Consider the following 122,726-nt stretch of genomic DNA (forward strand, 5'->3'; position numbering starts at 1 on the left):
AGCAAGGTAGCCCCACTGCTGTGGGCTCACAGGCTCTGATCTCTCTTCGCTTGACTGAGGAGGGACTAGGTTAGAGTTGAGCTATGACAGGCCGGCTTCCAGTGTGGAAGGTACATTCTCATTTCTGGGCTATGTTCTTAATATAATTAAATTATACTATTAGAGACAAGGAACCCAAGGCAAGCATGTAACTCCCCAGTCTCTTTTTTATCACCTATGGAATCAGTACCAGGGTGACAGTAAGGATTATGAATAAAATGCTTTGCAGGCTCACTTGGGACATATAAGAATGTGAATGGTTACGGCACAAAGAACGGTGTTTGGGAGAAAGAACATTCCCATAGCATGTTTTTTATGCTATAGTTTATGTGTCTATTCCTCCAACTGAAGCAGATGGCTTTCTAAACTACGCCTGCCTTTGGGGAATATTTTTCCTGCTGCTTTAAAATGGCACAATAAAACGTCCTATGATCAAAAATAAAGTCTTAGCAGGTGACATAACTGTTCCCATACATAAGTGGGGCACTGTGGGTTCTGTGCCCATGGATTCAGTCAACCACCTATTGGGAAAAAATGTACATAAAAAGTCCAGTGTCTTTTTTTCTTATTAGGATCTCTAAATAATACAGTGTCACAGCTATTTATGTAGCATTGACATTGGTCGGGTGTGATAAAGCATCATCTGGATGTGGCTTAACCATAGGGCTGGGGTGGAAATCAGGGTATAGCACTTGCCTGGTGTGCTGGGCTCAAACCAGTTGGGTGTGCATGGGTTCTGGGAAACCCTGTGGCTTTCTATTCAGGATTCCCGAGCATGTGTGGGCTTTGGTATTGGCAATGGGTCCTGAGAGTGTCCCCTGCGTATAACCAAGGGGCAACCGTACACAGACAGTGTACAGACTGTACACACTTAGTTAACACCTTTACAGATGTCGGCTATAAATGGAGGAAAAGCTAAACCCTGTGAAGTCCATTGGTGTGGAGCGCCCACAGTGTGCATGAGCTCATTGTTGTCCCATCCGTTGATTCACTCAGTAGAAGTTGAGGACTGATTCGTTATCACAGACTCTAGAGTTGGGTGCCTCAGTGAAAAGGCCCAGAGAACTGTCACCCTGCAGCTCTTCTTACTCAAAGGAGAGGTCCTTCCCGTTGAGAATTGATACCGTTTCTCCTCCCGTCATCCCCCTCAGAAGACAGCTGCCCAGACCTCTGTAGGTGGAGTCTGTGAAGGAATCAGCAGACTGAGCGGACGCACATGGAAGCTGGGAGGGGAGATTCAAAGATTGATGTGGAGGGCGATGTGCTCTCTGTACAAGCATGAGGACCTGAGTGTGATTCCCAGCACCCGCAGGAAAAAGAGCCAGGTGTGGTGCCAAACTTGTAACCCCAACACTGGACCCAGAAACTCTCTGGTCTGCCAGTCTGGTTATTTGTTAAGTTTCAGGTCAGTAAGAGACCCTGTCCAAAAAAAAAAAAAAAAAAAAAAAAAAAATACAAGGTAGATGGTGCCTGAAGAATGATACCCAAGGCTGACCTCTGGTCTCTACCCGTATGTACACACACACTATAGCTCTCAAAGTCTTAAGAATAGGTAGCAGTGACCCCCTTCATTTTCCATGTCCTTCCCATGGGCAACTGACCTTTGAGAAGCAAGCAGATGCCCAGGTGAAACAGTGCCTACCTAACTTGCAACGCCTGTTTGCTGCCTTCTGATCATTCTGGCTGCCTGTTAGCATCCTGTTAGCATGCTGCTTCTTATCCCATCCCGTCCTCCTGAAGATTCTGTTCTTGTCCCGTGGTTTGGACTCTGTGTTCTATGGGTTCCCTTCTCATCCTCACTCTGGACAGCTCCCCCGCCCCAAGATGAGCAAGCCCTGTAGGACCTTGTCGAGAAGTCCCAAGCTAATCCATAAGTGGGTCTTTTTCTTTACTTTCTCGATAAAATTCCAGATTTCTAGTAACTTCACAGTATTTTTGAAACTCTGCTGCTTAGAGGCAGCTTCAGATGGCATTTTAAATATGTACATATGAATATCAGTAATGTCTTCCAGTGCACAACGTGAGTGGATTCTAAGCCTTCCCACATCAGCTGGAGTGACCATATAATGTATTACCCCCACTAGAATACGTTAGCAAGTCAAAGGGAGACAGCTGGGCATTTGCAAGGACATAGGCAAGACCCTGGCTGTCCCAGGCCCACCGTGATGAGCGTGGCTCTGATATTAGCTGATTGTCTCAGTGGTCAGCCTGCAGCATGCCAAGAGCTGCTCTGGAGCATACAGGCAAATGAATGTCCTCAAGATGAAATTGTCCTGTTGAGACACTGTAAACTGAAATTCACGCACAGTGTCCTGTGGTGCCTGCCTTATTGTATGTGGGACATTTAGATGTTTACAGCCCCGGGGTTTCTCAATGCAATGGACATTTAAAAAAAAAAAAAAAAGAGTAGAACACCGACTCCAAGCCTGGAGAGATGGCTCAGCAGTTAAAAGTACACATTGCTCTTGCAGAGGACCCGAGTTCCTTCCCCGGCACCCACATCCACCTGTAACTCCAGCTTCAGGGTACCCAACACCCTCTTTTTCCTTGTGTGAGCATCTGTACTCATGTGTACAAGCCCACATGCAGACAGACACACATACACATCCTTGAAAATAAAAATAAATATTAAAAAGAGACAGCCAGCTGCAAATTACTTTTAATTTTCCACTTGACTTCAGATACTTCAGAAGTTCATTTGATGGATGCAAATCGTTAAGAAATTCTTCGAATAAATAGACAGCGAACAACATTATCCTTAGAATATGACAGGTCAGCATTTTTATAATAGGGCTGTGAGGTTAGATGGTTGTAGAAAGGACTCAGGGCCTTGGTTGGTGCCGCACATACTCCTGACCCTGAGAGTTGTAGGAATGCAGAAGTCACCTTCAAGAGATGAGCTGTGGGGGCAATAAAGACCCAGGACACTTGAACTTGGGACAGGAGCCATTAAGGACCAGGAAGGCTGGCCTGCATATTGCTCTCTGGGTTTCTTTTTTCTCTACTAAGGATGAAAATCCTAAAGTGAAAGGACAGAAGAAATAGCCCTCATAAGAGCCTGTGCGAGGAGAGAGCCGTGGGGAGTCACTCAGTTACCACAAGCAGTTTCTGGGTTTTGACAAACCATCTGTAATTTTGCCAGACGGAATTACAGAAAACTGGCAGGGGAGAAAAGGTCATCATTTTCCAAAAAAGGAGGAAAAGTGGGATTCTGGAAAATACAAACGATACATTTCATATTAATATCGGTTCTGAGAAAAGCTTTCAACAAGTCTTTGAAGAGCTAGTGTGGAAATGCTTGGCAGGAAAGGCTGTTGCTAAGAGCCAAACCCACCCATTCATGGTCTTACCAGACTAGACAAGGCCAGAGAGACCTTTCTTGACATCCCATGAATGGTATGGAGGCGACGAGGCTGGCTGAGGAGACAGTTGGGGTGACTTCATCTGTCCTTGGACAAACCTATCAGAGTATTGATAAGTAGATCAGCAGAGGCGCCAGGGAGGCCTCTCCAGCACTCTGCCCAGCACTCTCCCCTCCCCCCACCTGCTCTGCTAATGTGCTTATGGGTGACAAGGATGAAGGAGATGCTGGAGATTTCTCTCTCCGTGTTCGCTGCTGTCACAGAGCTGGTGGGTTAGATGCCAGATTTGAGAGTTGAGGAGATTTTGGTTGGCTAAAATGATGGATGGAAACCAATAAAATGACATTTAGCAGGAATAAAGATAAATCCTGTCTGTAGATAAAAACAAAACCAATTAGCTCAGCACAAGATGAAGAAAAATCTGACGTCAGTTCATTTGAAAGACTGATAGGATTATGATTGACCATGGTTTACTCTGACGCAACATCCATACCCTGGCTACTCAAATAATAATAATAATAATAATAATAATAATAATAATAATAATAATCAACATGACTGTCATTCACAGCAATAAGATCATAGTATTCTGGGTACTATGGGCAGGGCCACCCTGTTAAGGTCCTGTGAGGTTATCATGTGCTGGGGATGGGCCTCTATGCAGATAAGGAGTCTAGAAACCATGGACCATGCTATGTGTCTAGGTATGCAAATGGAGAGCATTATCCTGGAGAGATGCAGCCTCTCTTCTGGCATTTGAAAGTCTAATGTGTGTGATGGGAAACTGTGTTTCATCAGTTTTTACAGATGGTCTGCTTTCTTCAGCATTGTGTCCTGGTGAAGCCTTAGAAGGATACACTCCAGGAGAGATGGACATGTGCTTGGTTCCCACAAGCCGAGGGCCATGGGTCATCAGGGATACATAGTGATGGTAGGGGATAGGCTTGAATGTGCATTCGGATCCCCACCAAGGCCTTCCTGATGGGGCGGGAGATGGGAACTCAGGACAGGGAGAGCTTGCTGGTAAGCTCCAAAGTACTCAAGTGGACGGCATGACTGAAAGCTGCGAACGGGAGTTTGCAGCTAGCATGGTCTGGCAGGGTGTGTTAGAGGCCAACACTGGCCTTTGAGGCAGGAACATAAAGTCTATGCCAAGATGTCTGCATGTCATGATAGGCAACAGAATGAGATGGCACGGGTTAACTCTCGTTGGTTCAGTTAATCCAGAAGTAATGGAGCCGACAGGGAAGATCCTTATACGGGGTATTATTGTGATATTTCTGAACAGATAGACGCTTCAGGCATGATGCAGGCAGACTGAATAAACTAGACTAAAAGGGTCGATGAAGGATGTTTTGGCAAGGGCATCTAGGATAAAATGTAAAGTAATATACTTAATCACTGGGACTCTGTCTTTGAGAGGGACTGAGTGTCCATGTGTCAGGGATGCTGTAGAACAAACAGTTACATTGTCAGGCAGGGCAGGAAGTCATAACTTAATGCTCCTCATTGATGAACGAATCTCTCTGCTTCTCACTTTAGAACATTTATCATGTGTGGGTATAATATATGTATCCCCTATACATCATATACCATTTTTGAGACAGGATCTCACTAAGTGGCCCAAACTGGCTTCAAACACGTGCTTGTCCTGTCTCAGCCCTCCTAAGTGTTGGGATTGTAGCTGTGCCCCACCATTCCTGCTTTATAGTTTAGATTTTCATATCAGGAGTGGAAGCTGGAGTCTGCAGACTAACCAGTCTGTGGTTCTGAGATTCTCTGATGACTGTATTTGCTTGATAGGACTCCCATAATGAAATGCCACACACCAGGTAATTTTAACAACTCTATTGTCTTGTGATTCTAGAGATTAGAAGGCCAAGGTCAAGGTGTGGGCAGGGCTCTTCCTCTGAGGACTGTGGGAGAAGCTCCCCTTGGATGGTAGATGCTGTGTTCTGTCATTATGTCCAAATATCTCAGCCTTCCTTCCCCCCTCCCTCCCTCCCTCTCCTCCTTCCTCCCCTTCCTCCCTCCCTCCCTCTCCTCCTTCCTCCTTCCCTCCCTCCCTCCTTCCCTTCCTCCCTCCCTCCCTTCCTTTATTTATTTAGAGGAGGGATGGTTTATGTCCCCCCCCCCCCCCCGTGTTTGCACACATATACATGCATGGGTGTGAATGGGCTTATGTGACTGTATGGAGGCCAGAGGAGGGAATTGGCTATTGCTGGCCCTTGTTCCCTTGAGGCAGGAGCTCACAGGTTTTTTTTTTCCAACTAGACTGGCAGCCACCTTGGCCCGGCAATCCCCTTGTCTCTGCCTCCCTCATTGCTGGGCTTTCAGGCATGCATGGGGCCATGCCTGGCTTGTTACTCGTTGCTGGAATCTGAACTTCAATCCTTCTGCTTGCACTCTGAACTGCCATCCTTTGTCTCTAGGCCTCTAGAACATTTTCATCATTCCAAACTGAAACTGTAACCCCAGTAAGCAGCAGCTTCCTAACTCTCACCTCCCAGTGCCCATCAATCATTTTACCTCCACCCACTCTAGGGAGGTCATATAAGTAGAATGCTACAGTATTTATCCTTTGGGGCTGGCTTAGTCACGCAGCATAATCTATGCGGTAGCAGGTGTCAGAATTCTTCTCCTTTTAAAGTTGAAATCATATTCCATCCCATGGATACCCCACATTTTGCTTATCCCGTCCATCACCAATGCATACTTGGGTTATCCCCACCTTCTGGCTGTTGCACCTAATGCTGGCATGCATGTGGACGTGCAAACATCTCACCGCATCCCTGCTTTTAATTCTTTTAAATATATTCTCAGAAGTGAAATCTCTCTCTCTCTCTCTCTCTCTCTCTCTCTCTCTCTCTCCTCTCTCTCTCTCTCTCTCTCTCTCTCTGCTGATTATGACCAGGTAACTTGGTGTGGTGGCCATAGGTGCTTTGGACAGCACTATGTTCTCTGTTTCATTCATTCCCAGCCCTAAGTGTGGTGCCGGGCACTGGGCAGATGGTTTTGGAGAATGTTGAATGAAACAATAGGTATGCAAAGCCTCACATTTCTGGGTGATTTTTTTCTTATTGTTTCTCTACGAATAAAGGCTACAAAACACCCGTTTTTCCTTTCTCTCTCTTTCTTTTTTTTCACACATTGCGCAAATGCTGTTATTAATCCCACTGAGCACTGTGGTTACATTGTCCTAGAGAGTCTACCTCATTAATTATGATGACAACATTTTCTGGGCTCAGGTCACAAATTATCTCAAAGTGACGTGGAATAATAGTCTGTTAAAATGTTTGGGCACAAAAAAATCACACATTATCAATTAAGTCTTTAGAGATTTTTCTTGCACACTTTAGATCTTTTAAAAATGCTGTCTAGATTATACTTAATTGACTTAAAATGCATACCCTTCTAATTATTCTAAATTTTGCTTTTTTTTTTTTTTAAACCCAGATTTTAAGATTGTGGGAAAACCATGGCTGTTTAATCCTCAAGGTTAAGAGTGTAATGATGCTCTTCACCGCCTCAAAAACAAGTGGCCTGAGTTCTGAATGAGCTCTTATTTGTAATTTCACTCCAGAGGAAATAATATCCTGTAAGAAAATCTGCACTGTTTTGCAGCTGAACTGGGAGTGTTTCTCCTTTCCCACTTCAGGGTTTTGTTTTTTGTCCATCCTTAGACACTGGTTGTGTCAACCAAATAGCCGCAAAGCACCCCAAACCAGGAACATAAGCATGGCTAAGAGGAATCATCTTTAATAATTAGCCTGTGGTTATCATTTTCTTTCCATTCTTAAAACACCGCACCTCCATGGTGTGTTTTCTTTCTGGGTGTGAGAGTGTATGATGTGTGCACTTTTGTGTGTGTTCAGGCATGCACTTGCTGTGTGTGAGAGTGTATGGTGTGTGCACTTTGTGTGTGTTCAGGCATGCACTTGCTGTGTGTGAGTGTATGGTGTGTACACTTTTGTGTGTGTTCAGGCATGCACTTGCTGTGCTGTGGTGTAGAGCTAGGACAACCTCGGGCGTTAGTCCCTGTTTCCACCCTGTTTGAGACAGTTTTTTTGTTGTTGTTGGCCACTGCACATGCCAGGCTGTGCCCGTGAATGCCCACATATCCCCTGGGTCTGTCTCACATCTTACTGTAGGAACGCTGGGATTACCAGTGGGAGCTCCCACGGCTAGTTTTATCTGCCCTCTGGGCATTCCAGCTCAGGTCCTCACCTTGTGTGACAAGTGCTTTATCCACTGAGCCGTCTTCCCAGCCCCATGTCTCAGCTTTTTATACCAGCTATCCAATATGTCCTCAAGTATTACTGCAGAGCAGAGGGGAGAAAGCCTAAATCCTGAGAGGGGAGCATAGGAAATGGGGAGGAGAGCTCAGAGCGAGTATACACTGGTATTACATCTCACCCTTCTGAAACGCCTTCCCTGTAGTACCTGCCTCTTACAGATGCAGAGGACTCACCTGGGTTGGGCAGGGCGATGAAGACTCTTGACTGGACGACCTATCTGCCAACATCTGTAGTCTCATTTCTCTTCCTGCCAAAGTTTGGGACGTGCATGTCCACAGGCTACCTGTGGTGTCCAGGAATCCACCTTCCACCCTACATTGCCTCTCCACAATGCTGCACGTCACCTGGAGCCCTCCGCCACCACGCACATGGGTTTTCCTCCCGCCTGGTACTCCTAAATATGCTCTACAGAGAACCGAGGACAGTGCCCACCTCCTGCAAGCTCTGTGCTGGCAGCTTCCTGAGGCCACTTCCTCCTCTCAGCTGCCTGTTTCCTGGCTGCTCTTTCAGCATTCCCTTCTCTCTGCCTGGCCACAGCTCTGCCCCCAATACCTCTCCCGATTTTCTACTTTCTTCTTTAGAAGGTTCATGGGCGATCTCTTTGCCAGCGTCCTCCAGTTCTGTCCCTGCAGCTGCCACAGAGTCCCGATGGAGTTTGGCTGTCCTCATGTGACCTTCTTCATCCTTCCGGCCCTGTGTGTCCTACAGTACTTTCCCTAAAGTCCATCCTCCATCCTTCCTCCCTCTGACCTCGGGGTCCTCATTTCCGGAGCACTGAAAACACACTGGGCTGTTTTACAACAGATCCTGACTCTGGCTGTCCAGGTCACACTCAACCTCAGCCCTCCAACCCACCGATCCACATATCTGCCCGGAGACTTCCTTTTGTCCCTCCATCTCCAGAGTCTGGCTTATTCTTCCCCTCCAGGCTTCTGGTCTGGACCCTTTCTTTTAGCTCAGTTTCATTCCTCACACCTGCAGTGTGAGCCCCCCCCCCCCCCCCCCCCCCCCCGTTCACGTCAGGCCAACCCCCCTGGGCTGACAGCAGGCCCTGCTCTTCTTTTTTGCACTATTGCTCACACCACTGTCCTTCCCCCACCTGGAACAGTTCAATCAGCAGCATCTGGAGCCCTTCTGTCTCCACCCACCACATAGTTTCCACTAAATAACTTTATTTTCTAAGTCTCCTTAGCTAGGACAGGAAACAGGCATGGCCACCTCTCTTCTGCCTTCATCTTTGGGTACCAGAATGATAGATCTCATCCCTAGGCTTGTCATCTAATGAAGTGTGTATGTGGGGGCACTTCCAGAAAGATAGACTTCAGAGCCCCAGGGAGGTCTGGAAAGTTGCCCGATAACTTTGTATTCCTTTATTATTAGGTGACTATTGTATTCACGGAGTGGAAGCTAAATACCTAAAACTTCAAAATTTTGCCTCTAGGGGACATAGCCCACCCTCTGGTCAAGTCTTCCTTTCTCTGCTTCTTCCTGGCTTGTCACTTGTCAGCATCTTTATTTCTGGCCGTGGGTAATCAAGTTCAGATCACTAACCTATGTATAGGCTGGGTATGTTACTGACTCTTGGATCAAATTTTCTTTTGATGACATTCTGGTCTCTTCCTAACGGTGAGCCCAGATCTCTGGATCTGTCACAAGTTAGTCTGTAAAGTGACAGCATCACACGGGCTGTGGTCACTGGAGAAGGAGGACCGGGTGGCCTCTTTCTGCATCTTTGGTCTCCTGGGGCACAAGGATTCTCATGGAGTTACAAGCCATGAGAACATGCAGACAGGGACGCCCCTTGCAGGACATGGCCCAGAGGGAGGCGCTCTGCAGTGGCAAGCACCACCATGGTTGTCCATGTTTGGTGCGGCAGCTGCCAGGGGCGCAGGGACAGCGCGTGGGGAACAGAGGGTGGGCAAGAGGGTCCCCGGGGTCCCGGGACGGGCTGCAAGCGTCCCTCGCTTTCTCGCCTTCTTGTCTTTTGTCCCTGCGCCTCCTTGGAACCTTCAGGCTGAGGGTCCTAGGGGCAAGGACCAGGGAGGGGACCAGGGCGGGGACCCAGGCGGGACCCAGGCGCGCCCAGCTCTGCGCCCCGCCCGCCACGTCTCCTCCCGGCCACGCCACCGAGGCCGCCCCCTCGCGGGCAGCGCGGGCGCCGGGTGCTCGTTCTCGGCGGCGGCGGGCCCGGGTTGCCATGGTGACCGGCGGCAGCCACAGCAGGGCCGGCCCCAGCGCCAGCGCCGCGGCGGCTCGGCAGGGCGCAGTGTGTGGGTGAGCGCGGCCGGAGCGGGCGCGGCCCGGCCTCAGCATGGAGGACGGCTTCTCCAGCTATAGCAGCCTGTACGACACGTCCTCGCTGCTGCAGTTCTGCAACGGTGAGCGCGGGTGGGCGGACGAGGGCACCGGGACCGAGAGGCGAGGGCCAGGCCGGGCCGCGGGCGAGGCCGCGCCAAGTAGCCCCGGTTCCCGCCGGCGCATTGTGCTGGGGCTGCGGGGCCGCGCCTCTCCCCGGCTGCGGGCTCCCGGGCTCCTCGGTGCCCGCCCCCGGGCTCCCGGTGCGGGCGGATCCGTGGCTCCCGGAGCCCCAGCGGATGCAGCGGCGGAAAGCGCGCGCGGGAGCCCGGGAGCCGGGAGGCCCGGGCGACCTCGGCATTCGGGGAACGTGTTGCTCTTTCGCTTCCAAACTCACATCTGTTTGGACAGTGCTGGATGCAGAACTCAGCAAACAAATCACTGCTGGAACAAAACCCTTTTAGGATGCACGCAGGGCTGACTGCAGATGGACCTCCAGAATCCTTTTGGGGCCACTTGGATGGAATCATCACGGTTAAATGTGATCTAAAGCCGGGGTGGACCTGGCTTAACAGTGTTAGACCTTATTTATTTTGTTTATGGGATCATAGATTTTTTTTTTTTTTGCTTGTGTGTGTGAGTATGTGTGTGGCAGTTTTTACAGAAAAGAAACATACATCACTACCAATATGGCATCTTAAAAATACATAGAATCATACATGCTGTAAAGATTTTGTAGTCTCTCTTGCGGGCTTGGGAAAGATTTTCACGACGTTCTGCATATTTTATCAGAACATGATGTGCGATAATTCATGCACAAAAGTTTACCACACATCTTTTTATTTGCATGTTGGGAGCTATTGCTTTATCAAAAGTTTGTTAAAGGGGGAAATCAGGATTCTAAAGAATTTGCTCAAGCGTGATCAGGATAAATTTTGAATTCTAGACTTGAACAACTGTAGAAATTTTACATTGCAGTTGTAATTGTCATCTAGGGAGGCATTTCTTGTTAGTAACACCTGTTTGCAAACCAGAGCTGTCTCTGAATGGTGAAGAGGAGCGAATGTGTTGGTTCATTCAATATGCTGATTTTCTTTGTCTGGTGGAATTTGCCCTTTTTGAAAAATGACTGTATAGACTAAGTTTTTTTTTTCAGCTTATAATTTTCACGTGGAGCAGATAGACTGCATTTGGTATTCGGCTGGCCACTGGGGTACTTTATAGTATAGACTCATGGGAATGTTTTTGCTCCCGGGTAGGTCGAATAGCTTCTTCAATTAGCACTTTGAATAGTTTCCTTAATTGGCTGATAATCAATCATGTCTGAACAGCTACTTTTGCTGTCCAAGGTAGGTGCAACCTTTAGCATGGTTCTAGTAGAGTTCTTATGTTAGCTGTGAAAAGCTTGAGGCTGAAAAGAAGAATCGACACCCAGGCACAGAGCCTTTACAGGCCCCACATGTGGGCATATGATTGATGGCTTGACTCTGATGATGAAAATAGGGACCGGGATTTTATTGGGGCAGTTCTTTGGGGGTGGGGCGCCCAGGTCCTTGAGTAGTTCTGTCATGAAGTTGGTTCATTTGTGAGTGTTTTGGTGGCTTGCTTTCTATGAACTGCCAGCTTAGAGACGTTGGTGTGATATTTGACTGGTTAATGAAGATGTTGGAAGGTGAAAACCAGCTCTTGCATGCTGGAGAGGTGACAACCTGAAGAAAAATAGCTTTAAAATTAAACAATAATGGCACTTTCAAACAGCAGAGACAACTGTTGAATTTGCCTCCCTTGAAGAGTTAGTTCTGTGGTAATTAATTTCTCTCTCTCTCTCTCTCTCTCTCTCTCTCTCTCTCTCTCTCTCTTTCCTTCTTTCTTTTTTGTTACCTTAGTGACAAAAGTTTAAAACCAAAGAGACTTTGGAGGACAGAAATGGCTATTATCCAGGGTTGTCTTAGGCAACAGATGTATGTGTTGATGTGAAATTATTCAGTAAGTTTCCATTAACTGAAAATATAAATGAATGCCATTCAGTTAATTACTACGATGATTCAGTTGAAGCAGCGGGTCACTGAGAAGCCATCTCAAGAAGAACTAAATGAAACATTTGAGTATTTCATTAGCAGCACTGGGAGGAGAGTCCTCTGGCCTTTTAAAGCAGAGATTTACATTTCAATGGCCAGACCCCAGCAGGCTCATATGTGAACTCACACATGTTCATATGTCCAGCTCGCCTCGTGCTTTTTGAAATGACAGGGACTCAGATGTCCTGTAGCTGTACTGTGTCAGCCTCCGAAGAGGCAACACACACTTACCGCCTGGATGGTCACGTGACAAGATACAGGCGGAAGATGACGCATCAAGGAGAGAAACGCCCCTCAGCGGTGAGATGTGTAATCTTCCCTCTCAACTTTACTCTTGTTCCTCCTGACTTTCTAAGGGCTGCTGTGTAGGAAGTTCCGAAGCCTCCAGGCTCCTGAAAATGCTGTCCACACACATCGTTTAGGAACTCACTCTCACTTAAGTTGAAATTTTGTACATTTTTTTTCCTTCTAAATATTTGGAGTTTGTAAAGTGAGCTAGACATCACAAATTGTGTGTGTGTGTGTGTGTGTGTGTGTGTGTGTGTGTGTGTGTGTGTGCACATATGGGTGCAGGTGCGTGAAGGGCAGAGGCTGGTATCTGGTGTCTCTATCATCTTCTACCTCACTTTGGAGACAAGGTCTTTCTTACTGAATCTTGGGCTTGCTGTTTTGGCTACACTGGATGGCTAGCAACCCCCCCCCTTCCCCCGGGGGCTCTGGGGTTACAGATGTGTGTCTGTCATTGTTCCTGACTTTATGGTAGGCATGGGGGATTCGAACTCAGGTCCTCATGTTTGCGTGGGATACCCACTGAGCCATCTCCCTAGTCCCACGACTTCTTTTTAATGCTGTTAGGAAAACAGTATTTTGAAAAGTGGACCGTAGTTATCTTTTTAAAAAATTTTTATTCTGTTTTATTTATTTTTAATTTTCATCGCATTTATTTAAGTTTTGTGTGTGTGTGTGTGTGTGTGTGTGTGTGTGTGTGTGTGTGTGCAGGCCAGAGTACAACTTGAGGAAGTAGGTTCTCTCCTTCCACTGTGTGGGCTCCAGGGATGAAACTCCGGTCATCTGTGTTGGGGACAAGCACTTTTACCCACTCAGCCCTCTACCAACCCTTATTTTATTTTCATTAGTTCATTTTTGTGGTGCTGGGAAACAGCTATTGTCATCACACCAAAAGTACCCAGAGTAACCCGTTGCCCTGGCCCCTGGCCGCCATTAATTTACTTTCTGTCTCTATGGATTCTGGATATTAAAAAATACATGTTTAAAAAGATGAGTTTCAGTTATGCATATTTGTGTTTCCGTGTGAGGCTATGCGCCATGACTACACGTGCCTAGGGAAGCAGAGGTGTCAGATCCCTTGCTGCTGGATTTTTGCAGAAGTTTCTGAGCTGTCTGATATGAATGCTGGGCTTCAGACCCAGGCCCTCTGCAGGTACATGCTCTTAACTGCTAAGCCATCTCTCCAGCTTCCCAAAGATACTTTTAATTGTCATAGATTACTTATACACAATGATAGGCTTCATTAAGACTAATTTTTTTTTTCTGTTGTGGATACCAGCATGCATACTTCTGTGTGGACATATGTCCTTATTTTGGGGGGGCAGATAAAAAAGAATGGAATTTCTGGGTCCTGTGGTGACAATGGGTCTAACAGTTTATGAGCCTATTTGAATTTCTTGAAATCTAAATCTAACGCGCTTTTTCTTACGATTGCTGATAAAACAGTGAGATCCAAGAGAGAATGAAGTGGGAAGGAAGTAGGATGTCCCTGCTTTGTACCTGTAGGTCCTTAGGTATTCCTGTCTGAGCTCAGCGTGAGTCAGCGCCACCCTTGCCTGGCAGGTCTCTCATTTCCTTGCTTGTTTTCTTAGGCCTTTGAGCTGATTCTCCACAGTCAAGTCGACCAGGAACCCAGAGGTGAATCAGACAGATGTGGCTGCTCTGGCTGCAATAGGGAGCCCTCTTCCCCTGCCTCTTCCCCTGCTGTGCTGGAGCAGGGCACTGGCTGCTGCTCATTGCTCCACCTGGAACCCTTTCCCACTTTGGACAGGTCAGACCATCAAGTCCTGTTTGTAGCCAAAATTTGGCCCCCAGTTTGCTCCCTGGGTCCAAAACAATCAAATTTAATCCCTTGTTTAAAGCAATCAAATGTAGTGGGTCGTCCTGTGTTTGAAGCCCACCAGAGCTCTTCCAGACTCTTCTTTTGGCTAAACATTAACATATAAAATTTGCAGGGCATTGGTGGTGCATGCCTTTAGTCCCAGCACTCAGGAGGCAGAGGCAGGTGGATCTCTGTGAGTTCGAGGCCAGCCTGGTCTACAGAGTGAGATCCAGGATAGCATAGAGAGATCGTTTCTGCAAACAAACAAACAAACAAACAAACACCAAAACAAGCAAAAGACAGACAGATAGACAGACAGACAGACAGACAATTTTCCTGATTTGTGTCACCTGCTTCTTTTTGTCTGTGTTCCTTGTTTAACTTGTTACAGGTGAATGTGAATCTCTAGACACGACACTTCTGGTTTTGTTGTTGTTGTTGTTGTGTGTGTGTGTGCATGTGTGTGTTTGGGGAACAGCTTCTCCTGGTGTAGCCCAGTCTGAATAGAACTCTGAACTTCCTGTCCCCACATCCCGAGTGGTGGGATAACAGGGGCCAGCCCGGGTCATCATGGTCATCCCTGACATGTTTATTTTTTAATTACATTTTTATTATTTGTGTGGGGTGGTTGGGGGATGCCATAGTGCCCATATAGAAGTCAGAGGCCACCTTTTGGGGGTCAGTTCTCTCCTTCTACCATGTGGGTCCTGGGAATGGAAACAGGGTCATCAGACTTGGCAGCAGGTGCTGAACCATCTTGCCAGACCCCTGGTGAGGTTTTTTTTTTTTTTTTTTGGTTTTTCGAGACAGGGTTTCTCTGTGTAGCTTTGCGCCTTTCCTGGAACTCACTTGGTAGCCCAGGCTGGCCTCGAACTCACAGAGATCCGCCTGGCTCTGCCTCCCGAGTGCTGGGATTAAAGGCGTGCGCCACCACCGCCCGGCCCTGGTGAGGTTTTTAAGTGGAGCCAGACATCACCCTAACAGTCCCATCCGAGATGATATTGACCCCTCTTGTCGTATTAAATAACTGCCTCTCATTTTACCCAAGTCTTGTATTTCACATGATTATGGCAAAGTTCTTGCCTTGATTTCCTTCCTGTTAATAGCTTTTTTTGAGGAATTTCCTTCTCTAGGCAGTGCTCTCTCCAATTACAGCCCAGTATAACCTGTGCTGTGTGCAATGCATCATCACGCACAGCGGTTCAGTCTGGAGGCACCGTGCAGGTTTAAAGGGTTTGGCCTTGGCTCACAGCCCTTCTCTTTCCTTCTTGCCTTTGAAGGAGGCGTTGAAAAAGACCTTGCCAGATTCCCTCTGGAACCTGTGAGGACAGAGTGTGTCTCCTACCTTCCCAAGGAGGCCAGTACCTTCTTTTCTTTCCTGACCCTGGCCGGTCAAGCTTACTTAACCTGCCTGCTCAAATTTCAGTATCGCTGGAAGATGATTTTTCCAGTACTCGGAATCATTTTCTCTCACTTTGAAATGGAAATGTTTGTTCGTTTTATATAAGTTCTCACCATGTAGCTCTTGCTGTTCTGAAGCTCACTGTGTCGACCAGGCTGGCCTTGAACTCAGAGATCTGCTTGTCTCTGCCTCCTGAGTGCTGGGATTTAAGGAGTGCGCCACTGCATCCAGATAGAAATTTAATTTCCATGTATTTCTACTTTAAGAATTAACAGTGAGCCAGGTAGTGATGGTGCACACACCTTTTAATCCCAGCACTCAGGAGGCAGAGGCAGGCGGATCTCTGTGAGTTCGAGTCTGGTCTACCTAGCGAGTTCCAAGATAGCCATGGCTACACAGAGAAACTCAGTCTCAAAAAAGGCTCCCCCCTGAAAAAAAATTAACAGCGATTTAATAATAATATTTAAAAACTTAAAATTACATTTCTCCTTACATGTGCGTACGTGTACATGAGTGCATGCGTGTGTGCGCATGAACATTAGTGTTTTGCACTTCTGCTGTGGCATGTGAATAGGGATCCAAGGACAGCTTGCAGGAGCTGAATCTCTCCTTCCACTGTGTGGGTTCAGGGAATTGAACTCAGGTCATCAGGCTTAGTGATAAGTACCTTTACCATCTGAGCCAACGTGGCAGCCCCTTGATAATAATCTTAGTCACGTCTGATGTTTGTGATACTGGTGACTGTCTTGTGGTCAAATTTTCAAAATGACTAATACTTAAAAGTTTCTCCTGGATCTAGGAACTCCTGAGGGAACTAGCTGGACACCAAGAGGCGTCTCCAAGCCTCTGTGGCGCCTCATACTCTCCTGCTGTGACAGAGCTCTGACATAGATTGCCATGGCATATCAAAAGGAGAAGCCTCTATGGGAAAGAGCAAAGTGAGTGCCTAGGGGCACTCCTAATTGTTGCAAGGCCCTCCACCCAGCAAGGACTCTATTTCATAAGGAAACCACAAGCGTTTATGACATTATAAACAAGCCCAAGTGTTTGGGTGGGAAAAAAAAATCCCTCGAATTGTGTTTTAAAAGCGATCATTAATTGGTTATTATTTGTACCTGAGATAATGTGAGTCCCTTTCACACATTCTTTTAAATTTAAAAGAAATAGTTGGGTAGGATGTGGATGAGAAGAGAGAAATAATGTCTTTGTTTCTGCTGTTACAGTCTGTTCATGCTCTGAAGCTCATTGCCTAGAAACTTGCGTTGCTGACAACATGGGAAACGATACACACAAGTGTGCCTTGCGCACTCTGAAGAAAGGCATTCTCTCCAAGGACTCAGATTTGTTTGTTTGTTTGGTTTTTGTTTTGCTTTATTTATTTTTATTTTTATTTTATTTTATTTTATTTATTTATTTATTTATTTATTTATTTATTTTTGGTTTTTTTTTTCGAGACAGGGTTTCTCTGTGTAGCTTTGCGCCTTTCCTGGAACTCACTTGGTAGACCAGGCTGGCCTCGAACTCACAGAGATCCGCCTGGCTCTGCCTCCCGGGTGCTGGGATTAAAGGCGTGCGCCACCACCGCCCGGCTTATTTTATTTTTTTAAGACAGGGTTTCTCTGTGTAGCTCTGGCTATCCTGGAACTCACTCTGTAGACCAGGCTGGCCTCAAGCTCACAGAGATCTGCCTGCCCTTGCCTCTGGAATGCTGGGATTAAAGGTGTGCACCACCACCGCTGCTGGGGTGAGAACATTTTCTTTCTTCCTTTCTTCCTTTCTTCCTTTCTTCCTTTCTTTCTTTCTTTCTTTCTTTCTTTCTTTCTTTCTTTCTTTCTTTCTTTCTTTCTTTCTTTCTTTCTTTCTTTCTTTCCTTCCTTCCTTCCTTCCTTCCTTCCTTCCTTCTTTCTTTCTTTTTCTTTTTCTTATTAAGAAATTTCTGTTCATTTTACATACCAACCACAGATGTCCCTCTCCTCCCTGCTCCTGTTCCCTCAGACTTCCCCCACAACCCCCCCCCTTCCCACCTCCTCCAAGGCAAGGCCTCCCATGGGGAGTCAGCAGAGCCTGGTACATTCAGTTGAGGCAGGTTCAAGTCCCTCCCCCTGCACCAAGGTTGTGTAAGGTGTCCCACCTTAGGTATGGGCTCCAAAAAGCCAGCTCATGCACCAGGGATGGATCTTGATCCCACTGCCAGGGGACCCCTTAAGCAGGTCAAGCTAAACAACTGTCTTGCCTATGCAGAGGGCCTAGTTCAATCCCATGGAGGCTCCAGAGCTACTGGTCCACAGTTCATGAGTTCCCCCTAGCTTGGTTTGGTTGTCTCTGTACGTTTCCCCATCATGATCTTGATGCCTCTTGCTCATAGAATCTCTCTTCTCTCTCTTCTACTGAACTAGTCTACTCCAGTAATCAGATTGGTGAATACTCTGTCATCATAGAGCCTCCATCCAGTACCTGATGGAAGCAGATGCAGAGATCCACAGCCAAGCACCAACCCAGTCGAGAACATTTTCTTTAATGAACAGTTAGTCATCCTTTTTAAAGCCTTGGCTCAGCTGGGAGAAGGGAGGCAGGTTCTAATATTGGAGAAATGGTCTAAATGCTTTCAGAAAGATTGCTAATAAAAAAAGAGTAAGTCTGTTATACACGCTCCATGCTATATAATTACTGGTGATAGGAACCCTCCCACAGCCCCTGACAACTCACAAACACATTTACTGTCCTGCTGGGAGCAGGACTCTTCATGCAGACTGGGGAGAGTCTCCGGTTTGGTCAGGACAGAGTTGTATTTCCTCTAAAGAGATGATTCTTCGGGAGAGATTTGTTTTTGTTTGTTTGCTTTGTCTTGTTTTACTTTGTTTTCAAGACAGGGTTTCTCTGTGTAGTTTTGGTGCCTGTTCTGGATCTCGCTCTGTAGACCAGGCTGACGTGGAACTCACAGAGATCCGCTTGCCTCTGCCTCCTGAGTGCTGGGACTGAAGGTGTGCACCACCACCCAGCCTTTGTTTGTTTTTCTTTAAAAGCATACTATTTATTACTCATTTAAGAATCAGATTGAAGGCTGGTGAGGTGGCAGACTACCGGTAATCCCAGCATGACGTAGGCGGGGCAACCAGGAGCTTAATGCTGTATGTACTTAGTGAGCTCAAGGCCAGCCTAAACTGTGAGCTCTTATCTCAACTACCCCCATCCCCCACACCTGCAGAAAAGAAAACCAGGTAGACACACTTCCAGTTTTGTTTATTCAGAACTGTACCTTTCTCTAAAAACACTGTTGGTGTGGAAAACCACGTGCTTGTGGCGTACTCCTGGGTGTCTGCTCATCTTTCTTTATCCTGCTAGCTTTTTGGAAAACATTTAAACTACTGGCAGGAGCAGTCTGGGCTGTGATGTATGTGATGGCCGGAGGCTGGGAGCACCAAGACCAGAGAGTCTGGGGTCTTCTCAAAGGAAGTTTCCTACAAGGGCTTTGGGGTCAGAGGGAGAGAGAACCAGGTGAAGGCCGCAGGCCCCTGAGGGTAGTGATTGTGTTGGAGTGTGGTCCAGGGCTGATTGGAGTGTGGTCCAGGGTTGAGGGTGTGCTCTGCTCCTTGCACCCTTTGTAGGAGGTACCCCCTCTTGGGTGCAGTCAAGGGGCCCCACCTTCGGCCCTTCAGGAGCCTTGGCAGCATAAAGCTGTTCAGGGCAGGTGTGCAGGAGAAGGTTCAAAGGCTACTTGGCAAACTAAGCTGATTTCCAGTGCGCTCAGAGCAGTGTGATTTCCAGTGCACACCTACAGTGGGCTCAGAGCAGTGTGATTTCCAGTGCACACCTACAGTGGGCTCAGAGCAGTGTGATTTCCAGTGCACACCTACAGTGGGCTCAGAGCAGTGTGATTTCCAGTGCACACCTACAATGGGCTCAGAGCAGTGTGATTTCCACACCTACAGTGGGCTCAGGGCAGTGTGATTTCCAGTGCACACCTACAGTGGGCTCAGAGCAGTGTGATTTCCAGTGCACACCTACAGTGGGCTCAGAGCAGTGTGATTTCCAGTGCACACCTACAGTGGGCTCAGAGCAATGTGCATGTTAAATACAGAGCTGGGGAGATGGCTCAGAGGGTAAAGTCCTGGCCATGCAAACATGAGGACCTGAATTTGGATCCCCAGCACTCATGTGAAAAGCCAGGGATAACAGTGTGCATCTGTAATCCCAGCACAGGGCATCAGACAGAGGGGCCTTGCTACCACCAATCTAGTCAGTTAGTGAGCTCCAGGCTCAGTGAGAGGTCCTGTCTCAAAAAGAAGGTGGGGAGCAACTGAGGAAGACATCTGATCTCTGCCCCTCTCCACACACTCACAGACATGGACAGGTCCACACATAACACACACATGCACAGACACGGACGTGTACACACATAACACACACACACACACACACACACACACACACACACATGCACAGACATGGACAGGTCCACACATAACACACACATGCACAGACACAGACTTGTACATACATAACACACACACACACCCCATAATGTTAAATGCGTGGTCCCCCTAGACACAGAAGGCTTTGTTCCCATCCTCACGTGTCAGTTGGCTCTGTGGATCCTCCTAGACCGTCTGCCCTCCATCCCTTCTGCCTTAGCTCAGCCTCGCCTGTTTCCCAGGGTAAGGCTTGGTTTGAAGGGCCGGCCCTAACCACTCTCAAGCCTCAGGCCCCGCAGTCCATTTTCCTTTGTGTATTCCACAAGAATGTAGGACCCCACTGTGCCCATTGTCACACTGTTCCCAGGCTCCAGTGACCCGCTGGGCCCTCCTGCCCTGGCCCTTAGGAAGCCCTACTGTGCTCATCAGGAGTGAAATGTCAACACAGTTTTCAGTTATTTAGTGACCAACCGCCTGTGCTGAGAAGCCTGAGGAACCGTGGGAGGGTACTGCAGGTGTCAGGGTGTCACGAGGCTTCCGTCTTTCCATCCCACTCACTTTGGGCCGGTGGGGTGAAGGCAGGAAGGCATCCAGACCCAGGAAAGCTGCAGGTAGCTCAGGGCGGAGAGTGGAGTGAGGGCCTCCATGCTGGGTCTTCCCGGGAGCTGGAAGAAGACCGGAGAATGTTGAGTCAGGGGAATGACTTGAACAAACTTTCAATTGTTCTTTTTCTTTTCTTTTTTCTTTCTTTTCTCTTCTTTTTTTCTTTTCTTTCTTTCTTTTTTTTTTTTAAATAGAGATTTCTCTATTTTGTTCATACTGGCCTTGACCTTCAGCCCCCATGTGATCCTCCTGCCTCAGCCTGGGCTTGTAGATGGCAGTCACCTCTCCTGGCTGGATTTTCAGTTCTGAAAGGTCACCGTCAGGAGCAGTGGAGAGGGTAGGCTGGAAAAGCAAGCAAAAGTGGATGGGGGAGCCTGAGGCTGGACTCCAAGGGGAGGTTGTGGTAATTGATGCAGGACGGGTGGAGTTCAAGAGAGTGGGTGACATCATCTGCACTTAGGCTCAGAGAGAGGGAGACAGGACAGCACCTGGGCTAGGGCTCCTCTAAGGCAGAGACAGGAGGCAGGTGGATGAGCAGCTCATGGGTTAGTGTTAGTCTGTGAGGGATGTGGATGTGCAACTGAGGTGCTGAGCAGACCAGGCCAAAGTGTCTGGAGTCCCAGGGTGCCAGGATGGGGACCAACGTTTGCCAGCTACCAGCGTAGAGAGTAATTAAATCCGCTGCCTGGATGAGCTCACTTAAAGAGACATTGGAACACTCTTTCTGAGTGACAGAGTCCATCAAAGTAGCTTGCAGCTACTTCTCTTTCTCTTTGGCACCCAAGGTCCTCCAGGGTGCACACTTAGGACTCCTGGACCCTTAGCGCTCATCCATCTGCTAGTGGGTAAAGTGCCTGCTTGACTTAGGGTCTTCCCAGTCTGGTTCCCAGGGTTTTGTCAGCAGTGACTGGCACAGGGTGGGCTTCCTGGAGAATGTTCACTGGGTCTATTTAGGAGCGTCTTGTCTCTGAGGGCCTCCCTGAAGACATGGAAGCATGTCCTTAGCAATCCTCCCTCCCTGGAGAGCCAGTAGACAGGGGCATTCCGGCATCGTGACCTAGCATGAGGAGATGGACTGGTCTGACAGAGTCAGAGCTCTCCAGCACTCTCCTGGAGAACAGCACTCGCTGGACACTGTCACTTAGATCAGTAAGTAGAAGCATTTGCCGAAAGAGTATGGTGGTTAACAGTGTTAGCGCATTATTTTCCAACAAAGTGACTGATGTAATGAAGTGGCTCCTGGCAAAGCCAGACTTTTTAGCCTTAAAAAGGATTTGACTTAAACACCTCCCCCAAAGAAATTACGTAACAAGAATTTTACATCCTTAAGAAAATGATGCTTCAGTTAGGACATGATTCAGTGGAGTTGGGACTCTTTCACGCTATAGCATTTACAAGACGTTTTAGTCCCGGTTGTGGGCATCATCATAGGAAAGCCTCAGCAACAGCACTTAGTGAGTCTCTTGTGAAGCACACCACACCCATGCCTACAACGTGGCAGCCCCTCCCCAGGGAGTGTAGAGCTCTAATAGAGACGCAACCACGGAGGTTGGCAGGGTTTCACAGGGTCAGTGCTGCGGAGAGGGACAGAGTGGGTGCTCGCTCACGGCTCCCAGGAGTTAAAATCTGCTTGCTGTACTGTTTCTTTCCTGTCTTGAGTGTGTTCTGTCCAGTTGACGTAATTTGGTGGTATAAAAATGTGTTCAGGGGCTGGAGAGACAGCTCAGCAGTTAGGAACTCTGGCTGCTCTTCCAGAGGACCCGGGTTAATTCCCAGCACCCACATGGCAGCTCATAACTGTCTGTAACTCCAGGTCCAGGTGATCTGATACCTTCACACCAATACACATAAAAATTAAGTTAAATAAATTATTTTTAAAAATGTGTTCAGATCCGCATTTGGGGCTAAATTATATCTAACCCCCTAGAGTGACTGTTTCCCAAGCAGAGGTTGAACATTTTGAAGGTAGGGACCATGTTCTCTTATCTTTGCCTCTCTACCAGAGTGTGTGCACTGGTGTGTGTGTGCGTGCAAGAGAGAGAGAGAGAGAGAGAGAGAGAGAGAGAGAGAGAGAGAGAGAGAGAGAGAGAGAGGGGAGAGAGAGAGTGTAGATTTAGCAGGGCAGGAGGGAGCAGCCCCACTGTTCTGGAGTACGCCTCTAAGCATCAGGTGTTGATTTGTGCACTCTGTGTACATTTTCTTGGTTGATACTCACAGTTTTGCTCTAGAGTGTCTGTCCTAACTGTGTCTGTTTTGATTGACGAGGAAATAGGTGCAATATTTTAAGGAACTTGCTCAAGGTGAAGTTCAGAGCTGGGGTTTGAGCCCAAGCACTGTGGCTCCAGTGTCTGGGTCACACTGAACACTGCTTGTGTCTGATGAAGATGGCCAGGAGACGGGCTGACTGGAGACAGGAAGGGGCTTGAGCTGTGGGGTAGGTGACCCAGACAGCTCTCTTGCCCGTCACCTGGTGCGCTGTGGCAGGCCTTGGTGTTATTATTGCTGCAGCCTGGATGTGGATATTGTTGGGCACACCTGTTCCCAAGGCTTCATGTGCTGAAATTTAATCTCCATTATGAGGCATTCAGAGGGTGGGAAGGTAATCTAGTGGTGGTGTTTAGAGGTGGGGCCTTTGAGAGGTAATTAGAAGTAGCTGAGGTTGTCAGCGTGGATTGAATCCTAAGATGAGGAATGCCAGGAGGGAGGGACACACTTAGACACAGGCACAGACACAGGCATACACACACTTACATACAAGCATACATACCCATATACACTTACATACATGCGTATACACACTCCATACACACATACACTTACATATATCCACACACACACTTACATACATGTATACACATACACTTACATGCATACACACATACACACATACACTTACATGCATACATACATATCCCCACCCCCACACTTACATACATGCACACACACACACACACACACACACACCCTGTCTCATCACATCATACCCTAGGCTGCCTTGGGACTCTGCCAACAAGAGGCCATCGCTGTGTGGAGCCCCTCAATCTTGCACCTCCAGATTGTGAACCACAATGACCTCCTTTCTTTATAACCAACCAATGTGTGGTTGTGTGTCTTGGTGACAGAAAACTCGTGAGGACAACTGATACCACATACTTGTTGTTTATTTTTAAATTACACTTCATTTACACTTTTAAAACTAGGAGTGCTACTTATTTCTGAATTCTGGGATGTCTTACCAATTGAACCGTAGGACGGCGCCCAAGCTCAGCATCTCTGTGTCTGTTTTTCCTTCTGCCTCGCTGGCCAGTGGCAGTCTTTCCTCCAGGAAACCCTTGGGCCCGGCCGCTGGTACTTCTGGGAATTTTTGACTGTGCACGGCTGTCTGACGTTCTTCCTTACTGCAGCCCTGTCCCAGCCCCTCTTCACACGGCTCTCTCCTCATGCCTCAGAACCACTGCACACCGTGTGAAGTCCCCCTGAGACAGATGTGCCTCAGCACAGCTACCTTGGTGCCCACTCTAACCCCTAGCCAGACTGGGAACTGCCGAGGACAGCTGTCGGCTCAGCACCGGTGTGGCCGGGATCTGCCTGTTGAGCCAGAGTCAATCTTTACAGGGAGGGACTATTAACTGGGAGCTTTAGTGTGCTCAGAAAGCTCTAGAACTTGGGCTTGGCGTGTAGCTCTGTGTCAGAGCATGCGCTTGCCATGTGTGAGGGCCTGGCCTCCATACCTGTACTAAAGAAACAAGAAGGGACAAATCATGGCTCCCAGTGCTCGCCTGGGATGTATGATGCCCTTGGCTCAGTTCCTAGTGCTGACAAAGAAGGAGAAAACCAAGTTGGGACGTCTGGCGTTAGTCACTGCTGCCGCCTCTATAGCTGTGTGTTGAAGCTTCCGTCTCCCTGTTGCCACGTTTTCCAGATTCCAGATTTTCTTCTCACCTTGTTCTATTTACCTTCCAACTCTTCTCAGCCAGAGAAAAATTGTAACTGTGGCAAAACCCACGTGCCATAGAATGATCCATCTTAACCGTGTTTGAGTACACGGCTCAGCGACACCAGGTCATCCAGGCCTGGTGTCCGTCCACAGACCTCTGCTTATCATTCCAAGCTGAAACTCTGTCCCCACTGAATAAGGCCCCTCTGTCCCCCACCCCCCACCTCCCCAGGATGGCCATTCTACTTGGTCTCTGGGACTTTGAACACTTGGGATCCTCTGGTGAGTGCAATCATGTACCATTGTCTTTCTGTAAATGGTTTATTTCCTCTAGGGACCCTTCAAAAAACACTGTTCTCCTGAAGCAATGGGATTCCAAACCGAGTGAATGTCTAACTAAAGATTCAAAGTCTGGTGTGGAGTGGGGCAAACACCCATGCGTTCTGGCTGTCACATGCCACAATGACGTGTGCCAGCTCACACGAACTGTTAGTGCCTCTGCTCGGCCCACGAAAGGCTGCTGTTTCACCCTGGATTCTCAGTAGTAAATAAGCTTCATCTCCCAACTAGGGCCAGACTGAAGCCACACTCGAGGATGGCATAGGACACTGAGGTGCTAGCTCTGAGACCTGCCTGTCTTATCCAGCCATCTAGCAGTAGTAAAGGTTATTTGGCTAACGAAGAGAGACAGGCATCTGAGCTGTGCTGGGAGTTGGGTGGGGTGGGGGACAGACAGGGATTTTAGCAGTTTAGAGAGCTGATGAGGGATGCATGTTTGCTAAAGAAATCCCGTAACATCTGCTTTCTGATCCAGTAGCATGCATTCTCTCTGTGCTAGCTCAGACACTAAGAAAGGAAACAGCAGATGTAGGACCCGGGACTAGGGAGGATCTGGGCTGCAATCTTGGAATATCTCTGAGTCTTTCTCTTTCTTTCTTTCTTTCTTTCTTTCTTTCTTTCTTTCTTTCTTTCTGTCTGTCTGTCTGTCTGTCTGTCTTTCTTCCTTCCTTCCTTCCTTCCTTCCTTCCTTCCTTCCTTCCTTCCTTCCTCTCTCTCTCTCTCTCTCTCTCTCTCTCTCTCTCTCTCTCTCTCTCTCTCTCTTTCTTTCTTCCTCTTTTTTTTAAGATTGCTTTTGCACGTTTGGCACAATTTTCTGACATGAACGCCTGATTGGGGCTTCCAATTTCCAGGGCCATTTAAAGAGATAAACAGGCATAAGCTGCACGTGCCCCAAATGAATAATCCTTGGGAATTAGCACAAAAGATGACGTGTGTTCTGTCTAGAACCTTCTCTGTGACTGACCACAGATGACTTTTGCAGAGGCTGGGAGCATGGGCTTTGGAGATAGGTGGGGCTGGGTTCCATCCAGGCTTTGTCCTACACGGCTGAGATGAGCCAGAGCCTGGAGAATTGCTTATCTTTCCTGACCTCACATTCCTTGGCTAGCACAAGGCCGGGTGGCTCCAGGGTTCGAATGAGGAGATTCTGTAGAGTCCAGGTATGAAGAATGGAACCTCAAGCTGGGCCACTTAAGGGCCTCTTGGTAAAGACACTGTTACACAGGCCGAGGGAGGTGTGTGAGCAGCCTATTAGAACAGTACCCACACCTGGTGCAGACCCAGTCCAGACCTGCTTTAGATAGAGCTGTGGGGACAGAGGCCATGGCAAGCTGACCCATGTGACCTCACCTGGGGAAGCTGAGAAGTTAGCTTCCTGGCTTCATGTTCCCCCTCTTTCCACCTGCTGGCCTTGGGTAAGGGGAGGCCTACCAATGCAGCCCACTCAGTCTCCCTGTGCTGAGGACAGGGATGGGGTATGACAAGGACTGTGGGCACACTCAAGGGACTGAGCTTCGTTTTCTAGGATGGGAATGCTAACACTTAATGAGTGTGGCCTTTATCCTGTGCTGACTATTGCAACTAGGTGTCTCCTGAATGCTGTCAACTGGGTTAACTTCTCCGTGTTCCCAGTACCCATAGTAGGTATCCCATGAGTGTTGGATTTGGGAGCCTTACCATATCTCCCTGAGTTGTGTGTGCCGAGAATGCCATGGCTCTGTGGTCATGCCTTAACCCTGTGGCTCTCCTGTTTCTATACTGAAATGTATGCCTATTCCTTAGAAATCAGTTTCAGCCTCGATCCTGGGTGAAACTTTCTCTTGTCTCACAGGTTTATGGTCGTTCTCTGTTTCCCAGCTGGTGTTCACATACCCCTGAACAGTGCTGGCTCTTCTCTGTCTTGTGGTTAGCGGGGTGTGCCTGTGGTTTGCGATGAATCTCCTTAAGAGCAATGCTCCATGCTGCCCCTTTATGTGACTCTCCCCATTGCTCTGCATGATGCCTTGCCTGTAGTATGGCCCCACCGGGCACTTGCTGAGTGAAAAAAAGTATTAAACTTACTCAAAAGGCTGTGCTATCACTATATTGTGAGAGGCAGAGTGGAATCCTGGATCCCGAACAGACTGTCTTCATCATGGGAGGCCCTAGCACACATTTTCACAGTGACCGAGTTCACTGCACAGTGGAATTGATGTGTACAGCCCACATTCACAGATCATACATGTGTGAACACATACCTGGCAAGAAATAGCATATATTATTTTGTTTATCTGTTTTTTGCTCAACATGACCTCTAAGTGCAGGCTAAGCTGTGTGTTCAGCAAACAGATAGTAATCTGTTCCATTTTGGGAGGGATTTAGTGAGAGATGATACAGTGTCCACAGAACTCTATGCTCTGCCCAGGGGAGGCCTTGAGGAAATGTTGGAATAATGATGACACGCTTATTTTCAGCTAGTTTGTTGAGCCACAATCCCACGTAACTGCAATACAAAGCAGTCTGCACTGTAGTACACATGCACACACACACACACACACACACACACACGCACGCACGCACGCACGCACGCACGCACGCACGCACGCACGCACGCACGCACTGTTGGTTTCAAGATGGGTTCTCTTGTTGTCCACATTAGCCTTGAATTCCTGAATTCAAATACTCCTCCCCCTCAACCTCCCAGGTTGCTGAAGTGAGGAGCACATCAAATCAGTTCCTCACTTTTTGTAACCAAACCCTGAGGTTAGGGAGTCCTATTTTATTACGTTTCTCTTACAGATGCCCATGCTGACGTTTCCAAACAGTTAAGTCAATGACTGATCACAAGTCCGGGTCTCCCAGTGAAAACCCAGGGCTTTTAGAACTGTCCCAAGCTAACGTGGTCTCTGTGTTTATACGTGCAGCGCTCCGTTCATCTACATTTATGTATCGGGGGAAAAAAAACCAAAAAAACATGAGCCTGTAATCTCAGCACAGGAGATCAGGAATGTGAGGCCAGTGTGAGGCGGAGGATCAGGAGTGTGAGGTCAGTGTGAGGCGGGAGATCAGGAGTGTGAGGCCAGTGTGAGGCAGGAGGATCAGGAGTGTGAGGCCAGTGTGAGGCGGGAAGATCAGGAGTGTGAGGCCAGTGTGAGTACACAGCAAGGCACTGTCGGAGAGAGGGAGGGAGGGCAGGAGAAGAAGAAAATATGCTCTAGAAAATTGCGTCTTTTATTCTGACAATTTGGAGGGACTTCCCCCTTTTAGACCCTGGAATTTATATATATATATATATATATATATATAATAGTGCCTTGTTTTAAGGTCTCCAATACTCAAAACTCTGGATAAAACAAGTTATTTATAGACTCCCCCTGTGTTTTCCTTTTTCTTGGCGCCAGGGCTCTGGGTATGCTGGGTCAGCTCTCTGCCACTGAGCTGCATCCCCATTGCTTTTGTAGTTTTTATTAAGTCAGAGCCTCACTGAGACACCGGGGTTTGGCCTTGAACTTGTGATCTTATTGCCTCTGCCTCCCAAATTCCATGCCAACTTTTTAAAGCAATGTGGTCCTTATGGGATGCTAACGTCGGATGCTTGTCAAACTTGACTTTATCGTCAGACAGTATCCAAGGTGGGGTGTGTGGCTTGCATTTTTTGTCTTTGAGTCCTCTCAGTCAGACCTCTGGGGGAGGTGCTTCAAGGAGGTGAGGCCTTCGCTGACGAGATAAGAGCGGCCCACTCAGAAGACAGGTCCGGCACTTGGATGGAGCTCTGCTCAGCATGCTGGCACCTCATTGGAACCACCTGCTTGTTGGGCCCTTCCGCAGTCCGAGGTTCACCTCAGACATCTTGAGTGCCAGCCCGCAGCTCCAGAGTCAGGCTGACCATCGCTCAGTTGCAATTTCAGACTCAGAAATCGAAACGTGTGGTTTTCAATGGTTTCTAGTGATTTCTCTTAGTTTAATGGTTCTGCTGGTCCATAATGGTGTGGGTTTGGTTTGGTTTTGCTCTGTCTGTGGTGCTGGAGATGAAATCCAGAGTCCCGTGCATGCAAACAAGTGTGTCACCACCTAGCGACACCCAGGCCCTTGTGCACAGCTGGTTTTGAGTGTGGCTGTGGGTACTACCCTAGACTCTTCTCGCGTATTGGCTCCATGTCCCATACTTTCATTTGAACATCTGGATCAGAATTCAGAGCATATTAGGGCCCAGTGGTTTAGGGAAGAGTATGCAGTGTAGGGACCAGTATGTTCTGGTGATCAAGCCTCCTCCACTTGCCTCACCTGTGGACACTGGCTCAACACTTGGGTGACATTTTTTACTCAAACTTGACATTTAGGTGACTCATGTCCTGAGGAACCATGAGGGCATCTACCAATCACTGGTCACACAGTGTCCTCTAGAACTCAGCTTTTTAAACTGTGGGTTGCAGCCCCACGGGGCGCTGTGTAACCAAATGTGGGATTCATGGAAAAGTTGGCAGCAGTGAAGGTGCCTGCATGGACGACCACCGAGAATTAATTAAAAATCAAATTCATCCAAGGTGTTTCTGGCCACACTCACCAGTGTGTATCACACAGCTTCACCGAAAGCCTTGGCGAGGAGCACACAGTGGGAGAGCTCTGCAGTGTGCATGTCCTCACGCCACTCAGCACCAACCAACACTGCCTGAGACACCTCAGCTCCCATCAGAATCTGGCTTTACGATGCATGCATACGAAGATTTCCACTCTTAGAGAGCTGCCCTGGTTTACTTACGGAAAAACAAAAACTTGCATGGCCCTTGTACATATGCGTTTGTGCCACATTGTGCTTGAATGATTTTTAAGTGTTGTTTGAGCTGCTGACTTGAATTTCATTACAAAGAATCATTCAATGACTTTGGCTTAGGGCTAGGCCAGAATGTCAAACAACCTCTGAAATGGCCTTAAACATACTTCTGCTCTTCTGTATGATGTATTTATGTGAAGTGGCTCCTTCAGCATTGACAATTATAAAATCAAAATATCGGTCAACTCTGAAAGATGTTGAAAGATGGTTTATGTCCAGAAGTATCAAACTTCCAAGCTAAGATTTAATTACAGAATTATTTATTTGTTTAATTCTGTAATTATTATCTTTACAGAAAAATAAATAAGAGTATCCATCTCATTAGAATGCAAATTTGCTTTAAATAAATGGTAAAGTTATGTGTATACCAAAGAATTATTTTAAAATAAATTTCTTCCCCAGCAATCAGGAGGCAGAGGCAGGAGGACCCCTGTCAGCTTGAGGTCAGCCAAGTCTTTGTAGCAAGTTCCAGGCCAGCCAAGGCTACATAGTGAGACCTGGTCTCAAAAAAAAAAAAAAAAAAAAAAAGCCATTTTCTTTTTGATTTACTATCGGTAAATGTCTGCTTTCTTTCCTGTTCTATCGTTCTATCTACCTGCAGTCATATAAAGGGGACCAGGGATCTGGAGTGGGTGGAGTCTAAGAAACTCTGCCCTAGAGCAGTCAGGTGTCGAGAAAATCAAGCCTGCTAGTCTCATCCTGAGAAAGCTGAGTTCAGGAAGGTCCCACTGACTTTGCTAAACTCATCGGCCCTTCCTTCCTTCTTGCTTTGTTCAGCGGGAATTTGTGTGTCCATTGTAAACAAAGCCTAGTGTGTGGCCTGAGGAGTCTGATTCTTCCCATCTGCTTGGCAGCCCCACTCCAGAGCTTCGTGGGAGTGGCTCTGCTCCCCCTCACCAAATTCCTGCCGAGGGGCGGGTGTCAGTGTTTTCCATACATGAGGAACCGAGGGCTTGGATTTCCCTGTCCACAGGCATCTCTCTGCTGCAGCCTTCAAAAGGCCCCAGGAAATAAATGCTGATCACCGCACATCGCTTTTCAAAGCTCAGCCCCGAAGTGATGGCTCTTTGTGGCATGCACGCTCAGGCAGACTGCCTAACTAGCTGTATCAGTCACCACCTATAGTATCTGCCTCAGTTTCCTGTGCTGTACATTGGGGTTCCTATTTCTTATAAGTCTTGAGGGAAATAATCTCTATGACTATTCTGTGAACTATAAACCTCGGTCTGGTGGCCATAATCCACACAAGGATTAATGCACAGTTAATACTAGCTTGTTTTAAAATAGTAATGCTTCTACGTTCTTGACTCCCAGAATGATGAGTGTATGAGTGTATGAGTGTATGGGTAATGGAGGGTGTTAATTAGATTTAATCACTCAACATTGTGCATGTATATCAAAACATCACATCACCCTGTACATTATTTGAAAATTTAATTGACAATTATTATTTATTTAAAAATACTTCATTGGATTGCTTGGCAACTTGTTTCCTACTCTCTCTCCATATATATATGGATATATATAAAATATATATATATATATATTTTTTTTTTTTTTTTTCTTGAGACAAGGTCTCACTATGTAGGTCCTGGCTGGCCTGGAACTTACTATGTAGACCTGACTGGCCTCAAACTCACAGAGATCCACCTGCCTCCTGAGTGCTGGGATTAAAGACACATGCCGTCACACTCAGTTTTTCTTTCTCTATCCCTGTATCCAGATATGTCTGTCCAAGGGCCTCTGAATTCTGCCCCTTCTCTCTCACAGGCTCATCAGCAATGAGACTGAACTTACACAAAGATGTCTGCCATGTCCCTCAATGGTACAGTCTTAGGGGACTCTACCATCACTGATGTGGTCTTGGACCCAGGGGTTCTCTTGGGCCACGTGACTGCTTATTTCTGTCCTTCCTGATAAGGCACCCCCAGGAATGCAACCTCTGTTGCGTTCACTCACCCTAGAGAACTGTGCCTTGCCTCACTTTGGGAAGGAACCAGAACTGTTCATTGCCGTTGGTACTGCTGAGGGATGGATTGCATGCGTTCTTGGCAGTTTAGGCCTGCTGGTTCTGTTGGGTGCCTGGACAGCTGGGGCATCCTCTGGCTGCATCAGTCACCACCTACAGTATGTGGGTGCCTGACGGAGGACATTCCTGTGGCTGTGCCTTTGTGATACCCCAATAGGTGGATATGGGCTGAGGAAGGCCAGCCAGGGAGTGTTTCCAGACCTAAATCTGAAAGTGCAGCTGGTGGTTCTTGGAATCCTGTCTTGACGGTGATTCCTTCCTGATGCATTGTGACTAGGATTGTTCTGGCTTACAGACCATCTGGCCTTTGGACAAGCCACACAGCATTGAGGGGTCCGTCCTTTCTCCCCTAGCCATAAACCTCTCCGTGACCCCTTGGGGCTGCACAATGCATTTCCCAGTGCTCCTTTGTCCCACTCTTCTCCACACACAATCGTCTCTACGGTTCGCTTCCTAGGGTCCCTCCTTGCAAAGAGACTCACAGTGCCAAGATTTAGGGGAGGCATTTGGAGGACAGCCCTCGCTGAAGGATGACCCCAAAGCAGCAAGGGTTAAGGGAATAATACAAACCTTTGGACAGAAGCTCAGAATAATTTGAGTTCCTAGTGCCCAGCTTAGTTACCTACTCTTTGGTTATATAAAGCCTATGCTTTATAAAACAAATCGTTCTTACATGGTTTTGCAGATAAAACGTTTCTGAGTGCAGTGTTTCTCTTATCTGGAGCACTGTTAATGAGGGGAGGTAGACCAAGGAGTTACAAACCCTACCCTTCCCCACACCCCCGCCAGCCAAAAACAAACGAACAAAAAACTCCAATACCCCATAGGCTCCAGAGTCTCCTTGGGGCTGAACACATTGGGTGTTACCCTTCGAAAGGAACACTCGCTTGGCCCAGCCTCTTCCTAGCCACCTTTTCCAGAAGATCAATCCTGTTATCTGAACAAAAGGATTATGGGTAGGGCTGAACCAGTTTTGTGTGCTTTGCAATACCAGCCCTGTGGATTTTGTGTTTCTCAATGAGGGCACAACAAAGGCCAGCCCCATTCAGGAGGAAGACTGGCTTTTTGGTTTAATGGATAAAAACAAATGTCTCTCAGCTTTCAAATCACAGTCTTCAAGGCAAAATTTCAGATGACCTGGCCTGTGCATCTCCACAGCAAATACATGAAAATTATAGTTGCAGAAAAAGTTGAAAAAACAAAACAAAACAAACCTGATAAAGGCAAATATCTTTGCCTACTAAAAACTGTGGAGACATGCCATTAAAGACTTACGTGATTCCTTCAGCTACAATGGAATTCAGACCTGAATTGAGACAAATTAAAGTTTATAAGTTTATTTAGGTCTGAAGAGTTGGCTAGTGGTTAAGAGCACTAGTTGCTGTTCCAGAGGACCCGGGTTCAATTCCCAGCACCCACATGGAGGCTCACAACTGTCTGCAACTCCAGTCCCAGGAGATCTGGTGCCCTCTTCTGATCTCCAAAGTAACCAGGCATGCACGTGGTACACATATATACATGCAGACCAAATACTCATACACATAAAAATAAAAGCAAATGTATTTGTATATTTACTTATTTAGAGATGGTCTCCTTGTGTGGCTCAGACTAGCCTCAAAATCATGGTCCTTCCTCTGCCTCTCAAATGCTAGGAAAATAGACATCTACCACCAGAACATGCACCACCATGTCAAGATTCCATTTCACTGACCATAAGGTTATTGGTACCTGAGTCAGTTGCCAGGGTACACCTTGTCTGTCTGGGAGACCCTTCTCAGAAGCCTGAGGCCATCTTCTCCTGTACATGTCAGATGCCTGTGTGGGATCTGGTGGGTGACAGAGAACATGCATTTACCTTCAGCTGTTCTGTGGTTTTGTAACTTCTGAGAGTTGATGCTGGTTCTTTTCCTTAAACAGGGAAAAATGAAAGGGGTATGGGGTGTGATGGCATATGTCTATAATCCCAGCACTTGGGAGGATGAGACTGTCTGATCCTGAGTTCAGAATCAGCCCAGGCTAAACAGTGAGAAACAGAGAAAATCCAAAACTCAATGAAACAAGAGAAGAGAGTGTCCGACAGAGTTCATCATAGAAAACAACCAGCAATCTGAAAGGAGGCTCAGTAGTTCCAATTTCATTATAAGTCACCTTTAAATTGATAGATTATAAAACTATACATCAAGACTGGATTGCACTCAAGAATGAGCCAAAGCCATGCATTTGCAGATCCTGCAGAGGCTGGCGTCCTACGGTGCCTGAGGCTATTGAGCCCCAATACCTCAAGGCAGTGTGTGTCCTGTCCCAAATACACCAGGTGATGCACAGATCCTGTCCCTAACTACGGACTGCACCCCTAGAGCAGAAAGGCCAGCATGCACGTGTGTGACAGGGTGGGGGTGGGGTTGTCACTGTCCTGGCAAAGATGAATGCCCAGTGAGTGAGAGCCAAAATCAGGAACAACTTTGCCGCCAGGCCAGCTGAGAGGCAAGGCTCATTGCTCCAGCTCAGGCAGCTGCGGAGTGGCAGAACCAGGGTCCAAATGGGTTTGATCTAGTACTTTTTTATAGCACCTATACCTCATGGCTCAGCATTGCCCTATCACTGGCTTCATGAGCCCAACCGCCCTGCACAACTCTATTTGAGAGAGCAGAGTGCCTTCCAATACAGAAGTGACGTGCCCTCTTGTGTCGTGACTGCCACGGGCTGATCCATTCTTTTCTATAAACAATGCTTCCTTTTCATTTGTCTTTGTTAAAATGAGGGTGAGTAGATACTTCTTTCAGATAGCCAAATTGCAGCCATCTCTTTGTAATACTCCCCGCAGTCAGGAAGGATGCTTTTGACGGCCTGGCAGGCTTGGGGATTAGTTGAATAAGTCACCAGGGACCAGCAGAGGACAATTTCCAGGTTACTTTGTTGAGTTTTAAATGCTAATGAGATTTTTAGGGTGTCTGACAGTTTTTCTTTCTTCCTTATGATTTAAAAGATCATCACTTTGGGGAGCCTGACGTTGAGTGGTGGAGATGAGGGTTTTGTGTTATGTGTAGAGGGAGGGGTGGTCCCTTGGAGAGAGATGCCTGACAGTCTTGATGCCAGGTTTCAGGCAGCAGCACTCGCAGTGGGATGGCTTCTGATGTTCCTAGCATGAAAGTCAAAGTGCCATTCCCCTGCCCTCATGCTAACCTTTCCCGCTTACTCCAGGGAATACCCAAGGTCTGCCTGGGAATGCTGTGCTGGAGTCTGACTCTAGTACCAATGTCTGTAGGCAGGTGGGCATTTCTGGTGCTGAGGTAAAGGTGCAAGGACTTAGAGGGGTCCCCTGCTTCATCAGGGGAGCTGGGGGCCTGAGAACCAGAGTGAAGTTCTTGTCATTCCTGGCCCACGGGGTTTCTCCTGATCCAGGGTGTCTCTCCATTTGGCCCAAGTTTGAAAGCTGGGTGCTGTGTTTGGGATGAGGAAAGCATGGGTGGAAATGGCGGAAATGGTGGAAATGGCGGGTGCAAGTGTGATATTCAAGGCCAGGTGCCACAGTCAATGTCTAAGAGCAGGAAGGGGTCTGTGGGTTTTTTAAAGGGTGTTTTTTATTTGTGTGTGTGTGTGTCTGTCTGTCTGTCTGTCTGGGAATATGCACATGTGTGCAGGTGCCCTTAGAGGCCTGAGGTGTCAGGTCCCTTGGAGCTGGGGTCACAAACGTTCTGGGCCACCTGCTGTGGGTGTTGGGAACCAAACTCAGGACCTCTTATACAAAGTCAGGAAATGCTCTTAACCTCTGAGCCATCTGCCGCACTCCTTATTGAGGCAAGGTCTTGTGTAGCCCAGGCTGGCCTTGACATCATTACATAGCTAAGGTTGGCCTTGGTCTTCTGATTCTTCACTTGTGCTTGTTGAGTGCTGGGACTGCAGGCTTGTATCAGCACAGCTGGTTTATGTTGTGCTGGAGGCCAAACCTCGAGCTTTGCGCATGCTGGGCAAGCGTTCTGTGAACTGAGCTACATTTCTGGCTCTTGTTTTTGTTTCTGAGTGCACGTGTGTGTGTGTGTGTGTGTGTGTGTGTGTGTGTGTGTGTGTGTGTGTGTGTTGTATATTTGGTTTTTTTGAGACAAGATTATGCTGTGCAGCCCAGCCTTGTAGCAGGCTTTCTTGGACTACCAGCCCCCACATCATGACACGGAATATTATTATTAATTACGAATGCTTGGCGTTATCTTAGGCCTGTTTCTAGCTAGCTTTTTTTTTTTTTAACTTAAATTAACCCATTTCTATTCATCTGTGTGCTGCCCCGAGGCTCGTGTACCTCATCTACGTACTGTCTATCCTGCTTTCCTGCTTCCTCCATGTCTGGCTGACTGGCCCCAGCTGGCTGGCTGGCTACCCTTTTCTCTCTGCCCACCAGCCCCGCCTATCCCTCCTCTGCCTAGCTATTGGCCATTCAGCTTTTTATTAGACTAATCAGGTGCCTTAAGCAGGCAAGGTGAAACAGCAGCACATCTTTACATAGTTGAACAATTATTCTGCAACACATGTTTACGTAGTTAAACAAATATTCTATTCTACAACACAGCCTGGCCTCAGATTCGCTGTAACCCAGGCAGGCCTTCACTTAGGATTCTCCCGCTTCCACCTTCCTAGTTCCTGGTTATAGGCCATGCCTGGCAACTGGTTTTGATGGAGCGAGGTCTGCTGACAGCTTTACTTCTCATCCTTCAGCTTGGCCATGTGCCCAAGTCCTCAGCCTTGTGTCGCCTCCTGCATTCAAATGGCCCTTTCCCCATATATGACCTTGTAATGACACGCTTAGGCCACTTGAGGAGCATGAAGTCACTGAGTTGTGTAGAGTATTCACTTGTGACGCACTGTCTTATTCAGTATCCTAGTGTTCTGAGAGTCGGAGCCACCACTGTGTTATCCAAAGAGTCTTTAGGCAGCTAACAGCTGATAAAAGTTTGCAAAGTTTTGGTTTTCTTCCCCTTGGAAAGCTCAGGGTTACTGATGTCAAGCACTGTTCAGTTATTTTCCTTAAAGTGACAGGCTCGCTCCTGGCTTGTTATGATCACATTGTGTGAGTGAGTGAGTGAGTGAGTAAGTGAGTGAGCCATTGAGCTCAGGGTGCTAGGCTTGGCAGCAAGCATATTCACTCACTCAGCCATCTCGCTGACTCCTCACTCCTTCTGAAAAGCTGATTACAGAACTCTCTGGTGTGAGGACTTGTAGTTTGTCCACTGGCCGTTCTTCTGAGGGAAAATCAGAGTGCCTCAGAGAAGGCTCACAGCTGGACTGCACAGTGTGCTGCTCTGACACCCTGGGACTTGACATGCTTTATATATAACAAGACCCGTGCTTGAGGGTCCATCTTGAATAGCCTGGTATCCTAGGCTGCTTCAAGTTACCTTAGGTGAACTTTCATTTTGATGGTGAGTAGGCAGCAACGAAGACTCTGAACCCTTGGTGTCACCGCCCTGTCCTGCCTACTGGCATTTCCACCGTCATACCGGTGTCACATGGTGACATAGGAAATGTCAGCAAGATGTTATTAGGAAAATGTTCTTGACCTTCTGTACTCCTTGAGGGGGTGTCTCAGGGAATTTCAGGAGTGAGTGCATTGTGTGTTTAGAATTGCCACTCAGGAGGTTTAGAGATGATGACGCCCGTGGCCCACTCCAGGGGATGACTTCACACTGGATGAGCCAGGCGCTTAGGGCACAAGCATGAACAATGCTTTCCCCAACTTCTAGGTACCCTGGTTGGATGTGAAAGGGGTCCAGGAAATATGCCTTATGACCATGGTAAATACAGGGGTTCTGTGGCATTAGTGGGGAGGGTCCCCCAGCTCAGCTTGCTTTTTAGGTAGTGAAGACCAGAGGTGTTTTGGGAAGGATATGACCTGAGTTGAGCTTGGAAGAGCAGTATAATTAAGTCAGGTAAAGAAGGTGTGTGTGTGTGTGTGTGTGTGTGTGTGTGCGTGCGCACGCGTGCGCGCATGTGAAGATTGAAAGACCAGGAAGCAGGAGAGAATGTGTAGCATCCGGGAAACTGCCCACAGTTCAGTCGATGCTGAAGCTGGGGTAGGGCACCAAACTTAAAGCCAGGCAAGAAGCCAAGGGGCATGTGCCGAGTGCTTCCCCTCGGACAGGGGACACTCACAGCAGAAATTACATTGGCAGCAAGCACATTTACTCACTTAGCTGTAGCTGGGAGTTTTCCTGTGTCCCGCCTGGCCCAGGGGCAGGACAAATCTCTCTCACCCGCCAGTCCCAGAGCTGCTCAGACCCAAGTAAGGGTTGTTACTGACTTGCTCTTACACTTAAACCCAGCCCATTTTTGTTAAAGTATATGTCGCCACGTTTTCCGTGGCTTTACCTGTGTGTCATTGCATGCTGCTCCGTGGACGGCAGGTTGGCGTCTCCTGACTCAGCCTTCCTCTTCCCAGAATTCTCCTTGTCTGCTTATCCCGCCTATACTTCCTGCCTGGCTGCTGGCCAATCAGTGTTTTATTAAACCAGTGTACAAAAGCATTATCTCACAGCTCTTAGCCATCTCACTGGCCCCTCACTCATTCTGAGAAGCTGATTACAGAACTCTCTGGTGTTTCTTGTGATCTCTGGTCCACAGTCTCCACACTGCCTCTCCATGTGGCCGGACTTTGAAAGTAGTGCACAAGATTACTGCATTTTTGTTTTTTTAGGAAGATCATGCTGGCGTGATAAGGAGGCATGGAAAGGGGGGCGGGAACTGCTGTGGGGTAAAGCATGGAGGTTGTTGGAGGATCCCAAACAGCAAATGACCAGGGACAAGCCAAGGAGGAGGCTGAGAAGATGCAAGGGACAGAGGCAAAGCACTGGATGGTCTATGATGTTCATGTTTAAAATCAACAGGACTTGGTGATTGATTTGATGTTAATCATAAGAAATTGGGAATTAGCTAGGGGTGTACCTATGTTTACATTAATGACTGGCTGCACAGTTGGCCATTCACAGGGGTGAGAGAGCCCAAGTAGAAACAAGGCAATCCATTTAACATCATGTCTCATAGACACACACACACTCACACACACACTTGTCTACAGTAGATTGAGCTCTGAAGCAGGGGAGGCTTTGTTGGAGACCCCAGCATAGATAATGGATGAGGTTAAGTTGATGAGGTTGTGCAGAGGTTGTGGGAGGATGTGGACCTGCCAGCTGTGGTCACAAGGGGTAGGATGGCAGGTCCACAGGCTTAGGAGGAAAGGACTCCTGAAGAGCTGGGGATTCAGAGGAGAACAGAGAAACTGTAAAACTTGTCAGGAAGCCTTGAAGATGGTTCGGAGGTGCAGATACTCTGTGGTGACACAGCTGTATGATGTGTATTTTTGGTCCTGAGTTAACTCAATCTTTAGGTTTGTACAGGTTGGTAAAATGCTGGTGGGGTTTTCAGTTGTTTCCCCAGCAGAATGGTTGAGAAGAAAGCGTCTCTCTTTGTCTTCATGGTTCTCAGAAATCTTACCTTTCTTTCTTATACTAATGAGCATGCTGGTATGCTGTGGGATGGTCTGTATGTCAAATGTGTTGCTCTGATTGGTCAATAAATAAATCACTGATTGGCCAGTGGCTAGGCAGGAAGTGTAGGCGGGACAAGGAGGAGAATAAAACTGGGAAGTGGAAGGCTGAGTCAGAGAGACACTGCCAGCCGCCATGATGAGAAACAGCATGTGAAGATGCCGGTAAGCCACGAGCCATGTGGCAAGGTATAGATTAATGGAAATGGATTAATTTAAGCTGTAAGAACAGTTAGCAAGAAGCCTGCCACGGCCATACAGTTTGTAACCAATGTAAGTTTCTGTGTTTACTTGGTTGGGTCTGATGGCTGTGGGACTGGCAGGTGAGAGAGATTTGTCCTGACTGTGGGCCAGGCAGGAAAACTCCATCTACACTGGTATTCTTATGTGTTATGGTTTCTGAGATATTGGATGGCTAGGATATGAGGAATAATGGTAGATGCACTGTCATCTTTCACGAGAGGCTCCAGTGAGGCCAGAAGAGAAGAACTGAAGGCCTTCATTCCCACTGTAGGTGTCAGGAGTGTCTGCTGGGTGCCTGCACCCAGTGACCCACTTCTATCTGGTAAGCCCCACCTCCTAAAGATTCCACACACCCCAATAGTTCTATGCTTCTGGCTGGTGACCAAGTGTTCAAACACTTGAGTGTGTGAGGAATACTTCAGACTCACACAGTAGCAGTCTGTCTCTAAATGGTTTCATTTAAACCCTTTTTAGCTTTGCCTGGACACCTTCTTTTATTATGATTTTTTTTTCCGATGGAGTGAGGGGTAACACAGTTCTTTGTTTTGTCGGTGTGCTCTAGCTTCATAATTCCCCATGATGAGCTTCGTGGCATGTGGCTCTTGCTTGTAATTAGTGCCAGCGTGCCCCAAGAAACCCTCACTCCATATACTGCAAGGTGGAGGCGAGCCAGGATCGCATGCTTTGCCCAGCACATGGCAGCTTGCAGGGCGACGACTGTCACAGATGATGAGGACTCTGGACCCCTCCGCTTCACGGTTTGACTGTCTAGTTGATTGCTGAGCCTTCGCTGGTGCGGCACACACTCACCTGTCCATATGGGCCAAACACATGCTGAATTTGCCGAGGAGTCTTTCCCTACCCACCTGATGGACTTTCTCTGAGGAAACTTGTTCCTAACCACAACCCACACACCTTCACCTCAGATAAGGATCTGGGGCAGTTCAGAATGGAAGCTGTGTTCCTGCTTTGATTGACCTCTGTGAAAGGGTTGTTTCAAGCATTGTATCTAAGCCATCGGTGTGCAGTGAACTGGAGTGGATGGATTACAGGAGTTGGGAAGTGTGAAAGGAGGCAGCTGTGAGCTGGCAAGACACAGCCAGGCTGAGGCACGTTTCAGCCTCTGTTAACAAGTCTGCCTGCTTTCCAGCCAGGGACCACCGGCTCCAGGTGCTGCCACTTGGTGGCATTGGGAGGTTAAGGCAGGGGCTGGATGCTAAGCGATCTGGTTGCTGCAACAGGATTTCCCACATTAATTTTCACGTCCTTGCTCATTTTACTCAGTGTGTGTGCATGCATGCCTGTGTGTGCGCACGCATGTTCATGTATGTAGAGGCCAGAGATTGGAGTGAATCTCTTCCTCAATAGCTAGTCACGCTTTCTTTCTTTCTTTCTTTCTTTCTTTCTTTCTTTCTTTCTTTCTTTCTTTCTTTCTTTCTTTCTTTCTTTCTTTCTTTCTTCCTTCCTTTCTTCCTTCCTTTCTTCCTTTCTTCCTTTCTTCCTTCCTTCCTTTCTTCCTTCCTTCCTTCCTTCCTTCCTTCCTTCCTTCCTTCCTTCCTTCCTTCCTTCCCTCTCTTTTTTGAGACAGGGTCTCTCATTGGTTGACTGAGGGCTTGCTGACTTGGCTAGACTACCTGGCCAGTAAGCCCTGGGGATCTTCCTGCCTCTGCCTCTCCAGTGGTGGGATTACAGCTGTGTGCATCCCCCTTGGGTTTTATGTGGGTGCTGGGGTTGAACTCAGGACCTTTACAGCAGGTATTTTATCCACTGAGCCACCTCCCCAGCTCTTAGTCACAGCTTTATGAGTGTGTCACTGAGCAGTCCCATAGAAGAGACTCATCATTCTTTATGCCCAGATGAGCTGTGAGTCCAACATTGCCTGACTCATTCAGGGTCATGGTACTCCAGACCTTCTGACTCCAGAACGTTCCCTGTGTATGGCACTAGGTCTCCTGTCTTGTCCAACTGTAGGGATTCTACACTGTAAGGATTCTACAAGAAATGAAGACATGGAATAGGGGGCAGACCTAAAAGCCCTGAAGGCGGGTATCTGAAAGTGTATTCTCATATGCTCACACGTGGGCTTTGTAATGCTTCTGTGGCTAACCACAAGCTGCTCACAGTAAGAGGATGTGTGGTTAGATGACTGGAATGCTCCCCCAGTGGGGGCAGGGAGGCCAGAAGGCAGGTCCAAGCACAGCTTCGGAGCTGCCATACCGTCTGCAGTAGAATACGGAGTGATTGGCAGACAGACGACCTTGTGTGAAGAAATGAAAAATCTGGCTGCTCATTTTTGAACGAAAGCATTTTACAGCTTCAGAGTCTGGTGGGACTCGTTGTGAGGAGGAACTCCGGTGTTTAAGTGGAGAACCAACACACTTCCTCCGCCTCAGTCTTCTCCGGTCTGCCCCCCTCCAGGGCTGTTCTTTTTCTTTTTTCCTTTATGTTTCCACCTTGACTCTGTCTAGATGGTGGATTTGAATATTAATTGCAGAAACTGTGTATGAGAACGTAGACTCACACCCACGTGTGTGCACAAGCATGCGTGTGTTCCCTGGTAACTGATGAATGGACACGTGACATTTAGTTACCTGAACAATAGTAATAATCATATTTGTAAGGTATATTAATGTTTTCTATTTATGTATTTATTGAGATGGGGTCTCACTATGTAGCTCTGGCTGTCCTGGAGCTCATTAAGTAGACTATGCTGGCCTGGAGCTCACAGAGACCAACCTGCCTCTTCCTCCCAAGTGCTGAGATTAAACAAAACAACATACACACACACACACACACACACACAGAGAGAGAGAGAGAGAGAGAGAGAGAGAGAGAGAGAGAGAGAGAGAGAGAGAGAGAGAACATTAACATGTCTTACAAATATTCCTTAACCTCTGTCTTTCTCATTTTCTGGCCCATCCTGTAGAATCCCTCTTGGGTAGGGCATCCAGAGCCAGTTCCTGTGGCATGCGTGTTTGTCTGTTTTAAAATGCCCCTTGTTTTTCTCTTTCCTGTTAGAAGTGTTCCACGTAAAAGGTCGTTGAGTGGCACCAATGCTCCTGCTCAGGTGAAGAGGAGCTGAGGAACCACGTGGGGTAGACCCTTAAGCCAGAGTGCCCACTTTCCCCTGCATGAGCGAGTGCATGAATGCGTGTGTGTTTTCTCCTGTTTTTTTATTATCTCCACGTCTTTGGTCCCCACTTTAGGCTGCTGAAGCCTCTCTCTAGCCATTTTCTCTTCCAGCATCCCTTTCTTTGGCCCACTCTACCTCACCAGACATGCTGGCTGTCACCAGTCCAATCCATCTGTGTTTTCTGGATCGGCGCTGGTGTCAGTGGGGTGACAAGTGTGGGTTCCAGCAGCCTTGCCTCCCAGAAGCAGACTAAGGTCCCCTTTCTGTCTAGTTGAGACTCCTAATCCTGCTGCATACACCCTTGGGTGCCAGCGTAGGCCTGGGGAGGCTGGTTTATAAGACACAACTAGCTTTGTTTTATGATAATTCGGTTTCTTTTCCCTCTGCAAAACACCGTTTAGGTGACTCCGGTGCCAGCGGAGAAGCTGGTCTTCCTATGCTTGTGCCGGTTCCTGGCCACAGAGGCGGCCACCTCCTGCATGGACAGTGTCAACCTTGTTCTGGTCACATGGCAGCTATAGCTCTACCTGGGGCTCAGAGCGGGACTCCTTCTGCTGAGCATGGTACAGCAGGAGGGCCGGGAGATTGGCATTCTGGGCTCTGGGTTAGACCTTGCAAGGGACCGGATGCAATGCACCTTCTTCTGGGAACCCGAACCTTTATGACATACAAAATTTGGTGAAGACACCCCACAGCTCCAACCTGACTGTTGTGTTCTTTGTAGAACATGAACGCCCCAGCGCGTGTGCACTGACTGTGGGGTCCGTGAGTACTGGGGGCGGGTTGTGTCATGTGATCCCCTTACACAGGTGTGTCACGTGCTGTGGAGTGCTGAGCCCACTCTAGGTTTGTGGCGAAGAGCAGGGAAGAAAACAAACCATGGTACTTACTTTTTGGTGGAATGAACAGTGGATGTTGTGATGAGTTCATGTGCTGAGGAAACAAAGATGGTAGCTGCAGAGACGAGGCCCCCCCAACTTTCCTTACTACTACAAGAGAGCCCCGGGTAGCCATTTGACAGGGTATCACTGGTACCCGCTACTCACACAGGAGTCGGGGACTGTTCCAGGATGTGTGCCCTGGTTGTTTTAGGCCAACAGACACACAGACACGGTTTGCCACTCAAGTTTGCATTAAGCAAGGTGAATTCTCACAACTGCAAGACGGCCTCAGCATGGCGCTGAATAGCAGAGGCCGTTGACCACCCTCTATCGGCCGGCCAGCTCTCCCATTGAAAGTGTGCCTACAAGCACAGACTCTTTGGTAAGATTAATTGTGTGGTGTATGCATATCTCAGGGAGGCTGGCACTCATCCCCGACCCTCAGTTCCATAGAACTGAGGATCAGATCTCCCAGAGGGCTAACTCATGGGAGGGTCTAAACCTCCCTCAGTTCCTGATGGCTCCTGAGTAGGAACACTGTTGCTCCTGGTCCACCATGAGTGGATGCTTTCTTTGTTGAGTCTAGTGACACCATAACGTGTAATGGTAGGAACCATCCCATATGGGCTCTGGAGACTGTACTCTGTCATTTTCATGGAAGATTCCTTCATGACCTTGCATAACACCTGAAGACAAGGGAGCATCCTCTGCATGTGTCTGGAGTACCTCCTGGCAGTGTCCTCCTCTCCTGTGTGTCCCCTGCATCTCTAGTCTGTCACCTTGGCTATGCTGATCTTCTGTGATGTCTCCTTGACCTAGGGCCACCACCAGGTTCCACCTGTGTCCCTCCTGTGTGCCTGTTCCGGAAGCTGCAGCCACATGCTGAAATAGCTGTAGACTCACTCTTTGATCCAGCATCTCTCAGAAGTCACTGTCCCTTGCTGTCTGACACACTTGGTTTCTTCCTTTCAGCTCTTTGAGCTCAGATGACAAGGCCAAACCCCAGTTATCCCATCATGGCTCAAAGCAGAAGTCAATGGTACTTTAGAAACAGTAGTCTTATGACATTAAAAAAGGACAAAGTGTTTTCTATAACAAAATGATCACGAACAGGATAATGGATAGAAGTAACACTAAGTTCAAAGGGTTCTTTTAGTTTTGTTTTTTAAATAATTTATTTTTACTTTATATACATTGGTTTTTGCCTGCATGTGTGTTTGTGTGAGGGTGCTCAATCCCCTAGAACTGGAGTTATAGACAGTTGTGAGCTACCAGGTGGGTGCTGGGAATTGAACCTGAGTCCTCTGGAAGAGTGCTCTGAACCTCTGAGCCATCTCTCCAGCCTTTTTTGTTTTGTTTTTTTAAGACAGGGTCTCACTATGTAGACCAGGCTGGCCTCAAACTCACAGAGATCTATCTGCCTGCCCCTGCCTCTCCTGGGACTAAAGACATGTACCTGGCTTCAAATGGCCCATTGTTTGACAGTGACCTGAGAGAGAGGTTGTACAAGAAGTGCTTAGATTTCTTGTTTTTTTCAGTTCTTTTTTCTTTTTCTTAGATTTATTTATTATGTATACAGTGTTCCGTCTGCACATATCCCTGCAGGGCAGAAGAGGGCCCCAGATCTCATTACAGGTGGTTGTGAGCCACCATGTGGGTGCTGGGAATTGAACTCAGGACCTCTGGAAGAGCAGTCAGTGCTCTTAACCTCTGAGCCATCTCTCCAGCCCCATATTTCTTGTTTTTAAAGGTACTCTGCGAGCCAGGCCTGTGTAGCAGCATCCTGCTGAGGTACCACCGCTGCCTGGATGCTTTAGGAAACCTTATGTTAGGCAGCCAGTGAGCTGGCCTTGACCCTGTGGATGGATTTTCAACTATTTAAACTGCTTTTCTGATTTCATCTCAGCCGTGATGAGACAGGCTTTCACAGGCAAGGGCATATCTTCTGAAACCAATCACAGCTATTAGGTCAAGACGACAGTTTCATAGGTAACATAATACTTCAAATAGAAAATAACGGGAGGCAGAGGCAGGTGGATCTCTGTGAGTTCAAGGCCAGCCTGGTCTACATGATGAGAAACTGTTCCAAAAAATAAAGCCAAAACCAAAAAAATAAAACACACAAAAACTCTTGAGAGACAAGATCTTTCCATGTTGTCCAGGCTGGGCTCAAATGCCAGGCTCAAGCAATCCTCCTGGCTGGAAGGTTTTGAAACCATGGGACCTAATTTTAAGACCTTAAATTGACCTTTTCGGATCCTTTCTGTTAAATGGTCTGAACAAATGGGAGGACAAGTGTAAGAGCGAGCATTTGCAGCAATCTCCTCAGACCAAGCCCCCAGGCGTTCCAAATCCTAGCCCTGTCTGCTCTGTCTCCGCTGCTCGCCCCTTCTCCAATCATGATTTTGTCTTCCCTCGTGGTGGGATCTGGTGTGACTGTCGAGGAGGTGTGTGTGTTTAGAGGACTTTAATCTTCCTCTCTGACTCTCTCATCCCAGTTGCTTTAGAGCAGTGGTTCTCAGCCTTCCTGATGCTGTGTAACCCATTAATACAGTTCCTTATGTGGTTAGGGGTGACCTCCAGCCAGAAAATTACTTTTGTTGCTACTTCATAACTGTAATTTTGCTACTGTTACTAATTGTAATGTAAATATCTGATATGCAATTCTCCCCCCAAGGGGGCCACGACCCACAGGTTGAGATCCTCTGGCTCGGAGTCTGGTTGTGCCGTTTCGAGATCCCTGCCCCACCCTGCTCCACCCCCTACAGCTCCAGCACACTGCAGTTGGCTTCCAAATAACCTCAGGAGAACTTTTCTACCTTGATAACAAGTTAGACAAAAAGGACGTGAGAAAGGAGCTGGTAAATTTATCAAGCTGCTCCACTGCAGCTCTGTGTGGAAGACACCCTCCGTTTCCCTCTTTGGTTTTCAGTGGTGTGAATTCATCAAAACTTAAGTCACTGTTTTGAAACCCTGTCCTTCCCTCACCTGCGTTTGGACCTTGCTTTCTCCCGTCCTCCTGTCCCTACGTTTGTGAGCCTGTCTGGAGTCGGCAGGGTTCCTCTGGGTCTGGAGGGAGAGGGAGGCTGGGTGGGGCAGGACTTACCTCTCAGTGAGTCCTGCTTCTCTCCGTACTGCATGTGAGCCTTTGTGTCATGCCAACCACTCTGTCTTGAGGGTGTCACCGTGCTGAGAGCAGGAGTGATGTCTTCAGTCTGGGTGACCTCACCGGCTAATCACTGCAGTTTGCAGATTTACTTCTGGCGGCACAACTTGTCGCCAGTGCTGCTGAAGGTCAGGCTTTGCTTTTTGTTGAGATAACAATAACATTAGCAGCAGGGAGCCACTCATTGAGAAGTGTTCCTAATCTGAAAATTCAAAGTGTAAAAGGCTCTGAAATCCAGAGCTTTTAGAGAATCGACGTGGTGCATTTTAGATTTCAGATATTTGCCCTGCTCACTCAGCAAAACACAGGCCTGAAAAACTTCAAAACTAGAAACACTCCTGGTCCAAACTATTTCAGATAAGGGACACTCCACGTATGTGTGGATACACACCACCACTGTGTGAGCATCTCCAGACCATTAGTGTGTTAATATTAGATGTTAGGTGCACATTGACATTCCTTCTCATGAGAACACCAGAGGCAGGAGAATTGGACCAGGAGTGGTCAAGTGACCTTCCTGGGGTCACATAGTTAATGATTAAGATCAGGAATCCTACTGTGCATGCTTCTGTGCCCGGCCAGTGCTCTCTCCACTGTACCCTGTTCCCTCTACAACTCCAGGACACCCCCTCCCATAGGTAACGCTCAGCAGTCTGTCTCAGGACCATCGGCACAATGCTAGGATGTTTAAACGTGTGGCCTTGAGAATATCTGCTGTAGCTAGAGTTCTCTTGCCTGGCCCACAGTCAGGACAAATCTCTATCACCTGCCAGTCCCACAGCCGTCAGACCCAACCAAGTAAACACAGAGACTTATATTGGTTACAAACTGTATGGCCGTGGCAGGCTTCTTGCTAACTGTTCTTACAGCTTAAATTAATCCATTTCCATTAATCTATACCTTGTCACGTGGCTCGTGGCTTACCGGCATCTTCACATGCTGTTTCTCATCAGGGCAGCTGGCAGTGTCTCTCTGACTCAGCCTTCCACTTCCCAGCTTTATTCTCCTCCTTGTCCCACCTACACTTCCTGCCTAGCCAATGGCCAATCAGTGTTTTATTTATTGACTAATCAGCAACACATTTGCCATACAGAACATCCCACAGCACTTCCCCCATTTTTTTTTTTCAAAAAGGAAGGTTTTAACCTTAACAAAATAAAATTACATATAATTTGGGAATTTGGGCATAGCTTCTCTTACTACTTCCTGCTGGAGGGGGGCGCTGTATCTTGTGGGGACACAAAGAAAATTTTAGGATTATGGAGTAGTCCATGAGGGTGTATCATCTGAGCCAGTTGCCTTCAAACCATTCTGGATGTTGGATCATCTGGGCCATGGTGTCATCAGAGACCTTTCAGGGGGTCTTGGCTGGTCAAACCTGATATATCTTAATCTGGAACAAATCCATAGCCTTTGGCTTTCTGTGGGAACAAAAGCAGAGTCTCCTTTCCAAAGCAACATATCCTTATATCCAAATTTTGAAGTCAAGGTATCTTTAAAATACACATTTTGGCATAACTCAACAGCTTTTACAATCAAATGTTTTTCTGCAGTTAAAAATCCCAAAGACAATACAATCCAGATTCTCTGTGTAATATTCATCTTTACGTGGCTTATTTTTTATATTAATTTTACTGTCTCTTTAAAGACTTTATTTTTTAAAACTATGTATTTGTTTATATAACTGTATATATCACCTTTTTTGTCTTTTTCAAGCCTACGTATATTTTACACACATTGTAAACTATTACATCTGAATCTGTCTTATTGTGAATCTATTGCTTTAAACTGCAGCAGCTGTGGCTGCTGGTTCCACCCACCTCAGCTTCCCAACATGGCTACGTTTACCACCAGCTCTGGGAGCTATCATGGGTCTCTATGCTTTTATCCAAGCAGCGTGTAGCCCAGAAACCTCTCCCTTTGCTTTGCACTAGCAAAGGCTAAATCCACCATGCACCTTAATGTGCCACTTGCAGAGGCCTCATTCCTGTCGAGCGCACACGCTAGGAACCCACAAGTAGCTCAAACCGGCAGCTGCCGCTCATTTGAGAGAGACAATTAGGAAGCTGTTTTTAGCTCCGTTTTAGAATTTTTTTTTTTTCAGTTTTTAGGTGGAAACTCTTGCCACCACGTTGGACGCCATTTGTAGCTAGAGTTTTCCTGCCTGGTCCACAGTCAGGACAAATCTCTATCACCTGCCAGTCCCACAGCCGTCAGACCCAACCAAGTAAACACAGAGACTTATATTGGTTACAAACTGTATGGCCGTGGCAGGCTTCTTGCTAACTGTTCTTACAGCTTAAATTAATCCATTTCCATTAATCTATACCTTGTCACATGGCTCGTGGCTTACCGGCATCTTCACATGCTGTTTCTCATCAGGGCAGCTGGCAGTGTCTCTCTGACTCAGCCTTCCACTTCCCAGCTTTATTCTCCTCCTTGTCCCACCTACACTTCCTGCCTAGCTAATGGCCAATCAGTGTTTTATTTATTGACTAATCAGCAACACATTTGCCATACAGAACATTCCACAGCAATCTGCTCTTGACCAAAGCCTGCAGAGAAGTTACCTGCTCAGGCCTCTACAGCTAAGTGCCTCACCACTGTGGGCACAGTGCCAGCGCTCTGTGGTGTGGCTACTGTCTGGAGACTGCCACTTTACGGTGGAAGAGACTTCCCCAGTGGCCCAGTTACACCCCATGCTGGGTAAACAGAGCCCGGGCCACCCAAGTAAGCAGGTGACCCATCTAGTGGGTTCCAGTTTCAAATGGAAGTCTTAAAAACCCGAGGTGGGCTGGGGATGTAGCTCAGTTGGTAGAGTGTTTGCCCAGCATTCACGAAGCCCTGAGTTTGATCCTCAGCAGTACATAAACCGTATGTGATGACCACATCCGTAGTCCAAGCAGTTGGGAGGCGGAGGCAGGAGGAGCAGGAGTTTAAAGTCATACTTGGCTCCATAGTGAGTTCAAGGCCAGCCTAGGCTACATAAGACCCTCTCTCAAAGACAGACAAGCCCTAACCCCCCACCACCCAAGGAATGAAAGTGTAGAGAAAGCTTGGTTTTTTTTTTTTTTTTTTTTTTTTACAACATCCCTGTAGCATGAATCTTAAAGAGTCTTATTAATAAAATCAAACCCAGGGCCAGGTATTAGGGTGAATGCTGGAAGATCAGAGAAGCAGAACAAGCCACAACCTCTTCGCCTCAGTTCCTCAGCTGATCCTGTTTCCTCAGATTGGAAGCCTCTGTGTCCTCATCCAAATAGATCCCAGCTGAACTGTTGCTAGAAGCCTAAAAGCTTCACCAGGCTCTACCTCGTCCTCACGCCTTAAATACCTTTCTGCTTTCTGCCATCACTTCCTGGGATTAAAGGCGTGAGTCACCAAGCCTGGCTGTTTCCAGTGTGGCCTTGAACTCACAGAGATCTGGATGAATCTCTGCCTCCCAAGTGATAGGATTAAAGGCATGTGCCACCATTTTCTGGCCTCTGTATCTAGTGGCTGTTCTGTTCTCTGACCCCAGATAAGTTTATTAGGATGCACAATATTTTGGGGAACACAATATCACCACACATTCCCTCTAACATTACAAGAAAAATGATTACAGAATGTGAAAACTTCCAAGTCACTAGGACGTAAAGGTTTACAAATCCTTTTAAAAAAAGATTTATTTTATGTATGAATACCTACATGATATTTGTGCAACATTGTGTATCAGTGCCTACAGAGGCCAGAAGAGGGCATCAGATCCCCTGGAACTGGAGTTACAGGTGGTTGTGAGCCCCCATGTGGGTATCAGGAACTGAACTCAGGTTCTCTGCAAGAGCAGCCAGTGCTCTTAACCGCTGAGCCGTCTCTTCAGCTTCTTGTTACGGGCTCCGTTTTAATGACTTTCCTGGATAAATTGAGCAGGAGGTACCAGATCTGAAACTACTTTAAAACAGATAGCTTGGGCTGGTTTGATTTGTGCCACATTCCTAGTACAACACAGTCTTCTTTAACAGAAGTGAGAGGAGACATTCTTTTTCCGAGCTGTGGAATCCGGTGGCATGTTCAGCTGTTGGCAGCGGTCTGTGAAGGTCAGAGCAGGCTCTGCTGTTGTTCTCTGTCTAATCTGTTTCCCCATCTGTATCGAGGGGAAGACATCGGACTCAAGTGCTGCCAGGCGGTCTCCCGGCCGCACTCTTGAGGGTCCTTGCCTTCAAAAATGGAGGCAAGCAAAGCATCAGAGCTGACAGGATCCGAAAAGCACACAGATTAGCTCACAGGGGAAACCTCAGCAAGGCTCCAAAGCAGAGGATCTCCTTAGAAGATGAGACACTTCAGTTTTTATTTGTGTCCAAAGGCAGACTTTGAGGTGCTTTTCTGGTCAAACAGTCAATTATACCCTTTCCTATACAAATTTGGTGATATGATTGAAAGTCTGATTTATGCGGGTTTTGTTGTTGTTGTTTTTGTTTAAGTCTCACCTGTCCATCCGTCTGTCTGCCCATCCACCCACCTATTGAGGACACATTGGTGCTGTTTTCAAACATGGATTTAGACCATCAACTGCAAGCCAGTTCTGTCTTACTGTGTCTGTGGATATACATGATTGACTACAGATTTGGACCATACAGGCTCCTGTACTATGCCGGTTCAGACCCCCATTCACAAATTTGTGTGTCTTCTCTAAAAGCAGCTGTGTACATGAACAGCCCAGAAAGGTCATAGCAGATCTTTGTGTGTCAGCGTTGCATGACTATACCAGAAGACTGGAGATAATGAACTTAAGGGGAAGATGAGATTTATCCGGCTCGGCGTTTTGAAACTTCTGGTCCATGCTTGGTTGGCCCTGTTGGCTTGGGCTTGTGGTGAGGCCAGAATGAGTGGTGGGGCAGAACCACTCACCTCATGTCTAGGAAACAGAAAAGAAAGAGACTGGGGAGAGGAGCGGAAGAGATGGAGACCCCATCATCCTTTGCAAAGGCATGTGTCCAGTAACTTTAGAGTCCTTCCCGGGCCCCAGCCCCAAAAGTTTGCAGCAGCACCACCTCCCACCTGAGCTGGGGCCTTGAGAGAAAGCATCCAAACTATAACTGTAGTTTACAAAACACATTACTAATAAAATACAGATTCTTGCACAAAAATATTCAGAAAGGGGCTAGAGAGCTGGTTCAGGGACTAAGCATGCACACTGCTCTTCCAGGGGACCCAAGTTCAGTTCCCAGCACTTGTATTGGGCCACTCAGAACTGCCTGTAATGGCAGCTCCAGGGGATCCGACACGCTCTTCTGGCATGCACATACCCACGCACGGACATGTAATTACAAACAGAACAAATTTTTAAAACTGTTCAGAGAATGCTCTGGAATTTTGAAAGAAATGATAGATTTGAGTTTACTCTGATAATTGTATTAATGATATTGATAATAATAGTTTAATTGTAGCATACACTGACGCATTAGCTTGTACAGATATATTCTAAGTGAAGCAGATATAGAACTCTACTGTTACAATAGCCATCTGAGGTAGATGCTGATGTCATCCCTATTTTTCTGGTGAAGAAATTGGGGTACCCTAGAGATGAGTGTCTTTGCACACGGTCAGTTGGGCAGTGAGCTTGGGTGGTTTGACTTGAGTCTGTGCTCTTGGTAGTGGAAGGCTCCGTCTCTTCCGCTGGACTCACTGATACGTGGGGGTAACTATTCCATCTTCCTTACGGTTGCCTCCCCTTGCATTGTGACATGGCTCTTTGCCTCTCAAATTTTAATCGCTTTACATGATACTATTTGTTTTTATTCATTTATTTTCATCCTGTCTTTGTAGCTAAAGTATGTCTGTTGGGCCAACGAGATGGGTCAGCAGGACCTACACAGTAGAAGGACAGACTAGATTCCAGACTACGCTGTCCTCTGACCTCTACATGTGTGCCATGGCATCTGCAAATGTGCTCTCACACATTCTCTCTCTCTCTCTCTCTCTCTCTCTCTCTCTCTCTCTCTCTCTCTCTCTCTCTCTCTCTCATACACACACACACACACACACACACACACACACACACACACACACACACACAGGCATAATGTTTTTTAGGCTCTAAAGGGAGCTTTAGTTTAGGGTTTAGCTTCGGGTTTCTGTTGCTATGATAAAACACCATGCACAAGGTAACTTATGAAAGAAAAAGTTTAATCGAGCTAACGAGCTAATGGTTCCAGAAGCTTGGAGTCTACGGTGGTGAGTGAAGGCATGGCAGTGGGTGGCTGGAACAGCCATTGAGAGCTCACATCTTGATCCACGGGAAAGAGAGCACACTGGGAATAGCACTAAGCTTTTGACCTCAAACCCCACCCGCCGTGATACATGCCCAACATGGCCACACCTCCTAATTCTTCCCAAACAGTCCACCAACTAAGGACCACGTATTCAAACATTCAAGCCTATGGGGGCCATTCTCATTCACACCATTCCGGGGGGTGAGGGAATGGTGGTGTGGTAGGAATGCCGTCAGTGAGGAGGAAGATTCTAAAAATGAGGAGAGGTGAGGAAGGTCATGCAGAGCCCCGTGCAGTGGCCAGGAGTTGGGACCTGTGACTCTGATGACTGTGGCTGTTACATAAAGGTTTGCTTACCAGACAGATTTGACCACTCGATGCTCTGTCCTTCAAAGAGTGAAGCCACATTTCCCAAACCTGTGCTAATTCGGGAGTGGAGCGCTGCATCCGAGGCTCTGAGGCTGTGTCTGAATTTTATGGAGCTGTCCTGTCAGTGCTGACATTCTCACCTTGGTCAGGGTGCATTTCCACCTCATAACTAGGACCACGTGGCCGTGGTTTGGTCAGGGTGCATTTCCATCTCATAACTAGGACCACGTGGCCGTGGTTTGGTCGGGGAATCTAAGAAATGTGAGATGGATTTAGACAGACCTCCTTTGGTTTCAAGAGGTTGAGTGACTACAGGCTTAGCAGATGGATGGGTAATGTGGTCCTCCGCCCACAAACTACCTGTCAGCCGGCACTGTAAGCAGAGGGGATTCCGCAATGTCAAGAACTTAAAGTAAACTGTCTGACATCACTCAAGTCACCGAGGTTCTCTGATACACCGAACAAGCAGACACATTGACTGGCATGGAGAAACACAGGATGCCGGTTTAGACCTCAGTTTAAACGTGGCAAGCACCTGGAGAGTGAGATGCCAGTAACGGAACAAAGATCCCAAGTTCTGTAAAGTAAACTGTCTCAAGTGATTTTGCCGACAAGCCGTTATCTTAGATCGGTAGGTTGTATCGAGTTCAAACAGTGTCCAGGTGTGTATACAGATCTGGTTGTCACGGGGCGTGTTTCACTCACCTGACACTTCTCTTTGGTCTAGATGACAGCGCATCTGCTGCCAGCAGCATGGAGGTATCGGACAGAATCGCCTCTCTGGAGCAACGAGTCCAGATGCAGGAGGATGATATTCAGCTGCTCAAGTCAGCGCTGGCTGACGTGGTTCGGAGGCTGAACATCACAGAGGAGCAGCAAGCTGTGCTTAACAGAAAAGGACCTACCAAAGGTGGGCGTGGCGCAGCACCTACAGCAGCGTTAAAGATCCGCACTCTTGCACGGGCCCTTCACTCCAAAATGATCCCCAAATCAAAATGTCCTTAGCCCCGACCCAGTGAACTAATCTCACCAAGTGTGACAGTATTTGTTGGTGTGTTGCTGGTGAGTTGTCCTGACGCTGAAGTGCATATTTGTAGACGATTCTTAAATACTCTGAGTCAAGGAAGGGACCATCCAGATGGACCACGGAGAACAGTTCAGGTTGCCTGGGACAGCGAGAGCTGACAGAGAGTGCTTCAGCTCCCACTAGGGGTTCCATCCGGAGTGTTCACTGGCGTGTCTCATCTCTTCCCGCATCCTCAGCTTACTCCAAAGCACAACAAACAGCTACCATGTGGTGCATGGCAGCCCCTCAGCCAGGCTGGATGTAGTAGACATGGGAGACTCCCTTCAGAAAGCCAAGTCCAAAAGGCATCTAGCTGGCCTGTCCACTTAGCTTCTTTCGGGATATGCCATTGACAGCTTTTGAGACTCCTCTGCTACCCATGGGGACACAGCCTGTAACAGGGGTCTGTACCAGTGGGCTTCTGGCCAATTCAAGCCATTATTTCATGCCTCTCCCAGGATATGGCATACAAAAGCAGTGCTTATGTTAAGTACCATTGTGGTGACCGTGCCTTCAAATTTCAGAATCAGAAGATGTCATAAAGCCCTTGACCACATGCATGTGGTTTTTCTTTGGGCCGCCAGCCCATAAAAAATGACAAGGAAACTTATTATTAATTATGAAAGCGTGGCCTTAGCTTAGGCTTGTCGTACTAGCTCTTATAACTTAAATTAACCCATTTCTATTCATCTATGTGTTGCCATGGCTTTTACCTCTCCTCTTGTATGTCTTGGTCCCTCTCTGTCTGGCTGGTGACTCCACATTCTTCTTTCCTAAGTCCTCTGTCCCCAAAAGTCCTGCCTAACCTCTTCCTGCCTAGCTAATGGCATTTAGCTCTTTATTAAACCAGTCACATCTTTATTAAACCAGTGACGCATCTTCACACAGTGTAAAGGAATATCCTGCAACATGCAGTGTTACATGTATTAGTGTCCTGATGTTGACATCTGAGTGCAGTGGCTCACCTTGTGCCAGAGTTGATTTTCTGTGTAACTGCCCCATCCAGGCTATGGAGTTTCCTCTGGCTAAAACACACTGAGGTTACAGCATGTTAATGTCCCTTTAAAAGTGCCTTTCTTGGCTGAGCATGGTGGTGCTCACCTTTAATCTCAGCACCCAGGAAGCTGAGGCCGGTGGATCTCTGTGTATTCCAAGACAGGCAGGATTACATAGAGACACTGTCTCAGACAAAACAAAAACAAACAACAAAGCCTATCTTGAGCCATTGAGATAGCTCAGTCAATAAAATGTTTGCCATGCACATTTTAGAGGATGGTCCCTGGATGAGGTGAGGTGGGTTTATGGGCTTGTAATTCTGGGCTAGAGAAGCAGCTGGAGATGGGTCCCTGGTTCTCACTGGCTGGCCTAGCCTACTTGGCAAGCTTTAGGCCAGTGAGAGATCTTGTCTCAAAAAATAAGGTTCTCTCTCTCTCTCTCTCTCTCTCTTCTCTCTCTCTCTCTCTCTCTCTCCCTCTCTCTCCCTCTCCCCCTCCCTCCCTCCCTCCTTCCTCCCTTCCACCCTCCCTCTCTCTCCTTGTTGGCTTGAGGCTTGGACTACCACTAGAGCTGGGAGAGAATTGTCTAACACTAAATCGTCTTGGTTTTTCTCAAGCCGTGTCTTCTCCAGTCCTCAACTACATTTCCATCCCATGGAAAAGCCCATTCTTTGTCTTTTCATGCTGCTGAAGGGCTAGATCCACATCAGAGGCACATTCTACCCTCGGCTCTATATTTTGAATAATCCTTTCCAGCGATCCTTGCTCCTAAGTTACAAAGCGGTTGGGGTATTTCAGACCAGAAACCCGGTTATTTTAGATAGTCTGTGGCCTACTCAGCTGTCCACAAATAGATCTGATGATGACTGTGTCCCAAAGACCTTAACTGAAGCTTTGGGTTTCTAAGATTTCCTTATTTTTGAAGAGTAGGGGAAATAATAGAAGGGTTTGCCCAGGGTTTTTATTTTACTTGATGACGAATGACATCTGATCTTGACAAAACCCGAGAGAAGTGACTTTTTCACGGTTATCTGATGCCTCACTGTACATTGCTTTCACGAGTTTGAAAGCTGGGATGTCACACTGAGAAATAAGAGGCAGTCAGGAAATAGGGAGACATGTGTCATGAGGGGTGCGTGGCCCCTCCACTATGTCAGTTTGGGGTTGAAGCTAATGGGTATCTGAAGCGCTGAGGGCTGAGCCTGAGTTTTACAGAGCTGTGATGTTGGGTCCTGGACTGTAGGAGATTGGAGAAGGAGTACTAGTGTGTGTGCATCCCACTCTCCCTGCTGTGGCTGTGGCTGTGGTGTGACCAGCTGCTTCAAGCTCCTGCCTTGATGTCCCTGCGACAGTGCATGATAGCCTGAACTGTGAGCTAAAGTAATGCCTTTCCCCATCAGTTGCTTTTTCTTGGGGTGTTTTATCACAGCAATAGAAATGAAGCCAGGATGTCAGCTACCTCATCTTCTGGGTGCTATGCCCTGTGCTAGGGACTCTCACTTCCTGTTCCTAACCCTCCCCTGCCAGCGGCCTGCCAGGTGGGCACTGCCAGCCTAGTTTTTAAGGAAGTTGAGGCTTAGACAGGATGTTGGCTTATCCATGACTGATGTAAGTTGCTGGGGAGACCAATCGTGTGTTCACACATACCTGTCAGTCCCCCAGGGACCTGGGGCTGCTGCCGCCTCCTCCTTGATGGCACACACATCTTAGTGCTGCGGTGCTCCTTTATCTGAATTCTTTCAGTGCCACCTGCGTTACCTCTAGGGATAATTAAGATGTGATTTTAAAAGGTTTGATTGACGCTTTATGGGGCAGAAGGATGCCCTCTAATTTAGCATCCTCTGGAAACCAAGAGTTTGTTTTGGGGTCAGGAAGTTATGTTGTTTCCTCTCTGAGGTGTGTGTGTTGTATGTGTGTGCACATGTTTGGGGGTATGTGTCTAGCCTGGGGGTGCTCGCCTTGATTGCTCTCTACCATATCTTTTTTAAACGCTCTATTTGAATTTTAAGTGTGTGTGTGTGTGTGTGTGTGTGTGTGTGTGTGTGTGTGTGTGTCTATGTGTAGTTTGTGCACATGGGTGCAGGTGCCCAAAAAGGCCAAGAGAGAGTGTTAGATACCCCGAAGCCGCAGTTAGCAGGCAGTTGTGGTGAGCCACCCCACATGGATGCTGGGAACTGAACTCAGGTCCTCTGGAAGAGCAGTGCACACTCCTAACTGCTGAGCCATCTCTTCATCTTATGTTATTGAAATATAGTGTGAGCTGACTGACAAATACAGGCATCCCTCCGTATCCCTGGGGACTGGTTCCAGGGCCCACAAATACCCAGATCTGAGGCTGTTCAGGTCCCCTCACGGAGAATGGCAAAATGTTTTGCATACAGCCCACGCCCATCTTCCTGTATTACTGAAATCATCTGTGTCACTTGCAATACCTAATGTAAATGCTGTGTGAGTTGTGTTATTCAAGGAATAATAGCAAGAAAATGAAAACATGACTTTTAAAAGCCATTACCTGTCTCCAGTTGGAAGAGCTCACGGGCATTGAACCCGTGGATATGGAGGCCATCTGTATCAGGTTCCCCCTATATTTGGGCCTGGTGGCAGGTGTAACCTCTCAGAAGCCAACTGTTGCTGGAGCAGACCGGCCGGTGGGCAGCCGGGGGCGGCGGCGGCATTCTCAGTGTGATGGCAGCTGGCTCTGCTCTTCCAGGTCCTTTAGGGGCCCTTCCCAGCCGCCTCTGCTGGAGTCACCACACACAGGCTCCCTCTGCCTCTACCTCCCCTCTAGGACAGAGAGGTAGGGAAGGAAAGTAAAAGATCAGATTATTTATGCCTTTGTCTGATTCTGTGAGGATCCCTATGAGAGTGTGGCACTGTCCCTCTAGCTGGTGTCGCTGAGTCCTCAGGGCGTAGGCTTTCTTCCCAGGCTCTGGTAACTGCTCCCTCCCTCAGTCCTTGAGGGAGGGCTGGGAGTGATGACCACATCTTTCTATTGTCCCAAGGGACACAGTTTAGCCTGGGCTCTGGGCCTGGGTGTAGAGTCAAGCACATGGGTAGAATGTGGGTGCATGTGTCTAGGTGACCCCTCCTCCATGGCTCTCGGACAGTGAGTGACTCACCTGCAGCAACAATGTCAACCAAAGGCTGCCTTTGAGGAATCTGCTGCTACCTTGTATTAGTCAGGGTTCTCTAGAGGAACATAACTGATAGAATGAATATATTTATGGAGAGTTTATTGGAGTGGCTTACAGGCTGTGGTCCAGGTAGTCCAGAATGGCTGTCTACCAATGGAAAGTCCAAGAATCTAGTAGTTGGTTGGTCCACAAGGCTGGATGTCTCAGCTGGTCTTCAGTATACCCTGGAATACCCAAGAAGCGGGCTGTAATGCCAGTGAAGGAGTGGACTGTAATGCCAGTGGGAGCGAGAACAAGCAGGCAAAGAGAGCGAGCTTCCCTCTTCCAAGTCCTCATGTAGGCTGCCAGCAGAAGGGGTGGCCCAGATTAGAGATGGATCCTCCTACCTCAAAGACCTGGATCAGAAGCAGATCTTCCCACCTCAAAAGATTCAGATTAAAAGTGAATCTTTCCGCCAGGCGGTGATGGTGCACGCCTTTAATTCCAGCACTCGGGAGGCAGAGGCAGGCAGATCTCTGAGTTCAAGCCCAACCTGGCCTACAGAATGAGTTCCTGGACAGCGAGGAATACACAGAGAAATCTTGTCTTGAAGTTAAAAACAAGAAAAGATGACAACAAAAATAGTATGTCTTCTCACTTTAAGTAATTTTAATTAAAAAAAAAATCCCTCACAGGTCTACCCTGCTGCTTGGGTTTTAGTTAATTTCAGATGTCGGGTTGACAACCAAGAATAGCCATCACATACCTGATAGGAATCCCAGAGAAGGGTGATAGGATGGTTAAAGACAAGAGGACAATCCAGATTGACAGTGCCATAGCCAGCTGTTCTCAGTGTGGTCCCCAGCGCTACAGATCCTTGCCTGAGAGCCAAGTGAAGTGGCAGATTCTCAGACCCCTCCCCTTCCCTCCAGATTTAGACCCTGGAGCAGGCACGCACTCCAAATCATCTCACATCCACCAAGTGGGTGGGATCCCGTGAACTTGAAGCCGCTGGCAGCATTGTATCCACAATCAGGAAGCAGAGAGCAATGAATACAGGCCACTACTGAGGCCACCCAGTCTCTCTTCTGTTACACAGTTCAGGATCCCAGCCAGGGGATGGTGCCACCCACAGTGGTCAGGTCTTCGCTCTTTAATGAACACAACCAAGCGAATCCCCCACAGGCATGCCCAGAACCAGGTGATTCTAGATTCTGCCAGGTTCCCAGTCAACCCTAACCATCACACTTCCTCAGACTAGACCCGTGTAATGTTGAAGGCAATTCATTCTTTTTATCCCTGAGGCACCATCTGCTGTTGAATGGACCAGCTTGTTTATCCATTTACCTATGGAAGGCCATCTTGGTTCCTTCTAGTTTTTGACAATTGTGATTAAAACTGCTATAAACATTTACGTGCAGGTCTGTGTAGACATAAGTTTTCAGACAATTAGGTAAATTCTTAGTGTCAGAATGATTACTAGATCATATGGTAAGATTATATTTGGCTTTATAAGACGCTGCCAAACTGTATTCCAAAGTAGCTGCACCATTTTTCATTTCCCTCATCAATGAATGTGGGTTCCTGTGGCTCCTGTCCTGGCCAGCAATTGGTGTTTTGTTTTGGTTTTGGGATTTCAGCCATTCTGATAGATGTATAGAGCTATTTCATTATTGTTTTGATTTGCATTCCCTAATGACAGTGATTAACTAACTTTGCATATGTTCATTTGGCACCTGAAGATTGTTAGTGAGGTGTCTTTTCTGATCTTTCGTTCATTTTTTTTAATTGGGCCATTTGTTTTCTTAATGTTGAATTTTCAGAGTTCTTATTCTTTGTATAAGTCCTTCATCAGACACACAATTGGAAAATATTTTCTTCCAACCTGTAATCTGTGTTTCCATCCTCTTTCAGTTCCTTTGGCAGACTTGTAAAGTTCTTAATGAGGTCCACTTTGTCAGTTTTCTCCCATGGGTCAAGCTTTGGATGTTTGTAATGGTTAGTTTATTTTTTAAAAGTTTGTGTATAAGAGTGTTTTGTTTTTGTGTGTATGTAAGTACCACACGTGAGCCTGGTGCCCAAGGAGATCAGAAGAAGGCACTGGATCCCCTGGAACTGGAGTTATGGATGGTTGTGAGCCACTGTGTGGATGTGGGAAATCGAACCAAGGCCCTCTGCAAGAGCAACAAGCGCTCTTAACTTCTGAGCCATCTCTCTGGCCCCTGTAATGCTTAGTTTTAACTCTCAGCTTGCCGTGGCTTAGAATCACCTGAGAAGAGTGCCTTGGTCTCTAGGCATTGTCTAGGTCAGTTTGGCCTGTAGCCATGTCTGTGAGAGAGTGTCTTGATTTTTAATTGGTGGAGGAAGACCTAGTCCATGTGGGCATCCCCATCTCCTGGGCAGGGCATCCTGAACAGTGTGGGGTAAAGCTGAGAGAAGGCTCAGAAGCCATTGTGGATGTGTTCCTTCCTCTTCAGCCTTTACTGTGAATGTGCCGTGACTGGCTCCTTGAATTCTGCTTTGACTTCCCTTGAGTGATGGACTGTAACCTGGAACTGTGACCAAATAAACCCCTTTCTCCTCTGTGCTGCCTTTGGTCAGAGTATTTTATCACAGCACTAAAAGTGAAACTGGAACAGTATCGTATCTTCAACAACAACAGCAACATCATTGGGTTAGGGGTATAGCTCGGTTGGTACGTGAAGCCCTGGGTTTGATCCCCATCACTGCCTAAGCTGGGCACGATGGTGCCCATCTGTAATCTAAGTGCTTGGGAAGCAGGGAGAGTAGGAAGTCGAGGGGAGCAGAACAAGAAGAGAAGAGGGGGAAGAGAAGCAGCAGGAGGAGGAGCAGAGGAGGAAGAGTAGGAGGAAGATGGGGAGGGGGAGCAGAAGGAGGAGGAGAAGCAGGAGGAGGAGCAGAAGGAGGAGCAGCAGCAGCAACAGGAGGAGCAGCAGGAGGAGATCACTTAGCCCTTCAAAGCTTGCTTCTAGAGATGTTCAGTTTAGTGCTTCTCATTGCTTGTGACTTAGTTGTATAGGGTGAGAGGATGCTGTTTGGGATCACTGTTAGATCACCATTGCTAAAAAAGTCCCCACTGACTTGCCTTGGTACCTATGCCACTACTGCTAGCTTTTAGAATTGAAATCATCTTCAGTGGAGCTCGGGTTCTGTGCAGCTCTGGTTCTGTTCAGCTCGGGTTCTGTGCAGCTCAGGTTCTGTGGAGCTCGGGTTCTGTGCAGCTCGGGTTCTGTTCAGCTTGGATTTTGTGGAGTGTTACTGCTGCAGTGGGGAAAATTCTGACTTCATCCTATGCTTCTCTTGCAGCGAGACCACTGGGGCAGACCCTGCCATTGAGAACCACCGTCAACAATGGCACCGTGTTACCAAAGAAACCCAGTGCTTCCCTCCCATCCCCCTCGGGGTCCAGGAAAGAAATGGTTGTGCCAGTAACCAAAAGGTAAGCTACATGAGGGACCCCCTGACTCCTCAAAGCAGCTTCTTGGGGGTCTAGAAGGAGCACCTCTTTCTCATAAGATGCTTGTGGTCTCTTCTGAGCTGAAGCTTTTAGAAGCCCAGGCTGTGACGTGTTGCCATCCATGGGATGGTAACTCAGCGTTCCTCCGCTTTAGATTTAAGGTGTTGCCTGTGAAGTCTCGGCCCAAACATCAGGAAGACACTCGTATTTTCACCTGTGGTTCTTTATGAAAGCAACTGGGATTGTGACCCACATCCCCATATGCAACATAGCAAAAATTCAGATTGCCATAGCAACCTTAAGTTTTATTGGTAAGATTTGGGTAAACGCATACTTTTAAATTATGCCTTATGGTGAGATTCTGGAAGCCTGTGTTAAGTTCAGATAGATTGTGGTTCACTTTCAACTTTCTGGTGACTTGTTGACTGTTGCGTTTCTGTGCTGTATTGTATCATCAGTGTTAATTCTTAGACTGTAGAAAATTAAATGCTCATTCCTTTTACAGTATAGCTGGCTTGTGAATGGTTTACTTTTTCGTGTCTAACTGCTGTGGCAAGGATTTCTAGTACTCTGCCGGATGCTAGAGGCAACAGTGAGCTTTGCTGCTCTTCTCCCACTCTTAGAGAGAATCCTTTCAGCCTTCCACCCTTGCGTGGTAGCTGTGGGTTCCTGTGTGGCTTCTGCTGTGTGGGAAGCAGTTTGTTTCTGTTCCTAGTTCTTTGAGTGTCTATCACGAAAGGGTTTTTGAATGCTTTTTCTTTTTAAAAATTATTTTATTATGTTTTATTTATGATTGTTCTGCAGGTGTGTGTGCATGCCACAACATCCGTGTGGGGGTCAGAGGACAACTTACAGGGTTGGTTTTCTCCTTCTTCCACATGGATCCCAGGCTTGGTCAAATCCACTTTCCAGGCTTGAGTGGCAAGTGTCTTTACCCACTGAGTCACCTCACTGACCCTCAAGGGCTTTTTCTACGTCAGTTGAGGTGACTGTGTGGTGATTGCTCTTCATATGTTAACGTGATTTCTACATTGTTTGATTTTGATCTGTCGAAACATCTTTGGATTCAAATGATAAATCCTCGTTGGTTCTGTTCAATTTTTTTCCCCATTTTTTTTCGAGATAGCATTTCTCCACGTAGTCCTGGCTGTCTTGGAACTCACTCTGTAGACCAGGCTGGCCTCAAACCCAGAGATCTGCCTGCCTCTGCCTCCTAAGTGCTGAGATTAAAGGCTGTCTAGTCTTTTATATATCTTGTTGAATTCAGTTTGTTAGTATTCTGTTGAGAACTTTCCTTTTTAATAGATTTTCATCAAGGATATTGGCCTTCTTGTAATGTCTCTGTCTGGCTTTGGTATCAGAGTGATACTTGTCAGATAGAAGGGAATCAGAACTCTCTGTCCCCTTCGGTTCCAAAAGGAGGGTTGATGCTAATTAAACTTTTGGTGTTTGATAGCATTCTCCAGCGAAGCCAACTGGTTTGGGGCTTGCTTTCTTCGGGAGATGTTCTTATTGCTGCTCAGGCTCCTTGCTAATTAGGGGTCTGTTTGTATTTTTAATTTCTTTGCGATTCATTCCTATTAGGTTATCTATCTCTAGGACCGTGTCCACTCCCTCTAGGCTATCTGATTTGCCAGCACGTAATTTCTCCTAGCAGTCTCTTATACTTCTCTATATTCCTGGGGTGACCTCCATTGTGATGGTCGTTCTTCCAATTCACCCTTGAAGGATTTCAACCGCCTCTCTCTTTTCCTCTTTTAGTTTCACTACAGGTATTTGGTTCTGTCGATCTCTTTATAAATCCATCTGCTGGTATTCTGTTTCCCTTCCCGTTATGTTCCTGCTTCATGTCCGTGTCTCCTGCGCTGATCTCGACTGGTTCCTTTCTTCTGTCAACCCTCTCTTTTGTTTTTTCTGGTTTGCCAAGGTGTGAAGTGACATGGTGGTCGGGTCTTTACCTCATTTCAGCCCAGTACAAAGGGCTCCTGGGTAGTGAGGGTTTTCAGTAGTATTATCTTAAGAGGAGAGAAGGAAGATTGAGAGGAGAAAAAAAAATGATACAGAGCTACCACGCTGAATGTGTGTGTGTGTGTGCACATGCCTATGTGACGTGCAAGTGTATGTGAGTGTGTGTGTGTGTGTGTGTGTGTGTGTGTGTGTGTGTGTGTGCATTTACACATGCCTTCTCTAGCTCTGTAGACATTCCTCCCCTACCCGGCCCTTTTGTAGTATTGGCAATGTTTGTGGTACCGGGAATCAAACCCAGGACCTTGTGCATGCCAGGCACTACCAGAGAGCTACATCCCCTCTAGATTTTCTTTTTCAGTTCACAAAGCGATCCATCCAACTCACAGGCTCTGCTGATCTCAGCATGAAGCTTTGGACTGGCCGTGTGTGGTTATCTAGACTTTGAGCTGAGAATTCGGAGGACTGTGGTTCTCCCAGCTGCCATGGGCTCCTGTGGGTATGCATCCCATTCACTGGGAAGCTGGATGTGGCGCGGAGAAGTGGCTGTCATTAGGAAAGGTTTCGAAGCTAGCCAGACTTCCTGAATGTGGAGGTTAAAACAGGGTGGAGACCGGGCTCCATAAACACATTCACAATCACGAACAGTGTTGTTGTAATCACGACTCCAAATGAACCAAGCTGGGACATCTGGGGGCATGCATGGTGGGTGTTTGTTTTCGAGAGAAGCCTCTGGGGCTGTTAGCCTGGTGCTCAAGGACAAAATCCCCTTTGGAAATGGTCCAGCCACAGCGGTCGTGCATTGTGTTGCCAATTAAAACTTAGTCTGGGACTGGGCTCCCCTGCTTTGGAATCCTTGGGAAGAGGTTTTGTTTCTATTTTGTCAAAGAAAAAGGCAGAAAATGCAGGGAAGACATTGTGGGTCACACCTTGCTCTGTGGACTACTGAGGCAGTCAATAGCACAGTTTTCCCTGTGCACAAGAAAGAGACAGTCACTTGTTGTCTGGGGTGGGGATAGCAGAGCAGGACAATTGGGGTGTGAGTGTGAACAGAGATCAAAAGAACAGATCTGGTCCAGGCATCATTTAAGCAGTGCTCTGTGCCAGTCTGAGACGGAAGAGGGAAGTAGCCGTGGCTTCCAAGCAGTCAACGACCCTTTGGGCAAAGTCAGGCTGCTGGATGTGTGACCTGGCGGAAGTCAGCGCCAGATACACACGCCATGCAAAGAGCCAGAAAGCGAAATCTGACTTGAGTTGATTTTGTAGAAAAGTTATTTCTAGACTGGGCATGGCAGCTCATCTGTATCGTCTCAGCACTTGGGAGCCTGAGACCATCGACTTGCCACCAATACTGAACCAGTGGTGTATAGTTGGGGGCAGTCTCTAAAGTTCCAGGTCAGACTAGAATAAAGGGTGAGGCCCTGATATTTTAATATATGTCTTTGCATTCAGATCCAATACCATGGAGGTATTAAATGGAATATAGGTTTGCATCTGTTGTCAGTAGTAAGGCAGAGAAGGGATGGTTATGGTGTTAAGTCAGGAAGGACTAATTGGCCCTGGCTGGTTATCAGAGACCATGCTCAGTAGCTAGCTTTCTGTGGAAGGAAAAGCATACTGTTCGGTAAGTGGGTTTTTTTTCTCTAAGACTTTCTAAGGTGGTGTTTCTGGGAAAGCACTTGTGTTGTGTCACAAAGGTTTTAGGGACTGGGCTGGTGGCTCGGTGGGTAACAGCACTTGCTGTACTAGCATGAGGCCCTGAGTTCAGGCCCTCAGCGCCCCCACAAAGGAATCTGGGTGTGGTTGTACATGTGGGAAATCCCAGTGCTGTAGGAGGCTGAGACAGGAGGATTCTTGGAGTTTACTGACTGCCAGCTCAGCTTCGAGTTCAGTGAGAGACCCCGTTCCAAGGGGAAAAGGCAGAGGGCAGTAGAGGCAGACGCGTGACACCCTCCTCGTGACACCATCCCTGGACTTCCACAGGGACAGGGGCACGTGCCTGCCCTTACACCAGCATGCACCACACAGCACAGGCACACACACCAAACAAGGAAGGAATTTTTGAAAGACACAGATTAATCTATATTTATCATAATGATAGGGGAGAGCGTTTTGATTTAATTATTAAAGTGTGTCATCTCAGCCTATCAGGATTAGATATGTCATAATTTGCAGGACAAAAGGCCCCTGTGGCCCCGATCTCTGTCACCTCTGTAGCACTCAGCATAGCATGTAAGACTCAGTCAATGCCTCATATTTGTTGAGTGGGTCCTAAGAGATCTGGTACAGATCCCCCCTCCCCCAATTGTAAATGTTCAGGGCCTTTTTGTGAAATTTTGGGAAAACTCATTTCTTGAGTTCAAATCATCTAATGACAGAAAGCCATAATTCTAGCTTCTTGGGCTGAGCGCTATTATCTCATCACAAGAAAGAATGTCACACGTCACCATTTCGGAAATTTTTATCATGTCTGAGACTCAAATTGGCAAGAACTCTTCGACGCATATATAATGAAATACAGAAGGCCGCTTTCTCTTCAGACTGAGAAGTTTGGGGTCGGGTGTGGGGACAGAGAAGCAGATGGGTAGAAATGCTGGTGTTTAGGCACCGAAAACACTCGGCCTCCCTCAAGCACCAAGAGACGAGCTGTGCTGTGGAGAGGCCTCTTGCAAGCTGGTACCCCTGCCACGTCCCAAATAAAGAGCATTGTTTTCGCTTGCTGTCCAGAGGGACTGTAAGGGCTTTGATATTCCCTGCTGGTGATTAGAGGGAGCTTCCTGCAGCGAGTCGACAGCCCTGCTCTCTCTGGCTGCCCTGGTTGCTGCGATGTCTTCAAGCTTTTGTCTTCTGCCCTTCATCTGAGCCCTCCTAAATCCTCTTTAATTCATAAGGGCTCTTGGTTCTCAAAAGGAAATGTCTTGTTTCGTTTTTTTTTTTCTACATACAGGACAATAGTAACTTTTCTTTTTAAAGTTTAACATTTTGATGCAAATGGAGGTAGGCATGACAAGTGTCCTAAAAGAGCTGTGATGGATTGTCCCAAGCTGTGTGAGCAAAACGTGGTGTCTGTCTGTTCTGATGCTCGCAGCCTGCAATTTCCCGAAGCTTCTTACACTTTCCACTGGGGCTGGAGAGGCAGCTCAGTGGTTAAGATCACTGGCTGCTCTTGCAGAGGTCCAGGGTTCAGTTATCAGCACCCACATGGCAGCCTACAGCTATATATATAACTCTGCTTCCAGAGGACCCGATGACCTCTTCTGGTCTCCTTGAGCACCAGGCATTCATGTAATACACATATATACACACAAGCAAGAATTTATACACGTAAAATAAAAATAAATAAATCTAAACAGCAAAATGCTTTCTCACACAGGCACTCATGTGTGGACAGAATGGGTCTGAGATACTCTGAACAGATCATTGCTAAGGCAAGGGAGCTTAGATCTGCTGGGTAATCCTTATTCCTCTCCCTCCAACATGATGGCTTAATGGCCTTATCCAGGGCCTCCCATGTGGCAGGGCTTAGGCTGTGTAACTATATTACTTTGTTAGATATTGGATTTGTAGAAACTTATCAGATATGCAGAGCTGGTGTTCCTCAAAGCCCTGAGGAAACACAACCCCTTTGATATCTCTACTGGGTGACTAAGGAGACTTCCTCTTCTTTGGCTTGTCAGTCAACAGACTTACAATACTATGGTGAAGTAGCTGAAACTCACCTAGGGGAGCACATGACTGTGAGCGGCTTCTCTGGGAGCCCCTTACCTTCCTTGTAGCCAACCTTGAGATCTTACCACACTAGTCAGTTTTGCATCCTTTGCAGAGCCTCACGCAGGCCAGAAAGGATGAAATAAATGGGTAAGTTTCATCCTCTGCTCCTGCTACAGACAGAGTTGGGTTGCTCTGCACTCATACTTGCTGATCTATGAGAAGGGGGAAGGCATCCATTGTGCAGACAGAGAAAGAGGAGCCAGTATGACTGGACACATGGAGCTTGGCAGTTACATGCACAAGTGTACAACTCATGCCAGGGCTTGGGATAGGACTATTAATCTGGTGGCTATTGAAGGGTGTCTCTGTGCCACAGACGTGGGGAAGGCAGTAAGAAAAGAGCCAAGAAGGGGTTAGAGAGATGGCTCAGAGGTTAAGAGCACTGGCTGTTCTTCCAGAGATTCTGAGTTTAATTCCCAGCAACCACATGGTGATTCACAACCATCAATAATGAGATCTGGTGCCCTCTTCTGGGGTCTAGGCATATGTGCAGTCAGAACACTGTATACATAATAAATAAATCTTAGAAAGAAAGAAAAGAGGGAATAAAATGAGAAAAGCCCCCCACAGAAAGTGCTTTTGTAGCAGCAGTTTGAAAAGCTGCCATGGAATCAGGTAGAAGAGACAAGAAGAGAACCTGGTAGCACTGTACATACAGAGAAGTGTGTGTGTGTGTGTGTGTGTGTGTGTGTGTGTGTGTGTGTGTGTGTGTGTGTGTGTGCGCGGGGGGATTATCTCAGGAGCTGTGAAGGACATGCCCCAAGCGGGGAAGACATGCCACCAAGTCTCACAAACTAGTGCATGGGAGCTGAGGGGCCTCAGACAGCAGGACCCTGCCAGGGCCCAGTTCCAGGATGAAACCACCGTTGTGCGCCTCCAGCCCAGGCTGTGGCTGCTAGGTTCCTGTCACTCATCCGTCTTCCTTTCCTGCCTCTCTTTTCCTCCTGGGTCCATTCCTTTCTCAGTCTAGCCTTCAGCCCTCTTCCTTGATAGTAACCTTGTGTGAAGATCGTAAAGGCCACCTAATGTGCTGGCTTTTGAGGAATCACCCCATTCTCAGAGTGAGCAAAATGTACTTCAAGTAACTGTGACCATGATCATTTTTATACACGGCCTTTCTGGTGACGGCAGGAGCTTCGAATCTGCATAACCCGGCATCTCACATGGGCATGCCAAAGGCCAGCACATGGTTTGTTCATTTGTTGTGTGTGTTTTGTTTTAGAATGCTCAATTTGGGGACAAGAAAATGACAGGTCTTAGGACCACACGATTGTTCTGGAACCTAGGGTTACAGTCTAAAGATCAGAGAAACTGTTACGCCCTGGGTTCACCATCCTCCCATGATGAAAATCATCAGCTGCTGTAGCTCACCTAGTCCCCTCTGCCAAGGACCCAGCGCAGACTCAGAAGCTCTCCTGTGGGAGCCACTGAAAGGGCCCTGGGAGACTGCAGCAGCAGAAAGAGGCCCAGTGCGTCGCATCTACAGTGTCCTTGTGGGAGTTCGAGTTAAGTTCACGGCAATTTAAAGAACCACATAAAATGCCTGCACAGTGTGCTAAAGCCCATCTATTACCCAACCATTGCGAACGCTAACCAAACTCAAGCCGGTGCCTGGAAGAGGTGACAGGGTTGTTGATGATGGGAACAGCGGTTAATGGGAACTGGACACTTCCCATCTTACATAGATTATTTCACTTAAATCTCACACATCCCCTGCAAAAATGCCATCACCCTTTACTGGTGACGAACACAAATTCAGGGATATACAGAGACTTGCCTAAGCTTGCGAGAGCAGCTGGTTTAGTGGCTCCAGCCCCTGCCCTCTCTCCTGGTACCTCACCAGGACCTTCATAGTTTGTGAGTGGGAGTTTGTCATGCACCAGGTTCCAAGAGGTCCTCTTCTAGGTTGTAGCCTGCTTCTTCTCACTGGGTCCTGATGTGGTGGTCGGGGAGGAGAAGGCTCTCAGGGGCCTGTAGATGTAACCAACCGTCTTTCTAAATAAGAAACACAGAACCAATGCAAAGAAGAAAGCCAAGAGGTCAGAGCTAAGAGCTAAAACCTTACCCTTCCTCCTGCGATGGTCCTACCTCTCCGAACCAGAGCTACTTTCTGTGTTAAAGTCTTTATATAGAGTTCCTGTCCTGCCTTCTCATTGGTTGTAAACCCAACCACATGACCACCTCGTCACGGCCTGTCTGTATAGGCCTCTAGGTTTTCTGTGATTGGTATTGAGATTAAAGGCATGTGTATCCAATACTGGCTGTATCCCTGAACACACAGAGACTTACCTAGCTCTGCCTACCAAGTGCTGGGATTACAAGCGTACGCCACCACTGCCCTGCTTTCCCATGGCTTGCTAATAGCTCTGACCCTGGGCAACTTTATTTATTAACATACAAATAACATTTTAATACAAATAAAATATCACTAGGGGCCCCTTATATGATGGCACTAACCACGTTCATCAGGGCTCGCTCCACCCTCTTGACCTAATTACCTCCCAGAGGACCACACCTCCAACCCTGTGGTACAGTGGGTCAGGGTTTCACTGGGTGAAAACATTGGATGCTCTGGAAGGGGACACTCAGTCTTCACTGTCCCCTGGCTCCTTGTCGTGTCTATGGGATTCCCATATATATGTGGGGTGTGTGTGTGTGTGTGTGTGTGTGTGTGTGTGTGTGTGTGTGTGTGTGTTGAGACAGAGTTTCTCTGTATAACAGCCCTGGCTGTCCTGGAACTCACTTTGTAGACCAGAGTGGTTTCGAACTCACAGATATCTACCTGCCTCTGCCCCCCAAGTGCTAGGTTTAAAGGTGTACACTACCACACCCGGCTGGAATTGCCATATACCGATTGCTTTCTCCTAGACTAGACTTTCAACTGTGGGTGTCAAGCACGTATGAGTGTCAGTGACTGAATGAAGGGGTCATGAAAATTTTATGAATAAAAGGGCAAGAATAAAAGATTTCTGGACAATGAGCAACCAAAAATTAACTCAAAATTTAATGCGTAATGAATCAGAGGTTTTTGGCAGCACCCACCCACATGGCACTGTGTGGCATCCCTGTAGCCTTGGTTCTGAACACACAGTGTGCACTTGGCACTGTGCATGCCTCCATGTCTGCAATGCCAGGGAACCTTGCTTGAAAAACCTATGCTCAGATTCCAGGCTATATATTCTATGAACCGCGGTGTGTTTACTATATAGACAAAGTTTCCTGTTCCTGTAGGTACATAATGGCTTAGTCAATATTTTCTTACTGTCCTTCCTCAGCATTTAAGTATCTGATAATACGCCTTTGAATTCTATTGTGTTAGACTGTGTAAGTTTTTAAAATTGCTGTTTGAGGCTGGAGAGATGGATCAGTGGTTAAGAGCACTTGCTGCTCTTGCAGAGTTTGGTCCCCAGAACCCACAATGGGTGGCTTACAGCTGCCTGAACTCCAGCACTAGGGGATCCAATGCCCTCTTCTGGCCTCCAATGACCACATATATATGCACATATACGTGTGTGAGTTTGTACTCGAGCGTGCATGAGTGCACTTGCACACACACACACATACATACTGTGTGTGTACATATACATAATTAAAAAATAAAAATAATCTTTAAATTGATGTTTGAGGTACAGTCTTGAATTTTGTAAATCACTGAATAGATTTTGAGTTAGGACAGAATTTCCAACAAGTTCTGATATGGTCCTAAACATACTTCTGTCATTTTGTACTACACATTTACGTGAAGTAGAGTTCTTGGCACCAACAGTTACTCAACCAGACTATCAGTGAACTTTGATAAACACTGAAGATACTCTACGCCCTGTAGTATCAGATATACAGCTAAGATTTAAATCTTCTTGTCAAAATAAACAATCACATCATTAATATGCAAATTGGCTATCATTTCAGTAGGTGGAAAATCATATGTATACCAAAGAACTGTTTTAAAATAAATTTATAGTTTATTAGTGGTGAGTGTTCCATTTGCATGCCTCTTTAGATACTATAAGCCCCGGTCAGGTGACGGTATCTCAGGGAAAGGCCCAAGGAGAAAATGTTTAAGAAGCCTGCCCTAGCCTAGGTTCTTCTGTGTGGGTAATTTTGACCCATTCAAGCCCCTGTTGGCGCTTTCCCAGGCTCCCTCCATTCCAGTCCTGTTCATTATATGGCCTGAAGCTGAGTGCTTAGGTGCTCTCAGACGGTAGATAAAGACGGTTTACCTGTGGTAGACGCTTCTGCCATGACCAGTGGCACCTTGTCTGCATTTGTCCCTGGAGTGCTTTGGGGGGGGGGGGGGTTCTCCTGAGCAGGCACTGTTGTTGCTGTAGCTAGTCCCCGTTGAGGGATGCCTCATGTATTGTGGGATGATCGGCAGTCTCTCTGGCCTCTACCCAATCACATCAGGAGCAGCCCCCTCCCCTGAGTTGTGACCAGAAATGCCTCCAGAGTTTGCCAAATGTCTCCTGGGGGATAGTGTCACCCTTGATTAATGCCACTGATCTAGACTGAAGCACCCTCCCACCGCAGGTATATTGGGGGTCTTCGGCTCAGTTTCCTCCATGACTCTGAACTGTGCCACATGCCTCCGTCACAAAGGCAGTAAGCATGGCGTGGATTCCAGGTGACATTGTGGGAGCCTTTTGATCCCTGTAGCAAGGATTTTGGACCCCTCTATCTTTTAAATGTCTACACAACAGTATGATAGCCTGAGTGTGTACCCCATGTACCCTCAATATGTTCAGCAGTGAAGGACAGTCACACTATGGAGGCTTCTTTCTCACCTGCCTGCCTTTCCTACAGCATCAATAGGACCAGCTCTTCTGAACGAGTGTCTCCAGGTGGCCGGAGGGAGAGCTCCGGGGACTCCAAAGGAAGTCGGAACCGCACAGGCTCCACCAGCAGTTCCTCCAGTGGCAAAAAGAACAGTGAGAGGTAAGGAAGCCCTGCTAGCAATACATTTCATTACCCAAGGGACACCTCAGAAGAGCCCTCTTGACAAGTCAAGGCCCTGTCTGAGCTCCAGGCCTTCTGAGATTGCATTAGCGGCAGTGTGTGTGTGTGTGTGTGTGTGTGTGTGTGTGTGTGTGTGTGTGTGTGTGTGTGTGCAGCTGGCAATCATAGGTCACATCCAGAAAACCTATAACTCAGGCTTCTAGCTCCCACTGTCTGAGTTAATAATACTCATACGATACTGGTATTAATAAAGCAGTGTCTGTTTTATTATAACAAAGTGGATCTGAATTTCCAGGCACAGGACCTCCCATCACCAATACACCTTCCCAGATGAATCTTGAAATTAATTTTGCTGGAGTACTTAAAGCTTGTCAGCAATGCTTTCTGAGAGGGACAGGTTGAAAGCTGGACTTTCTCACTCACTCAGGGGCTGTTTTTAATAGCGAGCTACCACCAGAATTACAAACCATTTTCCGCTCTGGTTTCCTGTTCTACACTTACTCCTAACTTTGAAACTGCTATGAGCTTAGTTTACAGCAGATTATGATAAGTACTTGTGAAGTGCATAGTAACATTTTACAAAAGCTGCCTTTTGGCGTTTTAGCAGCCTGTTTTAAGAATGTGTTGTTGGTGAGGTTCCTGTGCCTCTCTGCCTAGTGTGGGCCTTGTTCTGGCCACACTCTGATTTTAGTTTCTCTGCTCTGGGAAGTCTGGAAAGGAGGCTGTTTTAGAGGTTAACTTGCTTCTTTTCAGATGTTCATGTAAGGAGACGACTTAGTCAGCACACAGTCAGTTCCAAACCACAGGCTGTAAAGCTTCCAAGTTTGAAACTATGTGGGGATTCAGTCTTGTAAGGGATGCTTAAACTCCGAGTCAGTTTTAGCTCTGAAAAGGATCTTTGTAGAAGGAGTGGGAGGAAGAGGGGGAGAGAAGAAGAAGATAATGAAGAAGAAAAACAGATAAAGGGCTAGAGAGATGGCTCAGCAGTTAAGACCACTGGCTGTTCTTTCAGAGGACCCGGGTTCGATTCCCAGCTCCCATGTAGCAGCTCCTAACAGCCTGTAACTCCATCCAGTTCCAGGAGCTCTGATACCTTCTACCTGGGTTCTACACACACGTGGCACAGACACACATGCAGACAAAACACCCATCCATACACATAAAGTAAAACAATTTTTAAAAATACTGACACCTCTCTCTACTGTATGATAAGTTGAGTTCATAGTCCACTGACAATTTCAGAAACCATGGACTCATCTTCTCAGACTATTAGTGCTTCTTAGGGAGAGATTATGCTAATCTCATGCTAATAGGGTGGTGAGACCTTGGCAGTGAGGCCAGGTGGCTACAGAACATGCCTGCCAGAGGCTCCGCATGGAATTCAGGTTGAGTTTGGTGCTAATTTGAAATGTCTAGATTTTGGCATCTTGTATGAACATCTGATTTTTATTAGGAATTTCCAGAAAGAATCTACATTGTGTAAACTCTAGACTTGTTTTATCCTTTAAATCCCATGGCTTTGGTTAATGTACTGGGTAAATATTTCCATAAAAGATATTTACAAAGGGATTTTTGAGAAATGCCACAGGAAGGAATTTTGATTTAGAAATGAGAGAATGGGAATGTTTGCAAATCGTTTTCTAAAAATAATCCTGGCCACTGAAAGTGTCCTCTTGAAGCCAAACCCTCCATCTCATTGGAATCAAGAGACTACCCAGACCATCATGCTTCCAGGAGGTTCAGAGAGGACACTTGGGGCCCCACTGGTACTGGAGGATACTTTGGGGCATCTGTTGGGCAGTAGGAGTGATAGGGTCAAGTTAGCAATGTGGGCATTGCCTGCCCCAGTTCCTCATTGCTCTCCCTACATGAGCAGCTCCAGGCCTGACCAGCTCCAGCCTCGCACCCCTGGCCTGGAGGCTTACTGAGGAACTCTCGGGTTCCAGGCTAGTACAGAGAAAAGTCTAGGAATGGCCCGGTGAATTCTCCCCTGACTTCTGACTTTGTATGGTGAAGACAGGCTGGCTCCTCCCTTCACTGGGGCTCTGAGTTCCAGTGAGTCACCTTAGGTAGCTGCCTCCCATCTGAAAAGATTTGCCTGTTCGGTTCCTGTAGGCAGTGAATGAGAAGTCCATGGAAAGGACTCAGCACCTTCACTTGGGAGAGCCCTGGGTTTTCCTCTGTAGTTTTGAGACTTTTGTGCCTTATTCTTTTCATTCTTACAAAGGTGCTAACTGGGAAGAAAACACCAGTGCTTGGTGCTCAGCAAAGGGTCATCTGTGCTGGGGCAGCAGAGCACAGGAAAAAAGCGTACGAGGCTTCCCCAATGCCTCAACCATCTCTTCCTCATGTGTAAGGTGAAAGTGATGGATGACTCTGAAGTGACCCATCTTTTCTTTGGCTTGACAGGTTTTATGACATCTGTATGAATGGTCCAGGCCATTGGACACAACCCAGATCTTGTCTATGATTCAAATCTAACCATGATTCTGGGAACGGATGGCCCACCCCGTGATCCTCCCAGCTGCCAGCCAGGCACCTGTCGTGTGCTGACTGCAGAAGGGATGATTCCGGCTGGAGAAATTTTGATAATTTTTTCATGGTGGCTGAAGGCTGTTCCACTTCCTCCCAGGACAGCCTTTAGCACATAGGTAGAAGTGAGCACACTGACGTCTGTAGCTAAAGTTTTCCTGCCTGGCCCACGGTCAGGACAAATCTCTCTCACCTGCCAGTCCCACAGCCTCTCAGACCCGACCAAGTAAACACAGAGACTTATATTGGTTACAAACTGTATGGCCGTGGCAGGCTTCTTGCTAACTGTTCTTACAGCTTAAATTAATCCATTTCCATTAATCTATACCCTGCCACATGGCTCGTGGCTTACCGGCATCTTTACATGCTGTTTCTCATCATGGCGGCTGGCGGTGTCTCTCTGACTCAGCCTTCCACTTCCCAGCTTTATTCTCCTCCTTGTCCCGCCTATACTTCCTGCCTGGCCACTGACCAATCAGTGATTTATTTATTGACCAATCAGCAACACATTTGACATACAGACCATCCCACAGCAGACGTCACCCAGAGAATTCTGGCTCCGCCCTAATGTGTGGACTCAAACCTCACACATCAGTAGCCGTAATGCTATGTGTCACACTCCACGTGCAAAGCTGTCGTTGGTGTAAGAATGCCACGCTAGCGTCTCTATTCCTCAACCATAGTGAGAGCAACTACAGGGCTATTGTGTGTGCGTTGTGCAGTTCTTCACTCTTGAGCAGAGAATAAGTGTCCGGCAAGTCCCGGGCATTCCTTGAAGGTAGTAGCTTCCTCTAAAACAGGTGTGCTTTTCTTTTATTTAGAGCTGTATTCTTCATTAGGCTTTCTGTAGTTTTGCTCCCATATCCCATCTTCTTTAGAAGTGATTGGTGGAGGCGACAGTCTTACTTGTGACTTGGTACAATCTTCCCCTTCCATCTTAGCATGTTGAACATGTAAAAGCACTTTGCTTCTAACCCGCCTCAGGATTTGAACGGCATTTAATCTCTGCTCTGACAACTCTTCCATTAGAGACAAAAGCAATGGAGGGCAATGTAATATTTTACTTTATGCAATATTCATGGCAAATGAATATTAATAATTACATAATGAGTCTTGTCACACGAAGTACTTATTAAATTTAAATAGGGAGTCAGCAATAACATTCTGAGAGAAGAAGGTGATGTAGCCAGTACACTAATCCACTAAGGAATTTTTTAACTTAAAAAAAGTTTTAATTCAGAGAAATGACTGCTTATTCATAAGTTTATAAGTACAGTTTACATTAGATGTAGCTGGACTGAGAAAGTGTTTCAGTTATAGCCATTGGTAGAGATGTGTCAACTTCATAAATAAGACACTATGTTTCTATCTACAGTCTGCTGCCTTGGGCTGCTTTTGTAGAGTAAGAACTCTCTAGCCGTCTGTTGGAAACTTGGTTGTCACGTACATATGCACTGCCCACCTTTGGAGTCAACCAATTTGAGGGAAAACCGAGTATGCTCAGGCCAATGCCTGTTCCGCTGTACAGCCTGAACTGCGGCAGGCAGTCCTGCTGCTTACAGGCTGGTGAGGTCAACTGTGCTGTGCTCTCTGGCCTTTCCTCCTCTGAGAGCTCTACAGGCCGTGGCTTTGTCCGCTGGCCGCATCCTCCAGTTCCTAAAGGCTCTGTTGTTTCACTTCTACATTGCCACCCTAGTGGTGACCTTCGTGCTCAGTCCGGGTCAAGGTCCTTCATCTGGCTCCTCATCCTCTTCTGGGCCCTGACATCACACCTCTCTAGCACGCCTCTTATGCCCAGCAGGTTATTATTTTTCCCTCTCATTTAGAGTTAGTTTATCACACAAGTTAGTTGAAATTCCCAAAAGAAGACTTGAAAGTCTCCTAAACTGTCAGCAGTGACTCAGGACTCATGGGACACTTTGCACATTCCCAACCCGCTCTTCTTTCTAGGGCACCGTGCAGGCGGTGTGGTTAATTTTGACATCACTGGCCCTCTTTGTTTTGCTGTATAAGCACAGTCCTGTGTCAGCAGACAGACTCATTTCAGATGTGGGTCCCCACACACCCAGCCAAGTACACAGGGCACTCTACACAGTTAGGTAGTAACAAGGTTTTCTTTAACACACACACACACACACACACACACACACACACACACACACAAAATGTATAGTCGACATGAGTTGAAATGCTTCAGAAGAGGTTTGCCTTTCCACAGGCTCTTCTCTCTAGCACAGTGGAAGGATTTCCTTAGAACAATGAAATGCTATTTTGAATAACCTGAACACCCCTACCAGGCAGCTATGTAAGTACTGTGTATGTTGGGGACTTTCAAAACAAAAAACCAGGGTTTCGCCCATGTGTTTCAGGTTAGCCTTGAACTTACTATGTAGCCCAGTTGGCAAAGTCGTGCGCCACCGCCACCTGCCTGATTCTCTCTCTTAATGAGACAAGAGAAGGTTAAAATGATGGAGCCTGACGCTCACACCGAGTTTTCATCCCAGCCCTGCTGCTTCTTGTTCTGTGATTCTAAGTTCCTTGATTTGGGGAGGGAGGGTGGATTCTTCAGCATAAAAATAGTATCTACCTCATAGATGTCATGAGGATCGAATAAGTCCTCTCCCCAGCTTCCTCCATACGGGGTGGCCTGCAGCTGCCATGCGCAGCTATCATTACTGCTGCTCTATCTCAAGGTGTCAGGGTCTATGTGCACACATGTTTGCTCACTCTTCCTCCCCCACCCCCGGAAAATGCCTCTCTTCCCGGGATGTTTTGTTTCTGTCACTGTGATAAAAAGCAACTGTTTCAGCTCACGGTTCCAGGTTAGGGTCTGTCACTTTGGGAAAGTCACAGTGGCAAGAGCTTGAGGAGGTGAAGCACAGTACTTCGGTGGTCAAGAGCAGAGATTGTGGGGCTGGGCTTGGGTTCAGTTCCCAGCACCCGTGTTGGGGGAGGGTCACAACCATCTGTACCTCCAGTTCCAGGGGATCCGACACGCTCTCCTGGCTTCTGGGGGCACCAGACATTCATGTGGCGTGCAGGCATACATGCAAGCAAAACACCCACACCCACACCCATTAATTTTTAAGCGAAAGAGCGGAGAATGAGCCCAGGCTTGCTTGCTTGCTCTCAAGCCCCTCTCCACATTTACATAGCCTAGGACAACGGGGGGGGGGGGGGGGCTGCTCATATTCAGGGTAGGATGGACTCTCCCCGATCCCTAACTAACCCAATTAAGACAATTTCTCACAAGCTAACCCAATCCAGACAACTCCTCAGGGAGACGCTCTTCCCAGATGATGCTGGGTCATGCCCCATTGACAATGCTAACCAACCATCATGGAGACATCTTAGAATTCCGCGCCTTTTACCCCAGCCTGAAAAGAAAGGAATCAGGAACTCGGACAGTGCCTATCTCGCCTTACTCATTCAGTCCCACAGCATGGCTTCACTTGGACCTACTATGTGCGTAACATGGCGCAAGGCAGGATAGGGAATGGAGTGGGCTGCGTGAAGAGAGTCATCCTCGCAGGACATATCAACAGCATGGTAACAGACTGGCGTTGGTCCCTCAGTTTCAGTAAGACACAACACAGACCAGTGGGGGAGGTAGAAAAAGGGTTTAGATAGGCAGTTCACTGAGAAAGACACAGCCCTGAGCGGATAAGATGGTGCTCAAGCCATCTTAAAGCATGGACGAAAGTGGCTTACCTGAACTCGTGAGTCTCTCTGAGATGCCTCCCAGCACCTATTTGTGTTGTGGTCTTACCTCTGGTGCTGTGGAGTGTTGGAGAGGGGTGTGACAGTGTTTGCACAGACTTCAGCTCACCCCACAGGGCTCAGCTGAAGAGCCCCTTCTTTAGCCCCCATCTGAGGTAGATGTTTTGCGGAAAGACTGGCTGTGGCTGAGGGCCTGTTACCCTTCTCTGTGCCCCTCTCCATTCCCACCCATGACCGCCCTTGGGCTCCAGAAGGGCAGAGACATTGTCCTTTCTCAGTCTCTGACTCTGCAGCACTTTCTAAAGTGCAGGGAACACAAAAACTGCCCAGTAAGCCGTCCTAGGATGAATGAAATTACATAAAACCTAGACTCATTTAAGAAACTGGTAAAGAGCGCCACCTAGGGGTTAATTATTGACACCACGCTTTAGCCTTAGGGTTGTGTTTTGTGTTTTGGTCCCTTAAAGGATCATTTCACTCTTCAAGCCCTGGAGACATTTACCTTTTTTTTTTTGTTTGTTTGTTTGTTTGTTTTTGTTTTTTTCCAGACAGGGTTTCTCTGTGTAGCTTTGCGCCTTTCCTGGAACTCACTTTGGAGACCAGGCTGGCCTCGAACTCACAGAGATCTGCCTGCCTCCCGAGTGCTGGGATTAAAGGAGTGCGCCACCACGGCCCGACGACATTTACCTCTTAACAAGGTTTAAGATAAACGATGCTGACTTTCCTTAGTTGTTTGGGTTTTTGTGACTGTCAGCAGAGGGTTCCAGAGATAGAGGTAATGTGGGTTCTTGTGGGTGAAATTGCCAAGTGAGAGGTAATCAGCTCCGGTGTGTTGGCACTTTGTCCTGTCTCATGAAGTCTGAGGTGGTTCTGTCCACTTTGTGGATGAAGGAACAAAGATTACTGAGGGGAAGCCGGGTGTGTTCCCCTGATGTGCTTCATAGCTTTTTTTTTTTAGAGCTGAGGACCGAACCCAGGGCCTTGCGCTTGCTAGGTAAGCACTCTACCACTGAGCTAAATCCCCAACCCTGTGCTTCATAGCTTTGATTTAAAGGAAAAGAACACCCCAGTACCCCTTGGTGCCTCTCCCATGACCTTTGGCTTTGGTGCCCACCTGTGTCACCTGCTCCTAGAAACTATTCCCTCTTACCAGAGTCCTAGATACCTGCGCATTCTTGAGGGATCAGATTCCCCTGTGGGCTTTCTCTTTCCGGTGGACCATTGTCTATATCTATGTAGATGTGTGTGCATGTGCGTGGTGTGTGTGTGTACTCACCTGTATGTACGTGTGTGCAAGCCAGAGGTTAATGTCAGTTGTCTTCCTCTGCTGTAAGCTGCAGTAATATGAAGTAGGATTTCAGCTGATTATGACAAGCTAATAATACCTGGAAGAAGCCAAGGGCCTTCCATAGGTCAAGCTGAGGCTCAAGGAGTCTTGGTGATATTGGCTTTTGATTCGTAGCCATTTCTTGCTATGAATTTCCCGTGTGCTATTGTAGCTTTTCCATCATTCATTGGGCACCATTTCCCCTTTCTAATGGAATGTTTAGATAACTTTCTCTGCAGCAGCACAGCCAGGATCCCTAATTTCAGGCCTTTCTGTCATTATCATCATTATCAGCATCTGGCCAGGACCATGCCCAGAAGGATGAAGTATTTTATCAGAGATACCTCTGTACTCTCTAAGAACAGATTCAAGCACCCAGACTATCTGTTTGACAAGGCCTGGCGGATGTGCTAAGCTTAACCTTCTCCTTTCCAAAGTCTTATCTCTAGTTTTAGATCCACCCTTAACAATTAACTCAGAACTAAAGGGTTCCTACTTACAGGTATATCTAGCTGTGATGGAAGTTGCCTAGCCAAGTTGCCTAGCAACCGAGCACATTTCCCCCACCCTGCCAGAAATGGTGGGAGCAGAGATAGCTTGGAGAGATAAAGGCCAAAGGGATAAAAGGCAGTTTTATTTTCAGAGCAGGGATGGAGAAGAAAAAAGAGAATGGAGATGGGGAAGAACTGGAGAGGAACGGACTGAGATGGGGAAGAACTAGAATGGAAGAGAACTAGATTGAAAGAGAACTAGATTGGAGGAGAACTAGATTGAAGGACTAGAAGAGAGTACTAGAGGAATGAGATGGAAGACGAGGAAGAGCCAGATGGGGAAGAACTAGGTGGGTAAGAGTAAGATGGGAAGAACTAAGCAGATGGGAAAGAACTGGATGGGAAAGAATGAGAGAGAACTTCGAAGATGATAGAGAGGAACTAAGGACAAAGAGGAGCTAAGATGGGAAAGAACTAGATGGATGAGAGCCTACATGGGGCAGAATTAGATGAAGGAATTAAGGCAGCACAGAGGGGGAGCAGCATACAAATGTAGAGAGATCAGGCAGGAAAGGAGTTAAGTAAGAGAGCAGAATAGAAGCCATGTAGAGAGAGAACTGACTCAGAAGAATAAAGTGTAGGGACTAAAAAATTTCGTGTATGTAGATTTACTAGAGTATCCCTCAGATTTATTTGCCACCAGTAGTGCCTCTTCTGGAACTCTGGGAAAGCTATCGAGGGGCTGGACCCCAACTGCTTTCAATATTCCTCAATCACTCCCCACCTTTTATTGAGACAGCGCCTCTCACTGAACCTGGAGTTCACTGATTGGTTAAACTGGCTAGCCAGAGAGTCCCAGGAATCCTCCTGTCTTTATCCCCTCGGACCCCGCCCCAACCAGCACCAGTCTGTCTGTGTGGGTGCTGGGGATATGAACCCAGGTCCTCTGCTTGTGCAGCAGGGACTTCGCTGCCGGAGTCACCTCCCCAGCTCCCATAACTGCATTTTCCTATTTCTGGAAACTTCCCAGGATCAGTGACGTCAGTGTTCAGGGCTTTTGCCTCTTTTTACCTGTGTGATCAACATCATGATGGAAAGAATTCTCTTCCTGTCTTTCGATCTCCTGCCTGGCTCCCTTGATCCTGTTTCTATACCCTCAGGAGGTTTGCCTTGCTGTCTTTTTTTTTTTTTTTCCTTAGTCTTCCCCCTCCTGTCCTCTCTCTGCCTGTGAGCCTAATGCATAAGTGACATGAAATCAGGACTCTGGACAGATCACAGGACTGTCACCCATGCGCTGACAGTGGGGACGAGCCAGGTGAGCCACAGAAAGACAGCTATTCTAAGTCTGACACAGAGCTGAAGCCACTAAGTGGTATACTGGACTTAAAACAAACCAAAACAAACAGAAAAAGACAGGCCCCTGTCAAGGACAGGCCCATGCTGCATGTTAGGTAAAATGTCAAGAAAGACAAAGGGAATCTGCACACTCTCACACATTCCTCATCTGGTAGACCTTCAGGGAGTGCCCAGAACAGACCGGAGTGGAATGTGGGCGGGGATACTTTCTGAGGTTCATCAGTGGTGTGCAGTCAGAGGGGAAAGCCCGAGAGAAGCCGCCCCCAGGCCCTGCCCCCAGTGCCAGGCAGCTGTGTCCCTCTTTTCTGCACTGGAAATGCCATGGTGGGCAGGATGAAGGTCCTGCATCTGTGGGCCCTTCTGCCCAGTGGAGAAGCAGGGTAAACTACAGGGCTAAAAGTGCTATAGACAAAATGACCCAGGGTGGGGCAGGAGTGGGGAGTGTGGGAAGTGGGGCCGGAGAGAAGACTGCGGTGTTGGTTGTACATCTAAGAAGGCCTCCACAGGAAGTGGCCGCAAGTAGAGACCCGAGCTGCAGCCGTGTGTCATCTGCAGGCTGATGTCCAGGAGGAAGCCAATGCTGCATACTGGAGTGTGTGAGGCAAGGCCACAGAACAGCAACTGCAGGCTGGAGACAGGCCGGAGCTGCTTAGTCAAGGCGCCAGAAATTAGACAGAAAAGCCGAAAAGGACTTTTGCAGCCCTGATTTTGATGACCGCAGTTCAGAGTTTAGACAGCGTCGTGAACAGCCAATTCTGCTGCTCATGTCTGAGCCAGGCTTGAGGCACCGTGCAGGCAGCAGCCTCACCACCCTTGCCACACATGTGTGCAGTGGTCTGGAAGTCAGGGGTGGTGAGGGGTGATACCAGTGATCTAGCGTGGGCTAATGGGTGACTTCCAGTCAAGGTATTTTTCATTGTATTTCAAATTAGAACGAAGGAGAAAAAGGGTAATCTTAGGATTTTAGGGAAGATGGTACTGTTAGTAGAATGCCTGCCATGCAAGATGATGTGATGATGTGCTGGTTAGTTATTTTTGGTGTTGTTGTGGTTGTGTTTGTTTATTTGTTTGTTTGTTTGCTGGTTAGTTTTATATCAACTTGACACAAGCTAGAGTCATTTGGGAAGAGGAACCCTCAACTGAGAAAGGGGTGTTGGATTCTGTGGAACTTGAGTTACAAATGGTTTGTTTGACCTGCCATGTTGGTGCTGGGAACTGAACTTGGGTCCTCTGAAAGAACAGATACAGCTCTTAACCACTGAGCCACCTCTCCAGCCAACCTACAATGTGTTTTACTAGGTTTTTCTCTCTCTTCTCCCCGCTTTCCCCTGCCCCCCCATGTATCCCTGACTCCCCACAGCCCCCTTTCCACTCTTGAGTTGCGTATGCTATATTGCCCTCCCTCCCCTCCTCCCCCTAGCTCCTCCTCCCCTCCAGGGTCTCCTTTTCAATTTCGTAGCCTATACCCACTCACCACTACTTACGCACATGCAGACAGACACTCAAGCTAGGATCCCGATGAGAGGATTTCGTGTGTGTTGGCTAGTTCTGAGTTAACTTGGCACAGGCACAAGTCATCAGAAGGAGGGAACCTCAACTGAGAAAACGCCTCCATAAGATCGGGCTGTGGGCAGGCCTGTAGGGCATTTTCTTAATTAGTGACTGATGGGGGAGGCACCGGTGCATTGTAGGTGGGACCACCCCTGGGCTGGTGGTCCTGGGTTCTAAAGAAAACAGGCTGAGCAAGCCATGAGGAGCAAGCCAGTAAGCAGCACCCCTCCATGGCCTCTGCATCAGCTCCTGCCTCCAGGTGCCTGCCCTGTTGGAGTTCCTGTCCTGACTTTCCTCAGTCATGGATTGTGACCCGGAAGTGTAAGCGAAACAAGCCCCTCCCTCCCCACGGTGCTTTCGTCATGGTGTTCATCACAGCGATGGTGACCCTAACTAGAACAGTGTGGGATGTTTGTCTTTCTGAGTCTGGCGTATCTCAGTTAATATAATATATTCCAGATCCACTCATTTCATTTTTCTTTGCAGCTGCATAAAACTCCATTGTGTGCCCATATCATATTTTTATTCTTCTGTGGGTGGACACACAGCTGGTTCCATCCCTTCTGTGGACGGACACACAGCTGGTTCCATCCCTTCTGTGGACGGACACACAGCTGGTTCCATCCCTTCTGTGGACGGACACACAGCTGGTTCCATCCCTTCTGTGGACGGACACACAGCTGGTTCCATCCCTTCTGTGGATAGACACACAGCTGGTTCCATCCCTTCTGTGGACGGACCCACAGCTGGTTCCATCCCTTCTGTGGACGGACCCACAGCTGGTTCCATCCCTTCTGTGGACGGACCCACAGCTGGTTCCATCCCTTGCTGTTGTGAATAGTGCGGCCATAAGCATAAATGTGCAAGTATCTCTTTGGCAGGAAGTAGGACTCTGCTCATTTTAAGTAAGTTCCTTACGTCTGAGAGAGCAGGAAAGTTAAACCTAACACATTCGCCAAGACCACTCTCACCTTGAGGAGCCAGCTGTCCGCTAACCTATATCTGCTCTCCTTGAAGCACTTTGGTGAAAAACAGGATTACAATCTCATTTAATTAATTTTGAGTATATATATATATATATATGTGTGTGTGTGTGTGTGTGTGTGTGTGTGTGTGTGTGTGTATGTGTGTGTGTGTGTGTGTGTGTGTGTATTTTACAATTAGTTTGGCCTTGTTTTTGTAATTAGTGCACATTATTTCCACACCATGCATGTGGAACATGGCTGTGACATATGGCTGTGGAGCTGTGGGAGGAAACACCCAGGTGCCCTTTAAAAAGTGTTTGGAGGCTGGGGAGGTGGCTCATCAGGTAAAATACCCACCATGCATGAGTGAGGACTTGAGTTCAGATCCCCCAAAGCCCCATAAAAGCTGAGTGGGTATGTAGTGCTTTTGTAAGCCCAGTGTGAGAGAGGCAGAGACGGAGACTCTCTGGAGCAAGCTGGCCAGCCTTACTGGCTGAAACAGTGAGCTCTGGGTTCAGTGGGAGACCCTGCCTCCATCTGTGGGAGACCCTTGCCTCCATCTATGGGAGATCCTGCCTCCATCTATGGGAGATCCTGCCTCCATCTGTGGGAGACCCTGCCTCCATCTATGAGATAGAGAATTATCAAGGAAAAACATGACATGTCCTCAGACCTCCACATGAACATGCACACATGTATGTCTGCACACATGCAAACACACATCTATATGTACATGCACACTACAAATACATGTATATGTGCAGATATATGCATATATTATACATGCATATAAATAATACTAAATTTTGTTTGTTTGTTTTCACAGCAAACCCAAGGAGCCTGCATTCAGTCCAGGTAAGTACTGTTTTCATTCTTGGATGGGGGGAGGGGTAAAATTTAGACCTTGACTGAGTGGCAAATAGGAAATGGTGGCCTCATGCCAGGCCTTGGGTACTCAGGAAACAGCTCCGGTGTTTGTGAGTGCAACCAGGCAGCCACTGGCAGCTCAGCTAACAGCAGGATTGCCAGTAAACAGGCATAGAGACTAGACCACTCCCCGCCCCTTGTCAGACCCACATGGAGGTCAGTAAGGGTTAGAGCAGGAACTTCCACCATAAAGATCCCTTCATCTCTCCACCTGCTCAGCCAAAGTCTTCTGCACTTCTCCCCAAGGGAAAGTTTCTCCTCCACAAATACCTGTTCAAAATACCTGCTCCCTCTCTGCCTCTAATTTCCTAAATTACAAACCAATACTTCATAGATGGCTGTCCATATATCTCTCTAAATCACACTTTATAAGAAAGCAGATGCTACGTTCTCTCTTTTTTTTAGCATATTAACTGTATTTTAAGATATAGTTAAACATGCAAAAAATTATGAGTATGTAATTAAATAAATTCATCTGATTTAAATTTTCCCAGTTCCCCCCTTCCATGAAAAATTATCCCTGAAAATGTAACTACCATGAACCCACAGGCGTGCATCCTGAGTGTACATGTCAGGATACATGAAATGTCCCCTTGTTCCCTTGTCCTCTGGGGGGCAGAGTACCACCAGCCTGCGGCAGACAGGCCAGCTACACTTGCGGTACCAGCCATCTCTTTGTCTAGCCCTTCAGTCTCCGAAACCCCAAGGGAAGCGCCGGGTGACGCACTGCACAGGTAGGCAGAGCTTCCCAGCCCACAGCTCTCTGCACGAGGCTGCTGCGCCGGTCCAGAGACTGCTTCGTACAGGCAGAGCCCTCCTCGCATGACAACGGTTCTGTAGCTTGTCCTAAGTTCAACGCGCCTCTGAACATTCACTTGGATGGGCTTCAACACGTGGCTGTGATTTGGATTGCCATTCATCATTGGCTAACTCTAGGAGGTCTGAACGGATCTGAAGAGAGCTATAAGGCAGCCCCTTGAGTGTCCACTGTCTGGCATGAAGCTCTGCACCACTGACCTCTCCCCACTTGCACTTCTGGGTTTGGTGATTGTGTGTTGTGCTCCTAACATGTCTGGAAACAGCATTGCTTTCCCGTGTCGTGTTGACTGTAGATGTAGGCCATCTGAGTTTATGGTACACAGCGGCACACAGCTAAACATTGTTTTGACCTAGTAGGTAATTTTTAAGGGTGAGGTAAGGAAACCTCAGTCACAGGCATTCTTCACTGGAGCCTAACCACGACATAACTTCAATAGACTGTCCAATGGACTGTGTGTGCACTGTCTGCACCCACGATCGGCTCTGTCTCTCTGTCTTTGGAAATGCCGTTGTATGGGCATTAGTCCTGCCACCCTGGCAGGGTTGATGCACGTCTTACCAATAGTTGGTGGAGTTGGTCGCTTTCCACTTCACTTTAAACTCCATCATTCCTGCTTCTCTTTTCTCTGAGGTGGGGCTGGTGGCTGCTTTTTAAGTTGCCATTTGTGGTCAGTGGAAGAGCAGCAACTTGGGTGAGAGGTTACAGAAGGGAAGAGGTTCAGAAGAGGAGGGAAGGAGAGAGCTGAGCCGAGGCTCAGAGGGAAGACGGGGTGGGTACTGAGAGACACTTCAGCCTGAGAGGAGAATCCTCGTGAAGGTGGATGTAGAAGATGAGGTCAGATAAAGAGCCTGGCAGGGAAGTTAGGACTGTTAGACCGAGTGGTGAGCAAGTAGGCAGTGAGCCTGATGGATGAAGCGTTAGATGAAGTGAAGTCCGGGCTGGTTGGAATTGGCAACAGTATGCAAGGTGACTCCAGGGAGGTGACTCCAGGGAGCAATAAGAGAGCCTGCAGTGCAGTGATGGCAGTCTTGGGTAGACTGCTCCAGATCCAGCCAGGGAGGATGGTGCCCATGTGAGAAACATCCCAGCCATCACCGGGGCAGTGGCTGGAACCGCGTGTGCCGCAGGGATGAGCACAATCATGGTTCTTACCTAAAAGTCAAGCTTCATTAAACCCAGAATGAAGAGTGTCACGTGCATTGGGATCTGAAGCGCATGCCCTTGGTAACAAATGGTGTTGCATGTGGCCTTGTTTGAAAGGCCTTAGCCGTTGAAGTATTGTGGTTGTCTCTCTACTTACCCTCATCAGTATCCTCTCCAAGGTGACTTTTTGTGGGGTTTTGGGTGGGTATTGCTGTTTACCCCTGCCTGCTTTAGAGCCCATTGATTCTCCAATCTGCAGGAGCTTCAGAATGGAGGGTCTGACTCTGAACTCATCTGGAGTCCATGTTTTCTTAGCTCATATTATAGCCTTGAAACTCCAATCAGAGTACCCCATGTGGGTTTGATTTTTTGTTTGTTCATTTTGGTTTTGTTTTTACTTTGGCCCTTCTATTGACTAGACTACCAAAAAGTTATTTTAGAGGCCTAGAGAGATGGCTCAGCAGTTAAGAGCACTTGCTGCTTTTACAGAAGACCCAGATTCAATTCCCAGCACCCACATGGTGGCTCACAACTGCCTGAAACTCCAGTCCTAGGGTATCTGGTGCTCTCTTCTGGCCTCCACACACACGAGGAATACATATACCCATGCACATAAAAACAATAAATCTTCCAATTAAAAAGCAGTTATTTTAATAGAAATAGTCATTCCAGAAAACCTTCCCCTCTTTGGTGTCTCCCCCTACTCTCCTCCCTCCCTCTCCCTCCTTCTCTTTTCTTTTCCTCTTTACTTTTTTTTCATTTCTAGCTTCTCTTTAAGTGTTTTTTTTTTTAATTTTAATGCTTTGCTTTTAAGATTTATTTATTTATCTGGGCAGTGGTAGCATATACCTTTAATCTCAATACTCAGGAGGCAGAGGCAGGCAGATCTCTGAGTTTGAGGCCAGCCTAGTCTACAGAGCAAGTTCCAGGACAGCCAGAGCTGTACAGAGAAACTCTGTTTCAAAAATTTTTTTTTTATTTAGCATTTTCTTTTTTATTGAATCCTTGCCTGCCCTCATCATTCTGCTGACTTATCATTCTTTGCGTTTGGAAGAACTGTACAATGTAAAAGATACATGGAAGTATATTTTACACTCTAATATTACAAACCAATTTAAATATCATAAGATATTTCTTAAAGTTTGATACTGATATTGTATATACATTGGACTCAATGACAGACTTAGGTGGGTTTCTTGAGTTAGTTGTGATTCTTGGTTGTACATTTTCTTCTGATAACAATAACATATCTGCACTCAGATGTCCCAGGAAATGATTGTTAGCATCTAGTTCACACCTATTACAAAGTCTTATGTATGGTGTGAACTTGAATGAGAAGCTCAAAAATAACGATGACACAAACGCTTGTTTCAAGTTATTTAATTTTATGTTAGATTTTTAACTTAATTTTTGTTTACTCGTGTATGTGTCTCTGTGTTGGAGTATGTACACATATATGCAAGTACCAAAGGAGGCCAGAGGAGGGCAGCAGATCCCTCGGAGTGTTGTGAGCCATCTGATGTGGATGCTGGAACCTGAGCAATATGTGCTCTTAACCTCTAAGCCATCTAAGGAGATAGGTTTTATCTCCTCTGGAACAAATAATTGAAAAGGACATGGCACGGAGTGGGAGGGGAGATGGGGACAATGGGACCAGTGAGATGGCTCGCAGATAAAACTGCTTACCAAAGCCTGACTACCTGAGTTTGATCCCCTGGGTCCCGTGCGATGGAAGGACGAGATGGAAGGAGAGAAGAGACTCCCACAAGTTGTTCTTTGACCTTCACATGCGCCATGTGACCCCCACCCCCACCCTCACCAGCACATTACATAAGTAAATGCGTTTTTTTAAAAAATACTTTTTAAGGGACACAAGGGAAATGGTCACCTTGCAGTGGCTAGCCCGTGCGTGGCATTTGCTCTCAGGGTGCTGAGATATATCACTGACATCTCTGTTGCTTTTGTAGAAGAGGGATATGTAAAAATGTTTCTCCGAGGCCGCCCCGTGACCATGTACATGCCCAAAGACCAAGTGGATTCTTACAGTTTGGAAGCAAAAGCTGAGCTGCCAACAAAGCGGCTGAAGCTGGAGTGGGTGTATCCTTTATGCACTGGCCAGATTGTCGGTGGGTGACTTCTGGAAGTCTAGTGGTAAAAGATTCATAAAAGTTCAATATTTTACTGTGAACTTAAAAAAAAAATCAAATTTTCAAATGTGGCCATGTAGGAGAAGCAATTCCTGAGCAAGTACTCATGATTGTGGTTCCTGTTCAAATGCATACCCGCCGTCTTCCTGAAAAGACAACATGGAAATGGTCATTGTATAGATGAATGGTTTGGGGGCTAGAGCAATGCATCACGTTTATGGCCTGCCTGTCAATCTCAAAGAACGTTAGTTAGGCAGCCGCAGAGAAGCAAGCTAGGAAAAAATCATCAAAACTGGGTCAATTTAGGACTCTAATGACCGTGGTGGGACCTTTCGTTGTTCTCGATTTTTTGAGACAGGGTCTTACTATGTAGCCTAGCCTTGAACTGACAGCAATCCTTCTGCCTCAGTCTCCTGAGTGTTGGGGGTGTAAGCGTGCGTTTCTGCTGCTCAGTGCCACGCGCTCCTTTTCACCGTGCAGGCAGGCTGCAGCAACCACTCCCCCCCTGCAAAGACTTCACACTCCAATGTCCAGTGATTGTCTGCCGCTCACTGACTAATGTCACGCTCTGAAGACAAACTCCAAGATGTTGATTTAAGTCGATGCTGCCTTGCCTTCATTGACAAGAAATTAGTATTTGAGATTATGGAATCATATTCATGGAAGTCAAAATATTAGATGTTGCTTGGCAATCTATTTGGGCGCATGTCATGGACGGGTTCTGCCTCTTAATTAAGTTGAGCAGTTTACTAAATCTAATCCAGAAAAGATTATTCAGAGAATGTTTCCTTATTTGTGTTTTAAAAGATGTGAAACAATAAAATTTGCTCCAAATAAATGGCATTTTGGCAAGGTTATTTTTTACACTCAAATTCAAGTGATGCTTTGCTTTCAGAAGTACGCACGATAAAATTAACGTTGGCCAGTGAGAGGGCTCAGTGGGTAAAGGTACTTGCTGCCAAGCCTGAGGACCCGAGTTCAATTCCTGGACCCACATGGTGGAAGGAGACAACCGACTTTTGCAAGTTGCCTTCTGACCTCCACATACACACTATAGCAACCATGCACATGTGCACACACGCACACGCACTCTCTCTCTCTCTCTCTCTCTCTCTCTCTCTCTCTCTCTCTCTCTCTCAATAAATGTAATAAATTTAAAAGGACACTAATAATTATTCCTAAAATGCTGGAGCAAGGTTAATTAATTCATTAATTTAATGAACAGTTAAAGATTATTTCAGGCATGTCGGTACTAAGATCTACTAGATATAGAGCGTATTTCGTCTTGTTTTGTTTGAGACAGGGTCTCACTATGCAGCCCCAGCTGGCCTGGAACTCCCAGAGATCCAATTAGGATTAAAAGCGTGCACCACCGTGCCCTGCACCTGTTTCCTGTTCAGTGTTGTTTAAATTGGTAAAACTGATAGGAATAGTTGCACAGTACTTAGAGGCCTGTTGAATAAAGCAGTGCCTTACCAGCTCTTAAAGGCAAACTGTTTTCACCTTGACGACACTAAGCTATGGGTACCGGGGCCGAGACTGTCGCAATAACTTGTACTTGCTCCCGACGGGGGAGACCGTGTACTTCATCGCGTCGGTAGTGGTGCTTTACAATGTGGAGGAGCAGCTGCAGAGGCATTACGCGGGCCACAACGATGACGTCAAGTGGTGAGTCCCCACAAACAGGTTGTCACAACAGAGGTGAGCTAGCCTTAGCTGGAAGAGGTCAGCATCGGAGCACAAACTGGGGGTGACGGTGGGGAAGCTGAGCTCCAAGGCCAGACTGGGGAAAGCCTACCGGTAAAGCTTTCTTTCTGTTCTACACGTTGTCTCTGGGCTCCCTGGCTCTGCTGCCAGATTCACACAGCTCTCTGTCTTCACTGCATTTCTGTGTGACCAGATTACCCGAGGGGAGGGGAGGAACAGCTTCAGGAAGCTTTCTTAACATACCAAATGTAAAAGGCTTCAACCTGGGTCTTTAATTTTAGATAAAGGTAAATGTGCTTTGTTGTGTACTTATGGCTTAGTCTGATATGCCTACAGTTCATTTTATAGCTTAGGGAAGACCTTGGAGTGACTGGATGGGTAGATGGATTTGTGGTCATCCTGGATCCCTGACTAGTGATAAAAATTCTACCGACAGAAGCGAAGGCCTCTTTCCTAATTAACACACCCAGAAATTACTTGTAAGAAAGGGTGTGGACTAAGTCAGTGGTTCTAAGATTGAAGTGGTATTTTCCCAACAAAGGATGCCTTTCCTTAAGTTTGGAAGTCTCCAAGAAGAAATAAGGGGATTCTGATACATGAAATAACATTTGGGGGCTGAAGAGATGGCTGAGCGATTAAGAGCACTGGCTGTTCTTCCAGAAGACCCGGGTTCAAGTCCCAGCACTCACGTGGCAGCTCACACCTGCCTGTAACTCCAGTTCCAGGGCTTCTGACACCCTCACACAGAGATACATGCAGGCAAAATACCAATGATCACAAAATTTGAATAAATTAATAAATAAAGTAACAAAGATCTCTGAGAGACATCTCTGGGTCTTATAGGTTAATATTTAGAAAAAAGAAATAACATTTGTTGTCTAAGGTCTTTGGGCTGTTCGGGGAATTTGGGTGAGTCTATAAGAAGCTAAGCGGAATGGATTCTTATGTTTAAACTTTTGGAAGATTGTAGTTAATCAAAGGGAAGTAAAACTTGACTTTGTGGTGGAGGTGTCTGATAATTATCCTTATTTTAGCCTAGCAGTCCATCCTGACAGAATCACCATAGCAACAGGACAAGTTGCAGGCACGTCTAAGGATGGAAAGGTGAGGTTTGTTCATTGTCTTCCTGTTTTTTGTAAGGAATCAGCAACAACCTCCTGAAAACAATTTTGCTGATGAATCTACCTGGTTACATGTAGTTACAGCTTCTGAGTCCTCTTATGCAAAATGAATATGTCATCATGACCTTAAGCCCCCCCACCTCAGAGCTCACCTTAATTTCAACAAATTTTATAAACATTATCACTGGTTATGGTGGTGCACACCTTTAATCCCATCACTCAGGAGGCCGAGGCAGGTGGATCTCTGTGAGTTCAAGGCCAGCCTCATCTACAGAGTGAGTTCCAGGACAGCCAGGGAAACACAGAGAAACCCTGTCTCAAAAAAACAAGGAGAGAGAGAGAGAGAGAGAGAGAGAGAGAGAGAGAGAGAGAGAGAGAGAGAGAGAACAATAGCAACAACACATTAAAAACAGCATTGTCTTGCCAAAGAATCAATTCTTGAAATTCTTACCTCCATACATTATCAGCATGGAAAGACGTTAATCTAATAAGCAGAGTTAAAATCACCAAGTAACCGTATGTTATGGGGAGTCCTTGGCCGGGAGTGCCCACCAGTTATCCCTTCCTCGGGTGGAGTTCGTGCCTTGTGCTGATCACAGAAGCTGCTGGGAGCTTCGGGCGAAATCCGCAAGTGCGTTAGCAAGACTTCAAACTGGATTTTAAGGATGGAGGTGAGGGAACAAGTGGGCCCTAACAGCTAGGACACTTCCAAGCTGGCTTCCATGTGTGATTGTCATGTTTCCCTCAAAACTATTACAGCTTCTCAAGTCCCTGATTGTACATCTTGTCCTTGTGTGATGTATTACCTAAAACTAATCACAATGGGGACCTTCATTTTTATCAACGTATATCCGACCAGAAAACATGAATGTAGCCGTATCTGAGACGATGTTTTCATAATATTCAATTTTAACCATCAATTTCATGCTGTTTTTCATTGACATTCTACACTTGCGAAGAGTGAAATAACAGAAGCCAGACTACTTTTATGTAAACTCACATAAATGGAGTGGTTGTTCCTGTTTTTAAAAAGAAAAAGAAAGCAAGCCTGGAGGAGCTCTTGGAAATTAGAAACCAACTGTTTACTCCGCCCTCTAGTGGCATGAAAGTGTATTTCCACTTCTGGCACTGGAACTGAATCTAAACCGTAGAGAAAGTTAGAGTTATCTGAGCTGATTTTTGACCCGTGGGGAAGCCCAGAGAAGCCACATAATGGCACATGGTGCCCAACTACTGGGAGACCAGGCTGAACTAGAACACGGTTCATCACACACCTGCCTTTGCACTGGGTACAATGCCCCCCTGTGCCCTTCCATGATGACGAGCCTGCTGATGGCACCGGGATGCTATCTTTGGTGAAATGTCACTTCTAAAATTTAGAGAAACACAAATATCCAAAAGGAGTGTCACTTCCTCTGGTACGGTTTTCAGAGGCCGGCTGGGCAAAGTTTGAAACTTGGTAGGGTTTCTCCTGACATGTCAGTTGCCCACAGGGCCCAGTGCCTCCTGAGGCCACTGGGAATGCTTTAGTTACGTTCTCAAGTGGACTCCTCAAATGCAGAAAAAGGACTTTCTGTTTGACAAAATTGAAGTCACTGCCAAAATAGTTTTATAGTTTCGAGGTAAAGAGAAGTAATTAGCTGACAGTATAAACGGTGGCTGTATTCTTTCCAAACAGCAACTGCCACCACACGTGCGCATCTGGGATTCTGTGACACTGAGCACTCTCCATGTCATTGGGATAGGCTTTTTTGACCGGGCTGTCACCTGCATCGCATTCTCAAAATCTGTAAGTATGAGCATGTACAGGGACACATTTCCAATACAACATTTCCAATACAACATTTCTAGCCACGTGGCTTCCAGCCTCTCTCAGGGCATGCTGATCCAATAGACCCATACTTAAGGCACTTCAGTTTGGAGACTTACATTCACCCTCGATCGTCCACGTCCATGTTCACACCAAACGCTCCCATTTGTTCACCCGCCATGTGCCTGGCCAGGAAAACAGGACTCAAAAACCAAGAGTGTGCGGTCTTCATCTATGATATAATGGACCCTTTTTGTGTGTTGGGGGGTGGTATGTGTCTGCAGGTGCACATGGTAGGGGTAAGCATGCATGTGTGTGCATGCAGAGGCCAGAAGTCAACCTCACCACAGTGCTGTTCCTCAGTTTCCTTGTTTTTGAGACAGTGTCTCTCACTGAGACCCGGGGCTCTCGGATTCAGCCAGGGTGGCTGGCAGCAAGCTCTAAGGATTACCTGGCTCTGCCTCCCCCATGTTGCCATTACAAGTGCACACCACCGAGCAGGTGGTGGCAGTGGTGGCGCATGGCTTTAATCCCAGCACTTGGGAGGCAGAGGCAGGCCGATCTCTGTGAGTTTGAGGCCAGTCTGGTCTACAAAGCTAGTTCCAGGGCAGCCAGGACTATTATACAGAGAAACCCTGTCTCAAAAAAAAAAAAAAAAGAAAAAAGAAAAAGAAAAGAAAAGAAAAAAGTAAACGATCATGTTTTAGTCATGTTTGTCCCACTTTCTCACGTTCAGTCTTCCCGTGAATGCTTTTTCTTGGCAGAACGGAGGAAGCCATCTCTGTGCTGTGGACGACTCCAATGACCACGTGCTGTCTGTGTGGGATTGGCAGAAAGAAGAGAGACTGGCTGACGTGAAGGTCTCACTCAAGTCATTCACTGGGGCTAAGCCACACCCCCCAGGGCATTGCCCGCACAGCCAGCGGGTTCCAGGGCTGCCCACCACCCCTATCCCTGAGAACAATCCTTCTTGTCAGATCTCTTTGCTTCTATCTCTCTTCCCTCCTGAGATCCTGCTGAAGACCTGCCAGGGTGTTTCCTGCCCTCCAGGGCCTATAGATTTTTTTTCTTCCTTATTTCATAGTGACAAGCCTAATTTTAATTCGTTTGGTCACTGTGTGCTCACTTTCCTTCCTTCAACAAACCCAGGTGCCCACAATGTGCTGGGCTGCCGCCCATGAGGGGTGCCTGAGGTGGGCGATGACTGAGGTGTGCTCAGTACCTGCAAGTCTCCAGGGCTGCAGGAGAGATGGGAGCCAGCCCCCCTGAGGTCAGGACTCTGCATCTAATCAACTTTGCACAGAACATTGAATTGACATTCCTGTAACTCTCTCTTAAGGTTTTCTCCTATCAAGAGCACCCCTGGATTCCTATTTTTGTAGAACTGACTTCTCATTTCTCCTCTTGGCATCTGTCAGCCTCAGCTAACCTAACGCTAGAGAAAAACATCATTCAGCCTTCCTCAGATAGCATTAGGCTTGCTCAGACAGCCTTAGCACCTTATGGGAGGTTGCACGTAGACAGCCTTAGCTACTAAGCTGTCTGTCCCGTGTCTGGGATGCAGACCTATATTCTAATCAGATGTGTTTCCTGGCCTGACATTCCCTGTCTTCTAATGTTGCCAGCAGGGATGTACGGGGTTCATCCTGTGCGCCGGGTTAGAAGCAGCCAGAGGCAATGTTCTAGCTAGGATTATGAACGTAGACCTGAATCATTACATAGAAGCAATAGTCAGGGCTGGATGCAGTGGTCCAGGATGCCTGTCCTGGAAGTAAGAATGTGGACTGAGAGGTGCTGATGTGACTGCCAGAGAGCCACCTCATGAGAGCCCAAACTGAAGAGCTCCAGGGGAATCAGGGTAGCTGCAGTGAGCAAGGATAAGGCAGCCAGCCATAGGATGGATGGAGTCCTGGGACCTCCCTAGAGGTCCCAGTCACTGGGGAGAGAGAAGGGGGTGAGACATCTGCACAGCCAGTCTCAAAGCTGCCTTTCCAGTACTCCCTGGGGCTCCCAGCCACAGGGCAGAAGACAAAGCAGGAAAGAGGCAGCAGCCAGAATAACATGCCAAATGAAGCCAGGGGGCTTGAGAGGCCCAGTGCCCTGTTCGACCAGTTTTGTTAAGCATTGTAAGAGGCCTGTGGCATTTGATTCTCTGTTTGTTTGTTTGTTTGTTTTTTTCTCAAAGTGTTCGAATGAAGCTGTGTTTGCTGCGGATTTCCACCCCACAGACACCAATATCATAGTCACCTGTGGGAAGTCGCATCTTTACTTTTGGACCCTGGAAGGAAATTCCCTTAACAAGAAGCAAGGGTTGTTTGAGGTGAACTGCACTATTGGCTCGGTTTGCCTGCATGGCACATGGAGGGGCTGGGTTTGAAGGGAGCGGTGAGACAGTTCAGTCTTAGCCCTTGTTTTAGTGACAAACATGAGGTGTGGAGAAAACGAGACTCCTTTGGGGTTCCTCCAACGACGGTGGGGAAGCCCTCCACACCTTGAGAATCTCCCTGGTAATAAAATGGAAAGAAAAGTCAGGCCCTCCTGACGGGGCAGCTAGCGGCAAGGAGCCTGAGACAGGCACTTGCTCCTAGGATGGGCACCCTGGCTTTGCTAAGGGTGGCGGGGACTTTCTGTTCTCTGTCCCCCATTCCTCATGCCCCTCCACCACCAGCACCACCCTGCTCGAACCATCTGCAGCTTTAGGATTCCACAGCCATTTAGGGTTGCCATAAATCTCCTTCTCCTAGAGTGACTCATCTGGAGCCCCCCCCCCCCCCCCCCCCCCCCCCCGTTTCCTGACAGCGCAGAAAATTGAAAGGCCACCAGGGTGACAGCAGAGACTGACACCATCCAGCTGGGGTTGATGGGGTCCTAGCCTTATTAACACAAGTAAAAGGATGTCTTCGGTAAATAATATCCCTGTGCATACTTACTGCATTCCACAGAAACAAGAGAAGCCAAAGTTTGTCCTTTGCGTGACGTTTTCTGAAAATGGTGATACCATTACTGGAGATTCAAGTGGCAACATCTTGGTGTGGGGAAAAGGTAACAAGCAGTTGTCCCAAAGCCATTTAGTGGTTTTGGTAATGTTGTACCTAAGACATTGGAGGTGGCCCGTATGGAAATGAGCTGCTGGTGTAACGTACAGGATGACCACTAAGTTCCAAGTTGCATAGATGTGTTTGTGTGTGTGTAGTTTTAGTGAAACCCGAAAGCTAGGATGGAAGAAAACAGGGAAGTATTAAGAGTTGTTGGCGTTGCATATACCATGGTAAAGGCTTTTTAAGGTCAGAACACTAGGATGGAGTTAATCATTTTGCTGGGAGAGCTATTAGCAGATGGTAAAGCAGAAGTTATTAATGGGTATAGAGCCGTGGCCTATGTGGGTAAATTTTCTGGTCCACATAGCATCTGGCAGACATTGCTGGAGCACTGCCAACACCAATACAGATGAGATGCATGTGCACAGGTCAGATCTGAATCCCCTACAGTTAGAGAAGGGACAGCATCACTCGGAAAAGAGGTGCCAGTTAAGTCCATCGAGAATTCACCAGTTTCCTAGGTTCAGGAAGACACACCCTCCTGTCCTCCTGGGTCTCAGAATTGGGTCTGGGAATGCAGGGGGAGACAGACCTCCCAATGTAATTTCAGAATGGCAAGGTGTGTGGTTTTTGTTTGTTTTTTGTTTTTTGTTTGTTTGTTTGTTTTGGTACCTACTGTAGACAATGCTCATCTGACCCTTAGAACAGCCCTGCAGGGTAAGCTGTAGCCCCATTCCACAAATGGCTAAGAAGAAACAGCCCACTACGGAGAAGTCAGAGAGTACACGCAGAGTCCATGTCTGCAGACACGCAGCTCCTGTGATACTATGCTTGCCTCAATTGCAGAGCTGTCTGGTTCCTGCATGCTGGGGCTCTGAGAAAGTCAAAACTCTGAGTCCTTCCTAGGAATGCATTAAAATAATATCATAACCTACCACAACACCTTTAAAACAAACTGAAATGAGACTAACAATGGCCAGAGGCTAGCTAGCCTTGTGGTCCTGTTCTGGCTCATGGTGCTTTTCCTGGTATGTTTAGGTACAAATCGGATAAGCTATGCAGTCCAAGGGGCCCATGAGGGTGGCATTTTTGCACTTTGTATGTTGAGAGATGGCACGCTGGTGTCGGGAGGAGGGAAGGACCGGAGGCTCATTTCCTGGAATGGAAACTATCAGAAGCTTCACAAAACAGAGGTAAGCCACAGCATGGACCCTGTACCTATTTACTCACCTGATGCGTTTGTTTATGGTTTGGAATCTTCAGCTCAGAGTTTTGAAAAAAAATTAGATTAATTTTTATGGGGGGGGCAACAATCTTAGAAAAATCAGAGAGGTAGTTTATATACAAGTAAAACAAAATAGGACTTGAGGCTACTCAACACTTCCTATTTGAAACATTATTTTAGTAGACACAATCTTCATTTTCCAAGGGACCCTTATGAGTGTTTGTATTTATCGCCAGAACCTTTCTCTTTTCTCGAATCCCCAGCATGCTGCGTGCATACAGCGTCACTGTGAACCGGGTGTATGGGGCACCTGTTTTTTTCACAGCTCTCTGCTGAGGGGCTGCACGCTTTCTAACACTTCCGGTCCTTTGTGGTTCATTTCACCATCTAAGACCTGGAGAGCAGACTGTCTTTCCACGGGAGCCGAAGCAGGACACCTGACAACCAGCAGCCTCACTGAGGTCTCTCCCTCTAGTTCCAAGTCATGAGCAGGCAGGTTGCAAAACTGGCATCAGTGTGAGGGGCAGCACTCCATCCCTAGTGTGTGATGGCATGTAGATTCTGAGTCGCACACTGCATGTGTGGGGCAGTATGAAGTTGTGGTTTATGGTTATTTGGCAGAGAAAGGCTTTCATCTGAGTTTTAGGAGTCCCCTCCCTTTCCATGATTATTTGATAGTATACTTTTATTTATATATTTTGTGTGTGAAAGAGTGTGTGTGTGATGTGTATGTGGTATGTGCACATGTGTGTGTATGGGAATACACACCCATGCACATATTTGCAGAAGCCAGACAAGGATGTCAGCTGTCTGCCCTATCACTCTCCACCTTAGTTCCTTGAGACAGGGTCTCTTGGTGAACCTGGAGTCAGGCTGGTAGCCACCATGCCTCAGCAATCCTCCTGTCTCCACTATACCCTGTGCTGGGGCCACAGATGTGAACAGCTGTGCCTGGTTTTTTACATGGTGTTAGCGATCTGCATTCAGGTTCTAATGTGTGTCCTCTTCCCAACTGGCATCTCCCCAGATGCTCATGAAGACCTTAGCATTTTTTCTTTTTTGACACAGCATCTTGCTACATAGTCCAGGATGACCCTGAGCTCAAGTGTAGCCCAAGCTAGCCTCAGACTCACAGCAATATTCTTGCTTCAACCATCAGAGTTCTGGATATATATGTCAAAACATCATGGGTATATTTTAAAGATATACAGTTTTTATTTGCCATGTGTATCTCAGTAAGACTCAGCACTCCAGAGACAGAGGCAGAGGCAGGAGGACCTCTGTGAGTTCGAAGTCAGCCTGATCTACATAGAGAGTTCCAGGACAGCCAGGACTATGTAGAGAGACCCTGTCTCACAACAAACAACAACAAAAGAAAAGAAAAACAAAAAGGAGGAGAATGAAAAACAAATAGGGGCTGGGCAGATGGCTCAGAGGTTAAGAGCACTTATTGCTCTTGCAGAGAACCCAGGTTAAGTTCCCAATATCTGCGTGGCTGCTCACAACCCTCTGTAGCTCCAGTTTGAGAGAATCTGACATCCTCTTTTGGCTTCCGTGGGCCCTGCACACATGTGGTACACATACGTACATACAGACAAACATTCATAAATATAATAAAAAAAACAAATCTTTGAATGAAAAGAAAGAATATGTGAATGGTTACATTATTATGTGAGGTTGATGTGAGAGAAAGTACTTTATAAGTAACAGATGAGGTGAGACTGTATTGTCAACTGGGAGATCACATTACATCACATTACAGTATAGAGGAACAGAGATTTCTATATATTGATAGTACTAATTTGGAGATTTGCAAAGATCTAAGAACATATCTTTGGACAGGCCTGCCCAGCTTATCACTGACAAGGGAATTTGGAAGACCTGGGGAAGTCATCTAGTTTCATCCCTGTTCCTTAAGTATGCAATGCCCTAAAGTTTCACAGAACTCTGAGTCCTGGGATCAGACTGAGACTTGTGGGGATGGGGTGCCTTCATTGCTCCAAGAAGCCCTGCGTTTGTCTGTCTTACTGAGCTGTTGCATGTGGTTCCATCTCCAGCATCACTCTTCGGGGTTCACCCTTAAAGAACCCTGCTTAAAGATCACCAGCAGGTTCTGGACCCCAAGTCTTCTGGACATAAGATTTTGTGCATGCCAAAAAATCTCTGGCAATCATCGAGGACCCCACTTGTGAAGACCAGTCCTGCATGGACGTCCCTATGTGTCTGACATAGACGCTGCCTTTCTAAGCCTTTCCTTCAAATTCCTTGTTTCCAGCCTCCACGATGGGTACAGTCTCGGGTCCCTTTCCTCAGAGTCGGTGTTTCTGTTCCTCCTTTCTTTCCCTTACATCATCCCTTGTGCTTGAGTGTGGATAAGTAGCCACCGTCTCCTGGCATTGGAAGTCCTTGATCACACCCATGTCATCCCAACTCAGAGGACGGTAAAGCTGAGGGACCAGGACAAGACGTCACACATGCTGAGTTAAATCCTGTAACACCAGCACCAAAAAAACATGACTCTTTTATAATAGGATTCAATTGGAACTGGGAGATGGTGGCGCACGCCTTTAGTCCCACTTGGAAGGCAGAGGCAGGTGGATCTCTGTGAGTTCAAGGCCAGCCTGGTCTACAGAGCAAGTTCCAGGACAATGAGGAATGTTACACAGAGAAACCCTGTCTTGAAAAACAATAATAATAATAATAATAATAATAATAATAATAATAATAAAGATTCGATCGGCATTTGAGGGAATGTACTGTGCATTGCTGGTCATGGGCATTCTAATGTTAAACTGTAAAGAAAGTACCAGAACCTATTCTGGCATCTCAGATGATGTCCATCACTCACCATGCAGCTCTTCCACTGCACAGAATATCATTCCTTTTCTCCTTTATAATTTTTCTTGGAAAAAAAGTTTTAGTTTTGAATTTGTGTGTATGTGTGTGTGTGTACATGTGTGTGTGTGTGTCTGTGTGTGTACGTGTGTGTGTGCATGTGGAGGCCAGATGTCAACTTCTGGTGCCATTCCTCAGGAGCCATCCACTTTATTTTTTGAGACGGCATCTTACTGAGCCATGGGGCTTGCCGATTCACCTAGGCTGCTGACAGCAGGCCGCTGGGATATGTCCACCTCCATCTTCCCACTGCTGGGATTGCAAGCCCTCACTACCTCATCTGACTTTTACCTGGGTTCCAGAAACCAAACCTTGGTTCTTGAGCTTGCCTGGCAAGTGCTTAACTGACTGAGCTATCTCCTAGAATCCCACTCTGTAGCCCAGGCTAGCCTCTAACTCCCAGCTGTCCCTCCTCAGCCTCCTAAGCACTAGGAGTCCAGGAAGGCTCCATAGCACCAGCTCAGTCATTGCCCTGCCGTAAGTCTCTGCCATGGCAGGGCAGGCTGCTTCTCATTGTGCTGGGCCTGGATGCCTCCTGTCAGCGCCTAGGCCCAGCCGCCCCATTGAAAGGACATACTTCCCTTTAGCAGAGTGAACTGTTTTTTGCAGGGGCATTACGAATGTCTCCCCCCGTGCCCCTGTATACTTATCAATGTGCACAGTGACACCGCTCAGGACCACTTTGAAGTTAAGGGAAGTTTTTGGAACTCTTACACTTCTCAGGTTTTATCAGCTCCTGAGGCAGGAGGCCTAACAAGTCTAAAGGATAGACTAGCCAGTCTCTCTCTCTCTCTGTTTTTTTTGTTTTTGTTTTTGAGACAGAGTCTTTCTATATAGCCCTGGCTGGCCTGGAACTCACTATCTAGACCAAGCTGATCTCAAACTCACAGAGATCTACTCGCCTCTACCTCCCCAGTGCTATGATTAAAGGCCATCATGCCCTGCTAAGACTTTATTCTTGCTGATTCATTTAAGATATTTAAAATGTTTATAGTTTAAAAGGTAAAGTACTTGCCCAGATACAAGAGGTCCCAGGTCCACTTATGTGTGTGCATACTCACTCACTCTCTCTCTCTCTCTCTCTCTCTCTCTCTCTCTCTCTCTCTCTCTCTCTCTCTCTCTCTCTCTCACTCACACACACACACACACACACACACACACACACAAACACACACACACACACACATATAAGGTTTAGGGTTTTGATCACTTGCTCAACAGCTGGCTGTGGTATCTATATAACTGAGTTCCTCTTCTGGGTGCATATATAAAACTATCATAAAAGTCAGCACATGACACAAATATTTTTAATGCCTGAACTAAATGCTGGTACATGTCTATAATCCTAGCACTTGGGGGAGACTGAATCAGGAGGATTACCTTGAATTGGAGGCTAGCCTGGTTTGCATAGTAAATTCAGGGGTAGCCTGAACTACACTACAGTGAGACCTCTCCAAAAAAAAAAAAAAGTCAACTGAATGAAACCTTAAATCTTTGTTTTCGTGTGACTGTTTACCGTACAGATTCCAGAGCAGTTTGGCCCAATCCGGACAGTGGCTGAGGGGAAGGGCAATGTCATCTTGATAGGCACGACTAGAAACTTTGTCCTGCAAGGCACCTTGTCAGGGGACTTCACACCCATCACTCAGGTATTGTCAGCTTGGCAAATGCCCAACTCTTACACTCTGCCATTAGTACAGATATATGTGAGCACTGGAAGAGGGCTGCCTCCCGAGTTTCCCAGTGGGATGACCTACTTCAGACTTGTGTTTTGTGTCGTGATTAAGCTGGGGAGGAACGAACTGGTGAGACAGTCATTCAGGCATGACGTAGGCTCCTTTGCGACCACGGGATCTCACGGTCCCCGTGTCTTGGTTCTTTGTAGGGTCACACTGATGAGCTCTGGGGGCTGGCCATCCACGCCTCCAAACCTCAGTTCTTGACCTGTGGGCATGACAAGCACGCCACTCTCTGGGATGCTGTCGGTCACCGGCCCGTCTGGGACAAAATCATAGAGGTAAGTGTGCATGCTGCCTTTCTGGTTTCCTTATAAAAACTCATCTGGGATGTATTTTTGCATGAAGTTAACAGTGATAAGAAGTTGTTTGAAAGCAACGTTTTATCTTTTAGTAATTACTTTGTTTTTAAGGATGCCTCCAGTGTCCTCACCCATATCATGTTGAAGTTCACGATTGAGCTTTCTCAACAGCAGGTTAGCATCTCCAAGCAGATGATCAGGGTTCCTGAGAGCACATTTAACTGACCCAGGTGCTGAGAAAGTCTTGTGAAGAGCCTGTGTTCTGTGATAGCCTGTCTAACAGAGTTATAAGCCACACTGAGGACATGGGTTTATGTATCCTCTATGGACTTTGAAGGCAGAGATAAAGTATTCGTTTTGAACTTTACAGGGAAACAGATTTCTTGTCAGAGCCCCAAATCCCTTCCCCAGCATGGAGATCAGGCTGGCATCCCTGGGCTATAGGCACACCAGGCTGTGAATGTGTTGTATTGTCCTTTGTTCTTACAGCTGCCCTGCAGGTTGAAAAACTTTAGTTTTGCTCTGACTATTCATCAGGAAAGTGGGGAACAGAGAGGCTGAGTTACTTGTCAAGGCCACTAAGCTAGTAGGTGGGGCCTGGGGGATGGCTCAGTGGTTAAGTGCATGAGCGACTCTGCAGAGGACTGTGTTCCATTTCCAACACCCACATGACAACTCACAACCATCTGTGACTCCAGTTCCAGGGGATCTAACGCCTTGATCTGGCCTCTGGTGTCATCAGGCATGCGCATGGTGCACTTACATACACGCAGACAAAACATTTATACTTATAAAAAAAAAAAAAAAGCGACTTAGTTGCCCAGCTCAGACTGGGTTCTTCTATCCCACTACAGTAAACCACAGGCAGCCGCCATTGGTTACTTGTGTCCTGACAACTCACACACCCCATATAAGGAAACAGCCCTCTCAGAGTGCCCAGGATCATGCGTTTACTCCCTGCAAAGCTGCTGGTATTTCCAAGGGCCTGGGACTGGGTCTGGCTCTCCTGTCTTCCACTTTCAAAGAAGACTGTCACAGGGTGCTGGTCACCGCAGCCAGCTGAGTCCCAGGGTAGAGGGTCTGAAGGGTAGGCATTCCCACTGCGTTGAGGGAGGGCAGCCCGCTTGCAGCTCCATGAGCCTAGTCACCCACCGAGAGCCCCGACACTCCACCTCCCTCCCTGCCTGTCACCAGGCAGCGAACTGCTCTAGCCTAACAGCACTTTGGGACCAGGACTGGCATCCACAGCCCGGCGGTGTCCTAGACCCTCTCCCCACCACCCTTGATGGATAGAGGCCTTAGCCTCTCCACACCTTAGTACCTCATATGAAAATAGTTGTGTGGTTCAGGTGAGCTGTGTTGACAGAAACAGCTTGTGGGGTAGCGAGCGGGTCAAGGGAACCCAAGTTCAGCTTGCTCATCGGCAGCACCAGCCTGAGTGAGGACCACCTCCTTTGGAGTCAGCCAGATGTTGTGACTGGTACTGAGCCTCCATTGGCTTTTGTGGTTTCAGTTGATCTGGTAGCATCTCTGTGCCTCCAGTGTCCACTCCTGCCCTGTGTTGTGTTCCCAGATAGGAGCACACCATTTGACCAACTTTCCATTGAGCCCAGGGGTCAGCGAGATGTCTGGACACACAAGCCCAGAAGAAGAGCATTTGTCTGTCTGCCTTTCGTGACTCCTGTAGATAGGCTAGGCCATAAGACAACAGAGAGATTCGGCAAGGACAGACCTGTACTGCGATTGCAGTGTGACACGGATCCCAGGGGGACCACATTTTTTCTGGGGGAGCACAGAGGCTTTTCAAACAGAGCCGGGAGCCTGGGAAGAGTACTGCACGGGTGGGTTTTGTGCTGTCTTGCTGTGTCTGGCCGTCTATTCACACTTCCTTTAAAATGTTTTAGGATCCAGCTCAGTCTTCCGGTTTTCATCCTTCAGGGTCTGTGGTTGCAGTCGGAACACTGACTGGGAGGTAAGCCCGGACCCCGCGCCCCCCACCCCGCCCCTGCCCCACCTGACTGCCTGTGCTGTCAGAGTTATGGAGAGCAGCTGGATGTCTGAGCGTCCCCAGAGGCAGAGGCAGGGGCATGCCAGCTTTGGCTGCATCTTCTCTGTCCCAGTGATTTACTGAGAATTAAATCAAAACCCGAAAGAGAAACTGAGTCCTTCCCATTTGAAACCTTGAGGAAAGCCATGTCTCTTCCCCAGCTCCACCCCCACTGCATTCCATCTGCCTTCAGTTCCAGAGGCCCCAGAGTAGTGATTCTTAACCTATGGGTCACAATTCCTAAACTCATTGGAAAATACAAATATTTACATTATGATTCTTAACAGTAGCAATATTACAGTTATGAAGCAACAACGAAAATTATTTTATGGTTGGGGGTCATCATGACATGAGGAGCTGTATTAAAGGGTCACAGCATTAGGAAGGTTGAGAATCACTGGGCAAGAAAGCATTCCAAAGCCCTGAAATATGAAGCCTGCTTTCTCAGCCGGAGAAACTTTCAGCCCTGTAGACAGTGCCCAGATGCTGGGCCTCACGTTCAGACACAGCTTCCTCTCGCCAGCCTCCGCTGACACACTGGGCAGCAGATCTGCATTCGCTCCCCAGCTTCCCCGTGTAGCAGCCGTGCATCTGTGAGACAGTTATGTAAACTCGACTGTCTTTCCTGTCTGTGAGCTATGGTAATTCCACCAACACGGATGACTGAAAAAGCCATGTACACGGGAACATCTGCCGAGCTGGCTAGCGGGTGACAGCGGCGGCTGGTATTATCATGGTTTGGCAGGGTTTGGCTGTGCTTCCATTTTGTTTGACTCAATAGAGCATCCCTCGGGGATGTGCTCCAAGACCCCTGCTGGATGTCTAAGAATGTAGTTGGTACCGAACCCCCTAGAGCCTAGCTCTTTCCTCTTATACATGCCTGGGATAAAATCTGATGGAGTAATGCGACTCAGTGAGAAGTGAGCGGCGGTAACTAAGGATCAGATGGATCCGTTATGACTGTAGACATTCTGTACGTGTGATTTTTTTTTCTCAAAGCATCTGGTTATAGTGGACTCACCTCCCCTGTGGTGGGATAAAATGATTCACTTTCTCACAGAGATGAAATGGAGTGAATAATGTCCTCGGAACAGACACAATGTAAAACTACAAATTTTTTTTTTAATTTTTCCGTTCAATATTTTCAAGCTTGAGGTTGAAAACAGCAGTGAAGTCATAGAGAACAAAACCCTGGATGAAGAGGACTGAGTCTATTATAGCCTCAGCTATAATAGTCTTAGATGCTCCCTCCCATCATCCTTTTCCTAAAAGCATACTACTCGATTTCTGTACCTGTGGGGTTTATAAAGACAGCTACTCACAAGTCATAGTAGCAGCGTCTTAAGAGTCTTTCTGCAAAATGTTTGCAAGGGAGGGGCTGGAGAGATGGCTCAACAGTTAGGGCACATATTGTTCTTGCAGAGGACCCAGGTGTGTTCCCCAGAACTATCAGGCTGCTCACAGCCATCTCTAACTCCATCTCCAGGGGATCTGGCACCCTCTGCTGGCCTTCTCTGGTACTGCATGTGTGTATAAAAACCCACACACAGACTCACACTGTACACATGATTTATTATTTTTTTATTTAAAAAATGCTTGCATAATGACACTCATGCGCACATACAGGCACACATGGACTCTCTTTGAGACATCAGAGCTTTAATTCAGTAGACCCTTCCCTCTGAAGACTCTAGCAGCCTCACAGACATCACCATCTGCTGACAGGGGACATGTGACAGTGTTCAGAATTGAACTATCCTAGGATAAAACAGATGACACACATGTGACCTAATCCTACCACTTTATCTACTCCACCTACATCTTTGATCCCAGGACCAAATACTCAGCTGAAAGCAACATATAGGTTTCATGAAGGCCCCCAGGGTGGGTAGTTAGATCCCAAGTGGTAGACAGGACGGCAGTACCTCTGCATCCATCATCCAGGTCTGAAACCACAGCAGCCAGAGCCACAGCTGGGGCCTGGGAGCTCCATCATTCTGATGCTTAACACACCCTGTTTCCTGCTCCCTGGCCTTAGGAGAAGCATTGATTAGTCCCAGCACAGTGGGGAGCATGGGGGGGGGGGTTCAAACTGTCCTAGCCCCTCGCCTCTCTACCCACACTCTGGGGTCCCCCTCCTCACCCTGGACCAGAGCTCTGGGTCAGCCACCTCATGTCCGTGGCTCTCGGCTGCACCTCTGACCACAGGCTCTGATGTCAGGTTTTGCTCATGGCCAGGGCTTTCCTGCCTCCTGTGTGCAAACAAGACCCTGAGAAAGCCTCAGTGCTGAGTTCTGAAGGGCATGTGGTGATTGTCAACTGGCCTTTCCTTACTGAGGGGAAAGCTGGTGTGGAGGGAATTTCCCTGAATGAGAGCCGAGTGTGTTTACACAGCCCTGCAATTAACAGGCTCATGCTGTTGGGCAGCCTTGCGTTTCACAGACAGCTCAGTGCGTGTGTCTCACGTTTACAACAGGTGGTTTGTGTTTGACACGGAAACGAAGGACTTGGTCACCGTCCACACAGATGGGAACGAGCAGCTGTCCGTGATGCGTTATTCACCAGGTCAGATGCAACTTTCACATTCTCAGGAATGATGCCATTCTGTACAAGAAACAAGTTGACAACCCTCCTCTGAGGGAGACTTAACTTAAGCATGCACATAGCTGTGGTTTGTAGGGTATGCACTTCCCGCCCCCCCATCACTGTGCAACTGTGTTTTAATTTTGTATTAAAACATCTCTCTCTCTCTCTCTCTCTCTCTCTCTCTCTCTCTCTCTCTCTCTCTTTCTCTCTTTTTCTCATTTCTTGAGGCAGGATTTCTCTGGCTGTCCTGGAACTCACTCTGTAGACCAGGCTGGCCTTGAATCCCCAGAGATCCGCCTGCCTCTGCCTCGCGAGTGCTGGGATTAAAGTCGTGCACCACCACACCTGGGTTGTGTTAGAGAAAATCTCATACAGAATTAGACAGAGTATCAGGGTGAGGCCCCCACTCCATCACCAGGCTTTGAAGTGATACCCTGTTGCCTTCATGCCCTTCCAAGATGTGTGTCATTTGCCCATTATAAATGTTCACGGGGGCTGGGGACATGGCCCCTTCCGTAAAGTGTGGGCCCTGCAAGCATGAGTTCGGATGATCTATTTCCCAGCCCTGTCTGGTAAATTTGTATTTATTTTCTAGATATTCTTATTAATTTGGATGAAATTTTTCTGAATTTTATTTCTAGATGGTTGATTACTAGTATATGGAAATAAAATCGAATTTTGCCTATGGGTCTTATATAGGTTCCCCTTCCTAAACTCTCTAATCAGTTTTAAAGAGGTGTGTGTGGGGGTATCATGTGTATATATGTATATGTTATGTATGTGTGGTTTGTGTATATACATATGTGGTTTGTATGTATTCATGTGTGTGATTTGGTGTGCGTGGTTTGTGTATGTATGTGTGGTGTGTGTAGTTTGTATGTCATATGTGTGTGTGTCTATGTATGTGTGTATGGTTTGTGTATATGTGTAGGTAGTATGTGTGTGTGAATGTGTGTAGCATGAATCTTAAAAGTTCTTATTAATAAAATCGAACCTGAGGCCAGTTATTGGGGTGATGCTGGAAGGTCAGAGAGACAGAACAAGCCACAGCGCACCTCACCTGGCCAACTTCTCAGCTGATCTTGTTTCCTCAGACTGGAAGCTTCTGGTGTCCTCATCCCAATGGCTCTCAACTGAGCTGTGCTCGAAACCTAAAAGCTTAACCAGCCAAATGCTTCTAGTTTCTGGTCCTCACACCTTATTTACCTTTCTGCTTTCTACCACTACTCCCTGAGATTTAAAGGCTCGCTTTCTGGGATTAAAGGCGTGTGTCACCATGCCTAGCTGTTTCCAATGTGGCCTTGAACTCACAGAGATCCTAGATGAATTTCTGCCTCTGGAATGCTAGGATTAAAGGCATGAGTGCCAACGTTTTCTAGCCTAAGTATCTAGTGGCTTTTCTGTTCTCTGACCCCAGATATGTTTATTAGGGTACACAATATTTTGGGGAACACAACACCACCACAAATGTGTGTAGTGTTTGTGTGTGGAATGTGTGTGTGTATATGTGTGGTTTATGTACATGTGTGATTTATGTATGTGTGTATATAATTCTTCAGGATTTTCCTCATACAATGCGATTTCATCTGTAAATAAAAAGTTTGCCTTCTCTTTGGATATAGACACCTTTACTTCTCCTTCACTGCAAAGCCGGTTCCTCCAGGAAAATGTTGGCGGGGCTGGCCGTGGTGGCTCTCTTCTTTTCCTTTCAGACTTTCATGTTTAGGGGCAGCGATGCCATCATGAGCACATTCTCTTCTGTCCTGATTGTCCTCAGCATAAGAAGTGTTGAGATTTGTCAAATGCTTTTCTACATCTGTTAAGATGGAGAATGTGAAAAAAAAAAAGTGTGGGGGGGAGCCAGGTGTGGTGGTGCACACCTTTAATCCCAGCAGAGGCAGAGTTAGGAGAATCTCTGTGGTCTACAGAGTGAGTTCTGGGACAGCCAGGGTTACATAGTGAGACCTTCCTTGTCTTGAAAGAAAAAAAAAAAAGATGGAGAATGTGTTTGTTCTTTTTAAATGTGGCATATTGATTTTTCAACATTCAACCAACTACATTCCTGTGATAAGTAGTTTTATTGCAGTGTTTCACAGCGTTTCTCTCTTGTTAAATTTTAGTTATAATATTTTGTGGAGGGTTTTGCATTCATGTTTGTGAGGGACGTTGTTCTATAGTGATACTGTGATGTCTTCATTAGGAAAGTGCTATGGCCTTGTAGAGTGTGATGAGGCATGCCTCTCCTGTTTTCTGAGCTTGTGGAAGAGTTATAGTCCAGAGAGAGACAGAGAGATACACAGATACACATACACACGCGCGCGCGCACACACACACACACACACACACACACACACACACACACACACAGAGACAGATACATACATACACAGAGAGAGAGATACATAGATACAGACATACACACACACACACACACACACACACACACAGAGAGAGAGAGAGAGAGAAAAAGAGAGAGAGAGAGAGAGAGAGAGAGAGAGAGAGAGAGAGAGAGAGAGAGAGAGAGAGATTTGTTATGCATGCCAGCCTAGAATTTGCTATCCTCTTGCCTCAAACCTCCCAAGTCCTGAGATTGCAGGCCTGTGCCACCACACCTGGTGGATACTTTGGATACTTATTAACTATTTGATAGAATTCACATAACTTTAGTGAAACTATGGAGATACTCTTTGTAAGTGGTATTTGTGTATGCACTTTGGCTTGGTTTGAAGACAGGGTCTTGATCGTGGCTAGTGTGAACTTGGCTATAGTAGCCTATGCTAGCCTCAGACTCCTAGCAGTCTGCCCTGCCTTCTGGGATGGCAGGCATGCACCACACACCCACTTTGGGGAGATTTTTTTATTATTTTTATTTTATTATTTATTTATTTATTTTTTGTTTTTGTTTTGTTTTGTTTTGAGTAAAACCAAAACTTATTCTAAGCCACAGTCATCCTAAGGTTCCCTCTGCCATATAGCCTCCCTGGTTCTGTGGGTTGCAGTCTGATTGTTCTTTGCTTTATATCTAGAATCTACTTATGAGTGAGTACATACCATGTTTGTCCTTCTGGGTTTGGGTTACCTCACTCAGGATGATGTTTTCTAGTTTGGGGAGATTTTTAACAGCTGGATTGGTGCCTTTTAAAAAAATTATAGCTTTATTCTGAATTTTTTTCTTCAAGGCAGTTTGATGATATGGGTCCATTTGGAACTTGTTTTCTCTGTGTTAGGCAATTTGTTGGCACCAACACGTACAGTATTTGATTCCAATCCTTTTGGCTTATCTGAGGCTGCTTGGGAGTAGCCTGTCTCTCATTCTTGACACTGGAAACTGAGGTCCTCTCTCTTGGTCGCGCAGTCAACTAGACAAAGCCATGTCAGTCTTGCCGATCTTTGTTTGCAAAGAGCCAATTCTGTGTGTCACTGATGGGTTTTTCCTTTTATTTTTCTGTCCTAGTGTTTATGCCCCCCGCCCCTCCTTTTCTTTCCTGTTTGACTTATCTGGAGTTCCCACTTTTCCGCCTCTGAAGGCAAACACCCAGGTTAATTAGGGAATAACTTCCCTGATACAGATGCTATAAATCATCACCCCCCCAATCACCGCCTAAGCCACACCTCAGACATTTTAACTTGTGTTTCCAGCTCACAGATACTTCTAGCTCCCCACATGCATTCCTCTTTGGGCTGCCCTTAGGTGTCTCGTCCTTCTCATAGTTATTATGAAGCTCTAGAACGGGTACGGGAGAGCCTCGTCCTGTAGCCTGTCTTCTTCAGAAGTTGCTCACGTGAGCAGGGCCTGTGTTTCCATTTCTTCTCTGTTGTCCCGATGGCAGTCCCTGGAGCTTTGCTCTGGGTAATGCTGCCTTCCCCTCTGAGTCACGGACTGCCCACTGTATGTGAGCGCCCTGGGCCAGCCACCCATCTGGAGTCTGGGTGCTTTGTCAACCCAATGGTTTTCACAACCAGACAGCACATTTGAGAGGGTCAACTGGAAGAGGAGCTGCCCGTGTGTTCTCTGACAGAGGAGTGGAGGAGATAAAAAATATATATGTTACCCATGTCTAGAAGGTGGCAGGGAAGCCCAGGAGCAGCACCTGGGCAGGGGACAAAGACTTTGGGGAGTGGCTGTCCTAGTCAGTGCTGTGAAGAGACACTGTGACCAATGCGACTCTTACAAGAGGAAGCATTTAATTAGGAGCTTGCTTACAGTTTCAGCACCATCATCACGGTAAGGAGCCTGGCGGCAAGCAAGCAAGCAGGCGCTGAAGCAGTAGCTCAGAGCTACATCCTGATTTGTAGGCAGAGAGAGAGAGAGAGAGAGAGAGAGAGAGAGAGAGAGAGAGAGAGAGAGAGAGAGAGAGAGAGGATGCACAGGCGAGCTGACTAGGTGTGGCATGGGTTTTTGAAACCTCAAAGCTCACCCCCAGTGACACACTTCCTCCAACAAGACCACACCTGCTCCAACAAGGCCACACCTCCCAATCCTCATCCTTTCAAATAGTGCCACTCCCTGGTGACTAAGCATTGAAATCTATGAGTCTACGGGGGCCATTCTTAATTCATACCACCACAGTGGCCTTGGGTCACACTGCTCCCAGGCAGCCATGAAATGCATGGCAGGTAAAGGTGCTTATTGCCAAGCCTGGCCACCTGAGTTCGATTCCCTAGGACAAATGGTGGAAGGAGCAAACTAACTCCCTATGAATTGTCTTCCGATCTCCATTCATGCAGTGTGGCATGTGCACACACACACACACACACACACACACACACACACACACACACACCCCTATGCCACTGTGGTTCTAATCCTAAAATCTGGGTTGGGCAACCCCTGCCTCATAACGTTGGAGCAGGTGAATGTGGGAACAGTTTAGACAGCACTGGCCCCTAGCCACCACTGGGAAAATGACAATACTAGTGGTTGTCAGTGCAGAGGGTCATGATCAGATGGTGTCAGTACAGGGACACTGGATCTTCTGGAGCTCCCTGGCCCTGTCTGGAGCCAACTGTGTGGATGGTCTGCCCAGGATCCCAGCTTCTGTAATAGTCTTTCTTTTCCCTCCCCAGCAAACATGCTTGCCCTCTCCCTTTGGGCTTCTGACTGCTTAGGCTGTTTCCATCTTGCCCTCCTCCCCATCTTGCTAGGGCATCCTAAAATACCATCGCCTGGTGGTCTCAGGCCATGCCACCCTGTGCAGTCCCCCTATAGGGAGAGAACTGGCCTTCTGGAGGAAGTGACGGTGTATGCCAGTGGCTGCCAGGGACTCCCCAGAAGTTGTCTAGTGAGCCTGACTGAGGACTGTGAAAGGTAGCCTGCATATGTGTGGTAGTTTGAAAGAAAATGTCTCCCAGAGGGAGTGGCACTAATAGGAAGTGTGGCCTGTTGGAGTCGGTGTGGCCTTATCGGAGGAAGTGTGCCACTGTGGGGGTGGGCTTTGAGGTTTCCTATGAGACAGTTCACTTCCCATTGCCTACCAATCAAGATGTAGGACTCTCAGCTCCAGTACCATGTCTCACCAGGATGATAATGGACTGAACCTGTGAAACTGTAAACCATCCCATTAAATGTTGCCGTGGTCACGGTGTCTCTTCACAGCAATAGAAACCCTAACTAAGACAGCATGCTTCATGGACAGGGAGGGATGATCAGCAAGAGCAAGGACTTGTCTGCAGCCAGGCTGGCTTGGGGAACCCACCATTCCTCACTCCTTTCTCAGCTCCCCTCCTAACAACTGGAGGTCACCACTCTGATGTCATTACCTTGTCTTTCCTGCTGGCCCTGCTCAGGACATGCTGGCATTTCTGGACTAGTCTCCAGACCCTGTTTCTTCCTGGTAGGTCCTAGGGTCTCCCCCACCATCAACTTTGGCTGCTTGTTGGCCAGCTGCAGGAAGGACTCTGCCACCCTTACCCAAAGCTTCTTGCCTGGACTATCAGCACCAGCCCTGCAGCCCCACAGCCTAGACTTCCTTGACACAGGCAGGTGAATCCACTGAAGTGGAGCCTTGGGGAGATACAGGGATGCCTTCTAGGCCCTGTGCCCTGTGAGGAAGGCTGTGGCTGCAGAGGTCTGGTCTCAGATAGCTGGGACTATAGAACTGGGTCTCCACCCTGCAGGGGTGGGGAAAGGGACAGCCAGGGAAGGGTTTTATATAATTTATAAAATTCTATTTCAGGGGCTGGAGAGAGAGCTCAGTGTTTAAGAGCGTTAGCTGCTCTTGAAAAGGACCTGAGTTCAGTTCCCAGCACCCACATGGCAATTTATAACAATCTGTAACTCCAGTTCCAAGGGTTCTGATGCCCCCTTCTGGCCTCCTCAGGCACTGCAGGTACATGGTGTACATACCTACCTCTACATACACATGGACAAAATACACATACACATAAAATAAAAATAAATATTTCAAAACTATGTTTAAAAGTTTGGGAATAAAGAATTTTTATAAACTTTTACCAGACTCTATACTTATTATTCTGTGGGTATTTTTCAAATGAGAGCTTTGAAAGCTGTATAGGATGCATTGGAAAGCAATATTTCCCTTTGACTAGTTCATTCATTGGGCTGCTTGGTCCAAATCTGTGGTGGCAAGTAGCATTTTCTCTTGCGATGAATAAAATGGTGACTTCACGTGTGCAACCTGTCCTGTTTCTGCAGATGGGAATTTCTTAGCGATAGGCTCCCACGACAACTGCATCTACATATACGGCGTTGGGGACAACGGGAGGAAATACACAAGAGTTGGCAAGTGCTCCGTACGTTCTTCTGTTTCCTGGGGACGCTTATGTGGTCATTGTGTTACTGTGGTGTGGTGTCTGCCAAGTTCAGAAAGGCAAGAGGAACTTACCCAGTGTTCTCCTCCCCCAGGGCCATTCCAGCTTCATCACCCACCTGGACTGGTCCGTGAATTCACAGTTCCTGGTGTCAAATTCTGGGGACTACGAAATCCTTTACTGTGAGTAACAGGCAACAGGGTTGTCTGGGTTTAGATTACAGAGAACACTCATTCTGAGACTCCCTCGGGCCTGTGTGGGATGAGGCCCTCTCCATCCCTCGGTGTCCTCTGTGATGTGGAAGAGTTGGCCTAACCCCAGATTGGGTTGATTGGGAGGGGTCTTGTTGAAGAGCAGGGCCCACCCTGGGGGAAGAGGTGAGCTTTGTGTGGAGGTCCAGGAGGTGGGTGAATGTCACGGTATGACTGGCCCTGGTAAAGGGACCCTCCCAAACAAACAGACACCATGAAGTCCCTCCACTTGGAGTGGACAAAAGCCCCTGGATCCTATTCCTTTTCTTCAAGCCTGTCTTTGGCTAGTCTCTGTGCTTAGGCAGGACCTGGGAGGAAGAAGGATGCTAACAGCAGTACCTGCATGTGCCTGAGCAAAAAGGAGGGGGCCGTTGGACATCAGAGTGCTCTGGTTCTCCACCCCCAAGGAGCTCCTTAGAATGCACACTGCTGTTTGCCCCCTTCTCATGACCCACAGTGTTTTCTGGCACTTTCAGGCTCGTCCTCTCTTACGAATAAGGAAATCCAGGTTCAGATGCTGGTAAGGGACCAAAGGCCGGTGGGTAGGAGGAAGTTACACTCCTCTGGGCCTGTTGTCCACTTGTTAAGGAGCCTGGGAAAGGCAGGGAAGAGGGGCAGCCAGTTCCAGGAGGAAGCCCCTCTGCCGAGGGTCCTGCCTCACACAGGTGCATAGTAGGCAGATGTTCTGGGCCTGGGCCTGGGTCTAGAACCAGACATGGGCACCTAGCCTGGGCCTGGGTCTAGAACCAGACATGGGCACCTAGACCATTAGTGAGGTTCATCTAGGGGACAGACAGATGAGCCTGGAGGCCTCGGCACTTGCTGAGATTGATTTCCATGTACTTCCTTCCCTACCTCAGAGCTGAAGAGGCTGAGGGATGTGCATGAGAGCATGCGAGTGCACATGCATGTGTCTATGTGTGTGTTTCTATGTATGAGTGTGTGTGTGTGTGATGTGTGTGTCCGTGTGTGTGTGTGATGTGTGTGTCCGTGTGTCCATGTGTGTGTGTGTGTATGCTAGAAGGGGACTGAACAGTCCAGAAGCAGGGCAGGGTTCAGGCCTGGCGTGAGGACACTGAGCAATAGGTGGCTGGGGACCAGAGACTGGTCACAGATGGGAGAAGCCAGGCTGGTGGTGGGGAGCAGAGGGGAGTCTTAGAGAAGGACACGGAGTGCTGAGAGGCAGCCCCTCCTAAAACTCAGATTTGCACTCCTTCGTTCACAAACTGACAACGGTGTACGCCGCTCCCATGAGTCGGAAGGTGGGAGTCTTCTCAGATGGGGCACGGCTCTGAGGACCCTGCCTGGCCCCAGGGAGAGCTGGGGTCTTGACTGAAAAGTCACGAGGCTGTTTGCTTCTTCCAGGGGTCCCGTCTGCCTGTAAGCAAGTCGTGAGTGTGGAAACCACAAGGGACATCGAGTGGGCCACCTACACCTGCACCTTGGGATTCCATGTCTTTGGTAGGGGTCCGCAGATGTCACTGACTTTGAACATGGAATGTGTTCTAATGTATGAGGTCACACCACCTCAAGTCTTTCTTTAGGAATTTATTTATTTGTAATTGTTTATGGGTATGAGTGTTTTGTTCCATGTGTATCTGTGCACCATGTGTGTGCAGTGCCTGTGGAAGCCAGAAGAGGGCGTCAGATTCCCTTGGTACTAGAATTGCTGTAATTATTATCTGCCATGTAGGTGCTGGGAATCGAACCCTAGCTCTAAGCCACCACCTTCAATCTTGTCCATCTGCTCTGTCCCTACTTGGGGCTGTGATACACGCTCTCCTCATCTCCCGGGCTCAGGCCTGGTGAGAAGGATGAGGTGATTAACCCTTCCCAAAGCACAGGACAGTCCTCCCCGAGTGGTTGTTGGATGTTGTACCTACACGAACCATGCAGCACCTAATTTATTTACCACTTGTTAGGATTATTATGTTCTTTGACCCTTAGCCCCAAATTCTCACTTCCTCCAAAGCTCATCTTAGGAATACATAGCCTAAAATAAGCTGCTACAATCCGAACAGCTGGAAGTCAGCAGGCTGACAGGAATTCCCTAAGTGTGGCGCCTCTCATTTCTTGGTGTTGAGTGTCGAGCCCTGTAGGTTCACACCAGGGCTTCCCGCTGAGGAGCTGGTGTGTACTCAGCTCTCTCAGATGTAAAGTTTTCAACCAAAAAGTCTCTCCCAGGACAGTGTCCCTATCCTCCAGGTACCTCTGCAGTCTGGAGTACCTACAAGGGAAAGGTGTCACTTCATAACCAGGGCAGCTGGTCCTCTGCCATTGCACCCGGAAGTGCTCCCAATGAAGGCAGGCAGCTCAGAAGGCTGCTGGGGCTGTGTGATTCAGTGAAGTCATTAGAAGCCATGCGGAGCTTCTCCAGGCTGGCCCAGGTTAGACAAACCAGGAGCCAGAGAGAGGCAGGAGGTGGAAACGAGCATCGTCCTGGCCTTTGATTCTAGAGCCCAGGTGGAAGGTTTTCTTTCTGTGGCCCATTGGTGACCAGTTCCTGCGTGTTGTGCCTCGGAGGTTTCCAGTGTTGTCTGTGCTCTGTTTCAGGAGTGTGGCCAGAAGGCTCAGACGGAACGGACATCAATGCTGTCTGCCGGGCCCACGAGAAAAAGCTCCTGTGCACAGGCGATGACTTCGGCAAAGTGCACCTCTTCTCCTACCCTTGCTCGCAGTTCAGGGTAAGGCCTTCGCCATTCACAGTCTTCCTACAGGGCATGTGCTGATGCTCTGACCTGTGGAAATGAACTGTGGGTAAGAGCTGCCAGCATATGACCCTGCTAATCTGCTGCCCGAGCACCTCTGGGGTTCCCCACTGCCCTTGGGGCAACCTCAACCCAGCTCTCTGTATCTGGTATGTCTACCTCTGTAGCTGTATGGGCTTCACCCTGACACACACACACACACACACACACACACACACACACACACACACCCCTGCTCCCTACCTCCCCATGCCCACTCGCCCTGCTAAGCTGTCCAACCTGCGCCTAGATTGCTTTCCTGGGCCTTGGTGAATCTGAACATCCTTCAGCCAGAAGACCCTATCCCTCACCCCAGCAACTGCTTAGTCCCACCCTAGGGTTGGCTCATACCTGGTGTATCCTCTGGCATTGACTGTACTTGATTTCAGGTCTGTTATGCGCTTGCTTCTGTCCTGGGGGATTCTTTCTGCACCCCTCTTGAGTCCTGAAACAAAGCAGGGTGCACAGACAAGAGCAGCTTACAAGGGGGAGAGTAACGGAGTTGTGGACTGATCTCAAATCCAAGCGTTTCCTGACGCCACAGTCAGCTCCAGCTAAGCTTTCTTCCTTGCCATACTTTTCCAGGCTCCAAGCCACATCTACAGCGGACACAGCAGCCATGTCACCAACGTCGATTTCCTCTGTGAAGACAGCCACCTTATCTCCACGGGTGGGAAAGACACGAGCATCATGCAATGGCGGGTCATTTAGTCCCCAAGGGAGCTCCGGGAGCAGATCGTGCCCGAGGAGACAGACTCACGTTCCGCTTGGTCACTGTGATTTCTGTTTTGTCTACAAACTCTTACAAACCTCAGGAAAATTGTCCCTCTACCGGTTACCTTAGTTGGGAAGCCAGCGAGTGTCACACCAGATAAGCGGCTTTCGTGTCCGCTTTTGTTATATAAGTGCGGGACAGAATGCATGTTGGGTAAAGAAAGTTCCCAAGGTTTACATGGCAGTGGCATCGATGGAAGGGACTGGTGTGTCCTTGTGGTCACTTTTCTATGAACTCTTCAAAATGGTCACAGAATGCCTTTTAAAATATTGTATATAGTCTTCACTGCTTCACCTTGCTAAGTCAGATATTTATGATAATGAAGTACTGAACTGGGGTCGTTGACTAGTTGGTCCTAAAAGGATAAATCACATAACTGATTTGCCCAGCTGAATCAGGAATGCAAATACCAGACTTTCCTTGGTCATGTATCTAAGATCTCACTAACTCCTCCCTTTGGGAGGCTGGCAAGAACGGGGCTGTGTTCTCTCTGGATAAGCAGTTTCTACTACAGAACCCATGGGCTTCAGTGGGGTGTATAGGTGCTTCCACACTCTGGATAGACGGTCCTTCCTGGGGACACAGCCAGTGTCTCAGCACCTCCACAGATTGCAGTCCCCACCCCATCTCTGTTCGTGTGCCCTGACTAATGGTGAGACCCTTAGCCACCACTCTCTGTGTATTCATGGCATGATACGGTATTGTCCTTGTATAGAGTTTAGCAGCTCATGATAAAATGCCCAAGGCTGGGCCTCGCTGTGTGTGCTTTGGACATTGTACGTTTGTACCCGACGACCAAGTAGATCAAGTTGGAGAGGGACTCTCTTCAGTGTTGTGGTGGTGGTCTGTGGAGTGCAGCACCTCAGAGGTTCCCAGGGCTCAGGGCAGCTTCCTTTCCCGACTCTGCTGCATGGACAGTGCGCAGCATATGGACTAAAATTATGCTCTGACGAGTAGAACATAGGTGGTCTAAATGTGTCAAGAAGGCCTTACCCATTGTGTGACGGATTGATTTATTGTTTACATTGGGGACTGTATCTCGGATTTTTAAATAGAAGGATTACCAAGAGTTAAGGACAAATGCTGAGATTTCTAACTCATTTAAGCAAGTAAGTGAATTGAGTTATCTGAATTCTACCACACTGGTTGTTTAGAGTGGCTGATGAAGGACGACATTGGGGACATTTCCCTTGCCATCTCTAGCCTGCTGTGAAAGAGCAGGGCACCAGAAAAGAACGTGACTCAAGATGAAGCCGTTTGTATGTACCCTTATCAAATATATTCTATAATGAAATAAAACCGGAAAAGTGGATTTCTTATTGACCTATGTTTCTGAAAGTATATAAATTAAAGTATTTTAAATTAGTTATGATCCACACTACATTCTGTTCCCATACAGAGGGCTCACTCCCCTGGGTCCCTGGCAGTTTGCTTATTGGCTCCTTTGGTATTACCATGACCAATACCTGATAGAAACCACTTCAGGGAGGGAGGACTTGGCTTGGTTTGTGGTGTCAGGGGCTTCAGGCCGCTGTCATTTGGCTCCAAGCATTTGGGGAGAACGTCATGGCGAGGGGAACAGATTGGAGAAGCGACTTCATTGTCTGATAATCAGGAAACAGCAAGAAGGAAGGGACCAGAGACATCAGCCATCTGAGGACCAACCTCAGTGACTACTCCTTTAGTGTCGCTCAAGTTTCCAGAACTTACCACAATAGCCACACCAACTGGGGACCAAGCATTCAAAGCCTGTGGGCAACATTTCATACACAAACACAACATATAAATCAATCAGAGAGAGACGTATATGCATACACTCATATTTAAGATATGTACGTACATAGTATTACTCTATATTTTATTAGTTATGAAGACAATGGTAAGTTTTATATATTTAAGCCTACCGTCACAACATTAAGTATATATTATATAGTAATTACTTATAAATAGTATTAACTAGCACTGTTGCGGTGGTACCATATTTAAATGGCTCAGTGTTAGCTTTACAGGTAGCATTTGTTAATTATTCATATAACACACAATGATGGCCTACCACTGCTCACCCCATCCAGGAGACAGGGAGCTGACTTGTCTCTGCTTGTATTGAGGAAGCTGGAGAGAAGGATGTAGTTAGGATTCTCTGTAACGGAGACATACAAACATTTGTTTTCTAGAATCAAAAAGCAAGTAGGTGTCTTAGCATCCATTTGTTGAAAACTGTGGCGGTATTTAACTTCACTTTGAACTCAGATTAAATATAGTTAGTACTTCCTGCGTACCTGCACAGCTCCGTGGGTCCGATTCATTCCGCCACCTAGTGGCAAGACAGCAGAACACAGTCCACCTTTCCCCTCTGCACTGTGTGTGGAGAAGGACCGTGATTGCTTATTCCACTGCGTGGTCTCTGCTGTGTAGGGGCATGTGCACAAGCTGACTGCTCAGAAAAGCCTTCAAAGGTTCCTGAAAGACCCTGACATCTATGCAGTCTTTGGAACCAGGAAAAGACTTCGTGTCTAAGGAGTGGCTTCCTCTCTTGAGGGTTCCCCCATCTGAGGCTGGAGTGGTGGGGGATGCTGGGCGGGAACTGAGGCAGCACACTCTGGCTCTCTTGCACAGGGGGAGGCTCACTTCTATTCCAAGGACATGTTTGTGCCTCATGCCTGACACCGGCTTCTTCTGGGCACATGGCTGAGAACTGCCCTCTTTTGCCTTTGGAATCTTCAGCCACAGTCCACAAATCTAGGGAGCATATGCCGTGCTCCCCATGTGGCTTGGGAGAAGACAGAATGACCCCTGTTCTTCCCTTCTGAAAGGAAGATGGTATGATCAATGGATCAGCATGCCCCCCTCAACACATACACCGAGAAATCTTTCTCCCACATACTTTTTAAATATTTTAAAAATAATTTGTATTATATTTGTTTATTTAGTGGGCATGGGTGCAGGTGTGCATACCATGGTGCACATGTAGAGGTCAAAGGGCAGCTGGTCAGACAGTCAGTTCTCTTTTATGCTGTGGGGCTCGAACTTGGGTCTTGGGCTTGGCAGCAAGCATCTTTGTCCACTGAGCCATCTCTCTAGCCTGTCTCTTTAAATTTTCTAACGCCTGACCTTGTGTGTCTGTATGTGCATGAGGGAGTCTAAGGGACTTCCTGGGAGCCTTTTGTAACCTGTACCTTCACCTATGGAGCCTTTGAAATGCCTAACCTATTAGACCTTGGCTCAAGGTTTAACCTGGTTTCATCACCAATGCCGCTGTGACAAGCTTTAGATGGTTTCTTTGTGGGTCTATATGGTGAGTTTCCATCCTCTCTACCACCGTTACTGAGGAATGGGATTAGATGTGTTCTGGTGTGGACACTGGATATTGCCAAATCGTCTCCCAGAATGGACCAGCAGCAGAAAGAGGTACCCTCTGTTCCACTTCCCCACATCTGGACCCATCCTTTCACTTTCAACAGCACAGCAGCCCCCAGAACAGTAAATTGGCTGCCTTTTGTGAGGATGAAGCAGCAGATGGTTAGAGATCAGAAACACTTGTCCAGGGGTTCGTGAGGGCTGGTGGCACAGATAAGGGAAGAGGCCTCAACTCTCCCAAGCCATCTTCTACAATTCTATGTGAGCCTTATCATCAGCACCCACTGGAGACGGCGCTCGGAGAAGGGTAGAAAGTACTGCATGTTATGTACAGTCTGCAGAATGTGCAGAATGAGGGCCAGCTGCCTAGCCTAGGTCTGGACACTTGTGTGACTAGAAAACTGGCCATTTCCACAACTAGAGCTCTGGACATTTTTTCTCCCAACACTGATTATTGAATCAGTACTCAGCACATACCATCCAGGTAAGTGCTAGTATGGAACACATGGTTAATGGTGATTGTCAACTAGTGATTTGGAATCACCATGGAAACAAATCTCTGGTCATACCTATCAGGGATTATCTAGATTAGGTTAACTGAAGTAAGATTCAATTTAACTGTGGGTGGCCCCATTCCATGGACTGGGATTTTGAACTCAGCAAATAAGCTGAGCAGGCAACCTTCTCTGCTTCCTGACTGCAGATGCAGTGCGGTGAGCCACCTCACGCTCTTGCCTGCCATGACTTCCC

At 47.3% G+C, this 122,726-nt stretch overlaps 1 protein-coding gene across 5 annotated transcripts; it reads left to right on the top strand.

The window, feature by feature from the left end:
* Positions 1-9,903: 9,903 nt before the first annotated feature.
* Eml1 (EMAP like 1) lies at positions 9,904-119,931 on the top strand. 5 transcript variants are annotated; one of them, XM_052738938.1, is made up of 23 exons: positions 9,904-10,077; positions 54,016-54,198; positions 61,790-61,922; positions 72,477-72,608; positions 85,398-85,426; positions 86,182-86,232; positions 89,429-89,558; positions 91,127-91,276; positions 92,350-92,419; positions 94,115-94,225; positions 95,011-95,106; positions 96,432-96,566; positions 97,189-97,288; positions 98,323-98,477; positions 102,928-103,053; positions 103,290-103,421; positions 105,347-105,414; positions 107,966-108,054; positions 114,731-114,828; positions 114,941-115,028; positions 116,463-116,558; positions 117,651-117,781; positions 118,430-119,931. In XM_052738938.1, exons 1-23 carry the CDS (start codon positions 10,011-10,013, stop codon positions 118,553-118,555), a joined length of 2,496 nt encoding a protein of 831 aa, XP_052594898.1. In that variant the 5' UTR covers positions 9,904-10,010; the 3' UTR covers positions 118,556-119,931. The 5 variants fall into 5 exon arrangements, with proteins under 5 accessions (XP_052594898.1, XP_052594900.1, XP_052594903.1 ...); XM_052738941.1 differs by lacking the exon at positions 9,904-10,077 and adding an exon at positions 34,506-34,621; XM_052738942.1 differs by lacking the exon at positions 9,904-10,077 and adding an exon at positions 53,699-53,919.
* The last annotated feature ends 2,795 nt before the right edge of the window (positions 119,932-122,726 follow it).

This window comes from Peromyscus californicus, unplaced genomic scaffold, assembly GCF_007827085.1.
Source record: "Peromyscus californicus insignis strain IS unplaced genomic scaffold, ASM782708v3 Scaffold_15__1_contigs__length_86483966, whole genome shotgun sequence".
Lineage (NCBI taxonomy): Eukaryota > Metazoa > Chordata > Mammalia > Rodentia > Cricetidae > Peromyscus > Peromyscus californicus.

Excerpts from the sequence above, each read along its gene's own strand:
- Eml1 (XM_052738938.1), top strand. The coding sequence starts at position 10,011 with ATGGAGGACGGCTTCTCCAGCTATAGCAGCCTGTACGACACGTCCTCG. Across the intron at positions 89,559-91,126 it reads CGGCTGAAGCTGGAGTGGGT|CTATGGGTACCGGGGCCGAG; the intron begins GTATCCTTTATG and ends GACGACACTAAG. Across the intron at positions 103,054-103,289 it reads ACTTCACACCCATCACTCAG|GGTCACACTGATGAGCTCTG; the intron begins GTATTGTCAGCT and ends GGTTCTTTGTAG.